At 42.4% G+C, this 138,527-nt stretch overlaps 3 protein-coding genes and 1 long non-coding RNA gene across 9 annotated transcripts in view; 3 read left to right on the top strand and 1 right to left on the bottom strand.

Annotated features, from left to right (window-relative positions):
• The first annotated feature begins 11,408 nt into the window (after nucleotides 1-11,408).
• Nucleotides 11,409-13,175, top strand: SIVA1 (SIVA1 apoptosis inducing factor). The gene is made up of 4 exons (XM_065683840.1): nucleotides 11,409-11,567; nucleotides 11,714-11,911; nucleotides 12,291-12,441; nucleotides 12,930-13,175. The coding sequence occupies exons 1-4, from the start codon at nucleotides 11,450-11,452 to the stop codon at nucleotides 12,985-12,987; spliced, it is 525 nt and encodes a 174-aa protein (XP_065539912.1). The 5' UTR covers nucleotides 11,409-11,449; the 3' UTR covers nucleotides 12,988-13,175.
• A 15,879-nt stretch (nucleotides 13,176-29,054) lies between these two features.
• Nucleotides 29,055-102,994, bottom strand: AKT1 (AKT serine/threonine kinase 1). 4 transcript variants are annotated; one of them, XM_065684109.1, is made up of 14 exons: nucleotides 102,781-102,994; nucleotides 95,767-95,943; nucleotides 63,293-63,421; nucleotides 56,602-56,713; nucleotides 53,851-53,998; nucleotides 51,736-51,867; nucleotides 51,514-51,579; nucleotides 49,764-49,832; nucleotides 48,915-49,040; nucleotides 47,477-47,605; nucleotides 43,083-43,297; nucleotides 36,377-36,464; nucleotides 31,383-31,485; nucleotides 29,055-30,696 (listed from the first exon to the last, which is right to left on the bottom strand). In XM_065684109.1, the coding sequence occupies exons 2-14, from the start codon at nucleotides 95,810-95,812 to the stop codon at nucleotides 30,617-30,619; spliced, it is 1,443 nt and encodes a 480-aa protein (XP_065540181.1). In that variant the 5' UTR covers nucleotides 95,813-95,943; nucleotides 102,781-102,994; the 3' UTR covers nucleotides 29,055-30,616. The 4 variants fall into 4 exon arrangements, with proteins under 4 accessions (XP_065540181.1, XP_065540180.1, XP_065540183.1 ...); XM_065684108.1 differs by lacking the exon at nucleotides 102,781-102,994 and adding an exon at nucleotides 102,305-102,756; XM_065684111.1 differs by lacking the exon at nucleotides 102,781-102,994 and adding an exon at nucleotides 102,509-102,756.
• A 6,879-nt stretch (nucleotides 102,995-109,873) lies between these two features.
• On the top strand, nucleotides 109,874-112,183 carry LOC136017354 (uncharacterized). Its single transcript, XR_010613912.1, has 3 exons — nucleotides 109,874-110,090; nucleotides 110,631-110,828; nucleotides 110,942-112,183. It is a non-coding gene; the product is annotated as an uncharacterized LOC136017354 (long non-coding RNA).
• Nucleotides 112,184-134,213: 22,030 nt separating this feature from the next.
• Nucleotides 134,214-138,527, top strand: part of ZBTB42 (zinc finger and BTB domain containing 42) — a 6,389-nt gene continuing 2,075 nt past the window's right edge. Inside the window, exons 1-2 of one of the 3 annotated variants that reach the window (XM_065685517.1) lie at nucleotides 134,214-134,474; nucleotides 135,971-138,527. The exon at nucleotides 135,971-138,527 is cut by the window's right edge and continues 2,075 nt beyond it. In XM_065685517.1, the coding sequence (XP_065541589.1) occupies nucleotides 134,443-134,474; nucleotides 135,971-137,237 (1,299 nt within the window). In that variant the 5' untranslated portion in view covers nucleotides 134,214-134,442 and the 3' untranslated portion in view covers nucleotides 137,238-138,527. Of the gene's footprint in view, nucleotides 134,475-134,813; nucleotides 135,108-135,795 lie in introns of those variants that run through there. The other 2 variants (XM_065685518.1, XM_065685519.1) reach the window with 2 other exon arrangements.

Raw genomic sequence — 138,527 nt, 5'->3', positions numbered from 1 at the left:
AGTTTTGTTTTCACATGGCTTAACCTTGTGACACTTGTTTACAAGATGATCTAGACACGTTCCTTTTCTTGGCCCCATCTTCATCTGTGCATTTGTGCTAGGAGTGATCTAGCACGTTCCTTTTCTTGGCCCCATCTCCATCTGTGCATTTGTGCTAGGAGGCACCCACTATATTTAAGCTCTGGATGATTTATAGGCGAAGTCCTCAATGACTAACAAGCCACTCGGTGTGCTGAGTAAGTGAAATAAAATGAACAACTCTAAATTAAGTATTTGGCATATTGAAAATATTAGGTTTTATAGCTTAATTTTCACAGGATTATTTGTTCTTTTTCACCTAATCTTTTTATTTTCTATTAAGCAGTTTTTCCATTAAGTCTCCATTAAGTCCACGTTGCCTGCCTTTGCATTCAAGGATTCAGCAAAAACCCATTAACATTGTCAGTGGGCATGATGTAATAGGCAGTTATCTTACTCTGTTATTGTAAAAATAATATCATGCATTTCATTTTATTTCATAGCACAGATTTTTTACATGAAAGCTCTATTCCTATTGAATTTCCTATATGTTGTCATTGAGTTAAATGGCGGTAAGTTTAGGCTTTTATCAAAAACCTCTTTAATCTACTGAGTGACACAGTGCTTAACAAGAACATTCTTATGTAAATTTGCTTTCATTTTTGCCATTTCCCATGTGTATTATTTTGTATTGTTTGGAATTTCATCTTAATAACAATCACTGTGATAAATTTGATTTCTTCTTTCTCCACAGCCAAATGCAATAATAATAACTAAAACCAGTCGATGCATCATCCTGTTAGATATCAGGATGGAAGAATAAGGGTAAACTTCTACCAAAGTGGCATAATTTGTGGTAAAGATTATAGTTTTTTTAAAGTAGCATTTACTGATTCACTCATGCACATTAATGTGTTTGACATATTTTCTCACACTTATCTTTGCAATATGGCCTTCATAGTAAAGTGTATGCTTTCTAATACGTGCAGTATAGGATTTTGAAGCTTTTGTAATTTTTAATTTGCTGTATATTGTCTTACAGTTCTGGCATAATGCACTTTATAAAAGGAAAGAAAACTAAGCATTTCCATAGTAATGTGCAAACTATAATTACACCTGATGCAGATTTTTTCAGATGAATTTTGGATCCACACCTGTTTATTTTGTCCTGAAAGAGATATTAAACCCAATTTAAAGTAACTGCTTGCTCTCTATTTCTCTCCTTTTTTTTTTTTTCTTTTTTTAATACAAAAAGCTGATTCAGTATTTTGTGGATTTAAAAAAAAATACCTAGCAGCATTACTGAATGAATGGGTATTTTCTTTCTGTCTACAGATTCTCAGTGTTTGGCATTTTTTTAACATGTTCTATAAACTTTGTCAACCTTTCCCATTTACAAACTGAGCAGAGATGCAACTCTGCCACTGGGGATTCATGGTTAGTCATCCGTCATTAGCTCACCTGAGTAAACAGTGGTTTTCTGATTACAAAATCCCCACATTTTCTAATTGATGCAAAAATGTTCTTGCCACACCAGCTGGCTCAGAACAGCTGAAGTGAATTCCATGTAACTCTTATCAACTAGCGCTGGGCTAGAAAGAAAAGGTAGATATTGGCTCAGATAAATAATTGCCACCTCTAAAACATGAGTGGACTTTGGGCAAATACTGTCTGGGTTCCAGAAGCCATTATAGAAATCACTGGTTTTCTCATCCATTTTAGAAGGAGCCTGGAACACACTGCCCAGTAAATGATGGCAGGTTAATACACAACTCAAGGCATTGTCTGAGAGCTGTAGGAGAACTGTTGTTCTAATTAACTAGTATTTCTTATTTTCCTTTGTATCCATCCAGCTATCTTAGCTTTACAAAAGTCCTGTTTGTTGTATAGACACTCTGTCAGGGGAGTGGATTTGTTGGCTACTAATTCAAGTGAGTTTGTTAGTGGTAGTTTTGTGTCTTTATTAGATCTGCGTTGCCAGTGAAATAAAGGGTGCCAGAGGCATGAAGCCTGCTTGACTGCCACAGTGCTACACGAGATTCATGGTGTGGGAGAAGTGGTGGTGTACAGCCTGCTTCAGGGAGGTAGGAGATGGTCCTTTCCTTCCCAAATCACAGGTCCATCACAAGCTTTGGTAAGGAATGCCTTTTACTGTTGAATCGGGCTGGCTGAACCCTTACATGCTGCTCAGATTTAACGTAAAAATTTATTCATGTAGATGTCAGCCATAGAGTGAGGCATTAAAGTGTAAATAAGGATTTCAAGATTTTGCATTTTAATCTCTTGTATACTTACAGGAAATCAGTTGTTCTAAAATGCCTTCACGTGTTATTAATACCTGTTCATTTCTGGAGTAGAGACTGCATTAAATACCTGCCCATCAGCCCTATGTGACTGCAAGAAAAAGAAAAAAAAACCCAAATCACAAACCAGTACCAGAACCCCACAAACAGACAGGGAAAAAGGTATTGTCTATACTTTATAGCTTCTTTTAACGTAGGAGATCTTGGCCAGCAGCTGCATATTTTAGTGGCTGGAAACAGTACCAGTTGTAACCCTCTCTGTAAAAATATCTATGGTGAGGAAATGTCTTTGTCATGAAAAAAGAATAACACTCTTCTATTTGAATATTTTTGCAGTCTTGAGCTAATGCACCCTTCCTTTGACATGCATCACCTTTTAGAAGTGGAGTACATGCACCAGAGTTTACATTACAGGCCTGTAAACAGTGCCTCAGAGAACAGTGTTAGATTTCACGAAACACCTTTATAGTGCTTGATAAGTGGTAGAGCACTTCATACAGTTGAGGTGGCTGCTGAAATCCTTAAAATACCCTGGGCAGGAGCACTGGAGTCATGTTTTCTTAAGGACTGCTGAATACATCAGCTATATGTGCCCTTACAGTGGTGGTATCTACCTTCATTCTCCCCTATATGAAACGAAACTTCTAATCCTAACCAGGCCTAATTCTTTAAATGTGTAGAAATGGTGCTTGCCGCTGAGGTTTGTGGAAGGCCAGCTGGTCTATAAATGGAGGTGGTCCTATTTAAGGGCTCCTGGTGTCAAACTGACAAGATGATAAACTTGGAAATACAATGTATTACCACTAACTGTCATGAAAAGCTGTTTCATGATATTTGTTTCTGATGAGGAAACTCCCTGTTACAAACATACTGTATTTAAAGTTATGTTTCCATTGACATTCCTAAAATAGTGCAGTGCTTTGCCATGAATGGAAACCTGTCCTTTGAGTTCTGAATTCCAGAGTGGCTAACAAGAAATGGCAAAGACACTGATAAGCTTGAGGGCTGGGCAGTGGAAAGCTCACAAAGCTCAGGAAAAAAGCACAGGGTTCCCCATGTCTTAGTACAGACTGAGAAGCACCTGGCTTAGGAGCAGCTCTGCTCAAAAGGACCTGGTTTTATAGCAGATGCCAGGGCAAATATAAGCCAGTGATACATTTACATCTTGAATAAAGCAGGTGGCCTATACCAGAAGGATATGGCCAGGAAATGGAGGGAAGGTATTTTCCACTACTCATATTGGTGAGTAGTGCCACTGATTGATATTAAATGTCCACTAGCATCCATTGTGATTGTGTCCTTAGTAAATGGGTGAAGAAGAAAAGGAGAACTGAGAAGATGATGTGACATTCTTGTTTCAAGAATCTTCCTTGCTACAGATAAAACCAGCTACTGTCCCAGTGCACAGTCACATGCATGTCAGTACTACAGTTACAGGTTTACTGCTTAGTTCGCACCCTATAGCATCAAAAACAGGCAATGCTATTCAAATTTTGAACTTTGCATTTCATACTCCAATTTTCTTCTGCTGCAGTTGTTCAGTCATTGAGGCTATGCCCTTGTGGTAGCTTCATCCTGCTCTGCAATGAGTTTTGTCACTGTTCCATGCTTTGTTTGCACTATGAAGTAGTGCACCTAGAGGAAACTGGGTTCCTTTTGGATGAAACTGAGCAGGAGATGTTCTCCAGCAGTGCCTTGTTATGCTCCAGATGCTAATAAGAGTTGAGTCCATGGGACCAGACAAGAGCTGGTCAGAAACAACCTTCTGTCAATGGTGTGGATATTGAGTCCTGATCACCAACTGCTTTGTGTATTTCTTCCTGTAGTGCTGCACTCCTTGGATCACCATCAGCCATTCCATCTCCCTTTATCCAGTTCTTTATACTAATACCTAAGTAATAAGTAATTATTTCCTGTATGCTTGTATATAAAATGCTTAATGAAGTATAAATAGATTATAACCACTGCATTTCCTTTGTCCATAAAATCAGATATTATCCAAGTTACTCAGGGGCAATCTATTTTTAAGTCCATTTTGCATTTTACCCAATTTTGCATTTACCTCCATATTTTTAGTGAGCCTTTTAATAAGCATGAAAAAGACTTTAAGTGAAAGAAAGAAAAGAAGTTAGCTAGTTAAGGCATTACAAGTGGGATAAGACATTTTGTATATTAGAGATTGATTTGCAGCAGACTACAAAATTAAAATACCAAAGCTGGTGCTGATGGAAGTCTGAGCCCTATGGAAAATGTATTGATGATTTCCATCCAGGGGGTACATGCCTGCAGCAAAAAAAAAGTCTCACTCTATTGATTGGTACCCTGTAAGTTAGACCTTGGACTGAACATTACTCTTATAGCTTATACCACACCACTCATGTGAACTGCTCAGCAAAGAGAATGAGTGCCTTCAAGACTTCCCAGTGTAAATAGATTTCAACCAAAAACGCTGTTCTAGGAAAATTCCCACATTAGCCCTAGTGGTGGTCCCTGTAGCTGTGGTATGTTCTCCTGGCAGTGTTTGGGAACGTGCTCTGACTCTGTACAGTTTCTGTCTTCTGGCCAGATACCTTCTTTATGCAGGACTGACAATACAGCCACACATACTTTTAAAATCAACACACTTTGTAGGCTTCTGCTGGGGAATCGTTTGTTAAACATGGTGAGTGCAGAGAGCCAAGTCCTCTGCCAGCGTGCACTGACACAGTCCCCTTGAGCTGAATGGATGTACCCTGTGTTAATTCCAGTAAACAGATGCTTTAGAGGTTGGATTAAGGTAAGCATGCAAGGCACAACATGCAAAACTGTCTAGAAACAAGGATTCATTTCAACAGCAAAATAACAAGACCAGGGCTGGAGGCAGCTGCAGTGTGAAGGGAGGAAGGTTTTGCCCAGCCCCTTCCGTGCCATGTAAGGGAGAGGATGTTTTGTACTGTGTGGGGCTAGTGAAAGGGTAGAGCCTCTCCCTTACATTGAATAATGGAATAGTACCATTTGGACACAGATTTGAGGAATTCTTAGGACAGCTACCTAGTATTAAATGGAAAACATTGTAGCCTGCTGAGAAAGAAACCAGAACACTGAGGCACCACATTAGGTCAGGAATGGCAGTTAATACTGTCAGCTCTATTTCCTTGGGGGTGGGTGTGTGTGTGTGTGTGTGTGTGTGTGTGTGTGTGTGTGTGTGTGTGTGTGTGCGTGCGTGATAGATTAAAATAATCTGGAAAGAGGCAAAATAAGAGGAATCTGTGTGCAGCAAAACTGAAGGCAAACAACTGGAAAGGCCAGGAACAACAACCATGAAAGAAAGCCTGGAGAAAGTAGCATGTTGGTAAACCCTGCACATTGCTGTCAAAACAGTAAAATCTTTGCAACAGCAAAAACCAATTTATAGTCTTGAGAGTGCCCTCTAGTGTGATCGAGACCATTGAGTGTTTTGATGCAGTGAGCAGAACTGGTCTATCTCATAGCTCACAGAATAGAAACATGCTATGAAATCCAACCACACCATGCTAATTTAAGAGCGAGCACTGGGTTGCCATGCCAGGATGGCAGAACCTTGGCTTAGAAGCAGCATACTTCAAAAGCCAGCCTTTAAACCCGCACATCACTGGCTTACCAAATACTGTTTGATGTGTGAACCAACTCATCAATATGAGGGCACAAACTCTGTTGCTAATGATTCAGAGTAAAATGACATGCAGTTGCGAACAGATAACGTCTGAAACTGGGTGTAGTCTTTTGATCTGGGTTGTAAACGTTGTCTCTTAAGGCTGACAAGCTACAGCACTATAGGAAAAGGGTACAGGAGAAAGGAAACAGCCCTGAGCCATTCTAGGAAAAACAGGTTTATTCAAGGAGTTGGGTTTTTTTTTTAATCTTGGAATCTGTATTGCAGAGCATAGAAAAAAAAGAGTACAGTGGGACTGAGAACATGGGATGCAGTGCTTTACACTAGTTGTGACAGAGCATGTGTGTGTGTCCTGATGCTCTGAATGATTTAGCACAGCCTGCATGCTGCTCCACAGCCCAGTTCATCAGCAAATATAATATATTCCACTTAAAAGAATTTCTAGAATATTCGTTTAACTGTTTTAGCGTTAAAATAGTAGAAAATAACCAGTGAGTTGGACAAAATCCACTCTTTTTATATCAATACAAATTGAGAGGAATCATTATAAATTGAGATAAATTGAGAGGAGGGCCACGAGGATGATCAAGGGACTGGAGCAACTCCCATATGAAGACAGGCTGAGAAAGTTGAGGCTGTTCAGCCCGGAGAAGAGAAGGCTGCGTGGAGACCTCAGAGCAGCCTTCCAGTATCTGAAGGGGTGCTATAGGGATGCTGGGGAGGGACTCCTCATTAGGGACTGTAGTGACAGGACAAGGGGTAACGGGTTAAAACTTAAACAGGGGAAGTTTAGATTGGAAGGAGTTCTTTACTGTAAGGGTGGTGAGGCACTGGAATGGATTGCCCAGGGAAGTTGTGAATGCTCCATCCTTAGCGGTGTTCAAGGCCAGGTTGGACAGAGCCTTGGGTGACGTGTTTGGCAGCAGGGTTGGAACTAGATGATCTTAAGGACCTTTCCAAATGTAACTATTCTATGATTCTATTCTATGATTCTATGATTCTGTTAAGGAAATGCCTTACTTGAAGTGGTGTGAGAAACAGTCCCATATCTAGGCAAGGTGGTTTGATTTCTTTCTAAATGGCCTAATAATGAAAAAATAGAATATACAGGGAGTTTTTACTACAAGCACAGGGAGGGGAGAGCTTTTGTATAAGTGAAGCTGGAGAGAAAGGTAAATGATTTTTAAGGCCCTTCTGATGCTTATGAGAACCTACTATTAGGCATTTGGAGCAGTTTAAAACCTAGTATAATCTCCTGGGTTGCTATTTATCTGCCACCTGTTCCTAAAATGGAACACTTTATCTTGTTATAGTAAACAGAGAAAGGTTTTTGCAGAGCCAGGCTAGAGGGGAAGAAGTAAGACTGATGAATATTTAGATTCACAAATCAGCCGTTGTCGATATTTTGTCTGACCCTGCCTAAACCAGAAGACATAATTTTCCTCAATTTGCTCTTTTACAAGCTTGCAAGTTCTTTTCCTTTTAAGAAAGCATCCAGTCTTGATTTGCCATGCCTGTAATTTACACTGTCTGTGATTTTTACTCCACTCTGCTTGTTTACTTCTGATTATATTTTGGAGTAGTGAAAGCATTGGCTGACAGGCAAACATTTATTATAATTGTCTTACAGATGGTTCAGAAACAAAAATCTTAACATCTGTAATCACTTACTGGAGTACTTAAAATGTAAATCTCTGCATTTTGTAGGCAAATTCTATTGTAGTTCAGGTCTGAATGTGATATATTTAATTAAATTGGTCTCAGTGCAAGAGGAATGTGATGTCAGTTCTTATGAAGGGATTAGTGTACTCCTGACTACTGGTAAACCTGAGGAAGCTGCTGGCAACTCAGTATGTTAAAGTACTCTGAGGAAGGGAGATGAGCAGTGAGGTATCAGTGTTTGCTGCATTACTGTTAAATCTGAAAGCCAACTGGGATGAGCTACAGCTGTGTGTTTTCGAGGCTCTTACAATACCAAGCAGGCAACAAATTGGCAGTGTAAGTAAGCAGTACACATGGGGGGAAAATAACCCCAGTTATATACATGGAGTGATGAGTTCTGAACTAAGTGATTAGTACTCAGGGGAGTGATGCTGTGAACCATGTATGAATAGTCCCCTGAAAGCACCAGTTTGGTACTTCAGTAGTAATCAAAATGGCAAATAAAATGTTAGGAATTACTAGGGGAGGGACCGAGAAGAAAACACCTTTGGATTTGTGTGGTCCACCTGCACAGCATGCCCACAGCCAGCACACTGGCCACCTAGCTTCAGGAAGGATGCTAAGAGACCATGGGAGGTATGTAAAAGGAGTGAGGCTGTCTGTACCCTGCAGCCTAGGTGTGCACGGTGTTCTCAGATATCCAGCCCACTGCTGCCCTGAGCTCTCAGGGCACCCTCCATCCCTTCCCATGCACCCCAGTCGCTCTCCAGAGCACCAGTGCATGTTTGAGGCTTCCTGTGCCATGCACTGGGATGTAGCGCAGAGGATGTGAGGTGGGACACGGTGCAAATGAGTGCTTCAACATAACAAAATGTTTTGACTTGAATAAAATATGAGGGAGGATGATACAGGAGGGATCTTTATAGTCATGGATGTTATGCAGAGAGTCAATAGGGAATTGCTATCTGCTACTTTTTATGAAACTAGTCATAGGAGGCCCCCAAGGAAATTAGCAGGCAGCAAACTGGAAGAAAGCCTGATGAAGCATTTTTTAATAATAACATTACAGACTTACAGACCTTGCTAGTCAAAGAAATTAAACATTACCAGTTTTGTGAAGGGGACCGGACAAATTTGTGAAGAACAAGCATACTGGCAACTATTAAACATTAAGATCTAGATGGAAATTTTGGCTCAGAGGATTTCTGAGCTCTAAACTGCTAAAAGAGATGAAGCCGAACTATGGCCAGAGTCCTTCTGTGTCTACCCTGACTTTCTTGAGGCACTGATAGAAATAGATTAGGAAAGACAGACTTAGAGAGCACAGTCCATTTTGCTCTTTAAATTTGCTTACTGGAAGTAGAAACTATTGAAAAAAAAAAGAAATTTAATTTTTCTTTGTTCTGTGACTGACAACGCTATCAACAAGGCAATTTGTCTGTAACATTCACACAGGCACAAGAGAAGCAAAGTGGCAAGAGAAAGACTAATTTTTATTCTCTGCTTTTTTTCCACAAATTTCCTTTTTTTCAAGGAAAAACCAAAATCGTATTTCAGAATTACCATTACTGGTTTGGGGTTTTTGGGGTCACTTTTTCCCATTCAGAAGCTGTGCAATGTAACATAACAATCTCATTAACTAACCTGGGAAATCATCAGCATTAATTTTCCTGAATGCTCCACGCCAGCAAGCTTTGCCAGATCAGATCTCAGCCTTTCTTCTGCTTCCAAATCACCAGTGGATCTTCCTCAAGGCTTACTGCTATGAAAGTAATAAAATACTCAGAATCATTCTATTGGGTAAGAAGTCAACAGACTGGCAGATGAGCCATTTCCTCCCTGTACGATGCTGAGGTACATTGGTACAGACTAGACAGAATTATTTTGCCCTCATGTCTTACAAATAGGAAATAGCTGATCAGTAACAGATGTTGTTAAGATTGAGAGATGTCACCACCTGGAGCTGAGTCAGCTACAGCAGATTTCTGCACCTGCCCTGCAGTTTGGTGGTGGTGGCACATGTAAATGTAGTCATCCCTCAGGGAATTTACCTTAAATTTACCCTTTGGTGACAGCACCAGCAGCACTGCTGCGACACGTGCTTCTCATTTTCAAATCTACTTCATATTCTGAGATGAGCGTTTTAGAACACTCCTTCTTCACAAGCAGAACAGCACTTTCAACATTTTTGTGTTTCATCCAGGTCTCAGACAAGCGAGTTCCATCCACATTTACCTTGCACATTGTTAGTGAAACATGTGATCTGCTGTCCTCTGTTTTGACTGAGATTCCCTTCAGATTCATGCCTATTCCCCAGAGAGCTTCGGGGACAGCAGAGTTTATATCTGATGAATATTCACAAAGACATTTCCTTAGGAGGAAACAACTGTGAGTTTTCAATGTTCAGTGGGAAGTTGTCTGCCAAACATCTTTAAGTGTGCATTTGCAAGTACATCCAGAAGAAGCTGAAGTACAAATCTTCACAGCAAAAGAAAGTGCGGAAGGAGTAAGACTTGGAGCTCAGAAGGGATTGTCAATACTGTGCATTAGCTTCCACTCCACTCCACAGACCACAAGGCTAGGCTGAGAGGAGCTACAGAAAAAAAAAATATATATATATATATATAAAAAATAACATTAACCTGTATGAAATCAGTGTGATTTTACCTGCAAACTAGTAGCAGTTCAGAAGCTAGTGCTGATGAAATGTGATTTTGGTGTTCCTTGATGGAAAAATCACTCCTGTACTTGCCTGTGACTTTTACATGCATACATGTGAAGGTTTGAATTCAGAAACCCCTCTGGAAGCAATACAAATGTTGTGACTTACTATGTTCTTCAAATGACACAAAACATTGCACTAGAGACATCAACACCAGTTTTAAAGGTTGTTTGCCCTTAGAAAAACAGTGTATTTTCAAAATATGCACAGTAACCAGACTGACTGCGACTTGGAATTGAATGTGAGGCTTTTAATCCAGGAAACAATACCTAGACTGCTATAGAAAGCTTACTTATAAATAGCAATTTAATTGTATCGCAGAATCAGAATACCAGGTTGGAAAGGACCTTAAGGATTATCTGGTCCAGCCTTTCAAGGCAAAGCATGACCTAGACTAGATGTCCCAGCCCCTTGTCCAGCCGAGTCTTAGGGAGCTTGACATTGGGGAATCCATCAGTTCACTGGGGAGACAGTTCGATAAACTGCAGTAATTCCCTGTCACACAGTGACCGCAGAAAGTCTCGGGGTTTAGCCCCGTGGTGTGGCGGAATGTGGGCATCAGTCTGAGATCGCACTTGAGTGGTGAGCCCGCTCCCACTGGCAGGGGCTGCGGAGCTCGGACCAGTGGGAGCGTCCCCGGCCTCCTCGCTGGCTTTACAGAAAGGGAATGAATTCTTTCACTTGTGCGCATTTTCGCTGGTTCTATGGCACTTGGACAGCTCTAACTTTGCCCGGTGGTTCAGGAAGAACTAGGTGAGCCCGAACACAGACATAACCCTCAGGATCTGCAGAAACACCTACGGGGGGAGAACGTTCATCGACACACCCGAGTTTCAAAACCACGTTTTGCTTTGTGCTGCCGGATTCTCTACACCACGGGCAGGGCGCGCAGAAGAGCGAACAGAAAATCCGGGGCGAACAGCTCCGAGCGGTGCCCACCCCTGCGTACCTCAGCAGCCGTCGAGCTCTGCTGCCCGGGGCGGCGGACGCGGCCTGAGGCGACGGCGACGCCACCGCCCCTCCCGCTACCGTGCCGCCATTGGCCGGGCCGGGCCGTGACGCGCCGGGCGGGGCGGTCCGGGGGAGGCGGTGCCGGGCCGGGCCGGGCCCGCCATGCCGAAGCGCTCCTGCCCCTTCGGGGAGGGGGCTCCGCTGCAGCTGAAAACGCGCGTGGGGCTGCGCGAGCTGAGCCGCGGCGTGCGGGGCGAAGAGTACCGGCGGGAGGTCTTCGGTGAGGAGGGGCGACTGAGGGAGCGCGCCGGAGCTGTCGGCGCCCGGCCCGTGCCCGCAGGCCTCCAGCCGCCTCCCCTCGGGCCTGGTGGCGGGTGGTGCCGGGGAGAAGCCGCTCCTGACTTTCCTCTGCTCTCCCGCCCACAGAGAGGACCCGGCGGCTGCTCTTCAGGGGCGCCCAGGCGTACATGGAAGGCGCCTGGCCCGCCAGCCCCGCTGCGGTGACCCGCCCGGTGGAGCCGGGCGGAGAGGCCCAGGACGGCAGCGCGGGGCGCCGCTGGAGCGGGCAGCTGCTCATCGGCCATGACGGGAAGTTGCTGAGGCGCTCCGTAGCTGCGGGGAAGGGTGAGCGGCCCCACCGCGGGCAGGCGTTGAGCGAGCTGCGCTGTCGTGGGGTGGGCGGGAGGGTGTCCCTCCGTTGTTTTTCTTCATGGTCCTTTATTAGAAAGAAATGGTTAAATTTGAGCTTCACTGACTGGTTTAGAAGCTGTTGCACTGACTGCTTGAGAATCTCTCAGCAGTCTTGCCGCCGAGCGGGAAAGGAACCCGCGAAGTTGTAAGTAGTGAGCGCTGTGCGGGTGCCTCCAAGTGTGTTCTGCAGAGTGCTGCCACCTGTAGCTGTAACGCTGGGTGGAAGCGCCGCGCTCTGCAGTCCTTACAGCTTCCAGGTGCTTTCTCTGTTTTGCTGTGAAATACATCTTGTCTTAATTGTATCTTTTCCAAGCACCCGTGAGACCTTCCAGAGCCTGCTCATCGTGTGTGAGAACCGATGTCAAGGGAACCTGTACGCAATGTGACCAGCTTGTCTGCCAGAACTGCAGCAGCCTCTGCAGCTGCTGTAACACAGTTATCTGCTCTTTGTGCTCTACTCTGGAGTAAGTGCCTTTTGAATTTTTAAGCTAATTTTAACTGTATGTGCTCTGCAAATTGTCGGTAGCATATGAAGACCTGACAGATATGTGGCTCATCTACTCAAAGGACTTGAGCTCTTCTCATGCAGCAGTAAAACTGTCTGAAACATGGGAAATAAAATGCCTTTGTGAAATGGTCTGATCAGTCTTGGTGCAAGTCAAGTTTAGCTTCTCCTTTAAATGTTCAAGGATCAAAAACTCCTCTTGCTTTCCCACCAGCAATATGGCATGCTGGCAAATGATGAATGATGAACTCCCAAGGAGTAATCTTAATTTCTTGCTATCATTGTTAAGTTATGTAATATCAAGAAATACTGAGTGTACTGTGTGGCAGTCCTGTTGTTACAGTGATAATGGAATAGGATGGCATTCTTGATGTTCCAGAAATAGCAGAGACACTGACTTTGTTTCTTTTTACTTCCCTTTTTTTGTTTTTCTTTTTTGCTTCCTAGTTATGGTGATGTGGGAGAGCAAGTTCTCTGCGGTGGTTGTTCGATATTTCAAGTCTGAATCTTGATGAAATGGCCTTTATGGCTGAGATGTTTGTACATTTTATGAAGTCTCCTCCTTGCCGCTGGCCTATTAATCCTTTTAGCATGTGAATTAATTATGAAATTTCTGTGTTTTATATCTTTATACTACTTTATATTGTAGCTAAATAAAGTTTTATATTTTGAGGCTTTCCAGATTACTTTGAGCCAACTTTCTTCTTTTTCCTAATTTGATGTGGTTATCTGGTGGGGGCCTACCTGTGCTCATGCCTGGTGATACACCTTATGTGATACAGAATTCAGAATATTTGTCAAGTGTCTCTCCATTTGTTGCTCATGTTAGGACACACTTCTGTGGGATCAGAATAGAAATCAGTTGCTCGTTGTGTGCTTGCAGGTGGGTATAAATCTGTTCCGGACACACAACACTTTCTTTATGAGCGAACTTGAAAAATCAGCCAGGGTTTTTCAAATAGAAAATTTCCTGGTTTCTGGTTAGAATTTTTTTAACTGTCACAAACAACTTAAGATTACTGCAAGTTTGGATGGTTTTGCTTGTTCTTTCCATGGTAACTTTGATAGAAATGGTACACCAGGCTTGGAGGAAAAAAAAATCTTTTCTCAATAATTGGATGTTAAAGACTAATTTTACCATACACCTTATGCAAGGACTTTATTGGAAAGTAGCTTGTTTGATAAATTCATTATCTACATTGTAAACTTCATCTTTTCTTGAAAACCCACTCAGAAGTAGCTCATGGACTGGTCTGAAAGATGGTCAGCACTCTGTACATCTGCATAAACTAGATTATTCCTTATTTTCCTTTTGTCTCACTGTAGAGACCTGTTTGCTTAGTATTGTTTGTGCTGTAGGAGTAACTACCATTAAGTACTACTGGAAAGCCCCTCAAACTAATTTTCTTTTATTATTTTTCCTATGCTTTTAAAAATAAAAGCGCTGGACTCTTCATCTTGCAAGCCAACCATGTGTAAGACAACTGCAGTCATCTTTACCTCTGGAAAATAATGTCTTAAATGGCTGATTTCAGAATGTAGGAAAAGCAGATTGGGGGGAGAGGGGGAATAGAAATTCTTATGGTACGCATAGTTAATGCTCTGTTTTCCAAAATTATTTGCCTGAATTCCCAAAGTTAAGTCTGTCATGTATGCTTCTCAGTCTTCTCAACTGTGAGTAGGTTTTATGTGGAGTAACTTCTTTCCTTTTACCTCTTTTCCCCCCTGTAGCTATTTCTGTTTGAAGAAATGGTAAGGGTCCTTGCAATGCAAGTTGAGAGACTGACTTCTCTCTTGTGTCAACATCTTTTCTTGGCATGCTATTGGAAGCACAGTGGGTATTTTTTACATTTCAGAATACTGCGGCTATAACAAGATAGAACGGTAAATGCTTTAGCAAAAGGTACAATAATAGCTATTGCTGAATATTGGTACTTCTTCATAGCCGCATATTTGATGGCTTTGAATGTATTGGCCACAATGGAGATATAAGTTGACATTCTTTCTAGCCCCAGTTTAATACTTTGTATAACTGTACAGCAACAGTTTAAAAGCATTTTTGCACTTCAGGATTTCCTGAAGGAAGAGGGGTTGCTTCACTACTGGGTCAGCCATTTGTGCACTAGCCTGCTCTGGCTGATGGGTCTGGTTTGTTTCCTGGTTCTGCATGCTTTCTAGCCATCTGAAATGGGAGAGTTTACTAGTTTTTACTTGTCTTGATTTTGAGTAACTGTAAAACTTATCTTATCCCCACCTTTAAAACAGGCAAACAGAAAGTCAAAGTCAGTCAAGTGAGCCTAAAGTATTAGTCAGGGTGTGCAGTAATTCCGCAGTATTGTCCATCTTTTCAAAGTTAATAGATTAAGTCTGGATGATGGCAGATCTCTGGTGCAGTTCCCAGCTGTCAGCTATCATAGGACATAAAATGATTACCACAGGAATAATGTTTTTATAAAACACAAAGCTGGATTTTATGAATGGGAAGAATCTGTGATTTACTGCATCTAAATGTTTATTTTAGAGAAGAATTTTTAAAATTGGCTTTGATTCATTTGAAGCTTTAAGCAATGAACAAAAATGTTTTTCAGTGAAGCATATTTTTCAAACTGAAGCCTTTAAGTATGTGTCTGCTTTTTCTCATTCTCTCCTGAGGGTGAGAGACTGGAAATACTCTTTTGCTTCTAGGCTTCCAAGGAGATGAGACATGTTGTTTACAAATGATTTTTGTGTTTCAGAGTAGTTGATAGATGTTTGGCTCATTTAGTCACTGCTGTATTTCATAGAAAGCTGTCCTCAATTACATGGATTCCATGGCTTAAAGTTCTTATTTGCTATCCACTAGCCTGCCTCTTGAAAGATGGTTGTTCATTAGGATGCCTGGTTCAGGGGGGCTGGAAGAGAAAGGTTAGAAGCTGGGAGGAGCAGAGCAGGAGGAGCACAGAACAGCGGTCAACTCTTGCATACGGGTGATGCATCATACTGTAAGAAATGCTTTTTACTGGTTACCAGCTCACTTGTTTCTCTGGCTTCAGAAGGTGTGAAAAACTACTTCTTTCATGCTTGTATCTCCCAGAAGACTCAAATATTATTGAGGAAAGTTCCTGTGCTAGTCCTGCAGTTCTTAGATAAACAATGGAACGTAGGACTGGTGACTGTTTTAAATCTTTATATGGCCTGCAGAAAAAGAAACTATCGAAAGGGAAGAGGTCTCTTTGTCTAGTTAACTTTACTTGCAAGGCCTTGTCTTTGCCACTGGTCATAGAGCCGTACATTGGGTACTCCTAGGACTGCATAGGGGAGCCAAAGAAGTTGTCTGGTTTATTAATTGAGAAGGAAATGGGGTTTTATACTGTGCTTTGTTGTTATCATCATACGTTTTTCCCTTTCTATTCGGTTCAGAGTGTCAAAAGTCAAAGTTTGCCTGCTGTTCAGAGTGAGGTCATCTGAGGAGCCAGCATATTGAGGGGTGAAAATATCCTGTAGTAATGGTTTTACAGATGGATAAGAAACTTATGAGGCCTGTTTATTGTTCATTGCTGGTGAAATAAGACTGAAAGAGCATAGTTCTATGCCTGAAAGGAAGTCCACTGATCTGGTCAGGATAAAACAATTTCTTTTAAGCCTAATATGGACATAAACACTAGAAATGTATGGTTACAGAGATACCATTGATTGTCAGACTAAGCTTAACTCCCAAACTATTGTAAAAATATGTGGGGCTGTCCAAGCAGAGGAAGGAAAGCCTCAAACCACCCAACAGAAACACTCTGCAGATGGGCTGAATAAAACTGCTACAGTTGCACAAAGATTGTGTAGCCTGCTGTGGTGGCATAACATCGAGTACTGCAGGTTTGCTAATGTGAAATGAGGGAGTTGATGGGAAGCTCTTTCAAAAGAGCATCTTTCTTCCAGAAAGCTTTTTCATGAGAGCAGATGAGGCTGAGAAAGACCATGTGTACCCTGATGTTGAGTGTCCTTGTGGTGTTTCTTCCACTCTCTGTAGGTTTTTTCATTACTGAATGTTTCAGGGCAAGATAAAACAGCTTTGAACGCTGTGTTGTTCGTATTGAAGCAAATTGGCTAATCAATAAAAAGTGGCCATAAGGCTTCAGAAAATGTTAATGCTTCTTTAAAAAATAAATAGGAGCTCTGTAATTCAAAAGCCAGTGCTGCTTGTGGATAGAAAATTGGAAGAAAATAATTCTAAATCATATTTTCTGTTTTACATTAATAAAATTGCAGTAGAGGGGAAGTGATGAGATGCTATATTTTAATGACTTTCTCACTTACATACATAACTCTTGTTTAGATACTTTGAAAAATATCAAAGTACCATATTTTTTACAGTTGATTACATTTTGAACTGCTACCATTGTAATACAAGTTTGTGTGGTGTTCGCAAGTGTTGTGTATTCTGGGCGTTTGTTGTTTTGGTTTTTTCCTTTAGGAAAAGTCTCAGCTGGAATCAAATTATTATAGCTTACATTTTTACAAGTTTTTAGCTCTCATGGTTGTGATTTCTCTTAACCTAGTGACATGTTACAGCTTCTCTCTAAGCAATGATAACCTGTAAGAGGTTATTAAACATTTTGTGATTGTAGGGGTTAAACTTTAGGATTTTTTTTAATGGTATTCTCTTACACTGTTTTACTCAAATGTAATAGTTGAAATGATTATCACCTTTTCTTTCAGTTCTTACTTATTCTAAGATAGGGGTGTTTTCCCGTTTCTTCTTTCCCTGACACACACAGTAAGGAGTAGGGGCAGATGTCCACTTGGTAACCTGCATAGCAATGTCAAAAAACACATGGTACCACCAGCTACTGCTTTTTGATCTGTCCTACATACATATACTCTTAAACTTGCACTGAAGTTCCAAAACCTGCCAGCAGCTCCTTGTGCAGGAGACTTAAGATAAAACTTAACCATTCATCGTGCTTTTTCAGTGGAATTTCCACTTCATAGCCACAGGGTGGCATCACTAGGTTAGTTTTGTGTAGATTGCTACCCAAGTTCCTATTTTTTTTTCCTAGACCTCACAGCTTGATTGATACTGTTACAGCTGGCGGGTGGGGGTGTGTTTTAACTATCCCCCTTGTTCATAAGTCTGTGGGTCCAAACCAAATGTTTCCAAATCAGATTTCTTTTATCCAAAATATTTTGTAACATTCATAAAATAGAGCCTGAAATTCAAAATGGAACATTTTGCTGTCTATAAAGAGAAAAGCAAAATGTAAAGCATTGAGTTGATCACATTGATCACATAATTTTGTCTTTGAATTTTAAGGTATCAGTATTGTAAACAATGGTATTTATATGCCAGGCAATGCGTAACTTATATCACACTTGAAGAAGAAAAAAAATACCTCTAACGACTCCTTCCCCCCCCCCAACCTTCCCAAAACCAAACACCCACATTTTGTATTGAATTAACACACCATGCACAACTTGCTTTTCATAAGGATGTGAAAGAGTCTGGTGATTGCTATGCCAATAGCAGGACTGTAAAGCTGGACTTTAAAATGTGCTGGAGGGGGCTGTGAGAGCAGGCTGAGGTCAGTAGAAGGTTCCTGTCCATCACCTTTGAATGGCAGAAGCAACTGGGGGATGGTCGTGGTGACTGAAAGAAGGTGAGGGTTATGCTATTCATTGAGGAGAACAATTTGAGGAACTACAGGCTGGTCAGTCAGACCTCAGTCTGCAGGAAGATCGTAGTGTGAAATCTCGCAAGTGCTGTGTCCAGCACTACATCCAGGAACATGAAGGGCAAGACCATAATCAAGAACAGTCAACAAAGATTTATCAAGGCAAATTATGTCAGACCAAACTGTCATGAGCAGCACTGGATGAAATGAGAGAAATGGATCTCATTCACCTTGACATTAGCAAGGCTTTAAACACAGACCCAAAAGTGCTGTTGTAGAAGCTCTACTGGTGAAGTGTGATTTGGACAGGTGAACTGTAAAGTGGGTAGAAGCTTTGCTGGACTGTCATGTACAAAGGGCTAACTCAGCCAGCTACTGATTACCAGTAGCACTGCTCAGGGGCTGTGACTGAAATTTGATGTTATTGAATGTCTCTGCTGATGACCTGAACAATGGAACAGAGCAGACCTTTAGCCAATCCCTGGATGATGCTGGGGTGAAAGTCTGGTGACTTTCAGTTCACACATGGGGCATGTTTGTGGCCTTCAGAGTTTATCAAAAGCACAAGTATTTTATGATGTTTCTTGGGGTTGCAAGGCTGTGTATTCATGCATGGTGCTTTTGAACACACTTAGGAATTTATAGTACTGTTGAAACTCTTCAGCGCTTGCACCTACTGCAATCTTCTGTTCTCCTAAGCATTGATTTCCTCATGAAATGAGGAACTGGCAAAAGGATATGTGGTCTAAGTATGTCCACTCTTACATCCTGTTTATTCTGCTAGAACTACTGATATAATGAAACTTACTCATGTCCTTAAGTGTTTTGGTGGGCTGAGCTGTAGAGTGCAGCACTTTGCAGAATATAGATTCCTCAGCCTAAAGAAAAAAGTATTTTCAAACAAGTGGCTTACATAAAAGTGCATCAGTTTTGTATCGCAGTCCCAGCAAGTTTCATTTTAGGAGCTTGATGCTCTGCTTTCTGGCACTGAGTAATACCTCACTAAACGAGTAATCTGATTGTTCTGATTTTGCTTTCCATAATAGCAAGATTATTTACTGCCCCAAAATAGATTTTGAAATATTTTTAAACTGAGAAAAAACAAGCTTAGAAACTTGGGACTGTAGTCAGAGGTTAGATGACCAGTATAAGGATTTGAAATATAATAAAATGTAGGGCTGAAAATACATAGTTAATGTGCAAATTTTCTCCTCACAGAAATGTTAAAGCCAGCTCAAATACTTCCTTCATACCTTGTTTCATCTTGCACTGAATGGTTTAAGTCCAGGTTGTTCTGGAAGTCCTCACCTCTCTGAAAAATGAGAGAACTTGGTCTCAGTTGCATGTAGTTGCATGTATTGCTACTAACAGAGCTGGTTGAAGATGCCTGTGTGTTTAGGAAGGTCAGATTTTCATGTGAATGCAAGAGCTTTCTTATCCAATTGAAAACTGCCTCATTAATATGAGGTCATATCAGCACTATTGAACACAAGCATCTCCAAGTCCTGAAAATATCTTCTGTTCCTTCTGTTCCCTATCCTGTATTGGAGTGTGCTGTCTTAGTGAGACCAAGAAGTTGAAGTTATTGTAAACCAAGTTAGAGGGACTTTCCCTCTTCACTGGCACTGGTATTCCACTCTTTGTTTACTCCATGCACTTTCATATATACATGTATTTGTTTTAAGGATCATTGCTGTAACCTTTCTTCTTACATCTTATACTGACTTTGTCCCTTCTGTGCAGATGCTACTGGTGATGGAGATACAGCAAGAGGTTGTGCAGTTCTGTTCACCTTACCAAACCAAAAGTTTTGCCTTTGTAGTAGTGTTGGCCATGGTCGAAACTCATGATGCTGTCCCTTCATCACTGCTGGTGCTTGTAATTTACTGCATAATGCTGTGTTTTGGCATTCTTTCATCTTTTCCTTAGTGCCAGGTATTGTCTTCAGTTGTGTTTTACAGTGCAAGTATAGCTTAATACACAAACATTGTGGCTTTGAGCTGTATCTGAGTTGTCTGTGATACTAATTTCACACATAGTCTCTTCTGCCCAAGTTAAATGAAAGCTTTCATAACTACGAATGCTTCAGAAACACTGTTAGAAATGAGACAACCTTTTAAAGTCTAGTGGTGTACATCCCTTAGACAGGAAAACTAGTTCAAACTTCAGCACTTGTTCTCTTTATTTTCTTGAGAATTTCAGTTCTTGTGAGGCTTTTAACTTAGAATATTTTCTTAGTTTGCTTAACTCATGCTACCATCTGTTGTTCAGTAACAACTCAGAGCCAAGACGGCTGATGGAGATCTGAGTTCTCTTAGATCAGCACTTGGCACCCTGAGCTTTTTCACAACCCAACAAGCAGTTCCAACAGCTGCATGCATGAATCACTTAAGCTATAGTACCCTGCAGCACCCTCTAAGAATGGGTTTTGACAATCTGGTCAGATGCCACACAAGCAAAAGTGCTATGAACTGAGCTCCTTGGAAGGTGTGACATAAATTTAAGATCATTATTTTGATACTTACTTTAATGTCATGTGCTCTAAAGTTTCATTGCTGTGCAGAAAGCTTTTGGAATATCTAGATTGCACATAAGGTTTTACTATTAATTACCAAAAAAATTCAGTAGGCTGGGCTGTGTGTGTGTTTGTTGTAGCAAACTATCGTGACACATTCCCTATGGCATATCACTGAGAGTCAGTTTGCCACAGCAGTAGAACTGCCCTTCAAGTGCTTTTGACCCAGTCTATATTTAAACCCATCTCCAGCAGTATTTCATTTCAGCTGGTTAAGTCTGGTTTGCTTAGCTGTGGATATATTCTTGATAATGCTGTACGTTTATTGAAGATTTGCTATCATAGAGTCGCTTGGGTTGGGAAAGATCTTTAAGATCATTGAGTCCAACATTTAACCCAGCACTGCCAAGTCCACCACTGAGCCATGTCCCTAAGCACCACATCTACATGTATTTTCAATACCTCCAGGGACAGGGACTCCACCACTTCTCTGGGCAGCCTGTTCCAATGTTCATGTACTGTTCTCCTGCACACTACAGAACATTTCATTCAGAGTTTTAGCAAGCTGCAATAGTACTGGGCAGATGATAGTGTGGCTTCATTGTTGGATTTTTAGCAGTTAGCTGATTGATTGCCCCAACACCAAGCCCAAAGGACTGGTGTAAATCAGCCTAGTGTCATTGGGCAAACTGAGCTGCACAGTTGAGGATCTTGTCCTGCATGTGCATGTATATGTTATGCTTTGGTGTTGTCATTACTTATTTAATGATAACCATTGCTTTGGCTGAGTATTCAACACAAGGCCGTTACAAAAGAATTTCTGGAGTCCATGTTTGTGTTTCACTTAGCTGCCTAAATAAGGGGAAGGGGGCAATATCGAGGTTATATTGTCTTCATTGTATTTGGAAGCTGCATCTAAAGACTAGCTGGAGACAAGCAGGGTAACTGTAGGACAGGACAGTATCATCCAGGAATAGGTGTTGAAACTTCTTGGACAGCTTCCACAGAGCTGCCTGGCAGGACTTCCCCACAGTTCCTCTTTGAAAATCAGATGAGTGGGTACCCAGGGGATAATGAGGGATGGGTGCCAGGGGTGGAAAGCCTCAGTGGTTCGGCAGGAGTAGGATGGGAAAGGATATGATTAAGTCTTGTGCTCCAGGAGTTTAGCCAGTTTTGTTGAGTTGGACTGCAGGTGTTCTGCACCACTAGAAAAGTGGATTAAATAGGTCTTGGATGTACAGGCTGAGGCAGTGAACTTGAGGATGCTGAAGGTTGGTGTTAGTTCCCCACATTTTAAAGAGTTGTCTAAGAGTTTTGAAAAGACTTTGTAAATGTCTTCCATCAGCAATTTTCAGTCTTATCAGGGATTTAACTGTAGTTTTACAGAGAACTCTGGCTAGGTTAGTAATCCATGATGAAAAGATAAGTTAGAGAGAGGACAGAAAAATGGTCTGTTTCGCTTTCCCCAGGTTTCTTACGTTTACCAGCTGGTAAAACCATGCAAATTCAGGGATACCCTGGAATGGAAATAAATGCCAGACATCTGGCAAGGGATGACCAGATTTTGTTAAGCAACTGGCTCCCCTCAAATTCTGCCAAAGACGTAAGAGTGTGTGATGAAAGATGCTAGGTGGTTATCTCCTTACCCTAGTGATTTCTCGTTGTGCTTCTGCAGCAGATTGATACTAAAAATAGGAATAGGAAATAATTTCAAATCTCATGCTCTTTCCTTTGGTTAGACCAGCATTTCATGCAAAAATACAGAAAACTTGAGAATGTATATAGACAGTGTGAAGTCATCCTATAGGTGAAAAAATTGAACTCACCTGGCTTTATTACATAAAGGAGCTTTAGTATCTGAACTAACATCTTACTGAGTACAGGTCATCTATCCATCCCTGAAGTCACATACTCAATTGTCTTTAGTGTTTCATTTCTTCTAGGACAGCCACCAGGCCAGCAGCAGGCACAGTTCTGACTTGCACTGGAAGCTATAGCCAGGAATTTTGCATGCTGGTGGGAGAGGAAGGATGCTAGGGGCTTTAACTTCTCTACCTCTTGTTGCTCATTACATCTGCATTTTTCTGAGACACCCAGTAAAGAGGGTCTTGCAGCTTCCCTGCACTATTTAAAAGGGAGCTTCAACATATATTGGTTCTCTGAAGTCTTCAAGGAGCATCCAGCACCAGGACACTACCCAAGAGAAAATAATTATTTATAAGGGATATTATGTCAGTTTATAACACACCCTCTAGAAAGGACTGTAGAAGACCAGAAACAAGCTAGGGTGACATAAAAAAGAATGAGAGAAGGCAGGGGAGAAGCAGATGAAGGAATCCATTGTTTCTTGGCTGCTGGGAAGAGACAGGGAAAGGAGGAGTGTCATAAGGCAAAATAAAGAGAACTGGAATTCAGACAAAACTGACTAAAAAAAAAGGGAGAGGGGACAGAACAGAGCAGCCTGGTCTCTACAGGTAACACCCAGCAATCTGCATCCAACCTCCGTGCAGCAGAGAAGTGAAAGCCCACCTCCATGTGCCAGCTTTTTTTGTGCTCCCAGGAGAGATCTGCTCTGCAGAAGACAGACAGATGGCATTGCCATTGCCTGTGCTCCTGTGGGGGATTTTTCCAGATGGGGAGTTGGAAGCTTCTTTGTGTTGCTACAGCCTTCCTCTCCAGCAGCCCTCCGGTGCCCGGGGCCTCCACCAGCCTGCACACCCGTATCATATGCTCCTCAGACATGTGCACACATGCATCTCAGTGCTGTGAAAATTCAGCTAAACCCGTTAGGAAAATAGGTGTATTTACAGCTAGGACTTTCTTCTTTATATTCCAAAAGTATCCTTGTTGACTTTTCCTTTCTTGTAACATGCACCTGCATTTTTTCGTTATCCATATATAGATAATAAAAACAGAGTTGCCAGCAGTGATCTGGAAAGCACGTTGAAGTGACTCGTTTGTAGAGGAGAACCCCAGGCAACACTGCATCACACACATTAACTTCATTAGTCAGTCTTGGTGATATCCTATGTCAGGATACCTCTCCCCGCTCTGACATAGCACAGGTGTTTTGCAGTGTTACCTGGAAAACCACTGGGCTGCCCAGGAAGCATCACCCTCATCACAACTCAGTGAGCTGCTTAGTAGAATTAGAAACAATCAATCCATTTTAAACAACAAGCAGCCACCTTTGATCTCCGCTTCCTTAACAGCTGAGCAAATGAGCACAGAAAGTAAAACTTTGGAAAGGTAACACAATTTCAAGTTTTACGATCAAGTAAAGGGGTACTAAGTTTAATCCCTTTATCTTAGTTACACATTAAATTTATGACAACCTCACCTGTGTAAATAAGTACATTTTGTTCTGCTTGCTTATAGTTCCCTTCCTCTGCAACTTTCCAGTCTGCAGTTGCACCAAGTGACCTTGTTCACTTTGTTTTTGCAGTTTCATTTTATACTCATGACTGGACAGTCAGCAGGTATTCTTGTCCTGTTTCACTTCCCCTAATAATATTGAATAAGGAACAATTGCAGCTGAACATGTTGTATGGAAAGCTTACTATATGCTGCAACCATCTTAAAAATAGTATCACTCCATTTTTCATTATTAAGGGTCATTAAAGGGCTTATGTTCCGATCTTTCTGCACATCCATAAAGCCTTTAAAAACCATTGGAGGAATTTATCAGATATATTAGAAAAGTTCATTAGCTAAAGTCACTGAAATGCTGTATCATCTCCAGGCCTGTGTGTGCTGGAAAAGGTGTTGCAGTTCTCCGAAGTCAGAGCTGCACTTCACTGAATTAAAAAGCCAGTTTCATGGTAAGGAGTCTCTACAGCACGGATCTTGCCCACAGTCGTGCTGGGGCTCTCGGCTCAGTGGTGAGCTGCTGGATTCAGTTCTGTCAGGACACCCAAGTCAACCCAGCATTTTCAACAGTTGGCAAACTGGAAGCATATGCAAATCCTCAGGGTACAGATGTGCAGCTCCAGGTGCAAGCCACCTTAAGGGAGCTGGCAGCTCTAGCCTGCATGAGAAACAACTTCTGAGTGACTTGTGTCAGACAGGTGAAAAGAACATTAAAGGAATCTATTTTGGGCATGACGCTGTGGAAAGCAAAAGCTGCAACCACCAAAACCAAGCAGAGATGAAAGTGCCCAACAGTGAGTGATGCTGTTACTGCAGCCTTTCCAGAACAGCCAAAGGATCCTTTTAGAGGGCAAATTCTAATGCAAAATAGACATCATCCTTCACCTGAAAGAGTAAGTATCACTCAGGGTTTTGTCTCCTGATCACACCAGGAGGAAACCTAAGGTCCTACCAGGACCCATGTCTCAAGGTCAAGTGTTGGTGTTCCTGCTTTAGAGGAATGCCCTGACAACCTCCAGTCCAGTAAGTGACAGTACGTTAAATTACTACATACTCGTCATACCCTGGAGAAAATGACTTACAAAAATACTCTGCAATAAAATATGTACAACAAAGATACATACGTTGCTTACAACAGTAAGTGCAGTAAACTTGGGATGACCCGGGGCAATGACAAAAGAAAATGAGAAAAAAAACCCTCAGGATTTGTACTACTGGAAGCATCTCAAAGCAAGACTGGTGCTGAGTCACACAGATTGTATGAAAGTAGTAGACAGGCTGTGTCAGTCTGGAAGTACAAATACATACCAGAGACGACTGGGAAAACCCCCACGAAGAATGTCCTTCACTAAAGCTCCTGCTCTCAAGTCCAGGACCTAAATCATTAAGTAGACTCAGAGATGAGTTGAGGTTTGCAGGGTTTCTGGAGACTGTTTAGCTCAGTACCTGCTCCAAGCATGGTCAGCAAGACTTCCCCAAAGGAGTTCATGATGTTCCAATCACTCTACTTCAGTAAGATGAAAGACGACCAGTATTGGTGGGCTTGCTTTTTCCCCAAACAATATAATGTTTACAGCATGTATTTTATGATCATTTTAATCTGATTTCAATGATTTCCCAGGCACTGCTGAAGATCACAATCACTATTTTTGTTCCAATAGAAGTTTTCTCAGTATTACACAACAGTTCTCTGGCTAACAGCATCAGTACTGTAAGAACACAGTAGGGCAAGGAAATAGATATGGTAGAGTTTATGAATAACTAAAGATCACAACATTTAGGGTAGGAATTGTGGCTCCTGTTTCTGTGAAGAACTTTCATTCTTGTACTCAATTATAACATCTTCTGCAGGGTGAAACATTGCATTATTTTCAAAACATACAGAACTTGAGAGACCCCCAGAATTCAGAGGTACAGCAGCTGCCGCCTGTGTTGTCATCATCTTGAAATAAACTCGAAAACCTGACAAAGACGCAAAATACAAGTAGTTATGGTATATGACTGAAGACATGAAGAAACAATGTGGAAAAAAATCATAAAAATGGAATCTTAGCATAGACGGGGGTTACATTAAACCTGGGAAGAAGTTCAGAAAGTCCATCTCTAGAGACACAGGTAGTGAGCAGTAACAGGCAAACAAACACATAAAGCCATGCTTCAGTGAAGGAGAAACTGAGAACCAGCCAATCAGGTTGCTGAAAAACCACAGAGGGATGTAGTGTTTTCACATACAGTCCTTGCTCTGGTCCTCAAGAACAAATCCACCATGCTCACAACCCAGGATGGCAACGAGCAGTTACAAAAGTTAAAATTACTGAACAAGAGGAAAGAAGTAGCACACAGGGACTAGTGTAACAAAATGGTTTTGTTTAAAATGATTTCAGACAGAGAGCAACTAGTCATCACCTGATTAGAATGCAACATATGTTCCATTAGACAGCTACCAAACGTCTGTACACTCAGCTGCATCGGGGATAATAAGCTCCTGTTTGCTATAGGCACTGTGTGTTCTTCTCATTTTACTTCTAGTAGCAATTAACCTCCCTGTTATTAAAAAAATCGAGCTAACATGGAAGACAAACACACTTATTTGCAACTCCAAATAAACAAGTTCCTTTTACATTCACCCATTTCTTTGAATGCGCTTTCACCTCTGAAGCTTTTAGACACAGCAAAATAAATCAAACCTTCCTCCTGAATTATTGTTTCCCAAAGTTCTCAGGCAGAAACCTATGCAACTCCCACAGGTGTTTTGTGTGTGGGCTTCTCTTCCACAACTCCTTCTCCTTGGAGTTTGCATTCCCAGTACCGGCTGTGACCTCCAGTTGGGACCACTATCCTAAATCCTGTTCCTGGAAATAAAAATCTGACTTAGCATATGCGCTCTAAAAAGCAAAGGGTATTTTCTCTGACAAAGATTTAAAAAATCCCACAAACAAGCAGGAGTATGAAGAATACAGTGCTCTCATACTGAGCACATAAGCAATCAAAGTACCAGACAAAAACTCACCCCACTTGAAGCAAAGATCATCTAAATCACAGGAAGATGTTGCCCTCAAACCTCCAGAAACTACTGTCATTTGTTTCTCAGAGGAAAACTGGGGAAGAATACAAACAGCAGCTGAAATTTTTAAGGCCTGCATGAGAGCAGTATAGCAGCTGGAGAGCACATGGAGGTCACCTGCCTGAGGGGTGATGCCACAGAGGGTAAAATGAAGAAAGAACAGTTTAGTTTATTGTGGGGGGTGAGAGGTCACAGTTTGTGCAGTTAGGAATGCTATGATCTATGGTAGGGAGAACAGCTGCCATATCCTAATGGGATTGTACTAGATGTTTTAGTAACAGACAATGTAAAATGGAATTTGCAGAATTACCTGCTTTCTGCCAATGTCTCTTAACCCCATACAGCACAAGCAGCAATGTACGCCTGTTTCAACCACTGATCAGCTGACCTCACCTTCTGACTGAAGTCAGAGGCACACAGAGAACTATTTGTACTTACTTCCTCTTGCAAAGGTGCCTTTTTTTTTTTCCTCCCTATTTTTCTCTCAGTCCAAGTTAACAACCAAGTTCCTGGGCTGCACCATACGTGTACCACCAGTGTTCTACACTTGGGCCGCACCATCTTTGCTGCAATGTTCAAATGCCAGAGCAAGGTGACATTTTTCAGTGCCAAAAGAATGAGGAGCTTTTGGCTCTACAGTTAGAAAGGTTTTGGGTTTTCAAATAAAGGAGCTGAAAGATTTAAGCAGCTTCTGCATGTATGGTCCAAAAGACAATCTGAAGTGAACAACACTCAGGTCACTGACTTTTGGGATAACATTTCTGTGCCAAATCTAAAGAATAAGTTTTATGCCTGCAGGTAGGAGCTGTAACACCGGTAATCATTCAATTACAGACAAAAGGCAGAGCCTTTTGAACAGTTACAGGCAAAATGGGGGAAAATATCCAGAAGACCTGAAGACCCTGCATTCAGGTGTGCCCTTACAGCTCTCCTGCTAACAATACTAAGATTCCCAGACTTCTTGACAGCTGCATTTTATTTTTTTCTTTTGTGAAGTTCCATTTTAAATGTGGGAATTAAAACAAAAATCCATTAGCAACAACTGGCAGAAAACCACTGTTCTGAGACATAATCAGTCTGAACAGAACAATCCGATCTATGTCTGTTCCCACATTTGAAAGACCAGATTTTCCTGGAGCAGATTAATGGTAACCTTTGCTCACTCATGTTGCCTATATTTGGATGCATGAAGTGTCTTAGTTCAGAACTTGTCAGGGCATGTAGATCTGAAGAAGAGCTCTTTGGACTTCGTCCCTGGGCTGGCTGGAAAGTCAGATGAAGGCTTGGAAGCAAATGAAGGAGTGCAGTTAGGAGGTCAGACCTGCAGAATGGGACAGGCTGTCCAGCATCATACAGAGACACAGGTCCCTTCTTTCACCTTCCCTCCTTGCATAAATGTGCAGTAAATTGTACTGGGAATTACAGAATATCCCATGAACCAAAAAAATGTTTTGGATGTTTAACGGCTTAGAAGTGTTGCAACATCTGTGCTTAGTTTGAAGCACACTGCAGTTGTTCTTGGGCACTTTTCTATCCTTCTCTGTATTCTTGTTCAAAAACAGATATTCCAGCCTTGTATAACTACCTCCTAGAATCAATTCATACTAGTCCGTAGAAAGGAAGCACAGTATTATATATTGTACACTGGCCCAAATGACTGGAATAGAAATACCTTTAAAGATTAAGGCCTCAGTAACACAATCTCACTGGCATCAGGGGGCAGCAAAATGAGGCCTGTCCTCATTCACCTCAAGACAAAACTACTTCTGGTACAGGCTGTATTTCTTTTAACAAACATTTTCCAAAATCATCTTTGCATAATGATCAGCACAGAGATGAAACAGCTGAGGAGGGGCAGAAAAGCCTAAATCCCTCAAAAAAATCCCTCAGTGACAGGCACATCAAACTCAAGAAACCGGAGCAGTTCTTGCATTTCTACAGATTCAGAAGGCTCCTACCACAAGAAATAAGAACCTAACTTGTTAAAGCAATTTTTATTTAAGTATTTGGAGGGAAACTTTCATATCATGAGTAAAAATACTAGAGTTGAATGTTACTAAAAAAAAAAAGAGTCAAGGTGATGGGCTCTCTGTGCAAACACAGCAGTTTCTGATGGAAAGGGGAAGCGAGGTGTTTCATAACATACTCCCTTTCAGGTAAAAAAATTAAACGCTAGTTAACTGCAGTACATGTCATCATTTTTATACAGGCAAGAGAATGAAAAAGAAAAGGCAAGTTAAGAGAACACAACCTACAATGGAATAAATTCATTCACAGCAGAGGCAGAGTAAGACTGCTTTTATGAAAATTACAAAGAAACATGATACAACAAAAATAGGGTGTGGGGAATTTTCCACTAAGATTAAAAATGAAAAACAAAACAAAAAAAAAAAGTCACTTTTTGAACACCATTATTATTCAAACACATATGAAGTTTCAACCTAGTTTTTTTCTTATACATGGGAAACACTGTTAAAGTGAATCTTCAAGAGTGAGAAGGCACCATGAACTGTCGTCTGATACCTTTAATGCACACTCAAGAAAGAAGAAATGATCTGGCATGATGCAAAAATTCATTAAGTGTTTATATATATTCATATATCTTTTCATTAAAAAAAAAAAAATAAAAACAAAAAAAAAAGCGGCAACAAGTCATTACTTCAGTGCCAAAATGTCCTTTTGCCTGGCTGACTCACTGGTTAAGATGATTTCTCACTGAGACCTGGGTGGCATTTTTATACAGTTGTGAAAGTGGGTGATTTTGCATTGTTGCATTTCATATTATATTGGTAAATCAAGTGTTTTCTAGGATCTGAGAAGCCAATCCTACAAAGTATTCCTAAACACTATGCAAATGGAATAAACGCACTGTCTAGAATGGAATACTCAGCTGTACTACGTGGCAATTCCACTGGATTCAGTTTGATATGTAATGTCTTGTAGCAGATGTTATAACAAAAATAACTTTTGCTTTTTGATTTACCTCACTGAGGCCATTAATGCTGTTCCTAAAGTTGGTTTTCTGGAGTTGGATGACATTTTCACTGCTGTCCAAAATGAGTTTGAACCTTAACCCTCCAGAGTTTGTTCACTTTGTTGCTTATATTATTGCACTAGCTACTAAAGTCTTATATCTTCCTATATAAATCTAATTGTTCAGAGTGCAGATTCTATATTTAGATAATGAACTGTATGAAATAAATAAAGCAAGGGGATTTTCTGGTCAGAGTTGTTGATATGTTGAATACCTTAATTATTTCTAAAGTAAACAGTTTTGGTGTATATTCTTAAAAACCTATAGTCATTCAGCATAAAAGCCTTGACGTAATACTTTAAGAATGGATTTGTTTTCCTTCTCAAAAAATGCATCAAAGAATTGTTTTAAATACAGAATCTGTGAGGCTTCCTACAAATTCATCTAAATCGTAATACAAACACAGTTTGTAATTCAGATAATATAGAAAGTTCTCTAGTGTCCATTGAAGTACGGTCCCCAAAATGCAGTCTGTTTTGTTTCTGAATGGGAAAACATTGCAAAACATTAAGCGGTTCCACTGGCTGAATAGGAGAACTGAGGAAAATGAGGTCTTCTCTCATTATCTACACAATCCATGCTGTCATCTGAAAAATGAAGAGGAGACAACATTTGCTACCTTCTCTCTATTTTAAGGAAACAAAGAGTAAGATAATGCACGGTAAAGGTATTTCTGAAAATTTCACTGTCTTTTTCTTTCATAACTTGAAAGGACAAAGAAACAGGAAGTCTTAAATCTCATCCCACTGAATAGGGGCATCAGAGAAGATCCTGGTGGTTGTACATAAACAGTTATTTGGATGTGCATTCAGAACTGCTAGGAGCTGCATTACTTAAATCCATATTCAGTTATCTGAATTTCCAGTAATTTCTACTTCAGAGCATGAAACATGCTCGGTTGCCATGAAAATAAAGGGTACTTTGATTCAATATGGACATTGGTCCATATCCAATTGACTGCTTGCATAGACACAGTGCATGTGCAGATGTACACGTGCGAAATTTGTGAAAAGAATTGTTTTGCAATGGGAATGTGCAGATTTGGAAAAGACAGCGGTACAAATAATGTCACTGTCTTCTAAAAGAGATTTTTCATTTCCCAACTGAAAAGACACGTGGAAAGTTTCACATCAATTTACCAACTTCTTGGTCAGATGCAAGTTTAAACTAATGCTCTTTCACACGGTCTGAAGAGTAACCTTAAGGTGACATTACAGCATATGATTTTTGGTGGTCTGGAGAATACAGTGGGAAACATTTGGGAAAACTTTACCTTGGTCAGGAGGAGTGATTGTTATCATCTGTGCTGTAAATTCTTCATCAAAGTATCTCGTATCTGTTTCAGATGTAACTTGTGGCTTAAATGGAGGTACAAGCTGTGAAAAGAATTAAAAAAATACCATCCATTCACAGGTTCTTGCAGTAGTTTGAAACAGGTAGAAACAAGCTACAGTGCCTTTTCCTACGTTCCTGAAATAAGTTTAAAAAACACCAGTTCATAAAGAAGGAACCATACACCGTAAAAAAAATGTGTGCACTTCCTACTTACGGGCATTGGAGGCATTTTGACTCTAGTATTTAGTTGCATGAAGAAAAGCCTAGAACCCTAGCGTTACTTCATCCTAATAAATAACACCCTTACAAATGTTTAATATTATATACTGGTTCCCCACCTAATTACATAGAAATTATCATCAACTGCATCTAGTCAGAATTATGCTCAAGAAGGATGAAAAGAGTAATAAAGATGTTCAGTGATACCAAACTGATCAGCTGGACTTGCATGTCACCACAAAGGTTGTAACAGTCACAAAAAAAAATCTCAGCTACAGCATTACTGAGCCCATGCAGCTCGGACTGCAACTGTGCTGTACGACTGACCAACCCAGGCGAACTGAGGACAAGGCAAGAGTGACATTAAGCTTTTATACTCCTGGTCCCCAAAAGCACTCTGATACCCACTCTGAACTTAGAAAAACTGGAGTGCTTATAAAAAACCAAGCACACTTAGCAATGAACATCCTCCTCCAGTTACACCACAAGTCGCACTGTTTGGTTTTTATTCTTGACACTCCCTTGGGCAGACAGGCTAGAAATCATCCATGTGTACCTAGGCTAGCTCTGGCAAGAGGAACTCCAGATGGAGTGGAGCTGCTTGACTGGGGCTGGAGGAGGAGCGCGCCTGGAAAGCGGGTGGCGGAGCTGGCTGCATACAGCTGCATAGAGTTGGAACACATACAATTTTGGAGGGCAACGGAGCAGGGATTCAGACCTCGCTCACCTCCCCGCTGCACAGTGTGCTAGAAACAGAATGTAAACACTGTTCTTTGCCCTCCCACAGAGGACACGTGTATAGCTCAGCACTGGGCTTAAGTTCGCCCACCGCTGGGGTTAAGCATGGCCATCTTTTAATATCACACAGCCACACCAGGCAACAACTTAGAAGTGTGACTGAGAAAGTATACTGCTTCCAACCTGGAACTGCAGGGAAAGGTTCATCAAGGTAAATGGTAAATTGCTCCAGCTGGAAGTAAGCAGTGACCCCCAGACTTGCACTTCTGCTTCTACAGAAACAGTAACGACCCTGACAGAAATCACTGCCTGGAAAACACCAATAAAGCTTGAATGTACAAAACACTTCTTTCCCATCCTAACCTTTCCTCCTGCTTAGATCTGAAGAATCATTTGCTTGACAAGATGGTAAGTAAGAAAAGCACTAGCTTCGAGCTCCCTGTCACCAGAATCATCTTTCTGATTGGTTTCGAGACCACCCAACAGAGTGTTGTCCTGTCTTACACACAACAATGCAATGAAACTCCTTCATTTTCCATGTAAAAACTTTAAGAAATGTAATCTACACATACACATACACATGTATTTCCAACTATGAAACAACATTTGCTGTTTAAAATCAATCTTTAAAAAATAATAATAAACAGAATGTTTATATACCTTAAGAAAACACAATTATAGTATATAGTTGTTGGGTTTTTTTTCAATTACTAATGATCCCCTGTGCCCAAGAATGGCTTAAAGGAGCCTGGCAAATATTCCTATCAAAAAGCCACAAGTATTCAGAAGTTGTCTTAACACCCTGATTTTAAAATGGGAAGAGGATATCCCAAAATCACTTGTTACTCTTAAGCTTTACACTCCTCCTGAAGCTACTGGAGAGGGAATGCTTTACATTATAATGGTAATAACATTATTCCCAATCAAGTCACACAAACATACTATATGTAAAAACCCTGTTAAGGATGAGTATTCCTTATTTCACATTTCAACTCTCTTCTCTTTCTCCTTACAGCTGTTTTCTGCCTACTCCGTGAAGCCAACCCTGGTTTGCCTTTGAGTAGTTGTGCGTGCATGTGTGTGTGAAGTTCTGTCTGTCCTTTTAAGCTAATGGTGGTTCTGGCACTCACAATGTTCCCGCTTGCTCTGGCTTGCTGTGCACAGCACAGAGTGATTTAGACTTGGGCACTGCAGCACACACCTGAACTACACACATCAGAATGACTTGGAGCAGCAATCCTAAGTCAGAACACATGTAATGGGCTAGCGCTGCCTGTATCATTTTCCTTTCTATTTCAGTATCTGTGAAAAGCAATTTGAGACAGATTATGATGCACACACAAGACTTTTTTTTTTTACCCCTCACCGTCAAATTCAGAACATTAAGCTAGAAACAGAGGGGAAGCCACAGAAAGCTCTAACACTGGCTCTACCAAGCAAAGATGTTGCTTTACTGAGAAGCTGTCACTGCAATAGCTCTGCAGTTCAACTAGCAGAGAGGTGCCACCTGTAGCCTCCCACTGCTGCAGACCAGCATGATACCCGCAGGCTTATGTTGGTTTGAGACAAGAAAGGCCAGAAAAAGAGACGTGATTAAAACCTCATTGTGTAAGTTTTGCTTGTGGGTGGGCAAAATACTGTAAATTAAAATGCACCTTTCTTTGCACCAGAGACAAATAACCCTCTTCCAGGAAAGTCTAATGAATATTTCTTAGTCTATATGAATAAATTCTTAGGACAACCCCAGTTATTCAAAACTCCTTATAATTCAAAGCAAAGTTATGTTTCCAAAAAGCTTAACTACAAAGTAAGCATTCTCCCTATCACCCCAAGCCTACATTCATAAATGCATTCACCATTATCTGGAGACAGTGGGTAACCAAGCTTAGCACACAAACACCTCTAGGCAGCTGACAAAATTCAGCCTTTATCCGTGAGACTGCATTTCAGGTAAATGCTGTAAGATCCTCTACGGACCACCCAGAACATAGGCAGCAATTACTCACAGCCTTTTTGGAATCTCTTCATTTGCACAGCATACCTATTTCAGATGTACATGCTAGTGGGATAGAAGCAAACCCAGAGTCTGGCCTCCCTGGATATGCCAGGGTCAGAATAAGTCTCAGCACACTGCTTTCTCAAAAAATACGTAACATTTGGAGTTTCCTGGTAGTTTCCACAACAGCTTGAGTCAGTGCTATTGCAGGAAAATGTATGAAGGCTTTCTCAGTTCTATGACTAAATAAATTGCTTCCAGCCTGTGTGATTTCGCCTCCATTCAGGTAACCAGCACTACCATCAAAGAGCAAATAACTTCACTTAAGACATTTGAGCCATTATCAACTTTTTACCTAAAACTGCAAAAAAGTAGCAAATCCTCAAGTACTCAGCTGGGTGAAAATGGGAGATACCTTTCTGTTTAGAAAAGTAATTTGGATTTACTTTTTAGGTTACACTGAATAAAGTCCTTGCAAATCCCTCCTGCCCTCGTGACTGCATGCAGCTCTCTCTCAAGGGGTGCTTTGAAAGGACAGAGGTCTGAACTCCATCTACACTTTCAAGGCACAAAAACTTCTGATTTTTCAGTTCCTTTTAGTCACACAAACCTGTGAGGAAGTGAAAGCAGAGAAAGAAACAGAGCACGCTTTGTAATTGCATACAGGCGCTGGACAGTTCTCCCACTACCATACAGGAACCAACAGTGTTACACTCTATTTTCTTAATGCAAACATTGCTAATAGATCACTGCATTAGTAATCCAAAGGATTAAAATTCTGTTTCTGCTAAGTTTTTTACCTGATTTAACCAACTGGAGGAAGAACCAAACTGTATTTAGACATCAAATGAGATCTGGTATCATGAGGGGCTGCAGGAGGAAGGAATGAAATCAGGAAAGGCTGGGATTGAGTGAGATCATGTGGCACTGGTAGATGGGAGCCTTTAACCCCCAGACCCACGTTATAGTTTGCTTAATTTCACAAAAACGTAACGGAAAATATGGGTGATGAGAATCAAATTTGCGAGGACAATAGTTGGAGTGAGTCCAGAAGAGGGCCATGAAGATGATTAGAGGGCTGGAGCACCTCTCCTATGCAGACAGGCTAAGACAGCTGGGGTTGTTCAGCCTGAAGAAGAGAAGGCTTTGGGGAGACTTTGTAACAGCCTTTCCATACCTAAGGGGGCCAACAAGAAAGCTGGAGAGGGGCTTTTTACGAAGGCATGTAGGGATAGCACAAGGGGGAACTGCTTTACTGAAAGAGGGTAGATGCAGATCACATACTGGGAAGAGGTTCTTTATTGTGAGGGTGCTGAGACATTGGAACAGGTTGCCCAGAGAAGCTGTGGCTGTTCCATTCCTGGAAGTGCTCAAGGCCAGGCTGGAAAGGGCTTTGAGCAGCCTAGTCTAACGGGGTCTAACACCCTGGCGGGGGTGTTGGGAAAAAATTACCCCTGGATTTACGTAAGAGCCCTCATTGCTCTCTACTTGCCTATTCAGTCTAATTTTATCACTGACGACTGGAAAAATGCAAAGGAGAACAAACAGCCCATCTCTCTCTCACTACTGCTTCTAACAAGTTTTCCTTCAGGTTCTTAGGAATCAACAATTAACTCCTGGGCTCACAAGGGATACATCAGTTGATGGCAAGGAATGACAACACGAATTCACAGGGAAAGCCATTTTAAAAGCTTATATACTGCCTCAGTTTGTAAGCAATTTTGACTGGAAGCAATTCTTCAGTCACAGAAATGAGGATCTCATTGAGATACACCTCTCACTGTGGAAGAGCAGCTTTGGTTCAAAAGCAAACCAACTACAGTATTTTAAGAAACATGAAACAATTTAGACTTCCTAAAAACACCTGCAAACCTCTTCCATGGAGGGCTTGCGTGTATCTTAAGAAAGGAGAACAAGATGTGAAACGTTCAGTGTATCCACAGCTACAATACACTGTAGGAGAGCAGTTGTAAAAGTACCTTTTTCTCGTATACATCTTGCCACACAATGCCAGCAAAGAATTTGTGCTGCATAATCTCCTTGGCATCATCCGGACCGCCACCTAACCTGTTTGGGGCAAAATAAGTAATTAGATGTTTGAGTACAGTTATTTTTCCTCATGCAATTTTTACTGAACAGTAGGCAAAGAAATTCTGAGTTTATATAATAGATTTGGAAGCCTTTGCTTCATATTTGTGTGCAAGGGCTTCAGGAGAGTCTATTTTAGGCTTCGACGCGGTTCCACTCAAAGATCTGAAAACATGCTAACACACAGAATAAAGGTCTCTCTTAAACAAAGGGAAAAAAACCCATAAAATCGCAATTCCAAAGACCTGCCCTTCAGGAATGATGCTGTCCTAGGGAGCACAGCAGATCCTGCAAATAAAAGGTCTGAGCCACACACTCTTCTCTCTAAATTAACAAGTGACAACCTCTCACAATTTTCTAGAGCAGAGTGATGCCAGCAGTAAAACTGAATTTGAAGTGTAAGAGAGGCAAGGATTTTTAAGACAAACTGATTTATGCAACCTGATTTAAATTTCCATTAAACAGTTGACAACTGCAGTGATAATATCGTGTTGTATGCAAATCTTTCCTCCTCCCTGGCTTCACGAAAGCACAAAGGGTGTTTTATTGACTTAAGGTTTATCAAGATAAAGCGCTTTCATTCCAAAATAAAACTGTCCACACAGCTTATAGATGCAATCAGTTTAGTTGCAGTCTTGAGCTAACAGACACTTAAATTTTCCTGTGGAGGTTAAAATGTTCTCTAGAAGATTGAACCACATCTGCAAGCAAAGGCACGCACTGATAAAAACACCACACATACTAAATAATCAGCAGCAGGCTTACTTCAGGTAACAAGGTTAAGCAGACGCTCAGGATTTTAAGTGTAAGAGGTGCCACCATGTTCATCCAGGCTGACCTCTAGTATCTGCCTGTTCCCTGCTTCTTGGTGCCACTGACAAACTGAGATATTATCCCTGTTTTAAGAGCTTGGAACAATTGCTTTCTGTGACCAAGGCAAGAGCTATACTGCTACAGAAAGAGGGCCAAGGACAGTTCTTTGGACCGGAAGCCAAGCTGCCTGGTCAGACCTCATCCGTGCTGCACAACAGCTGGCCCTGACTCTCCTCCAGGCCACATGTGGTAACCCTGCTGCCCTAATACATAATTATTTGGGAACAGAGGGGAGGGGTTTGATTCAAAATGTCAAAGGTAGCATGATGGCTGTGCTAAAGCCCACTGAAATGGTATTTTTACAGCCTCAGACTGCACTGCGTGCTCTGGGATGTAGCTTGAAGGCACAACCCTACTGAGAAAATGTCAGGCAATCATTTCATGCAAGGGAGTCAAATTCAGTGACACCTTGTCCAAACTGCTGTCTGGGAATGGATCCTGGTGCATTCAACCCTCTCAGCCGTGCCCAAGCACCATCTTCAGAGAACACAAGCTGACAGAGGCCACAGGTACACCAGAGAGACCAAGAAGCAGAGGTGCCTGGCAGTTCAGAACCCAAGCTTGCACAGCAACTTAAGGGGGCTGCTTCTTCACATTCCTTTGTGAAATGTGCAGTAGTACAGGGAACGTGTCCCCCAGTCTTACACTAGCAAAGTGTTGGGTGATGCTCTCCTTCCCCAGGTAAGCTTTAAGACCAAGCCTAAGTTTACTCTAGAGCCCCACAGGCCAAACCAAGCCAGACAATAGCTCTCCCATCTGCCTGGCAGCACATTATACAGCTGCAGAGCAGCCTGGAACAGAAACAAACTCCAGGGCAGCCTGGGAACAGAGACAGACTCTGTGAGTAATCATCTCTCAGGTGGTTCCACACAGACCTAGACGCTTTGCCAAATCTCTACCAGGCTCCCTGTTGCTTCCCCAGTGCAGATGATGATTGCCAGTGAAGAAGAGGAAGAAGTCAATCCTCTTATCCACAGGTACCAACACACTGCCCCTTCTGCACAGAAATTCAGGAGTGACTACAAGCTAGGAAGAACCCGAACTGTGTTTTGCAGAAGCATCCTGGAAGGCTGGGTGGCTGCAGCCATGCATGAGTGTTTTGGAGAATATGTTAGCTAATGGGAGCCCTTGTTCCATGAAGGGCAAACACATACTCAGGAAAATGCCAAGAAAAACTCCAGATGTTTTACTTACTTTTTAAAAATCTATACTATTAAACAAATCTATTCAAAATGAGTGGGGAAATGACAGAAACCTCATAGTTTGGATATGGACTTATTCCAACATACACTCTTTCCTTGCAGAATTATGAAAGGATCCTCTCAAAGAGAACAAAATTAAATCAGCACCTAATGCAAAAATCACAGGTAAGCACCACTGAGAGCTGAATGAGCAGCAGCTCTGCCTTCCTAAGGACATGCTGAAAAAAAAAGACATCAGGAATGAAAGTTCTTGAAAAGATTTTTATACAATCAGGTTAAATTCTGTTCATTTAAGTCTACAGACAGAACCCAAAGTAGTATCAATAGGACTCCACAAACTACAGGCAATCAGCTATGAATCCACAGAGAGATCATGTGCAAATATCTTTAAAAAGTCTATGTACTGTATTTTTATATCTATATTAAAATATAAATACAGCATATAAACACACATTCAGCAGCAGAAGTATTGCTATCAGAGGCCAGAAGATTGCAGTGAGTGGATCACAGGAAAGATACTGTTTCTCTGCTTCTCCATTTAAAAGTAAACAGTGCTCAGCACCCAAGTCCATTCCCAGCTCTTTAAGAAGAAACCCACAAGCTCCTAGTTTTACAGTTAAAAAGCTTCTACAGCAAGGACAGCCAGGCCCCAGCGGAGGAGAGTGGGCAGCACCACTTTCTCTCTGCCCTGCCAAATAATCCCATTCATAAGGTTGTGCTTCACCATATTAGGAGCCACAACACAGACACTGACTGTGGGCCAAATCTGAAGAGACTGTCACACTTTTAGGTGACAGATTTCTGTTGTTTACAAATTCACACGTGCACTGTTCTCACCCGAGAGGTGAGAACATCAAGCCATCTACCCTTCCCATAGCAGAGCATCACAAGCAGACATACACTGTAACTACAAATCACCTCCTTTCACAACTTAAAAAGACAGGGAGTTTGGTCTTCATACAGGTAAAAGCTTGATTGACCCTGATACTCTTGAGCATCTGCAGCCAAAAGAATAAGAAAAGTTAAAAGATATGCTGCTTTTTGTGCGAAAAAATGTTGACTGCCTCCTTCCATTTGATGCATGGCACAAAAGCAACAAAGGAGAATTTTAGGTCACGTGAACAGGAAATATTTACGGAACAGATTTTTTTCCTTCTTAGGGAAATTAGGGCTCACATTACACGATTAATAAACTTCTATCAATCCCAAAAGAAACTTCAAAATTCCTTTTCTCTTACAAAATGGGTTTTATATGACCGAATTTAGGAAACATCATGATTAAAAGCAGAATGCAATTCACTGTTCTTCACATTTTCCCCATATTCCTGTGAGTCTGAGACTGAACTGGCATTACTAAAGGCAGATGCTAAGACTGCTTCTATATAACCAGCTCAGTTACAATAGGTGATTTATCCACTGATGCAGGTCACAGTTTCCTAGCTCCTTGACATTTAACTTAAAATATCCACATCACTGAACTGCATTATATCAACCTTTTGTTGTTGGTAGGGGTTTTTTGAGGGTTTTACAGGAAAGGACATCTCCCATTTTCATTTTTTTTCTCGGTTTTCGCTGTTTCCTCTGTCCCACTCTGAAGTTCATCAGCAGTTACTAAATGCTGTCAATTCTGCCACAGACAATGTTACGATGACACCAACTTCGGTCCACCACTGGGCTTTGTGGAAGAGAGGATTTCTGTTGAATTACACAGTGGCTCCCCAAAGCATCATCAGCGGGCTAATGTCAACCAGACTACTGCACGTTATTTAACTTTTCACTCAATGGATTTTTGTAGCTATCTGGCTGGGTTTTCTTCAATATAGCTCCATGAACCCCCTATGACTCAACTACCAAGTATGCCAGGCACCCATCTGTTGTGGTTTAAGCCCAGCCGGTAACTCAGAGCCATGCAGCCACTCACTCCCCACCTTCTTCCCCTCCCTCTTCCCCCATGCCAGGAGGGATGGGGAAGAGAATCAAGGGTTGAGATAGGAACAGTCCACTAACTAAGGTATAATATAAAACTACTACTACTACCACCAATAATAATAATGACAAGGGAAATAACAAGGGGAGAGAATATAAAAGTTGAAAAGGGAAAGAAAGCAAACACAAGTGATGCACAGTGTAATTGCTCACCACCTGCAACTGATAACCAGCCCGACCTGAGCAGCGATCTAGGCCTTCTGGGTAACTCCTCCCAGTATATGTACTGGGCATGACATGCTCTGGTATGGAATACCCGTTTGGATAGTTTGGGTCAGGTGTTCTGTCTCTACTTCATCCTGGCTTCTTGTGCCCCTTCCTCACTGGTAGAGCATTAGAGACTGAAAAGTCCTTGATCAGAGTAAGCATTACTTAGCAACAACTGAAAACAACTGTGTTATCAATATTGTTCTCAGGCTAAAGTCAAAACACAGCACTGCACCAGCTACTAAGGAGAAAAACAACTGTTACAGCTGAACCCAGGACACCACCCCAGCACACAGATCACACGGTAAAAAGAACATGAAAGTACTAGGCCAGGACACAGGACTTCTACCCCTTGGGCTCCCAGCTCAGTTCTCTGTATTGCCTGAAACACCATGAAGTGTAGGGGATTTGCACAACTTCAACTTCTGTTAAAAACTTGGGTGAAGAGTGCTTGGTGAAAAAACAGTATTTAAGAATGGTCCAGGATCCAAAAAGCTTGGGAAGCATCAGTGTAATTAGCAAGCTCCAGGCATGTGTGCAAGCTTGTCTACAGTCTATAGTTATCTCTATCAGCAGCATGAAAAATCGTCTGTCCAAAAGATCAGAGCATTGCAGGTTCCAAGCCTGCAGAAGATACACATGAAGAAGTGGCTATATAAAGTGAGCACATTGTGGAGTAATTATTGGCATTGGGAAAACCTTGTAACTAGAAACAAGTGGGCATTCTTTGTAAACAAACTGCATTTTTGGTCATCAGAGATGCTCCTTTAAGAACAAATTACAGCAGGTGCTGCTTTTGTTTCTAGTGATTGAAAGGTTCCACCTGAATAAGCTACAGAAGGGTCACAACTGTACTTAACCCAGTGCTTTCCTGGACTGGAATCCTTTTGGCAGGGGCTGCAGCCACGTTTGCTCGCAGAGCATAGTGCCTGGGGGGCTGCTAATCAATTACACCACCTACTCCTGGAGATCCCCTTGCAGGCACTGGGTTCAGGAGGGGTGTGCAGCTGTTGCCACCTAGCACAATACCAGCCACGTTCCTGACTACAGCTGTTCCTGGTTCCCCATGTCATCACCAAGTTGAGACCTCTGGTAGTACAAATTGTGGATTTGCATTACAAGACATCTCCACAGGGTTTTCCATCAAAAACAGTGATGGAAATAGCCTACAGCGATGACAAATCCCTGCTACAAGTATACATATACTGGCAAAAAACATTTTCCTGCTATGTGCACGCACACATACATACAGACTAAACAAACATCAGAAAGAAAACCGGAATACTCTGCTTGCACCTCACATGAAAGATTTCCTACATGGGGCCCATCTACAGCGGAAGTTTCAGGACAGGAGATCATAGGCAGCGTCACAACATTACTTGTTTTAAAAAAGTCTGGATTGACAGGATGGCAGGTTTTAAAACTGATGTTTATCTTTGTGTGAAGGTCAACATCCTTTTTGGATCTTGTTTTATTTAGCCATTAAGGGCTTGGAGGTTTTGGTTGTTGTTTTGTTGGGTTTTTTTCATGTTTTTAAATCAAAGGTTACTTTTTAAATAACACAGCATAGCAGGAAACCTGCCCCACAACAAACAAAAAAAGTACAGGGGAAAAGGGATAAGTAGATTAAGCATGGTACAAACTCCACCACAAACATGGTTCAGATACCACCACCTACTGTCCAAAGCAGTATGCTAGATCACTAGTAGCACAGATTTAAACAGAACCTCAGAAAATGGACAGCAGCCTCAATTAGGACAGAAGGTGAAAGCATTCAGTGGAGAGCAGCTTATGATCCACAAGACACATTGGATGCATTATAACCAGAGACAAGGTTAATTTGCTTAGTCCCAGGCTATAGTTTGAGTTAATGGCAGCCACTACATTTTGAAGTTCACACTTCTGATTATCAAGGCTGCTCCATGTCGCTATTCATGTTGTCAGCTCATGTCAGAAGTTAAACCAGAAACAGGTCCACTTGCCGCATCTTGGCAGATGATCGCTTTGAATGGATTAGAAACAAAACTACAGTTCTTGTAGAAATACCTTCTTCAACTTTAAAGAAACCAAAGCTGGCACATGTGTACATGCAACAGCCCTTTGTGCAGTACCACTTGCAGCTGTTTTTCAACAATGATGATATGGGCATTTCATATGGTGGCACAAAACCAGTCACTTTTAAGTCACCTGTCTTGAACAGTTCCCTTTCGCAGCCACACCTCTGCAAAGCACAATCATTAACTTGTGAAGCCTTTACATTTTCTGCTCTTTTTTTTTTTTCCCTCGTATTTCTGAGGCCATGAATGCTTAAAAGTTGCAAAAGTCTCACCTTTGCTTAGGATCTTTCTTCAGCAAACCTGACAAGAGAGATTTTGCTTCAGGTGACAAAGTGCGTGGAAATCTAATCTCCTCCATAAGGATGAGTTCAAAGAGCTTTTCGTGGTCCTGATTGTAGAAAGGGAGCCGGCCACACATCATTTCATACATCACAACTCCTAAACCCCACCAGTCCACTGCACGACCATAGTCATTATCTTCCAGCACCTGCAGAAATGTAAGGAAAAGACTTTAGAAGACATTCTCAAATCAGGCATGAACACAGAGCTTAAGAGGGAAAATTTACTCCACGAAGTTCATCTTTTCATGTCACAGCCAAATCTACCAGCGGAGTATTTGCAGAAGATCCATTTGAAAAGAACTGGCATCCATGTTCACTGCACTAGGTGAGCAGAAGGGGAAAAAGGCAGCAGCGGGTACATTATGGCAGCTTCCTTCTCTTCTTCCTCCCACCCTCCCTCACATTATGGTCATGGTAAGTACAACTTTCGAAAGCCCCAAAGGCTGAGAACTGTTCTCACCTTACAGAGCCAGCTGTTAAATTCTCACTTATTCATCACAAACTGTTCCAAATGGGATCGAGTATTCTAGAAAAACCCGAACCTACCAAGAAGCCAGTGCAGGGAGAAGAGAGAAGACCGTCAACCTGTTACTTCACAAGCAACAAGCCAAACATCCCCATCATCTTCGTATCAACATGCACCTCCCAAATGGTGGCTCTGCACATCATGAGAGACCACCTACAAACACTGAATGACTAGTCAACATTAAACACTAAGAGCCAGAACACCAGCCCTTACATTTGACTGACTGTAAGGCCATAAAGCAGCAGTCAAATTGTCTGGAAATGTTTCTCCTCCTTCCCTTTACCGCCCCTCCAAAGGTACTTACTCGCTAGCTCTAACACTCCTGCCTCTGCTTAGAGGGCTGCAAACCCCAGATCTGTCACTGGGGTGGACTTCTCCAGGGTAACAGCAGAAGTCCAACCCAGTTCATTTTTCCCTTGATACTTTAACCTAACAAAGCCACAGCTGGTGCAGGGACTTGAGACCCCAGCAGTGTCCTCCATCTCTCCTGCTTGCTTGGGAGAATCCCTGTCACAGTGCATTTCTGATCTTCCGCACTGCAGGTTGCTGAAGTGAATGTTTTGCGGCTTATGGAGTAGATGTTAGAGGACTTCTCTAGACTTTGTGTCTCCTGTGCAGTTGTCTGTAGCTGACACCAAGAGTCTCATATTCCAGACCCTGTCCTCAGGTTTTAGTTGTCATCTTTACTCTTTTCATGGGTTTGCAGTGAACTGCTTACTCTTGTAAAGAGCACAAGTAACGACTGCACCACCATCTGGTCTTCTTGTTGCATGGTGTCAGCATAAGCTTTACACCGCTACAATTCAGAATACTTTACACTCAAAATTAAAAGGGTGAAAGAGCCAAATTAAGTTGAGGCAAGTTTAATAAAAGCAGGATTAGAACCTCTTCAAAACCTTGCTAAAGGTGTTTTGCACACAAAAAAGAGGCATCAAGACACTCCATGTAACAACTGTTTGCACTCTGCCTCTCTCTATTCACTAATTATTCCCCTTAATTATCTGAAAGAGGGAAAGGGCCTGCAGTAAAATCAAAAGGCTGCCAGGTATTAGATTACCCCACATTAGTCTATTTACAGCATCCCCTGCCGTATGATTCACACTAAACGACAGCTGGCTGTGCAGCTGCCCTGTATATGTATACGGCTGACACAGCTGCCGGCCGGACAGGATTCCAGGAGCCAGCCCTGTCCTTCCCGAGGCATTGCAGCCCTGCAGCTCACAGGAGATACTGTGTGACAACGCAGTTACGGCTCTCTGAGTCACCCCATTCAATGAGCGCTTCCTGTTCACACTCCCCTACACTTGGGATTCTGAAAATAAGACAGTCACAGGCCTCCAATTTTGGTTTTTATTTTTTAAACTGCTGCAAGAGATGCAATAGGAGAGATTGAAAGAGAAACACAAAGGCCTTTGCTGTGTGGGTAATAAATTCTACAGTTGCTTTTGAAATGCAGCAAATAATTCGAATTTTACTACAGAAAGTGCATTAATACTTTGAATTACAATCTAGATTACTAACTACGACTTTTGCCTTCACCTCTGTTAATTCTAAACAGGACGTAAAAGGCATATTTCTCCAGATCTCTTTATCACAACCAGCATACGCTCGTGTTAGTGAGTTTTACACATGTTGCACAAAACACAGCAATGGTTTTAGTATGAAAAATACACCGTAACAAAACAGGTATTGCACTCATTCATGATTTACTACCACACGCAGAATAGCTGGGGGGCAGTAAAGTAACAAGGTCATTTCACTTACATTATAGGATCACCATTTCCTAACGAGCAGCTCTACACTGCTGTGAGATGGAATTTGAAAGAGAAGGAAGAACAGCTGTAAACATCACAGCCATTGATGCATCTGACACATCAAAGTTGACATGGTTCAGTCACTGTCATCCATGCACGAGATTCCAGTATGAACCTAAAACCAACGATGTAACAACTGTACAGACACGCTGCTATGCCAGAATCGAGTTACATATGCAGACAAGAAGATCAAGACCCTGCTTTAAGGATGTGTGACCCTAAATGCACGAATATCACTCACACACAGTTTCCAGATTTTTTGCATGCTATCAACCAGATGACAAAAGCCTCCAGAGTTTAACACTCCAACTCACAGATGGGATTTGCAAGTAAGGGAGAGAACTGGGTTAATCAAAAGGATCTGTCCTTCAGGGCTTTGGCTGAACCAACTTTTTTTTCCAAGAGAAAAATAGCAGCAAATACTATAACAGAGAGGACAACACAATTCCTGCACAGGGAATCCCCACATTCCCAGTTAGGAAGAAACAAAACCAAAGCAATATTTTTAGTCTCCTCATAAAATCCTTGATGAAAAACTTAAGTTCAGCAACTGCTTTTAAGAAAGAAGCCAATATAAAAGCCATGTTTATGAATAATAAACATTCTGTCGTGCTGCTAATTACTCCCTGCATCAGTAAATCTCAAATCGTGGTGCATGGACCCCAATTTAGATTCACTGAAGACTTCTGGTGATCCATGGAGAGCTGGCAGCTATCATGAGACTGGCTCCACCTCCTTGATGCAAGCTACTTTGACAGGTGCCCACATTCTTCATTATTACAGAGACTGGAAGCCCTTGAAAGCAGCTGGCAGTTAAGAAAAAAGAACAAACAAAAACCAAAAGCACACTGCCATTGCTTTCAAGCGGAGATCAGCAAAGGCTGATCAGCAAAGACATCAGCTTCCAGTAGGAATGCTCCTCCTCCTCATTCACTTTAGCTTTCCATACTTTATACTTCTGCATAGCTCACTAAAGAAAGGTTTGCAATGCCCAAGTCTCCCACCTCAGAGAAAGGCTACATGCTGGCTGTGAAAACAATACATAATCTGCCAGCACCCCAAGACTTGCTTCTGCCTGTGCTCCAAGCTGGATGGAAGTCTTAACGCCACGGGTAGCAAAGCACCCCTTCGAGGCAACCAGCCCTTCCTGTGAGGCACATGAGGTTAGCTCAGGTTCCATGCCCTCCTAATGCAGTGAGTCGGCTTCCAGACAGTTCAGAGCGTGGGCAGAGAAAACCAGAGTCTGCCTGAAAAATACCATATATACATATATCCTCTATCACACAACTTCCCTTTTGATCTTCTCGTAACTAACTCACAGCTATAACACCACCTGTGTTGCACAGCTCTCAGGAAGAGTATTTCCAGAATGAAAGTTGAAAACACATGTTTGTGTTTTACACTTAGAAAAAAAAATTGTACAAAAAATCCCCAAAACATGAGGTTTGGGAACTGAGATCCTCTGCTTGGATAGATTTCCTCTGAAACCAAAAAGTTTAAATTAAGACTGAGAAATATCTCATGCTCTTACAGTCACAAAACAGTCCACGCTTCTACTGCGTACCATACTAAATGCTGTGAAAAAACTTGGTCTGTCCTGTTCTTAAAACGTGTTGCCTTATGTTGTCCTCAAAGAGAACTGGACAATACTTTCACTTCTTGAACAAAGATGTGGAATTAGAACTGATTTAAAAGGATTTTTTTTTTTTGTTAGATTTCTGACACAAGAAGCAAGCACTGTGCCAGTAAAATGGAAATACTCCCTGAAGCGAAGGAAGGTACTACTCTGCCTGAAAATTATCACGTATCGTTATGCTAAAGGTATGTCCCAGAACATGATGAATGAAAGATTCTCAGTATGTGTTGTTACATAACAGTAGTTACTGTATGAACACATTATGGTACAGAAATTATTCTGTACCGCTACTGCTATCATGCATGGCATTTAAGAAGGTAATTTAGTACAACAGCCAACGTAAACCTACCTCTGGTGCAAGATACTCTGGAGTGCCACAGAAAGTCTTCATTGTTGCTCCATCCTTGATGCCTTCTTTACATAGTCCAAAGTCTGTTATTTTTATGTGTCCATCTTTGTCCAGCATAAGATTTTCCAACTGGGAAGACAATCCAAATGAAAGACATCATTACATAGAACACACACTGCTCCTCAGCAAGTCCATCAAAGAAATGAATTTCTGCAGATCAGTTTTCAACCTCTTTCTCACTGGGGTCAGAACCTCAGTAGCTGCCAAAGCACATATGATGTAAATACGCATTTATATCACTTCCCTTAGTTCTTTATGAAACATTAGGTAACTAATTTGCAGTCTTTGGTAATTGATTATATATATACAGAGAATACAGAATGTAGACATTGTATTAGTGCTTCTATAATGTTATTGCCAACAGAACACTGTTTCTTTTAAACATGAATTAAGTATTGTGCCTCACAGAACTTCATCCCTGCTCTCACTCTAAGTGATTTTAGGAAATATGCTGTACCAGTAAAGGATAGCAAATGAAACAAAAACCAAATGCAAGACCAAGGAACCACTTCCAAGGAGACCCTTTACACGAGAGTCACTTTACAGATTTACCCAGCACGTGGCTGTGGTAGCCTGCACCACTATTTTTTTTAAAAAGCCATCCAGATTTCAGAACAAAGTTTCCACAGGAGTCATGGTGATATGGGATACAAAATCCCAGCAGGAATCCCAAAATGACTTTGACATAGCCTGAAAACATTCTACAGCAAGCTTCACTTCGGATTGCTCCTAAACGAACTACCAGTATCCCCTCAACCTCACCTGGAAACACTTCTCAGGAAACAAAAAACCAACAAAAACCTAGTAACCAAGCTATTGTTTAGTTTTCCTCAATTTCCCAAGTTTGCTTGCCCTGAGATTTCTTGTTTGGTTAGGTTTTGGAAGTGTTGCTTGTTTTTCTCCTTCTGTGCTCACCAAACAAATAAGCAACTTGAGGCTTATCCAATTCTTCTAACTGCAAACAGGTACTATGAAGGTAGTGCTGCGCAGCACAGTGCAAGGAAGTGCAACATACACACACTATGAATTTGCATCTATCTTTTAAGACCTGGCATGAAAAACCCAGGATTATGTTCCACCATGCAGAAGAGCCAGCAGGGTTTCTCTTAGAACATAAGCAGGCAAACGTAAATGCAACTCAAGCAGCTTGCTACCCCTTCATATTCTCTGAAACGCTGCCAGGGTCCTCATAAATGCATTATACAACCTAATATAGAAGTGTTTAGGCATCCTGTAAAGTCAAGTCCAACAGCTGCAATAACTGCTATGTTAAAGTTCAATCGGGAAAGGCTTTCTTATAGTTCAGGCTTATTTGCTTTTGGACTAATAAACAAAAAGGCCAAACTCAAAAAGCCCGCAGTACTGTTTTTCTACGTACCTTCAAATCTCTATAAACCACATTCTTCTCTGAATGCAGGTAATCCAGGGCTGAAACAATCTCAGCTCCATAAAACCGAGCCCGGTCTTCAGAAAAGACACGCTCTCTTGACAGATGGAAAAACAACTACAAGAACAGTAATTTGTTACTGTTAGATTGCACATGTTTCTGAATTATGTCTCACACTTTGCAGGCCATCCTGCTTGGAATGTGATATTACCAAAGAGAAAACCTCTTCCCATCTTCACCCAGCACCCAGCTGTGTGCTCAAATGTGTTAAAAAGCATCAAACTAAATGATTAGATAATTGTATCTCACATTCACAGCTGCACACTGATAACCAGTTTGTGTGCTCCACACTCTCGTATGTACAGAAAATTGTAAAACCCCATTTTGATTGAGGTACAATTGCATACTAAAGCTACAGCTCAATACGTGATTCACTCACATGTTAATATTACAACCTTTTCTTCTTGACTAACAGTAACTTGTTTTTTCTCTAGTTCTCCCTCCAAAGTAACACGTACTCACAATATTCATTAAAAAGTGTTAATACTTGTCTGAAGAGCAACCAGAAAGCAACCCTGTATTCCTGAATTACTACATGTCAGATTACAATATGCTGCTGTCACATAAAATATGAAGCTACACCCAAAACTTTTATTCTCTGAAAGTGAGTTAAGAAAATTAAGCCTTAATATTAGTTAAACCTGCAAACAGCTCTTTTTAACTGGGACAACTTGGGTTAATTAGAATTGCAAACTTGGACCTTAGCTAAATAAAATCAAACAGAATTAGTAGTAACACAGGAAAGTCCTAAAGTATTCAACATTATTAGATTTCCCTTACCTCCCCTCCATTAGCATACTCCATGACAAAACACAAGCGATCATGTGTCTGGAAGGAATACTTTAAAGCCTAAAACAGATTTAAACCAAAACTTAGAAGACAGATAACACTGACAGTTATAAGAGCATTTTAAATAGATTTTCAGAACCACAGACATAAAATTCCTATTTTAGTGGATTATTTTTTTTTTTTTGCCCTTGAATCTTATATAATATTTACATTTCCTTGTTGCAGCTGAAGACTGATCCACCACCAACTTATTTAATTAAATAAATTTAATCAAACATTAAAACAATCCCTGGCAGAAACTATCAGTAACACCTATAATCCTGTGAAACTAAGTCCTGGCCCATTAACAGTGACACAGAAGTACCAATAGTGGCTCTGAAGTTTCCTTCGCAGTCCATAAGCTCCCATAGTTTCATCTCACAGACAAGAGGCCATAACCAAACCCCAGAGCACAAGGTTTTACTGCACTGGCTACAAGCTCTCTGATAGGAAACACAAATGTATTTACACACATCAGCCCCCTGGTCTCTGCCCTGCTGCCTGAAACTGCTCCCAGTTGACAGCCTGCCAAAGGGTTGAGCAATGCTGTCAATATCAGTTTGTGAGCAATTTACAAAACCAGACTGGACAAAGGGTGTGATGAAGCATCACAAGGTGCCTTTGTAGAGTCCTATCACGTGTATTCCTGTGGCAAGGGGAACATCAACTTGTTTCACACAGTCTTAAGTTTTCTGGTTATAAACCCAGTCTTGCGGCTGACTTCTCAAGACTGCTCTTGATTTGGATATTTGGGTTTATGAAAGCACTAAAAAGAAAATACCACATATGATGTTATTGTCTTCGTTACTAAGTGTGGCATTTTTAAACCAGTCATATTTGCACAGAGAAAAGGAGGAACTGGCTTTAGACATGTCAACAAACATTTACTGGCCAATACAGCCAATATTTACTTCCAGAGGCCACGCTTAACAGGTCTGAATTCCGGCTAGGCCTTTGTGTACCTGGAAAATGGAAACCACCAGGATGCCACAGAAGTCTCTTACAGGGCTTAAGCAGTTCGAAACAACTCACAGCCAACTTGTAATAAATACTAGAAACAAAATGTTGAGGTGAAAACTTAGGTATCTGAACTCGACCCAGAGAGACTGCTGGCATTAAAGGTTTAAACTGAGAGTATGGTTTGATTTTACAAATTAGCCAATCCAAAAGAAAAGCAGATAAAGCATAGTCCTCTTTCCTGTCCCATCCCACATGCTCCCACCATTATCATTTAGCTGGCATTACCAGTCCTCTGATTCCACAGTGAGCTGCTTCTGAGATCTTAAAAAATACAAATGCAGGCAAAATTAAAGGGTTTTCCCCCCAAGTATATCTTCCTGAACTTGTCTGTCACAAGACCAAGGTCACTCTGATCTCTGCTGCAAAGAGAAGACCAAACATCTGGAGGACAAGGGAAACAGATACTTCTCTCAGAAACAGCAAGCCATTAAGTGGGTGAGCCATAAAGTCAAACCACACCCTGAAACACTGTCTTCAAGAGGTACTGAGGACCTGCTCTGCAAGAATCAGAAGACCTAAAAAAGCATTTTAATCTCTGCCTCCCAAAAATGGAAGGGTACAAAAATACAAAGCTACTCTGAAAACACAGATCTCGGGAAGTATTGCATAAGTAACAAAAAAATAAGAGAAGTCTTGGCTGTCATGATGTCAAGTTACACTCTGCAGAGGGAGAAATGCTTACTGTTAAGAATGGGTGCCGCGAGTTCTGTAAGACACGGTTTTCTGTCAGCGTGTGCGCTACTTCATCCTGAAACACAAGCAGAAGGAAATCAGCAAAGTGATTCCCCAGACCACAGATCCATTTCAAATACTAACAGAGCAATTATTTACATGCACTCAGAGGACCCTTGGTATGAATTTCCCAAAGGCTGTATCAACATTCCCAAGTTTCCCATCTACTCACCTTTGCTACAATAACTTCCTTCTTCAGAATTTTCATAGCATAATACCGTCCGGTTGCTTTTTCTTTAACTAAAATGACCTTTCCAAAAGTGCCTTTTCCCAGTAGTTTAAGGTATTCAAACTCATTCATGGTCTGTTAATGGTACAGATAAACAAGAACTGAATTACAGGAGCTAATAAGTATATTATTCTCAGACTAGAATTTCTCATTCACATGAGAATGCATTGCATATGTTGAGTATGTGGGGTTTTTTAACCCTTTTGCTTAGCAGAATTTAGGAGCAGAAATGCTTCTTCCATACAAATGAATACCAGTGCACTCCTAAAGATAATCTATCAGACTGTTTCGGCTGTAAGTTTTCAATTAACAGAACACTTTCACGACTCAACAATCAACTGTGTAAATACCACTCAACATATTATTATTACTCCATTGACATTTTGATCACTTTGTCACTGCAGACATTCACTAAAAGACACATATTGCTCTGATTCCAGGGATTAAATCCATACCTTTTTTCATGATGTTCCCCACATCTCTAGGTGACCAGCCTTCTTGTGCTTCATTAAGCAGCACCAAAACTCACAGACAAAAGAACTACCTCACAGATTAGCCACTTGCTCTTATTCACAGGAAAGATGCTCGGGAAAATCAAAATCTGTTGCAGGCCAAGAACAGTCTCTCTATTGTCGTATGACCACTGCCAACATGGCAACAGTAAGACATACAGCCAAAGGCTACTGCAGCCTCAACTGGGGAAAGATTTTAAGCTTATCTACACGGCAAACTTCTTCCATATTCTTCCTGAGACCTGGCTTAGGAGACTTTCTGCTAATCACTGCCTAGTTGATGCCAGGACCCCAGGAATAATTTTGGTTATCTCACTATCGTGCCTAGAGAGACAGTCACTCTCTCAGAAGAATGCATGCATGTGACCAACAGGGTGGTTCTTGCATTTTTACAAAGAGCTGCTCAGCCAGAGCTGTATCTGTTCACTCAAGGTCACAGAAGGCCCATAGCAATTGCAATTCAGAGTGACATGTAAGTAGCTACCCACGTAAGTCTAAAACCCCTGACATGACAAAAGGGTAACACACATACTTAGTGATGACACAGACAGCATTTGTTATGTCTGTGGATTACAATTCTTTCTTACAGGTGGGAGCACTTCAGAAAATAGAAACCCAAATGGGAGACCATAGTGAAGTCGAAAGAAATGAAGGCAGGTTGAAGACATTCCTTGATCTTGGACACCAGAGAAGGACTCTTCATCAGGGACTGCAGTGACAGGACAAGGGGTATTGTGTTTAAATTTAAACAGGGGAACTTTGGGTCAGATATAAGGAAGAAGTTCTTTACTGTGAGGGTGGTGAGGCACTGGAACAGGTTGCCCAAAGAAAGGATAAATGCTCCATTCCTGGCAGCGTTTTAAGGACAGGCTGGACAGAGCCTCAGAAAACATGGTGTAGAGTAAGGCATCCCTGCCCATGGCAGGGGGGTTGGAACCAGATGATCTTAAGGTCCTTTCCAACCCTAACCATTCTATGATTCTATAAGGCAGATACCTAAAAGGGCTCCACAGGTAAATCTCTCCTCTGGCACATACTTCTTTCACGGAAGGCCATTGTTGAGATGGCCCTGTGCATTCAGACAATGCTGAGCTTGATGCAATGACCTGAGCTCTAGGAACACCATGGAGAGATGGTGCAGCAGCTGTCTGGAACTTAGCCTAAGCCCTTAATCTGGAGCAATTAAATCCACTAGATCACCCTGAGTCTTGTAAATCCACTGGAATATCTTTACACCAGCCTCCACAGAGTTTTCACAGTCACACTGTCCAACAGCAGCTATGAATTCAGACTCTGTACCATAGGAAAACAGGCAAACCAGATTTAGACCTGTGCTGGCCTTGAAAGCCATACAGCAAGGACATCTGAACTCAGAACACCAGGGAACCCAGACAGGTTTTGCGTGGTACCTGCTCAGCTCAGACAACTGTTTCCTCCAGAAGCTGCATTTACAACCAGCTGTGTTATTTTTATGGGAACAATGCGTCTTAATGGCTATTTCTTGCCTACATTTCAGAAGACCTAAAAAACAGGTACACTGACTTACCACTTTGTGTTTTGGCTTTGTCATAGAAACTTCCATTTCTTCAGCACCTGAATTATCACTAGGAGAGCCAGATCTAAAATCCATCATCTCTTCCTCTTGTTTCTTGAGGCTGTCTGCTACTGTTTGGATGGCTTTTGTCCATTCTTCCCTGGCAAAATATAAGCAAAGACATTCATTACTCGTGACTTCAGATTACCGTCTGCCACGGCAAGGTCACCACGGAATACAGAGCAACTAATGCTTTCTGATGAATCAATGCAACATACAATGAATTATGTGCATTTTTAAGCACTGTAAAAATGCATTTTTAAAAGCACTTTTAACATACATCTTTATTAATCATACCAGAAACAAGAGACAACTGAAGTCTTCACAGCCTGGATACAATATAAGGCTTTTCAGACAACAGAATTTCTAATAGGCATTCAGTCAGCAGCTCAAGATATGACCTGGTGATACAGAGATTTACATAACAAAACCAGACTTGCCAAAACCAAAAAGCAAAAGGCTCCCATGCAGCACAAAACAATTCAACACAGCTTTGCCATTCCTATGATGCACTAAAACACATATATCAAACTGCTGGGGGCACTATGCCGCCTCTTCGTAACACTTATCTTGAATTTTAATGGCAAAGGGTGTTCTAGAAGGCGGCATGAAAGCCCAGGATACTTAGGTTATTCCTCTGTTGTAAAGATGATGACAGAAGTACAGCAATTCCCATGTTTGTTTTAGCAGAATGTTAGCAAAAGCAGCAACATTTTCTCTTCGGCACAAGTCTTGGTTATGAGAAAGTTTCCACAGCTGTTTCAGCAATAGGTGCTCTGATACTGACCCCTTCAACTCCCATGGAGACCACTTCCACTCCAATGTCCTTTGGGAAATTTCACACCTTTGGAAACTACTGAAGTGAAAGTTCTTGGCCTTCACTTCATCTCACTGCAAATTTGTTGAACATAAAGCATACAACTCATAAGGACTCACAGGGTTTTGGGACAGGCTTTAAGGCATACAGGGTCTGAAGACATGTTCAGTGGACTGTGTGAATTTACCACATTTTACTACCTTTTGTTTCTGTATAGAACAGTGGTTTAGTTGATATGTTCTGGACAGTGGCTAAACTCTTCCCCCAAGGACACCCTAGGTGAAACACTTTGCTACTACGGCAGGAACAGGAGAAAGCAAAGTCCATGGGAAATAGTACCCAACACAAGATTCTAACAAAAACTATACCAAATACACATAAGGTTTTTCCTGCCCTGTGCATTTATTTTGGATTTTGTCTGAACATGCACTATCCGGCCCTATCTGGGGCAGCAAGGTAATGCCAAACATTCTGAACATTCTCCCTATCCTCCCACCACAGACTACTTCATTCACCATCACAAACACATTCCTTTATTTACTAGTCATTTGTCGTATTCAGATTACAAAAACCTTTTTCTGCTGTATTTTTATCTCTCCATCTCTCTCAAAAAACAAAGAATGGTTTTCAAGGCACAGAGAAAGCTAAAGGAATAACTACCTTTACATCTCTTTTAAGATCTGTTACTGACTTGAGATCTCAGCCTTCCTGAAGTAAGTATCTTTGATTTCTGGGAGACCAGAATTTCACCCTCAGCTTTTATGTCTCAGGCATACACAACAGAGGTGACTAACACTCCGAGCCCTGAAGTGTCACAAAGCTGACTTAATTGACAAGGAGGGAACAAAACAAGACTGAAATATAATCTTCCCCCAAGTGGAAACTGTTATTCACTCCCTTTAGGGTCACTGACCACAAAGCTACTAAAAGAAACACGGACCAGTTTCTTTTTCTTTGCTTTTAATTTGATTTCATCTTCTTCTGATCATTGTAATAGAATCAACAGCAATAAACAGGAACCTTATTTAAATCGGTGCATGCAAAGGCTACAAAAGAAAAAAAAAAAAGCAAAGAATATTAGGCAGAATTTTCTGATCTTCAAAATAAACATGTGCCAGTGTCATATCTAGGGAGCACAAGGGTTTTAAAATACCCAGGGCAATGGTACTGGAATAATTTAAGTTCAGTTCCTGAAGAGCAAGTAAATATTTAAATACTCTGTAGTTGTAGAATAGCTGTGCTGGAAAACTGTTCTCTCAGGAGGTAAGAGATCAACTCTCCAATGATGAGAGCACAGGATGTATGCTCTCAGCTTTGTTTCCTAATAGCTGAAACAGAAATCTGCAGCTGCAGCAGATAACTATCACCTTTATTATCTAATTTGCATAAAACATTAGAAATCAGCAGTGACACAACTAACTTTTCCCTTTAAAAAGTATGCTAAAGACTTTAAAAGGTCAGTATTTTGATACAACACAACTTTGCCCGAATCTCTGTTTCACTTGTGCTCATCCTTCCAGAAACTTTCAGGTCAGAAACCCTGCATTTCACATACCACAACATTTCCAGTGAGAACTGAGCCTTAGGGTTCCAGAAATAACTACCTATGTGCTAGTACACACCTGCACCTGTCCATTTTGGATATCCAACCTAGCAGCACTTCATTTACAAATACTACTCAAAATCCACTCTATGAAATCCCCTTTGAGGTATCTTTTATACTGGAACACACTAAAACAGAGATGCTCAAAAATTATTTGTCAATTTTCAGTCTAGATGTACATCATCTAATAAATAAGAGCTTCACCAAAGGACTTGCTATTAATGCTGAACACTTGCATCTGCTTTTGCAAATAGTTTATGTATTAAATATGAATGAAACATACCGCTCCTCTGGAGTCTCCACATGAAATGTTCTTTCAATTACTGTGGTCCACTGGAGGCATCTAATGATAAATGTGTTTGGTTTAGGTCGTTCTGTCTTCATCAGCTGGCACTCTACCACAATCAAGCAAGAAAGTCATGGTACATAAACAGGTTTAAATAATCATTTGTCTTTATTCTTATCTAGCAAACTGTTGCAATTAATCAGCCATAGAAATCTCTGTAAGTACTTCTTTAGGAGACTTAAGACAATTTACTGTGTTGATGAAACCAATAAATAGCTTGGGAGATAGTCATCTAAGCAGCACAGAAATCAAATTCTGCTTAGAAAGGCTCTGCATTCACTCTATCCATAGAAGTAAGTACAAAAGTTATGGGATGACACAGAAACTGATCAGACTCAGACCCTGCGCTCTGAAGGTCATACAGAGCAGAGTGCATGTTCGAAGTCACGCTATAACACAGGAGTTACATCCACTGAAACCAAAGCCAAGCCTGCACATTGCCTTCCTTTGACTTCTGCAGCATAAACCTGTCCTTGGCTTTCAAGGGTGTTCAGTTATTTTGTAGCAACCTGATGAAAATTAAACCTCAGCATTTCCACTCCTCAAACACTAGAGGGAACATCAAACTGCAGAGGCACCCCCTGAAAAGACCCTGTTCAAAACGCTGTTGTTGGGACAGCTGCGATGCTGTATGGACAAGCAGGTAACAGCTTCCATCATTGACAGTATTTAAGCTCAACCTAAAAAGGCTACAGGAGTAAGGTTACATGCAAAACCACCACTTCCTTCATAAAAATGCTGTCTCGAGTGCTGAGCATTTCTTTGCTTGGTTTTTAATCACACCTACTATTTTAAGCCTCATTGGATGTTATGAGTGTTTATCCTTCAAATTTGGGCCTGAAAATGCACCTGATTAAGGGTACACTAGCTAAACTAAAGGAGAGAATCAGAAATAAAAAAAAAAAAATCAATGAAATAATAACAGAAGCCAAAACGCCACATTTTTTAGCTTTATATTAATAGAAAAATCTAATGCTAATTAAACAGCCCCTGTTAAAGTGAAGTCAAATTAAGAAACCAAGTGAGCAGGGGGAAGAAGAGACTGGGCTTTTTTTTCTTACATTAAGCATTTCTTGCAGTTAATGAAACCACAAGCTTGCTATTATTTGGTCTTCAGGTTCTGTATCAGCTTCCAAGTAAGTAAAAAGGCACTATGAACACAAGATATTTCTGCACACTGCTAGAGCTTTGAACATCTTCCACCATCAGCAATGTGCAAGCTGAGGACCGAATCTGGCCAGAATAACAGTGCATGTTACTAAGGCTAAACTGGTATCGTTAGGTTAATTTTAATATTGTGGAAATTTAGAAAGCTCAGTTTTAAATTCAAGCTCTTAATTTGCACCAAGATAAAATATTTACTGCCAGTGGTTTTGGGCACCGTATTTTGGCAATATATTTCATGCCTCATTTGCTACTGGAATTACAAGGTTTTCAATGAGTAACTTTGCATTTTTCATGACAAGAAAAATCTAATTTTTCTTTAATAGCACACTTAAGTTATACTCCGTCCTACTAAAACACTGCAATTAGATAAGAGAAAGTTTATTAATGAGTCATGAAAAGGTTTTAGTGTGATGAACGGCATTCCTTCACTCACTGAGATTAAAGAACTTCCACACAGCGGCACAGCCGTGCCTGCACAGCGCCTTATTTAACCTTCCAGCCACCTCCATCCTCTTTCTCAGAATGGCAATGAAAACCAAACACAGATGTACTAGAGGTAGTGCAGCCCAGTACTGATAAATAAATTCAGCTCAAAAGATCTCATTCCTGCTCCCAGATCACCCACCTTAGCTTAGCTGCTCTTCTGGTTCTGTTATTTGTTATGTCTCCCATTTTTGTCTGCTTAGCACAATTAGATTAAGGCTGGGGGTGTTACCCATGACCCTGCATAATGCAGCTCTAACAGATACTGAATTTGGCTGAAGACTCGAACAAGAAAATCAGCCTATTTCTAACCTCATGCTAATCCAAAATTGTTCTGTAGTTACCCACAAGTGCAACATTATGAAGAAACAGAGAGGTTTTGCTTACCTTTTTAAAACAGACTTTAGATTCAGACTCAGTGCCCCAGATTAAGTAGCAGCACAGATATTTAAACTAGCCATAAACTCTAAACTTTAACCATTTAATTTCAGCATAATAAACCACACAAGACATTTTCTGTCATAAAAGGGGACCAATTAAACATCACCACTTTTCCCCTAAATCAGCACTGTCCACTGATATTTGTTAAGTCTGCTGATCCAGCAATCTTTAAGGCATACAGCAAGATGAATAATAGAGATTTGTCAGTTAATAACCACTATAATTCAAGAATGTCACATAGAAGCGTTTTGTTTAGTGAACAATATGCTGTCTAATTACCCTGCTCAATCATAACAGCACATATCAAGAAATACAGACGGCTTTATTTTTAAATTGCTTTACCAAAGTGCTGCACCACATAGGCTTCACAAAGTTTGAAGCTGTCAGTTCACTCTCCCCATGTACGATAATCACACAGATTTTATCAATGAAAAAATGAAGCCATAAATTTTTCTTACTTTTAAAAACAACTCCGTGCTCTTTACTGTAGTTGGCAAGCTAGAGAAGCACCAAACTTGCCTTTTATCACGCACCTCAACATGCACCACTACAGCATAGATACAAATGCTGTATAATGTTAGGTCTAATTTGTGGGATGTCTGGGGGTTCTGCTATAAAAACATTCACATTTCAAATATGGGCTAAGGGTCGACTATCCACACTGAAGACAGTTTTTCCTGTCAAACAGACCAACATAAGTATTTCACATTTGCAAGAAAGTAAGTACTATAAACAGCAGCCTGTTAAAAATGATTTAAATTGCTCTAAAGAACCTCTTGATTCTTCCCTGGCATTTGGTCTTTTAAAGTAAGTAGGACAGAGAAATTGTTCCTAACAGGAATAGACACCAAGGCATTCACATGTAAATTACCATTTTGTATTTGAAAGACACTTAGTATTATCCCAGTGACTTTCTAAAATGTCACAATATTTGCTTCCCCAGCACTTAAGCTAAAAGTCAGATTACTTTCGATGGAAGTGTCAAACTCCGCTTCCTCTATAATGACATCACACTTAAAACAATAATGTCAAAGAAGACTCTTTCCCATTCCTGCTTTGATTTCCTTATGGAAGGCAATGGGGATGGGGGAAGGTAAATAAGGGAAGAAGAATGATGAATAAATAAAACTTTGGAAAGGCAAACAGGAATATTATGTTGAAGTGCTCTTGTTCTGCTGGCACTGCCATACAGACTCACCCCCAAACTTGGCAAAAGGAAGGAGCTGGGAGCCCTGACTTACAGACCTGGACTAAAAGGGCCCTCGTAACAGCAGACAAAAAAATCTGTCTGCTGATCTGGCCACCCCGTGCCCCCTGATAAATGCTTGACTGCAGACATGCAGTTCTGTCCCAGAAGGAGCACTCATATTGTTGAGCAATTATGCTTTCAGCTGTACAACAAACCCACCACAGTTCGCCCTTCCTTTTTGACAGTCAGGAGAAATAATCCCTTCTTTCTAACAGGAACAGCCTTCTCCCTCCATGTGGTTTTTCACAATATCGTGCTCTTCTCAGCTATGGTTTTAAAGGCTTATAACCTAACAGGCAGACATACATGATAATCTGAGATTAAAATCAGTATGAAGGCTACTTATCTCACAGATTTACAACACGGGCTCTATTGGTTATCTATCTGCACGGTCTCTGGAGCAAACTATTTAGTTACAGGCTTTCTTATTCCTTCTACCTTACTAGTGGTGAAGTACAGAATATGAACACAAATATGATTCAGAAATCACAGTTAAATGCTCAGGCACAATCTTTCCTAAATTTTGCTTTGGTGGGAGTTTTGTTTGGGTTGGTTGGGTTCTGTTTGGGTTTGTTTGTTTGTTTGCTTTGCTTTGTTGTTGTTTGGTTGGGTTTTTTTAAATAAATCACCAATAGGTAACTTCTGGGGAAAATAAGCATATTATTACATTACAAACACAGAAATATGGCTACTTTAAATTGAAAATTATGTGGAGAAAAAGGTACTTAAAAAAAAACCCCAAGCCTTTCTTTACCCATGGGGTGCCTAGACACAAGTTCTCAAAGATGCATCATCAAAACCTTCACTGACTGAAAGGAAAAGTCTAGGTAGAAGAAAGAAGAGACCAGGAAGCACATCGAACACACACTCTACCTACTACCAATAGTGTTTTCATGCCTCTTACAGGAAAAGACAGATGATCATTAGATGTTTTCCTCTGCACTGCTTTTGCCTGAATGGACTATTTCCTACTTCTCATGGGTTGACAAAAATCACTTAATACGAGTTTTACACAACAAGTAAGAATAATCCCCTAGTCACGGAAAAAACCACTTTTACATTCAGAGATGAAAAAGCCTACATTAGTTTATAACAGAAGAGGGTAAAGATTTCAATCAAAAACATGGGACCACTTCCAAAGCATAGACTGACAGAGACAGCCTGCCATCTCATTAAAAAAGAGGAAAAAAAAAAATCTAGTTCAGTAACTAACAAAAAAGCCAGGGCTTTTTTTTTTTGTTGTTGTTTTTGTTTAACAAAAAAGCTCTTGGGGAAAAAAAATAAAAAAAAAATCATTTTTACAAAACATTTAATCTGAATTCTCCCCACTTTTCACTGGCAGGAGGCTTCTACAGGCTGCCTCTGCAGCACAAGGCTGCATTCTGCCCTGAGTCTTCCTCCAGAGGTAGCTTGAGTTCACTCATGCTAACTCAACAAGTTAACCTAAATGAAAGTACCAGGCAAGAAGGTTCAAAGGGAAAACTTGTGGTGCAAAACACATCCAAATGATTCAAGTGTGGAGGGTACCCAGAAGGGAACCGCACAATACGTGCTGGCAGCATTGCATGCCAGTGCCTACATGAGAAATTAAATCCTGGTGGGTCAACAGCTGCTTCTGTGAGCCCAAAACCACAATAATGACTTCTAGCAAGGAGCTTCCCCCTGCTTCCTGACCTGCCACTGGTTCACCAGGCAAGACCCACTGGTAGGAAAATCCTTCCACTCAGCACCCTCCCCACCATCCCTCTTATGGCAGCTACATCTTATTCTAAAAGCATGTGTTGAGTCTTTTTCGACAATGCTCTGACACCATGGTAACAAACTTGGGCTCAATCTGCCAAAAAAAAAAAAAAAAAAGCACACCATATTCCTGTTGTAAAAACCAACTTAAGTTAACCCATTCTGAAGGCAACTTGGACAAAGAAAAGGCAAAGGATGTATCTTTTCTTTTTTACTCCTAAGCACAGAGCTGCAGTAAATAATCATTGTAAGTAATGCAGTTAGCTGCAACAGTATAGAAGTGTCCTGCAAAAAGTGCATTTGTTAAAAGCCTCTGGCTACAGACCAAGTACTGAATTAATTTATGAATTAATGGCTTTCTGCTGCTTTTCTTTACATTGTTGATCCATAAGGATATACCAGTCGAAAAATGAAAGCACTGTGTCATTACTGAAATGAAAACACTACAACAATTCCCTCTATAAAATGAGACAAAAACTCCAAAGCACTCTTGGCATCCTGCACAGAGGAACCAGGCAATAGCACATCCATTATTTATTCCCATCATCAGTCAAAACTGGTATATGCTGCTACCAGTGGAAAAAAATGAACATCCGCATTAATTCCTAGTGCTGCCCAGCCCTCTTCCAGACCTAGGGTGTTCCAAAATAAATCTGTCTGCTTAAAGTTCAACTACAAAGATGAACCCCACATATTTCAAGCTACCCTGTAATGAAGAGGGAAAGTCCCTACCCTTCTCTCTGCAGAGGTTCACTTCCACTAGTCACCAGGAACACAGAACAGACTGTTGTTAATAACAGGTGCCACAATGATCTATTTTTAAGTGGTGGAACGAGACACAGGCAAATCATGAGACAGGAAAGATTAAGAACAGGAGAAAAATAAAAGCTGGAAGTATACAGTGAAAGGTTAAAATCATGAGCAAAAAAAGGAAATTCTCTTCAGAGTCTTCTATCACATCCTGTACTGCAGCACCTGAGCAAAGTCGGAAATGTCTGCATGAGACAGAGAGCAGAGGTTAGGAGATGTCATTATTTCCAAACCATTTTGCTGGCTCTAATAGAAGAAATACTGGTTTGTGTCCAAAATTCAGAAAAATGGAGTGCATTTCATTAAAAACAGTACTTGCTCTGCATTCTCTTATGCTAGCAATCAAATGACTTTGACCTATGTCAATGCCACTAGAATCCAGACCTGGTGGCAGAAGAGAGGCTGAAACACTTCAGTTGTGCCTACCTGCCAAGTATCAAGACGCACCTGGGTGAACTTTCACCTTAAAGCAACTTGCTGAATAACAGACATACAAAATATTAACAAATAAACCCATTTTATTCTATACCCAGAAACAGTAAATTAGTAGAAAAACCTTCACACCACAGTCATTCCTGAGAAACATATGAAGGGGTTATCATTTCAAATAAACACATTGAGTGTTTACATACATCGCGCTGTGCAGATTCTGATGTTACTGATGCAGCTTACCAGTGCTATGACTAAAAGAAGACATCTTCCCCCAGACTGGATGAGAGAGCAGGTAAAAACACTTACGAGCTACTGAGAAGTTATTTAAAGGCGATTCCCGCTGGTCAACATCCTGCGGTCGCTCTTTGTAGCCAATGAACGTGCCATCGTTCTTTAGAAGAAAGTACCGCGGCCTCCATGTTTTTATGTATTCTCCTGGAAAGAAAAGATGGGCAAAGGGAGACAAGATCAGAAAACACCCCAAAATCTGCACCCCAAACTGACTTGCCAATACTTGGGTTTTTGTTAATATTGAAACTATATGTCATCCTGACATAGCAGCAGTTTTAAGAACACTCAGTTCATTCTGATACAAACAGTGGAAAAATACAGGCACTGAGTCAGATGTTAACCATGAAAATGGGACTTCATAAAAGGTAAACAGCTATGTATTGTTCTTCCATCAACTCCGATTTCCATTCAAATTCTGCAACATCTGCCTTAAATGCATTTTAAATTTTTAAAAAAATCAGAGCAGATGTCCTATGTATTATTTTTGCTATTGTCATTTTTCATACTGACAAGTGGAGAAATTTTTTTCATTTACATTTTGCAGCGCAAGTATTTTAAACAACAATGGGTAATTTACTAATTAGTCAACTGCTTTATCAAACCAACAGTCACTTGTAGACAACAAGAAGATAATTCTCTGCTTATGTTACATAACATCACTCACTCCTCTCACGACATCTCAAGCATGAAACATGAGATGATATATCACAATATGGGAAAACACTGGATGATGTATAGCTACCACAGTGAAGAAAACAAGCATCTATTGTGAAAGATATTCCACCTTTCTTTGACAGAAAAAAACATCCCTTGCTCACACTGTGCTACTGTTCATCTGAGTAACCTGCACAGGTGACAGTCACATGACTGTGATACAGCCACATTCGAAATGTCCAACACTAGAGTAAAACCAACAGCTGATCAAATCCTCAATTATTTACTGATTTACTCAGCTGGGGTTTAGGGAAGGAAGACAGGGGTTCCACCTGTGGCTCTTCTGGGGGACTTCGTCAGCATACCTCAGTTTCCCCCTTTGCTCACTGCCCCTGCTGTCACTCTGACAGTCTCTCCAGAACCTCAAACAGCTTTACATGCTGTCAAGCTGGCCCTCTAGGTCCTAAGAGGTCCTGCAGTAATGATTCTACTCAGCTGAATCACAAACGCCCCACTTGAGGTGTTATTCAAACCAGGGTACCAGCCATACATTTCCAACACTGCTCACCCCAACAATAACTGATTTAAAAATATTAAATAAAGAAGCGGTCGCTACAAAGCACCCACAGCTGGCCAGCCACTATACCCTCCTCCCTCTGTATCTTTTCTCACTTGTCTGTTCAACACCAGGGAGAGGATGAGGGAGCAGACTAGGAGGAAAGCTTCCTTCTGGTCTGCTGCAGTAGAAGCAGACTTGCACACCATGTGATGCTGCCCCTGCAGTGGCTGGTACCCAGTGCCCACGATTTCTTCTGCTAGTGAGCCCTTCAAACGACTACCAGGAGGAGTGAGAAGAAAAGGTTCCCCAGATTTACTGGCTCCGGCAACCTTCTGCTGCTCTCCTCTTCTCCCAGGCTGTGCTAACACCTTCTTTCCCTGCTGCTTAGCTCTCCTCCACCGGTAATTTCTCTCCCAGCAATGTATACCCTGCCCCAGCAACTCCCCTGCAGCTGCTTTGCCTCCTTCCTCTCCTCACAGACCTCCTCTCCTTCTGCGGTGCAGTTTCAACCTGCTTTGGGCACCAGCTGTGCCATTTCTTCTTCTGCATACAGAAGCACAAGCAATCCCAACACCAATGCCACATGTCCAGGGACACACGCACCCCTAGCTGCTGCTTTCACCTGTTTAGCCCTTGTTAGGCTTTTAATTTTCTCATCTAAAGCAAAAAACAAGAGTTACTGAATTGGTGGAGAGAGTCACACAGAGCCACCCTTCCAGCTGCCATGTCTGCAGAAAACATCCATTTGCACTGATGAAACAGGGTGCAGGGCAAGGAAGAGAGGAAAAGGAATCTCTGAGCACAAACCTCAGTCTTTCTTTTAGAGACATCTGTTACAGCTGCATTATACTAACCTATAAGGGGTTTACAAGAATGTCATCATTGCTTTAGGAATTTCAGAACTCCTCACCTACAGCTGTCACGGTTTAACATTTATAAGCTAGGCAGTAAAAGGTTTTGTTTTCATCATCTTTTTAATTCTGACCTTAATTAACAGCTGAAAACTTTCTGGGATCAGTAGATTATGAAGCCTTTCATACTTAAATTATCAGTCCAACTCAGCCCAGGTCAGTGAGATTACTCCAGCCTCACTACTATTACACCAGTGATGCGACTACAGCGACAAGAAGATGCACGGCATGCTCAGCCTAGCTCTTGACAAAGAGTTTTCCAGGTAAGGAGACAGCTGCCAAGACTGTCATGATTTTGGAACACACTGTTGCATACTTGACTTGTCAGTACTCTCCTCTCTTGCTTAAAGCAGACCCAGAAGACCTAGGCACCATCACATACCCCTTATCATACCTGCATTTTGGACTAAAACCAGATTGGATTTGATGAAAAATAAGAGGGGCAAGACAGTTTCCATTTCTCTTACTTCCTAATCTACACTATGCATCTTCCTCCTCAGTATTTATAAAGACATACATTTTTTTATAGATTGTGAAATTATTATCTGGTTATTTTCAGTAAGTATGCATAATTTTGCACAGTATTACACTGTACTGTCACAAGAGACTCTTCCTCTTAGATTAGATGCTTATGTTTGGCTCTTATACTCTTACAGCTTTATTCCACTAATCTGTTTTTCTGTTAGAAACGTATCATCTAACAGAATTAATCACACAGTCTTTAAAATGGTGTGTTCCATACATACATACACAGCATCCTCCTCCACATTCACTCTTCCTTTACTCTTTCTCTGTGAAAATTCAAGGATTTCATTACTGCCAGGCATTTTGCAAGGACCATTCTACTTGGACCTTCCCTTAGCTATTGCTTTAGCTGGTTCTGGGTCCTGATCCACCTTTCCATTTGCAAAAAAGTAATGTGATTTTAAACTCCTTTTTCCACATATCTGGAGCTTAATGAAACCTGTAATATGACAAGAACACATACTATTGATTACTGCCCTTGCCAAGGGCAGCATGAGGCACACTGAAGTATCGGATTTTATTGTATAACACACTAAGGTTATACTTCTGCATCTTGCAGCACACTGGTAAGACATTGCCTGGTGCGTGACTTCCCGATCAGATCATCTGTAGGCATGATTTTACACTAAAGCCAGAGCAAACTATCATTCCTCTACGGAAGTTCTGAAACACAAATTGAACAACACAGTCATCAAGAAAATGTACGAAGTATGTATTCTTGAGAAAAAGACTTCCATTTTTACAATTAGCCAAAACACTACAAAATTCCTGCAACATGTGAGAAGGACCACATTGATCATGACAGCAAGTCTGAGTATTTTAAGCAGAAAAGGAGTTGGTCAATAACGCAAGTCTGTGGAACCACCTGGACAAAGCCGACTGAAAAACATTAACACCTTTTCCTTCCTCTGGTACATGCACTAAGCTTTTATGCCTGAAGAGTGAACAGAGCTGTTTCAATTTTTGCCCTGTGTTTTTTGTTCCTGTTGTGTTTTTGTTTTTAAGACTCACAAGAAGCTACTTGAAGTCACCAATACTCGTAGTTATCCAGTCACAGCAGAAGAATTGTACCAAATACAGTCAATCCAAGCATGTGTAGCAAATGCTATCAGACAACACTGAAAAAATAGTAATAATGATCCACCATGGAAAAATGAACAATTTACAAAGCAAAACGTTTCTTCCTCTCTGATTCATTGCTTGTGTAATGCCCTGGCAGAGCCTTCTTTGTTTTCAGTAACAGAATGCTAACACTGCAGAGACAGGAAAGCAAAAGCATGGGTTATAAATCCTACATATAAAATCCTGGAACCAAATAGACTCCTCTGTAGCTTGCTAGCTTTATTATTTAAAATCTTTATGTACCATTCTGTTTACTCCAAGCAATTTCCAAATTGCCAAGATTCCCAAACTGTATATATCTGGAAATATACATGAAGATTGTTATAGACCAATTTCCCTTTATTGCCTTGTGCCTGCCCCCCACATACTGCACATTATAACACTTAACACACACTTACAATGTAAATCCATCTCATGCCAGAAAAGCTTTTTCACAGTAACACATACAGCAGAGCATGCTTACGCCTGAATATTTCAGAAAAAGTTAAATACAAAACTCTTTTGGTTCATGAAAAGTTAATTCTACTGAGGATTTACAATAATGCAGGGTTAGGTTATTTTCCTCTCCTCACCGAATCTGGAGCTGTCTGCCACTGATAGAGTGTCTAACATCAGAAACAGCTGCCACTCCCTGGGAAGCTCACAGGGTAAGTGGAGAATAATGAGCAGCAAGCACCAGCAGAACAAAAGAAAATCCATCTTTATTTACCAACTGCTGCATGCTTGTTGCTGCATCAAGCTCATTCAAAGCCAACACCACACCCTTTAATTCAGAACAGACTATACTTAAGAAGCCTCTGCTTTTTTTTTTTAATCAACTTATGCATACCAATGGTTTGAAAATAAAGTCATTAGGTTAACTAAGTCAGCGTCCAGTGAGACCCTCGGTATTTCCAAAAGCGCTGGACCAACTATTAACTTTCTTACCCCCCAAAGTAACCTGAATAAACCCAGGAGAACCAACTGAAAATGAGGTCTCAGTTATAGGACATGCACTCAAGTGACCACCACAAATCCATGGATAAATAACGCATTAAACTTTCTGCTCTGAGCATCCAAACTATCACCATTAATTACAACTAAGGGTAACACTCAAAATTTTAGAGCTTCGAGTTATGCAAGCTTTCCCTACGTTCCCACACACTCCAAAGATGTATGACATCCCTTGATTGTACTGCCCTGAACTGTACAAGAGAAACACGAAAGTTACACCAATCGCAGCGTTAATGTGCCACTGGTCAAACACAGAGTGACTCATTTCTGAGACTTTAATGGCAATGAGAAGTGGTCTGCATCCTGTCAGCCTAATAAGGCTCTGGTGAACCAGATGCCAGCTTCTTTAAAGACGTGAAGCTTTTGAACCTGCATTCTCAGGTATGCTGAAGAGTGGGACAGATTTACAGGTAGTTTGTGCTACTTGAGTAAATAGGGTTAAGTGTCCACTCACTTCAAAACCTGCTGAAATCAAAACAGATTTGGAAACAGTAAGCAGGGCCTGAAAACTTGCCTTTGCATTCCTAAAGCACTCAGAAGGAAGCCCTTTCCAAACACAGCAAGCTAATTCTGGATCTTAACGACTTGACACCAAAAAATTAAGTCTAGGGTGACCTGAATGAAAACTCTCAGTTCAAATATGTTGTTTTTTAAAAATAGCTGCACAGACACCCACCAGGCTGGTGCACCACTCTTCCCTTTCCTCAACAAACTGTCAAAACAAGATATTTAAGCACAGTGCCAGGTTCTGGGGAAAAGAAAAAGAAAGAAAGGGGGGAAAAAAGGAGGTTATGTTAATGTCTTTCCCAACACGCTCAGTGAGAGGATCGCTGGTTTGTCTGCCTATTGAGAGGCGCAGCAAAGGGGGCAGTTTCTTTGATGATGTTTTTGGGCCCCTTTCTGGATGCCTCCTCAGCCGCCACCTCCAGCGTACAGCTGCGGAGGCACCGCTTGTGCCCTGAATGTCAATGAGGCGGCCAGGGCTGCCGCTGGCACGCTCCCCGGCAGGGCAGGAGGTCAGCCCGCCGCCCGCCTGCGCCAGGCCAGGGCTCCGCAGCTCGCAGGCTGGCTCCTCTAATGTGGGGTCCCATAGCTGCAATGGGATAATTCGAGGCACAGCAAATCCGCTCCCCACTTTATTCTCCCCCGGGCAGCTGGAAGGTTGCAGAGTGTGCCGGCAGCCCGCATGGCTGTGAGTGACGTGACTGCCAACAGGTTAAGAAGAAATGCCTCCTCCTCCTCCGGCTCGGCTCCGGCTTTTCTAAACCTACTGTCGTTTCTCACACTCACAGAAAGCTGCCATACAGGGCACCTGCTTCATTATCATATCTTGGGGGAATATGGGAGGGGAGGGAAGAGGGGAGCGAAGGGGGATGGCTGAGCAGCCTGGCCTTCAAGCAACAAAGGGAGCCCCACGAGGACTACTCCTGGTCACCTGGCACCCCACATCTCTAAATTAACTTCAGAAAGCAACAAAGAGCCTTGGCTTGGTGCTTCCCACAAAGCTCTATATGGGTGCACTGTGTAGAAAAATAATTGTATTGGAACCTACCTCTGTCTTTAGTTACACAACAGTGCAGATGGGGAACACCTAACAAAGGCAAGGAATGGGTGCTCTGATTCACAAAGCTAGGCCACAGGAGAGATGAAAAGTCAGATTATGGAGAAAGAAAAACAAATTCTCACCCAGTATGTTCTCCAGGCAGGAGATGGACAAATACCGCGTTCTTCAATTCCATCTCTGTCAAAGGGTTTGAGATCACCAGCCAACATCACCACTACAGAAGATGACACCTCTGTATTTTTTAATCACTGTATTTCAACTGTATGGTTATGTAAAACTCAAGAGTTTTCTCTTTTTCTGTTTCCCCCCCCCCCCCTTTTTTTTTTTTTGCTGAATTTCAGCTTTAGAAGGTCAAAAATGTTGCCATATTGCTTACAGCAATCAATTTAAGCAATACCAGATATTCCCAAAGGAGCAAAAGAGAATTAATCAGCATGTAAAAAACTCCTTACTCCTACCTTTGGCACAGCTTAGTCAGGCTAGTACTAACCTACAGCTGTCTCCAGTGGGAGAAGATGTAAATGAAGTTTCATTAAAAAAACAGCAGTTTTAAGGATAGCTACATAAATTACAGGCAAGTATGAAGTGACTTCTTCGGCTACACTGAAAACAATTTCAGAGTGAACTGCATCTCCACTACCTCATGGTGGGAGCAAAAGGACTTAAAATTACGACGAGGCATCCAACACAATTAGGGAAATCTTTTCTGTAGTATACTCGTAAGCAGCTATGGCATTTTAACAAAATAAGCTCCTGTAACAGAAAGTGCCATCACATATCTTCTGCTTTCGACAGGTGCCCAACTCTCTAATATTTATAAATATATAAGAATGACAGAGGAGGTGTCAGATTCACTGAAATGAATTAAGCATGCTTGGAACAATTATTTCTCCCCAGGTAATTTTTACCTGTGACGGAAAACAGCAAAAGCAGCTAACAAGGCACTGAAACTAGTAAGCCTCTGCAACTTTTTAAGTATCTTCCCTTAGAGGAGGCAGGTACCCACAACTATTCCTCCAACTCATACTGAAGTTAATACAATCAGTATTTCTGCAAATCCAGCTCTTAAATACATTGCATGTGTTTATATAAAAGCTGTGACTTAATCCTCCAAAGATTTTATGATCTCTACTAAAAATACAGAGAAAAAACCAAAACAACCCAAACCAAAAACACCAACCACACCACACACTGGTGTATTAGAACAACGAAGGGCTTTTCTAGACATTATCTAAAAGCTGGTATAATTACTTTACCTCCTAGCATAAGCATCCTTGGTTGTGACTCTTGCGTTTATCTGAACACATGCTTTATTTGAATATGATATACCCAGTTCTGTTCTTCAGTAAATCCTGTCTAGAGACTGACAGATAGTGGAAGAGGGGACAAAGCAATGAAACGCACACAAACCAAAGCTCTTCCAGAGATTAAACAAAGTCAGTCTGAAAGAGCAGTTTTAGCTTGTATTCCTAGGGCTGCCGACACATAGAGGATATTCAGGAAAAGCATCATTAATTGATTAAAAATTGATTTTAGTTCCTTCCCCCACTCTACCCCATTAAAAAAAGATTAGGAAAGCCAAAGACTCAGGCAAGAGTGATTTTCATGATGCATTTATTTGCTTTGCGAACATTAAATCTGGAAAGTACTCAGCAGAGGCTCCCCATTAAAATCCCAAAGCTGGTGAAGCTGAGAGGTGAGCTGGTAACTTTGGGGGTGGATGCACACAGGAAAGCAAGAGCAGGGGAGGGAAAAAGCAGGACGAAGCCATGCAGAAAACATCCGCAGTGAGCCCCTGGTTAGCTGTTCTAGGCTCCCATTACTAGATCATTGAGTCATTCACAAAGCAAATCAAAACCTCAGGGAATTGTAAAGAAACGGTGAAAAAAAGGCTAAGGGACATCAGGCAAGATTTATGGAAACAGCAGCTTTTCCAAAACAGACAATATGGACCAACTTCAGAAGCAGTCTGAAACAGGAAAAAAAGCTCTATTTGTGAAAACTAAGCTGCAGAACAATTTATGGAGGGTGAGAAATTAGCACATTGTATTGTTATCCTTCAGCTTTTGGGTCTGAGTCCTAATTTTCAACATAAATACAGAGTTGTTTTAGGCCACTTGCAATAAAAGCTCTAGCAGTAATTGTGTGATCATGCTGTGCATCAGGAAATTTTTTAAGAGTGCCAAGGAAAAAAAAAATCAATGCGGAATTTTAAACATGTTTATACAGACAGTTACTGGGTAAATATTTCATAGAAAGATGCATAAAAGCCAAGTTAAACAAATATTTCAATGGCAAAAATAAGAAGCAACATAAAAAAGGGTGTGCTATTTATGTCTGGGGCTAATTTGGACTTCCCTTCTTCATTTCATCACTACCAAGTTTGCAAAACCCTGGAGAAGTACATGAAGACCACATTAGTTCTAATAAGTTTCATTTATCTTGAGACATTTAATGGCAATCAATGGGAAAATTACAAGCACTTCCCAGAAAGCAAGTTCTAATATTTGTTATCATGGCAACCTCCTGGTTACGCCTCCAAATTTAGTATTCCAGAGATAACTTTCACTGAGTCACTACCCCAAACTCAGCAAGGAAAGTCGCCTCCAGATAACTGGAGTGCCTGCCTCAGTTCAGAGGAATTTTGCAAAATAACTTAATTGCATACTGAGAATTTATTAAAGCAACTTCACCACTGGGTAACATGACAGCACAAAGCCGCTGCAGCTCTGGTGCTAAGCTCAGCCGAGCAATGCAGGTGTAAGAAACCTTGCCAAGGATTTTTGTGCCTTGGACTTAGGTGTCTTGTCACTGTAAAGCCAAGCACAATCCACAATGCTGCCTCGACAGGGACACAGACTCAGCTGGACACACCTCTGTCACTTTAAACACTACTAAAATTAATTTATTTTTACAAGAACCAGCAAAAATCTTCAGTCTCAGTATAATCAGGCTGGATTTCAGTGGTACCACAATTTAGCCCTGTAATATTGAACATACGTAATCTTCAGTCTCAGTATAATCAGGCTGGATTTCAGTGGTACCACAATTTAGCCCTGTAATATTGAACATACGTATGTACTATTAAAAACAAATACCTATAATCATGACTATTATTTCTGAACCCCAAAGTCATCTACTCTAGTAAGCTCTACCTCTCCCTAACTGCTCAAAGCTCCAGGAGAAATGCATTCCAGACAGTAACATGAAAAGCTGTTCCTTTCACAAGCAGGAATGAAATAAAGATTCACCTGAATAAAGACTAACCTACATTGACACTGTTACCATGAATTCATTTTCACGTTGCAACAGCATCTCAGTATGTTAAACCCAATTTTCTTTCTCTATTTTTTTAAAGGCATCAAAAATTAGAAGTATATACCACACAGAAGCAAAAAACAGATAGGCACAGGAAGATGGGAGCTTGAATAATGCTTTCTAGCCTGCAGTGACCTGTACTGTTGTTTTGGGAAGACATGGCAAAAATTCCAATCTCCTCTTTTGCAACTGCTCCCATTCCCAGGGGAAAAACAAAGATCACTCTACAACCCCAGCCATCCCTAAACTCACACCAGTTCCCATGTGCAAACCTGGCACCTGCCCTACTGCATTTTTAGAGGTCAGGGCTGCAGCTTCCCTCTGCACCTGATTTTTCAAGCACACCACACCACACGACTGCTCCACACCATGCACATCCCCTCCACCACCTGAATCCCAAAAGTCCCGTCCCACAAGTGAGCACAGTCTGCTCTCTGTAGTTCATCTTCCCACTCGACTTGCATGTCCCCAAAGAACAGAAGCAAAACAAACACCAAAACACGTCACTTGCCTAGCCAGGTTACAGCTATGCTTTGGGTTTGTAGGAGAACTTTCAACAACTTCAGCAGCTGTCCATGAGAGTTATGTTCCCACGCTTTAAGAATGAGAACACCAGAAAGCTGTAAATAAAGCTTCAAACTCATATATATGAGGTTTTTTGTTTTGCCTTGTTGATAGAAAGGCAGAAAGAGAGAGAGAGAGAGAGGGAGAATCCAAACTACAGGTCACCTGGGGTAACGTTCCTGAGAAAGGTCATCTAGGGCCATGTCATGCCTCAGGGACTTCTGCAAAGGAAGGGTACATGCACATATACCCAAAACCTGGCATGCACACCCTGCTTTGTTGTTCAGTGCCTAGTGCGTGCTCCGGTTACAGCATTTTCTTCCACTGGTCCCTGATCTGATGCTATCAGCTCAGACAGCAGCTGCCAGGGCCGCCTCTGCCGTCCCATGGGTCAAGCCAAGCAAGGCCACCCTGAAAACCCTGCTGCTGCTGACAATAAGGCAGGAGGAGAGCAGCAGGAGAAAGAGGGAGCATAGAGGCACCTTGCACAGGGCAAACAGTGTGGCAGACATGAGCCAAGATGAATTCACCCCGGCTGGAGATGATGCACTCTGGCTGCATTAGATAGGAGGATGTTGACAAAGGGGTGCTCCTGGAGCTGGATCTCTGCTGGCAGGGAGGAAAGCACTAGGCTGCTGAGAGAACAGGCATGGCAGGGAGAAGTGGAAGTCTGACTCCCACCCTAGGCCACACCAGCTGTGGCCATCACTAGTCCTGGTCCAGGTCCCATCCCAGCAGAAACATGAGCAGCTGGAAGGGCAGGTTGTGACCAGCCCATGGGGTGAATATTGCTCCCCATTCAGGACCTCCTGAAACACAGCCAATCAGAGCAAGTTTAAATAGCAAAGCTACATCGTGTAAATACACACACACACGTACGTATATTAAACAGAGCCAGCACAGAGCCTGGCCATGAGCACACATCGCTGCACTGACCCTGCTGCTTTGCAGGCAGAGCCAGTGCGCACAGGGAAATCTTCCAAAACTCAGCCCATCCTCTGGCCACTGGAAGCTATAAACTTTAGTTTATTCCCAAATTAATGCTTTCATGCATTTGTTTCCTCCTCTCCTTCCACAGTGGGTGAAAACCATTTTAACATCAGCTTCAGTACAAAGGTAAGAGGCAAAAACGTTTCCAAAAAGCAGTCTGCAATTTTCATTTATCCACAACACACTAAATTAATCTTTGTAGTGGGCAGACCTTCTTGCAAATTACTGTTTTCTAAATGAACCCACATTTGGGTACAGAAATCAGGAGGTACAGGCAACACCCTCTGCTGAGAGAGGCAGAGAAAAAAAGGACCCACATGAAAACTACCATCCTGATTATTGTACTTTGTGATAAAACTGCAATTCAACTACAAAGTTAACTAAGCACAAGTCTGCTACCAGGTCGCTATCACTGGTTTGAGAATATATTTATCTACATACTTTTCTTCCCCTCACCAGAAAATCCAAATTTCTTAGTTTAATCACCTTCCCTTTTCCAAGAGAAATTGGAGCCTTTTCAAGCAACGAAGACATCATAGGGCCAGTACAAGATTAAAATAGACTCCAAAAATTAATCCAAAATGTCTACATTATGATAAAGTTTCTCAATGAACCTTTAATCAACAGGTTCCAAATTTCAGGTATAAAATCCAATTGAAATTGCTGCTGTCAATTCGCAAAACCACTGCTTTCTCCTGACCCTCCTTATTGAAAATGCAGTCCAAATTGCTTTTTCCATAAAGACGTATGTCCAATATTGACAGGAGATCTATGAAAAATTCTTGATGGCCTGCAAGGATTCTTGTACTTAACCCGAAGGTAAAATTTACATGAATTTATCACACAAAAATCAAATGCTCTGCAGATCAGGGCTCCTGTTCCATGCTGCAGTTAGAATCTCTACTGAACAGGGGGTGGAGGCAATTAAATAGCTTCATTTGCAGTACTCAGTTCTTTGCACCTACTTCATGAGAGCACACAGGATGGAGAGAAAGGTGGTTATGGCACTGTATATACTTTGCATTTCATCAGGTATGCTTCCCCGTTTTAATCTTTAAAAAAGGAAACTGTAAACACTAAGCTGCAAAAAGGCTGATGATGAAACAGCAAAAGACAGATGGGGTGGGGGAAATAGAATAAAAAAAATGGGGTTTAGCATTACAAACAGTAATACCTTTTAAGAAGAAGGGATCCACTCGTATTTCCCCCCTCCTTCGTACTGAAGTCTACTAAACATTTCCTCCAAGTTTTGAGAAAATCGCTGGATAAACACTTGTGTTAACCCAGTTACATGGCTCGGTGCCAAATGTAATGCCAAACTTCCCAGTTGCAAAACGAGCTGTTTTTACACACCAAAGTAACCACGCAGCAGGCCTGCCGAGCCTGAAGACAGCTGACAGAGATGACTGTTGCTGTCCCCCCATTGCACCGACATCCATCCAAATACCAACATCTGCTGTGCTACAATTTACTTTTTACACAACATTTAGCAAAACAGTGCCTCTGACTGCAACATCATTAAGGAAGTAACAACAAATAAATCGCAAAGTCCCATCAGACAATTGTAAAATTAAAGCATAGTTTGTCTTGCATACTCTGAGCTTTAGTTCAGACGTATTGGACTTCAGAAATAATAAGCATTAGAATCTGTTTTATTTTATTAAACTCACAAGACAAAACTGTGACAAGTGTAATCCATCATTACAGTGAAAATTACAGTTTGGAGAATATTGACTTGACTTAATAGGCCGAGAAGCAGATGCCTGCTAGGCAGGCTGGCCTGCCCAGTACCATCGGGCAACCCAGACTATGCCTGGAACCATAAGAAGTGCACTCTCAATTTGGGGCCTGCTCCTTTTCAATCACCCAGAGCACGTATTTGTGTTTGAGAAGTAAGGAATTAACATGCCTAAAAACTGAAGTGTCCTTTGCTTTAACAGCAGGCTAGAGCACAGGGGCCAAGGCAACCGGATGCCACCTCACAGAGGTGAGGTGGCAAGGCAGGCTCCAGCAGAGAGTCCTGTTACAAATTTATGGCCTGGGGGTTCAAATTGGGATTTAGGCTCCTAACTGAAAGCCATGTCTGGTTAGTGGCTCCACTGTACTGCCCAACACACTTCATGTCACAGAAGTCCCTACGTGATCCAATTAGCTGTCCTGCAGACCTGTGTCACCTAGGGTGCTGCATGTCAAAATGGGGCAGCACCGCCACTGATACTGCCATGGGGCTCAGGCTTTCATGGCACACAGGCAAGAGGAAGGAAGGAGAATTTTAGTCTTTAAATTAGTGATTAGTTTTCAAAACCAATTTTTTCTTCATCCTGTCCTGCAGTAATTCCATGAACGCAAAACTAAGGAAAAAAAATAATCTTACTTTCATTTGAAACGCAGACACTGAATGAAAAAAATCATGAAAACCAACTTGCATTCTGTTAGGCACCAATTAAAAAGTTTTTCCCCTCAATCTTTCTGCTCCTCATCACCACCTTTAACACAACCTAAAAATTGCTGAAGTTACAAAAAGTGGCATTTTTTTGTGGGAACAAATACTCCCTCTACATCCCCAGACAATGTGTCTGTCAGGAACAACAACATACCCAGCACTCAGCTCAAGATACAAGAACTTGGCAAGCTGTATTTCAAAGCAGTTTCACCAAAACAATAGTTTCCCTCAAATCCCTATCAACTCAATAGTGGAAGCCAGTAGTATTTCAGATAACACAGCCAGCAAATATTTTGGTAAGTTCAGTGGACATTCTTTATTCAATTTGCAGATAAAAACCAGTCAGCATCCACAACTAGATTAGCATTAAGTGCTGAACTAATTTTGTCTTTAATTCATGCTAAAGTCAAGGGCTTAGGCACTTAAATACTTCTGGGGGTTTTGGTCAGTGTTGATTTGTGAGACAGTGTATCAAGACCAGGTTGGATGGGGCTTTGGGCAACCTGGCTTAGTGGAAGGTGTCCCTGCCAGTGGCAGGGGCACTGGAACTAGATGATCTTTAAGGTCATTTCCGACCCAAACCATTCTGTGATTCTATTAACTGAGATAGACAGATAGATTAGATAGATATAGACAGACAGCTAGATGTCCGCTGCTGGACACAGGAGAAGCCATATAAAGCAGAGCCTATAACGCAGATCCTCTCCCAAGCAGGGATTTAGAGAACAGTCTCCTCTGTGCTAGCTTTTACATGTTTGCACAACAGGAGTCAAGGTCCATTGGAAACTTATCTGAAGAGTTGCTCCTGTGCAAACTTCAGGTTCAACCTTCGAGTTCAGAACAGAAACACTATTTGTTTGTCCATTTATCCCCTGGCACGGTTGGCTTTTTGTCAGACAGATGTATGCCACATGCAAGTCATTTCCCAACCCCTCTGCTCCACCTCCCTCCACGCACTCTGCGCACACTCTGACCCCTCAGCTAATGTTATAAGAGATGAGGAAGTGTTTTTGACAGTTTGCATACTCTTCACAACACTTTTATGGCAGGGTATAAATGTTTTCTCCTGTCCCCAACCCCACTTGTACCGTAACAAAGCAAAACAAAAAATCCATCACTTCCCAAACAACTGAATGCCCGAAACCCAGCAGCTGGAAAGGGGAGGGAAGGGGTGGAGAGGAAAGGACAGAGAGGATGGATTACACTAATGTTATTTTTGTCCTCTTCAAGTGGATGGGCTGAGTCAACTAAATATAGAATTTATCAAAGCAGGTGAAGAAGGAAGATGACATGAGCCATACATTTCAAGGAGCAAGCAATAAGCAAAGTACACTCCTACCTCCTGGCCTGAAAGTTTCCCCAAAACACACTTCAATTTGCATGAGCGAGATTTGATTGAACAAATATTCAACTCACCACAGCCTTGCCTTTGGACATGTGACAATGTAAATGTTAAGCAGATAAGGTTTCCTGTCTCTTACCTGCTTGTACTATATATAAACAAGCACTATGAAGTCCATATTAAAAAGGGAAGAGGTTTGCACTTTTTTGTGGTATCTCTGGACAGAAATTTTTCCAAAGAAAGTATGTTTGCATGTGCAGCTGGGTAATAAAGCACCACTTGAAATCAAACGTTAAGGAATGTTATGTTGTCAGTAGTAACACAAAGGATGTGGTTTCTATGAAATTTAACCATTTATGTCAAGGACAATTGCTCGCTTCTGGTCAGACTGCAATCCACAGCTTGCTCAGAGTAACTGCTACAGTAGTTTGAATTTCGCAAGTAAAAATCCATTCAGACGTATTTTTAACTCCTTCCAGTGTCTGAGTGAGCTGTGAAATGCACTGGGCGGCTCTTGCCAGAAGCACATACTCCATTCAGTCACTGTGAGCAGCCCACACTGGCAAAAACACAAGCAGCAAGTCTCACCCAGGCTCTTGGGCTCTCAGAGCCTGCAGCCAAGGATGCAAACAACAGTGTTTAGCAAGGACGTTAAGCACTTTGCTGGTATGCACACAGCAGTGAGCAAGGAAACATTCAGAGAAAAGACATAGCACCAGTCAAGCCATGACTTCAGTGGAAGTCATGCTCACATAAGCACTGTAACCTACCACTGGGCTTGAAGAACAGAAAGCTTTTACGCGGAACATTTCCCTTCCATCTGTGCTCCCAGTTACCAAAGTTTCCAAAAGCCCCACAGCCTGAGCTGCATTTGTCCTCACAACATCCCTGTGAAGTAGGGAAGTGCTGTTATCACCATTTTACAGATAGGGAACTGGGGCATAGAGAGATAAAAATAACCTTATCCAAGGTGATCATATAGTAGGAAGTTTGTGTCAGAGCAGGGGAGGACTGGCTTCGATTCTCAGTTCCAGGCTGGTGCTCTAAGACACCAGACACTTCTTCAGCTCCTAGATGCTCTGCCTTCAATCTGATGCCCTAAGCAAGGATGAATGGGGAATGCCTATGCCTTTTATTAACAGCATTTCCAGCCCAGCAAAAATGGAAAAGGATATCAGATTCAAGAGTTGTTCGCATTCAGAAGTCAAAATCTGAACAAAGAAAACAATTTCCAAAATAGTCAGCACTATCCTGGCATTGTGGGAAAAGGAAGGAAGACAGATCAAGTTTCTGAAGTACAAAAAAAAAAAAAAAAAAAATTTAAAAAAAAAAATCCATGTCAGGTCATAAGTACAATTTTAAAATAATGGGTGAAAGTTTTAATATGAAGCTGGTATTAGACATGCATTCTTCTAGAACCTCCCTGTTCTAGAGATCTTAGGTTATAAAATAGCAAGAAATAAAAAAATCCCAACCTTTGGAATTGCTGTAGCAGGGGGACTAGATGATCTGCAGGGGTCACTTCCAACCACAACTATTCTGTGATTCTGTGAACTACAGCTCTCTCATTTCAAACACAGGTTTGATGTAGTTTCACTTGGAGACCTTGGCTTCAGACTTCACACAACAATCTTGTCTCAGATAAAACAAATTCCAGAGGCTGGAGACTGCTCAAGGTTTCCCATTTCTGGCTGAGCCAAACTTCAACCCTGCACTCAAAGGCTCTCTTTTCTAAGTGAAATGGCAAATTAGGTCCAAAATTTACCGTGTCCTTTGGGACTCCAGTTGCAGCCATCCAGAGCACCAGTTGCAAAATAAGCTCCTACAACTTAAGGGCATTCATAAAGCAGCATTTAATGTCAACCGTTTGAGGTGACTATTACCCTGCAACAAACAGCAGAGCTCCATTACCTTACGGATCATCTGCTTTATTGAGACTGACTCCAGAAAGTGGCTGCTCAACAGCCAAAGGATGACAGCCCACTATTAAACCATAATGAACAGGCCTTGATGAAGGACGCAGTCAGTATACTCATTGGGACAAAGGAAGAAATTTGCAAGTTGGTGCTAGCAGAGGGCATCAGCTCAGCTCACACTCAGCTTCCAGGTCACCTCAGCTATCAGTAGGCTATGCTGTCCATCACTGATGATAGCTGGACCTTATGGCCCAGGTCTGTACTTTCATAAGGCTGATGCTGTAAACTTCAGCCACCAGCAACCACAATGTGAACCTAAAGCCCACCTCCTCTGCCATGATCAGAGTCTCAAAGAACTGCAGCCAACCAGCTATTGCTGAAGGTGACTATCAAAGCACCTAATTCAACTTCCATCAGTGACATAACTGAAGCCTCGCTCGGAGACGACAGGAAAGAACAGAGCTAGCCCCACCATGCAATCCTGTTACCCCAATTCCTCCCCCTTCTTTTACACCAAGACTACAAAAGAGTGAAAGACTGGGATGACGTTAGGAACATTTCTACTTTCTGACAGCGAGCTTCACAGCAACAACATCCAATCAACCAACCAAAAGAAAGCAAAATTCCCATCATCATCACAGCTATATAGCAATCTTAGTAAACCAGACATTCTAGTAAATAAAGCAAAAAAGCAACTTTTGGTTCCAAAGCACAGACCCAGAACGCTAACAACAAGTAATAAATTAGCAAGATTTATTATTCCATGTTTTGAACCTTTCCCTTGAAAAATCCCAACTTCTGTATTTGAATAGATCAGTGAACACTGAAAAGTGAAAAAGCCTGTCGGCAACACAGAACTGGTATTTATTTTCCCTTTGACAGCCATTGCAAGGAATACCAAAACTAACACCAAACACCTGTGGTAACACCTTTATAAATGGGGTGGTTATTCTCCTTCAGAATCAGGCTGGGCTTTACATGAGACTCCCAATATCAAACTGGTGAAGAATCACAGAATATTTTATGTTGAAAGGAGCCATTAAAGACAATGTGGTCTGATCATCACTCAAAGAAGGGCCATGCAAAACTCTACATACAAATCCTGACACTAACAGTACACGTAGGTAATCCAGGAGAATTATAAAAATTCCATGGCAAAAAAACAGAAAGAATGCAAGAATGCAACTCTATCAAACTGCAACTTTCAAATCAAATCTGAGGAACAAAACCTCACGTCTGCTTGGCCATGTGCCCTCATTTTAATCTCCTTGCCTCCAGAAACTAGTTTGAGGATTGCGAGAGTCAGCAGAAAGATGAGTATCAATAAACATTCTGTGTGTGTACTGGGCATAAAAAGGAAAAATGAATTCTGTGTTCCTCCATGTTTTATTTCACCACATGAATGATGAGAGAAATAGCACAGGATTGTACATGGTCAAAAAGCTATGCACAGTCTCTGAGGTGCGAACATGTATCAACAACCACACATCCTGTTGTGTGTCATTCCACTTCTAAAATGGTGCCTGAAAACAGAAAAGTCTCCAGAAACACAAGGTTCTGCCATAAGCACACTCAGTCTAGTTGCAGGAGTAAGCAAACCTCTCCAAGACACCAAGAGCTGCCGTGAAATAGCCCATTCCTAGTAGCCTGGAGTAGCTGTTAAGAAAGCTTTCCTCTGGCCATGGGGAGGAGGATTCCTCAAAATGGTAAGAAAACTTCATATATATATCTATTTATATATACACACTGATCTTTGCACATTCCTGCCAGTAACCTGTCAGAGGATTAACACAAAAAAAAAACCAACCAACCAACTAAAAAAAAAAAACAAAAACAAAAAAAAAACCCAAATCCACCAAAAAACCACCCTTAAAAAAGTATAAAACTTATCACAGCAAATCTTTTTCTTTCCCTGTATTAGATACAGCTTTCTATAATATAATGATTTGTATTACTGCAGTACACTGTAGCTTCAGATACACATCTGGAGCTAAGCCACCTCCTGTACAAATAAAACAGTGAAACAGTCCTTGTTCTGCAGAGTTTACTGGCACAAGACAGGGATAACAAAAGGCCAGATACACAAAAAAAGGAGGACCAATACTGGGCACTGCAGTGAACAGCGGTCTCGGTACACATGCACTGCAAGTTCATCAAGGCCTTTTATAAGCAACACAAGGAGTGAGAGCTTTTAAAGAGGATAATAAAGCAGTACTGCAGCTGTTTATGGGGGACCATTTCCCAAGTGTGAAAGGGTAGCAAAAGAGAAAGCAGAGAAGTGTCTGCTTGCCCCCACACTGTAGTTGCAGTATAGAAACATGCTAGGCTAACTGGAGGCAGAAGTTAACATCTTAATAGCAAATTAGAGATGGTAAAAATAGGTATGAAAAGCAAAAGCAGCTGGTTTTGCAGCTCAATACAACTAGAGAAACAACAAAGCAGCAGGAAAGAAGGAGCTCTGCCCTGTTCAGAGCAGCACTCTGAATGGGACACTGTTACATGCCAAGCATACAAAGATGCAAGATGATGCAAACCTTAGAAAAGAATATTCCCCCTCCTCCATACTTTGCTTTGGTTTTCCATTTCCTTGAATAACAGTATACTCCAGCAACTACAGCAACTTTGAAAACATGAACTTCTTTGAAGATCAAAAAAAAGTCTCTACAGACGATCTGGTTATAGTTGTTGTAGAGCTGAGACAAGTCACTATCCAGACAGAAATCTGGCCACCTCCTGCTCCAAGCAGAGAAGGACGTATACATGTAAAATCATGCTTTTCTCTGAAATTACAACTGATATTACCCAGGAAACACAGACTAGACTGGGGAAGAAAAAAATGCATTAACCAAATGGCACAGTTATGCTGAACTGAACTGTACAAGGCTGGCTAGTAGTCTTCACTCAGCTGCCACAGGTTTACTCACCTTGAAATCATTTTATATGATTCCTAAAGAATGAGCTGCTACAGCCACTTTAGACCTCTGGCTTCAAGTCAGAGGGTAGATATCAGTAATGCTGGGACATCTCAAAACATCAAGCATTAAAAAAAAAAAAAAAAAAAAAAGAAGTTATAGTAGTTATTATGGAAGGATGAAACACCTACAATACAAAAGATTCCTACTGCAGCAAGAACACCACATTCTAACCCAATAAAAGCAATCATCAAGTCTAGGACTAGTGCTCACTCAGGATCAGATCAGCCTATGCCAGTGACAAAGTGTAAGTTTTAAGCAACTGCTCTTAATGCAGCTGAGCCACTACGGCTGAAGAGAAGAAGCTGCTCCATTGCTTGTCTTCAACAGGGCTTTTCACTGTGTTCGAAATCTGAGGCCAGATCTGGCTGCTCCATTATTGCAACGCCAGTGTGTAAAGGGGGAGAATTAACCCTCTTTGGTTGTAAAGGCAACAGTCCAGAGGAAAAATTCCTCATTTTACCTGAACATGCTAAATCTGGCAAGAGCTGATGGTCAGGGAACACACAGAACTCTTTAAAAATACACAACATCGTTTATTGCACTGGGACACTACTTGGTGTTGCACAATCCAAGCTTTTGTTTCAAGCAAGAAAATGTTTTCTAAATATTTTGTCACCATGACAGTCTAGCCTTGGACTCAAATTCTGCCCTTGGTTACCCAGAAAACCCCCAAGAAGTCAAATGTGCTGTACAGCTTGTAGCCATGTCCTGAGCTGCTGGGAAGGCTCACCTGGCAGTGCAGCTACCAGCATCCTCTAGGTCCTCTGTGCTCTGCAGGGCCTCATCCCAAGCTGATTTGCCTACCCACAAACTAAAACATTTAACATGTGACATTCTTTCTTTACACATATCTCATGTAAGAGAAGACAATTTTGCAACTAGGAAATATTAACCATCTCTCCAACAGGTTCAGCTTTATCTGAGGAATAAAGGCAAAACAAACCCCACTCCCATGATAGTAGAATGAACTATTTTAAACACAGACAGAAAAAGAGACAGAGAAAAAAAATCCCAGCTTTGAGGGCCCTGTTCCAAGTAAAAACATTTATTTCAGGGACATCGATTTGGCAAACTAAATCTGAGCAGATACAGCCTAAAACCCCAGCACAGCCCCAAAAAGAGTAGCAGAGCATTTCTGCGTGACTCAGGAAGCCCAATGAAGACTTCTGCAGAACAAGATCAACAGGGTGTTTATATACAACCAACAGCGTCATGTGAACAGGCGGTTTAGTTTGAGAAATGAATGTTTGCATTGTCATTTAGGAAAAAAAAAAAAAACAACAAAAAAACCCAGCAAACAAACCAAAAAACACCCTCTACTGCACTCTCTCACAAGTTTCTAACATTAAAAACATAGCAGGGGAAGGAAGTACTTCAGCAGCCAAAATTTACAAATTCTTACCATAACTTTGGCGCAGTAAACTTCTCCAGTGTCACAAAGGCCCATTCTTCAGGGGGCTTAGCTGCCTTTTTTTCAGGACTAATCCACATGTGAAGGCTATTACAGTACACACAAAATGCCAACAGAAGCATAAACATGCACACTTTTTCCGTGTGTGTGTGTTTTTTCAAAGTTTTATCTGTCTTTCTTTACACAGAAAGCTACCTAGGAACAGCCTAGAGGCTGAAGTAGTTCTTCTTTCTCTCTTAGTGAAGCTCAGTTAGCTTTCCCCTTTCCCCCCAAAACAGAAAAACTATTTTAATTCATCCAAATCAGTGACAGAAATTCATCCGTATGATTTTCATTCAGCATCTACGTTTCAAGAATTTAACAAAGAATGAAGATTTTAATATTGGGGGGGTGGGAGGTGTAGGGGAGGAGAATGACTGGAAAAGAAATTCCTAACAGTAGCCTTTCAATCGTTTGAGAGGCACCTTACTAGAACCGCAGAGAAAATGCTAATATTCTAAGTTACACTTGGCATTTCTGCACTGCAAAACCAAATCCAAGCTCTGAAAGTCAGCACTTTTTCCTTTCATTATCTGAAGCTATATAAAAGCCCTAGCATAGATTTGAAAGAAATACAACAGAAAATCCTGCCTGATCTAAATACATAGAGCTAAATTTATCTTTCAGTTTTCGAAACACCGCCTAGAGATTGGGCATTTAGAGTTCTATTCACTGGCTAGAAAAAAGCCAAATGGTACATTTTAAAAACTGACTTTGAAATATTGTTATGAGAACAGGGACAAGCTATGTAAACCCTAAAATTCTGTGGGTCTTTGTATTCACAATTATTGTTGCAAACTAAAAGGCTCATATTCCCTACTAAGCAAACATTTACAATTAAATCCATTCTACACAAGGCATTTGCATTTTGAGATAGAACAGTCAGTTGTTCAGCTGCTGTGATTTAGATGGATTGGTTCATTATTGCTGCAGTTCGTTTTCAGCTACACTGTATAACAAAGGGGTGCCAATGTAGTCTTGAATGGCTTTAAAGCTAAGTATGCTGGTATTCTTCCATGATGATGTAATTTAACTATCTCCCCGTTTCTCAGATCAAGATATCTTGACTTTACATGCTAAACTCCAGCAAAATGACAGAAACAAGCTGTCACTATAGAGTTCAATAGGCAGTATCTCTGCAAGCCAGCTAAAGGCTATTCCTGGCAAGTTTACAGTGATTTTCTGCACATGAAAAAGTAATTCTTCTCTAATTCTTATTTAGAATAAGTACTTTACGTATAATCCAAGTAACAAGGCAACTTCGACTTCCACCCTAGGAGATACAGCAGTTATATACCTTCTAACATTTGCGCCTATGCTAGAAAAGACGACCTTGAACTACAATGATCTCCGATGCAAAGAAAATTTTAAGTTGAAAAACTACTATCCTAGTCCTTCACTGCTTGAAACACATCACCAGAGACAGTATTAAAGCAGCAAAACCATTTTTCTATTACAAACCATGTAAAAAGGCAAGATATCTTTTTTTTTAATAATTACTGAAGAAAAAGCCATGATTAGTGGCTTTTAATGTCCTAGTCTAAAGCATGGTCTTCTCAAGATGCTGCCAGACCAGCACAAAGAACACAACAGAATGACTTGATTACTGAATTTATAGTAGCAAAGGATTTATACCCTATGTCAAGAAATCAACTTCCACCTATAAAACTCCTTCCAAGCCCCACAACCAACATTACCACCATAGATTATCACAAATGGATTCCAGTCTGCTCCATGCATAAACTTGCAGTGGAAAAATAAACATATAGTTAAACCTACGCAACTACACATTTAAGTCAAGTCTTGAATTAATAAATAAATGCCACCTTTTCTCTTGGTGTTCCCAAATTTCATTTCTACTTAAAGAGCATAGGAGGGAAAGGAGACTGCATGATCAAAAGTTAAAAATTCAAACAACAAAACCCCCCAAAAAATCTGCATTACAGAGAAAACACTTCCATTCAGTTAACTGACTGCTCTTTATAGAAGGTTTTTACAGACCACAGACAAGGGCAAGATTATGTATGACAGACTAAAAAACACCAGTCCAGGCAATCCATGCCTGGATGCCCTGAAAAGCAACCAGCAAATAAACGGTGGTATTCACACTTTGCAGCTATGAAGATGCCTCACAGTGGATTTTGAACTGCTTACCAAACGTGTTCAAGGGTGTAACTTGTTACTGACACTCCAACTGTGAACCACCAATTTAGGCGTAATGGCAAGAATATACAAAATAGTGTGTACCCCTGTATTTCAGGGCATAAACCCTACTTAGTGCAAATATTTCCCACACCAGTGTAACTACATCATTTTGAACAGGGTAGCATTACAATGGCAGCCTTAATACAGCATGTACAGTCTCCTGTGGGTCCACATGGCAAAAAAATCTAAGTATTTTTTCTCTTAAATCTTGAGATTTATTTTAACTCAAGTTTGCTGGATAAAGAAGCAGTTCAATTATAGTTTTGCTTGTATGTTTCTATTAGCCATTAAACCCATCAAGCCTCTCACAGCTAATGCAAGTTATCCTTTCCTATCACTTGCTTTCTGAAGTGTAATAAGGACACACTTCTTGATCAGCAGATCCTTTGACACAATTGCAGACATAGCACAGTATACTGCTAAGGCTAAGACTTCAAAGAATTATTTTCAATCCTCTAATTTTTGAGATTTTTCATCAGAAGTAATTAAATGGCCCTTTTCCTCCTCCTGAGTCTAAGCAGCGAAGACGGCACACAGGTGATGTTTTCCAGTTTTTCTCTATGTCATTAAGACTAGCAAGCTCCTCTGCTTCACAAAGGGACAAAGCTTTCAAAATCTTGTGACTTCTACAGGTGAAAACTGATTTATAAAGCCACCATAAACATCGTAAAGGCTGCACTTAAAATTTGAGAATTAGCAGTGATTGCCCTAGGCAGCCCTGACCTCCATCAGCATCTGAAGTCCACCCAAGTAACACCACTGTCAATGTCATGAGTTTGACTCTTGTAGCAGCGCAGTTAACACACATCTTGAAGACCTTTTCTAGGAAGACAGGCTGAGAGACTTTATTGTAGCCTTTGAACATGTAACAGGGGCTTGTAAGAAAGACTGAGAGGCCTTTTAACAGACCCTACAGTGACAAAACAAGGGGTAACGGTTTTAAACTGCAGGAGAGTGAATTTACACTGCACATATATAAGGACAAAATTATTTACTATAAGGGTGGTGAAACACTGTGAGATGTAGCCCAGAGCAGTTGTGGCTGCTCCATCCCTGGAAGGGTTCAAGGCTAGGTTGGACGGTGCTTTGAGCAACCTGGTCTAGTGAAAGATGTCCCTGCCCAGTGCAAGGGGGTTGACTAGATGATTTTTAAAGATCCCTTCCAACTCGAACTATTCTAAGACTAGAGTTTCCTCCCAGAACAAGTTATCTCCTACAAAGGCTGTGGTTCACAACCATCATAAAACCCACTTCTCTGACATGCATATTCTGTGGCCTTCATTATGAGTATATTAATAGAATCATAGACTCATAGAATAGTTAGGGTTGGAAAGGACCTTAAGATCATCTAGTTCCAACCCCCCTGCCATAGGCAGGGACACCTCACACTAAACCATGTCACACAAGCCTCTGTCCAACCTTGCTTTGAACACCACCAGGGAGGGAGCATTCACAACTTCCCTGGGCAACCCATTCCAGTGCCTCACCACCCTCACAGTAAAGAACTTCTTCCTTATATCCAATCTAAACTTGCCCTGTTTAAGTCTGAACCTGTTACCCCTTGTCCTGTCACTACAGTCCCTAATGAAGAGTCCCTCCCCAGCATCCCTATAGGCCCCCTTCAGATACTGGAAGGCTGCTATGAGGTCTCCACGCAGCCTTCTCTTCTCCAGGCTGAACAGCCCCAACCTTCTTAGCCTGTCTTCATACAGGAGGTGCTCCAGTCCCCTGATCATCCTCATGGCCCTCCTCTGGACTTGTTCCAGCAGTTCCATGTCCTTTTTATGTTGAGGACACCAGAACTGCACACGATAATAAAGGATAAGCAGAGAAGACTGATTTGACAGCCCCATAAATGATTCAGATGCTGCACTCCATCTCAATATTGGCTTGAAATACACATGAACATGCACAGAACCACTGATTTCACAGTGTTTTTCCAAATGCAGTTCACCAATGGCCTGGGCTTTGGACTGCACTTCAAAATACACTCTCCTGACTCACCCAGGAGACTCAGGAAAATAGTAACTGACACCGTCTGCGATGATTGTTTACCTCTGCTGTTCTCAAATATGACCACGCACTTTCGAATAAATTGACAAATTTCACAATACTATTTGACCAGCTATTTTTTTCACATTTTTTGGCTCAACTTGAAGAGGTGAGAGGATAATCCCAGAGTTCCATAACATGTATTCTAACTGCACTCAGTGTTGGTCTTCATTATTTCCCCCTTTCAGTTGCAGTAAATATTTCTACCAGCAGCACACTACTTCACACCTAATATGGTGCTATTCTTTCTCCATTCTTTTTCTTCCTCTTTCCTCACAGTTTCCTGGTTTTTGTTCCCCCTATAAGAGGCACATTGTACCTGCAACATAATACATCTGAAAATAATAATCCCTCCTCTGTCTTCCCCCCATGAGAGATGGCTTTTTAAAGAAGATTTGGCTCAATTTTTTTTTGTTAGCAAATCAGTTACTTCAATAGGTAAAACAGGGGAAAACACAAGACTAACAGTTGGATTTTTTACAATGCTGTGTCTTTTAAAACACATTCAAACTAAATGCTCAAATGTTAAGCAAATCCCTCTTTCCAATACGTTATAAGGTTTGTTCCTGAAGAACACTGAGACCAATCACCACTGTAATTTTTAAGGGAATTATTAGTAACATAAACATAAAAGTGGATAAAAGGAAATACACTACATGTCACCATGTCCCGCTCTCAGAGGATCAAAGTCCTCATCAGTTTTTTCAGACAGTAAAGTCTAGGGCTAGGAGTGCTAACATAGAGCAAGTTCAGGCAGGGGAAGCAGCAGGCACATGCAAGGGGTGCAGATGCTGGTGCTTAAGCAGGGGGAACACCAGCAGGGAATGCTGGAAGGGAAGGAAGCTGCTGGCATCCACACAGGGGCTACAGGGGAAGATATTTTCAAGTGAGGACAAGGCACCGAATTTAAAATGCATGGCACAGCACCTTGCCATAAACCACTCCTGCAAGAGCAACAAGCTAGCCTCACTCTCTTGCTCTCTCTTTACCTCAAACCAGCATACTCATTTAGTACTTCTTTCTTCCTAAATCCAAACCTGATGACTTCTCAGTTTGCCTACTGAAAGAAAAAGAACAGAAAACCCGTATGTGAACAACTTTTTGCAGAGGCCTACCTTTTCTTTCTCGAAAATGAAGGAACCATGAAAAAGAGGATGAAAGACAACGCAGGCAGTTTCTGCACGATCCACTGCATCACACATTCCCAAGCTCACTTTAACAGGGCTTGCAACGTCCTAGATCTCTCAATCTCAGATCTCTTTTAACAACAAGTAACAGTAATTTATGACTCTACCCCACCTTTAGAGATAAAATTGAGACCTTGTTTGTTTCTCTTCTGATGTACAACAAAACAGAATATGAAAGTAAACTTCCAGGACTGACATAAATAATGTGGGCAACAACATCTGAGCTCTTCCTCTTTGCCATTCAAAGCGAGAGTGTGCTTGGTGTCACTCCAGACAGTCAGTTTACACACACAGCGAAAAACATCTAACACAGCTTGACTTCTCTAAAGAACTGAAAGTATTTTGCAAGAAAGTTGGGGAAATCGTTGGAATAATGATTCTTAGGGAGACATTTTTACTGGGGGGAAAAAAAAAGGCAAAGAATATTTGGACTTCACCCTTAAAAAAAAAATGGCTTAAAGAATGGGTTTTCCTACACAAAGAAATGTTCTGGAATAAAGACTTTTCTAAAAGGACACTGGAAAGGAACAAAGATGGTCAAAGACTTAAGTAGTCTGCTCAGTGGAAGGAAGATGAGCAATCTTCAGGCTATGCTATCTCTTTCAAAGATGTAGTACAGTATAGTTATAGTGTGCTAGGTAATCCTCAGCATCTGACCTTCTCTGTCATCCAAAGCAGACTTTTTACAGTACAATGGGTCCAGCCTGTTTCCTATGATCTCTCCACAAATAATTGCATCAGATGAGATTTACCCTCCAAAAGTCAAGCTGACTAGCCATTATCAGCTCATATTTCTCCAGATGTTTTGTGATCTCATCCTTTCTTAATGTCTCTAGCATCTTGCCTACCACCAAGGTCAGATTTATTGGTTGACTATTTCCTGGTTCCTCCCCAGTCTCCTTTTCCCAGAACAGGACAAGCAAAAGGAAAGCAACTGAGAGCTAGCATTGCAAAACTATTGCCCCTTGTGTTGAAAAAGAGACACAAGAAAAACCACAAACTGACACAGCTTATCTTTTGCTTCCAATAAGAGTAGCAGCAGATTTCCCTATAAACCCAACCCTTCAGCTCTAGAAGTAGCATCAGCCTCTTTCCCTCTGTTACAAACTTTCCCACTCCATTCTTTGTTCAGTCCCTATTTTGCTTCTTACCCTGTCCTCTTCTCCCGTTTTAACTCCAGAACAGCCATGCCCTCTATAGCTGGTATCTTCAAAGTGTCTTAGGAACCTCTGTATCAAGTGCCAAGCTACTCCCCTGTGATATCATGAAAGCCAGACTAAACCGAACCTTGAAGGTTCTGCCTACACAGGTCATCAAGAAAGTGCACTGCTATGTTCCAGAGACAGACAGAATGCAAAAAAGGGGAAAAAAACAAAAAAGCACCCCAAAATAAAACACACACAGAAAAAGGGAACATGGTGAGAAGAGAAAAGAGAAGAGACATGAAGAAACACAGCAACACAAGACACCCATTGGCTTAAAAGAGTTAACTACTGGTCATACCTCGTAAGATCCTGTTTTGATTCATACTAACAGAATACTGAAAGTATGAACCTCAAAATAGCAAAGCTGAAGTTCACTATGATATTCTGCTAGAGTAAATTAAAAGGCCAACAATCAGCATTTAATTCCTGGGTTCTATTTTACATACAGATCCTGCATTAATTTTATGCAATGAAGCTATAGGAAGACAAATCACAATGGACTAATAGTTATTTATTAGGATGTCTTTATCACTCCATTTCAATACAGAAATAATTCTTCAACAACAACAAAAGTAATAACTTCGTAAGTGGAATAAGTATCTTTTGTGTAACTTCTTATTTAAGGACCTCTACTAATTTCAATCAGCTTGGAAGCCCGACTGCCAACCAGTCAAATAGTGACCTGAAGTCCACACAAACTGACACTGGTTTGCAGGGTTAAAATTACTGTGCAGCGTTTATACACAATTTAACAACAAAAGCAAGAAGTGGCTTCACAGTTGCTGCTAAATATTAATGGATGAATACATGGGTCTCTCCTGCTGCTTATAATTGCTTCAGAATTCTCAGAGTGAGAAATTGAGATTTCTATTTCCTTTTCTAAATGTCAGTGTACATTTTCCCTCCCCCTCCTTCCCTGCCTCCAAAAGACTCCTTTTTCCATACGAGTTTATGTCCTAATAAGAAAACCGGACATACTAGGGAAGACAGAGATGACAGAGTATCAAAACGCACAATCCCTCTCTTTGTTAGCCTCGCAGAAAGACTTTGCAAAAAAAAAGAAAAAACAGGATGAAGGCTGAAGACAATAGAAGGACCTTTATAACCAGGGACCAGAGCAGAAAGATGCAAGAAACACAATGAGATCTTTAATATGGGTCAGTAAAGCAAACAAAATACACTCAGGCATACCTCTTTTACCCAAAAAGTTCCACCACACACAATCAAATTCAAGGATACCCATGACATACATCCAGAAAACCTATAATCTCAGGACTCAACAAGCAGCAATTTGGTCAGATCATTTTCTCCTTCTCCCCTCATATTCAATCACAATTGTAGTACCTCTGCATTGATCCATTTCCCCCCTCCTTTCCCACTTAACAAACCTTCAATGTAACACAACCAGAGACTACACACAATACACCAAATCTGAGTTTCTTCACATTTTCTACATGCGTGTTGAGCTCTTCAGCCACACAGTTATGCAGAGTGGATAGTATTTTAACTACTGTTTCTGTCTTCACACAAGAGTCTATCGCCTCACTGTGATTACAGTAACAGCACCGAGCACTGCCAGTGAGGAAAAAAAGGGAAAAAAAAGAAGTTCATTCATTAATTCTTCTATTTCTGCCTGGTTGAGGTTAGACATGTCACAGAGATGACTCTGGCCCCTTTACAAACATCTGCGCTACTGGAAGTCAAGCTTCCTTTAAGTGACTGACTTACAGAACTGCCAAGAGCTCTCGGCCAGGCAGCGATGTTTAATTTCATTTCTCCATTCGTGTTTTTAATCTTGGAAACAAAAACAGAAATTTAAAGCATGCCGACAGAAGAAAACAACCCCACAATTCTAGAAAGCCCTGCTAGTTCCCTGCCAGGCCAAAACACCTGCTTCTGCTAATGATGGCTTTATGCTTATATACACCTGCCATCCAGAAGGGCTCCAGAGCACTTTGCAGCCTGATTTATACATACACAAATCATTAAAACCACCAAAATTAAGCCACTGCTGGGGTGAGATGTAGCAACTGTTTAACTGCACACAGCTATTCTGTTCAACTGCTCTTGACATGAACTGAGAGCCACCATATCCAACCAAAGCTACGGGGGAACGTTAGGTAAAGAGAAGATCATTGCCCAATCTGGATTTTGGCCAGTCACTACTTACATTTGCATGTGGAAAGCCCTAGGATCTTTAAAGAACACATGCAGTACAACCTTCAGTTTTATAAATGATCCAAAAGACAAGCAATATACATTTCCAATATCTAAACTCCTCCTTTAGCAGTCCCTCCCTGCAGTAATTACTGTTTATGCCTTAACTTCAGAAGCTCACAAGATCAGACATCAGTTTTGGAAACATCCTGTGGTTGAAGCACTTGATCTTGCAGAGCCAGCAGACTGATAGGGTCTGGCAATAAATATAGGTGATTAAAAAAACCCCAAAAAGTTCTTTACAAAACACACACACACAAGTGGATCAGTTTCCCCCACAGCCACCTCCAGCCAAAAAAAATAAATTTGTCGACTGATCCCAAAACAGCTACAAAAACCAAGGGAGTAACAGAGCTCACACACTGGCAAGCCGAGGAGAAGAGACAGCACTGCTTTCTAAAACACTCTTTGTATGGACAATGCCAAATTAATAGTTGCAAAATCAATGAAGTGGAATGAAATAGGTGTTATCACACATACCAGGAAAGTAAAAAGGCACTAGGAAGCAGGTTAAAAAGATTAGGAAACCTGGCATTCAAAACCAGGGCATCTTTTACTAAGACCTCCTCCAGAGGTCTTCTTACTTGAAAGCAGCTTTATTGCAACCCTAGAAAGAAAGAAAATTCAACTCTCAAGTGTAAATACAGACAAGTCTGAAATACAACATGACTGTTTCAAAGTTTCAGACACTTCTGCCTCTGAATCATCCTAGAAATACAATCCCACTTTCATACTTTTCAAAAAAGATGTTTCTTCCGCAATTTTTTGTACAGTGCTCCTGAAAAGAACAAAATAGTTATTTTTAAAGTTACAGGTAAGTGCAGAAAAATTGTAACAATGGGCAATTAAAAAACCCTCAGCCTAGAACATAATTTATAACTAAAAACATCTCTCACACATGTCTCATTTGAAGAGTTTCTAGATTCATAAATGAGAATGAGAACCAAAATTCAGTGTTTCTTTCTCCTGCTTTATTCAAACACAGCATAACTCTCAAATGTTATCAGAACAAGGCAGACTTGGTACAACAGAATTATCAAATGAGTTATTTAAATAATGAGTGAAAGGCATTTTTAACTGAAATAAACCAGAACAAAAACAAAACAAAAAAGTAAACCCCAAACACACACAAAAAAACCCCCAAACACTCCACAGAAACAACTTTATCAAAACATTTTTACATCAAGCGTCAGATGACTTGACAGTTTGCTAAACCAAGCTGTGTATCCAGCTGTTAGAAATCTTTTCACCTTTTAAAACACAGATTATCAACATTTTCTGAACTCTTAGAAATTTCTTACGACTGCAGAAGAACCATCAGCCTTTATCAAAGTTACGGTAACATATTTCCCTTTTCTTCCAGAAAAATTATACACCTTTGCACCTTCAGGCAAGTTGTTGCAAACCCTCTAGAAAAATCCTGAGTCTGCAAAACCATGCAAGCTTTCCTACTGCTGCAGCACACAGATTCTGTTCTTGGTCCAAAAATATGATGATATTATGGAAAGTACCTAACGTTGCTCTCTCCTTTCCAAGTAACAATCACAGAATACAAAGAAACGGGTAAGTAGCTTATAGAAGCGATGCTGCAGTACTCAGAAACAAGCACCCCTCTACCCCCAGAAAAAGAACAAACCCACCATTTGGGGAATAAAACATTTAAGAATACAAAAAGCATAACGGTACCTTGTGACTACATTACTTCAGTTTTGCCACCCAGCCAAGAATAAAGACTTTTTATGAAAATCAAATGCCGTTAGTGGTGCAACAGAAATGTACAGCATGCACAATCTCATGGCTGGCCTTCCCATCTAGGACACTGGTACCAAGATCGGTTCAAACACGAACAAAATAGCACATTTTCTAGCAAGTCTCTGCAAGAACGCAGCATTGCTCACAAAACACAGGCGTATTTTTCACTGTTCAAATGAAGATTCACCTCAAGACAATTCTACCTTCTAACACAGAAAGAAAAGCTACAGACCTACATATAGACCAAAATAATTTGCTACAGTTTAACCTTTAACACTCTAAGTAGCATCTCCTTCAGTTGCTATCTTTATCACCATTTTCAAAGCAGTTAAGAGTTTTTGGTGAACACACAGACATGAACACACCCAAAGAAAACCCCTTATATGTGTGTCTTCTCAAACCTGAGAGCAACTCACACACGCTCCTTATTTGCTATTTCCTATTAGGGTGAAGAGGAAAATAACAGACTATTTCAAGATATGCTGCTAGAAGACAGATGGCTGCGCAAGAGAAAGTCTGCTGTCCTAAAGGGAAGAGACACTTACCTCGTTTGTGAAGCCACCCTTCCTTCACTATTGCTACTTCATTCATAATGGCAGGAATGTCTCTTGAAAAACCAGTTTATGCCCAAAGATCACTCTGTTGAAATTCCTGAACTCCCGTAGGAGGCTTCACAAAACGGATGGAAGTTTCTTTTCTGTTTTTCTCCTCCTCAGCTATTTCTAAAAAGATCAAAAGAAGAGTGTGCCGTCATTTTTAAGTATGTCACATGTATAGTAAGGGATACAACAGGGAGTAGCCTTCATTGCTGGGCGGCTGGTCTGGGGAGGTGCGTGTGGGGCATTATTATTACTATTATTACAAATCTTAAATAAGGGTTGTAGCTCTTCATGAAGATTTTTATATCTTGGCAAGTGGAGGTACCAAAATATGTGCTTGCTAAAGTCCTGCTCCTTCACGGAGCAGGTTGGTCACAGTCAGACTCGCATCATCACCACACACTATCTGGATCAGAGGTTGCGCAGACCTTGCCCAGCAGACCTCCAACTTCCTTAAGAGTACCTCACTCTTCATAACAACAAAAGTTCTGAGATTTAACAAAGTCCAGTCTTAAGTATTTCCCGGTAGGACGACTTCCAGAACCTCTTCTGGAAGGTTTCTCTACAGTCTGATGCATAGCAGTCTATCAACTAGCACACAGTGCATCTTGGGTATAAAACTCTGACAGTAAATATTCCCAAGACTCTGCTACAGATTTTTCTACCTTCGGCATCATCCTGTTAATCCCCCTCAGATCTCCAAAACTCCTCAAAAAGTGCCTTCTCTCACATTTGTAACTCCTGCTTCCCCTATTGCACTTCCCCAAACATGCCTGCAGCTTGCCATTGTCTTCTTGCAACGAAAGACACCTAAACACAATTTAGGATTTTTAGCCCTCTGGTTTATGAGAGGCAGTTTCTATCTAAATAGCTCAAAATTGCCATATCTTTTTGAAAACATGTCTAGCTCATGGCTGACTACCACAGAAACATTATTCGCGCTCCTCTCCCTCATTGAAAGTAATCTCTTCCCAAATGCATTAGCTTTTATTGTTTTCTAAATTGAATCTGATTATTTTTCTTCTTGCAGTACAAATTTTCTGTTTGTTTTTCTTTAATGACGTCTGTGCCCTCCAAAGTGTCCATACTGCAATTCAATTTGGTATTACTTAGGTGATCAAAAACTGTAATTGGTGACAAGTTCCCAGCAATAACCAAGAAGTTTAATAAAACAGAATCCAGCAGCATTTGTAACCCACCACCGAAGACCCGACTTTTACTGGAGTCTCTCTCCAACCAGAAAGACATCACATTCCCACCTAACAAATATATACAGTCTCTGCATGCATCTGGCACGCATGCATCGATTATCTCTGAGCTCGCAGGTGATAGCCATCCATCAGATACTAGATTAAAAAGCAACTAATTCCCCATAACTCACTAAGCCACAACCCTGGATGGAAGAAACAGGTGGTCAAAATGAATCCAACCTAGGACTGAAACCACAGCAGGGACAGAGGGCTCTGTACCTTACATCATCAGTGCTCTGAAACGGGCAGCCTTCAAAGCAATGCAGTGAAGTCTGAACAAGTTCCACCACTGCCAGCAAAAATGGACTGGGAGAAGGGAGGTCACTCCCCTCATATTTTGCCCATGAAATTTTATTGTTTATCAGTATTCCTCAGGCTTTTCCAGTAACACTTTGTTTTCTGTTTTTCCCCCAGAAACAAGGTGTTTAGGGTTTGGGTTTTTGTTGTGTTTTTTTTTTTTTTTATTACAAATCTGATGTATCTCACCGGTTATAATTATCAACTCCAAGAAACAGATAAGATGCTTGCCTAGGGAGGGGAAATGCATGAAAACTTACGCTGGCACAAGAGATATGTAAGGATTCCTTAATTTCATTAATAAAAATGAGAACACCATAGGCTGCAGAATAAAGCTCAGTAACCCACAGCTACCAGAGTTACTTGGAACAAACTCCTTTAGTTCCAGAGCAATTAGGATAGAACCCAATGGACATTCAAGGCTTTCATTCTCTCTTCAAAATTGCATGCACAATAGTCATGTGAGCTAGACTTACTTGTTAATTCAAAAGGAGACTAGACCTTGTTTAGAGGCTTGGTTTAAGCATTGAGCAATTTGCAAACTGTTGAACGAAACTGCTAAGATTGAATGTCTGGAAACGCAACACTTAAGTATGAAAGTTAACACTTCTAACCTTGTGCTGTAACGTAACAGAATGCAGGGACTGTGCAACCTACCTCTGCATCTTGAACTCAGCAATTTAGGTGCATTGAAAAAAAAATAAATAAAAATATCCTTTCCAATAACCAGAAGTAAAAAAAGAAGCTACAAGCCAAACTAGTCTGTATAAAGGACAATCCTATTATTAAAACCAGAAAAAAGCACAAAGGCACAAAATTCTGCAATCTGCAGCTAACTTACTCCAGGTGTTTCTGGGTTAATGCTTGCCAAGATTGCCACTTGGCAGCCTCCTGCTCTATGGGCTAAACTGTCATATGGTAATCTGAATTTGAATGACAATACAGCCCAAAAAAAAAGCAAATCAACAAAAAAACCCAAAGTCCAGAGGAACTACTTTTTCTACGCTCTGTGGTGTCAAGGAAGTTTGGAATGCCTTTTCCCTACAATATCTACCCAAGAAACACTTCCCGCTTGCTACTGCAGCCCTGCTATCATATCTGCCAGTCTCCTTCAAAAGAAGAGGGGTGGTAAAGGGGTATTATAAAGGAGCCATGCACAGGAGATTTAGTACCACAGAACAAGGAAGCAGGAAAACACTAAATGTCTCCCCAGCAATAACCTGCAGCATGAGCTCCACCTGGGTCCTTCAATCAGCTATGCCAGAGCACTTATTTTATAAGGGGGAACTTAAGCTATTTTTAATTCACACTGTGAAGAACAGAGGATCCCTTCTCATTGTCTAACAAGATGTTCATAGACACAGCTCCAACAGCAGCAAACCTGTTGTACCTGGTATATTTTAAAACACACATTCAAGCTGTGCCTAATATATCTGTTTTAATAAAAGACTCTATTCAAGACAGTGGCAACAAGTAAGAGTAATTTCTCGGAATAGAAGAGCAAGTTAACTCCAGGTCAACATACTACTGAAGATGCGTAAACCAGAGAAAGTTCCTTTTCCATAAAATCCTTAGAGGGGAAGAAAAAAAAAAAAAAAAGAGGAATGATTAACAGCCCTCATTTATGGCCATCTAGGAATGGTTCCCAGTGAACAGAGGGCATCTGAGGTAAGTATGACCTGGCTGCTTCAGCCTGTGTCTGCATAGGACTGAATACTGTCAAAAGCTAAACAGCTCTTTCTTTCTCTTAGCCTTCTGTTTGCTTGCTTTTCAATATGTGTTTCTGTAATACCTATTTCAATACCAAAGTATCCTCACAGAGCTGAAGTGGAGTAAGTCATGAATAGCATGACATCAGCATCCTATCACAGTGTTGCTTGTTTTATGCATATATTAATTCCTTAGTGGTTATTAACTTTTTCACAGATAACAACTCACTTCCCTATGCACTGCAGCAGCAAAACCTGCTTTAAGAAATCAGTCAAACCAACCACCCAACAGAAGGTGTAGCAGAATCATCTTTTCTGGATTTGGGAGAGTTGCATTAAGGTTCCTTCTCTCATTCTCTTCTGTTTATTATGCTCGCCTTCTTTTGCCTCTACAAAAATCAAGACATGAATCTGTCCTCCTTACCCTCTATCCAAGATGAAATTTATATTAATTTCTACTCACATCCTGAAGCAGGGTGGGAAGAAAAGGAATTCTTCCGTGATGTTGAAGCAGAAACCGAACCTTACAGGATGCAGGAACCTCCATGGAAATCACCTCATCTTCATGAAGGAGAGGAAGCAAGAGACTGAAGGAGGATGAGACCCATCAACCTCAGTCCTGCCACTGCCTCACCTGGCATGTTAGACTGCATCCAGGCTGTACTAGTTAGCCCAGATCAGAAAGCAGGCTACAGCAAAGCATGCTCCTGGATTAATACTTGGCCCATCACACCACCAGTTACCAATGCCCACTGCCCTGGTATGCACAGTCCTGATGCTCCCAGGACACCCCAAGCTGTAATGGGCATCCTTACATGTTCTTACAACGCACAGCAAGAGAACCAGACAAAAAAGGGATCCAGCTGCCCATGTGTGCCTACCTTGGCCACATGACATTGTCATGAGAAACACAGGAACTGGAGAATGGGGAGTGTATTCAGGCCCATTACATGGGATATCATGAGCAACCCAAGCTCTCTTCCCACAGCTGACCCCAGATCGCAGCGTGAACTCACAGCTGACAGCCAACTGCAGCTGAACATCACAGACACAAAATGTTGGGCTCGAGCCAGCATTTCAAGTGGAGAGTACAGATAGGTGTCTCTACCAGGCCTCGACCAGTGAAGTACATCTCCCATGCTGCACAGGGTGTTTTGCAGGAGCAGCAGTAGTTTCAACATGTTCAAGGCCCTCTAAGCTCTCAGTAGCTTTGCACCATGACAAAGTTACCAAATCTGGGCAGACAGCTTTCAAGAAAGCTTAGAAGGACCAGGTTGTTCCATTTTAATTTGCTTTACAAAAATGCACTGTGGGCCCCAAGTTAGGTGTGGCCACTAGTATTTGCTACTAGATATTTTATAAAAAATGACACCATGTCTAAACTGGTATTTCACAGAAGCAAGTGCAGCTTGTCACATAGACAGGAGGTTAATATTGTTCAGGTGATGGACCAGAGTTACCACATGCAGCTGTCCAAGCTGCAACCACAGCTACAATTTAAGAGGACAAACTAAGCCGCCTATTTCAAAACTGAGTGATGCCAGGAAAGAGACTTCTTCATATCCTCTCTGTCAAAGACAGCGCCCAGACAAAATCCTCTTCATGTTCCCAAACAAAAACAAGTCCTTTTATCGTTTACACTTACACAATTTAAGAACCGTGCTGCTAAGATAACCGTACCGATATGAGATGCATTTAATCAAATTCCATTTCAAAGTTTTTGTAAGAGAAGTTTTGTTCTGTCCCCAGACAAATCAAGCCAGTCCTGAACCTATTTCATTCTTAATCACTTACAGGACATTTTTATAAGACAAGAAGTGAATGTTGGAGCTACAAGTTACTGAGAGCGCATCAATTCTTAAATTTGATTTACCACTGCTGCACACCAAAAAACAGTTCTATAAACCTTGCCTACAATACAAACCCTCCTATTTAAAAAATCAAAGGCAGTTTCACAGTGTCTTTAAATCTGTTAACTCAGACAAATGTTGTGGCTGTCATCAGGAAATTAACTATTACATGAAAGTAATTACCAGTCGTGCAGTATGTCAGTGTTATTTACCTGTAAACAAATATTCTTCTGAATTGTTAGTAACTCCCCTTTATAACTGTATTTTGAAATGTACATCCCTCCTGTGGTATAAATAAAACAAACGAGCAAATCAGAGATTTGCTTCTTATGTGTTAGAGGTGGTAAGAAAACAAAGCAAAAACAGTTAAATACTCCCCCCCCCGGGTGACGGGGGAACGAGGGGGTGGTGGGAATATTAAAAGGTGCAAGCTACATTAACATCAGTAGCGTACTGTCAGTAAAATATGTAAGAAGTCCCAGCACGTTCATATACTTTATTATAATCATGCGTTTTACAGAGGAACAGAAGCAAAAGTCCTACAACTCTCAAAGAACATTTAGGCAACTGCATAATTCCACCTGGAGGGGCGGGGGGGAAGGAAGCTGCACACAGCTCCTGCAGCTCTGCAAAACGCGACTACAAAAAAAAAACCCAGTATCAAGTCCACAAACGCCGCACAACCACCTACACACGCCAAATGCCCACGGAGATAATCACACCCCCGCCGGCAAACACTTAGTGGTCCGCAAAGCGGAGCTGGGCTGAACAACGCGCCTACAGAAGACAAGGGGAGAAAATGGGGGCGGGTGAAGGGGTAGGAATAGGAGGGAAGGAGGGAGCACTTGGCTACTTTACTTGCCCCAGTGTAAGAAATGTCCTCCCGCCACCCCCTTCTTCCCGTGGGATGCTCGGGCAGGTCCCGGGCGACCCCAGCCCCGCCGGCACGGCAGAGCCGCGGCTCCGAGGGGGCCGGGACAGGCCCGAGGGCCGCCGAGGGTGCCCCCCGCCCTCTCATCCACCGCATCCTGGGAAGCCAACAGCTTCCTGCCCACCCCGGGCCCGCCGGCAGGACGCCGGCCGGGGCCGCCCGCAGCCCGGCCCCCTCACCCCTCCACCCCGCCGGCCACCGCGGAGAGCCGCAGCCCCGCGGTGCCCGGGTGGAGCGGCGGGGCAGCTCCTCACCCGCCGTCGCGGCCTAGGCGGGTCTGCAACCACCGCCCGGGAAAGGCGGAGGGCGGCCGCCCCTTTCCCTTCCCTTCCCTTCCCCTCCCGGCCCCGCACAATGCGGCGGGCACAGCGCGGCCGAGCGGAGCAGGCCCCGGCCCCGCCGCTTCCTTTCCCCAGCCCTTCCCAGCCGGGGGAGCGGGTCACTTACATGGCTGGAGCCTGGGAGGAGGTGATGGGAGGGTGGCGGCGGCAGGGGAAGGGAGCCGGGGAAGGAGGCAGGGGAAGGGGAGGGAAGGGGGGAGCGAGCCAGCGAGCGAGCGAGCGGGGGGAAGGGGGAGGCTGGCGAGGCGGGCTCTCCGGCGGGTGCCGAGCGAAGGCCTCACTGGGCTCCCGACAGCCGCCGCCTCCTCACCATCCCCGGGCGGCGGGCGGCGGGGCGGCTCCTCCTCCCCCTCTCGCAGGCGCTCGGCCCATGGGGCTCACACGCCCGCTCCGGCTGCCGGCTTGCCTTCCCCGCCGCTCCGCCTCGTCCCCGCCACCGCCCTGCCTCCGGCCGGGAGGTGGAGGCCGCCCCTCGCCTCGCTCAGCAGCCCCGCCGCTGCCGCCTCCCCCCGCACCACCGGGCCGAGCTCCCGCAGCAGAGGCCGGGCTCGTCCCACACGCGTCTCCGCGGCGCTCGCTCACATCCTCCGGGGAGCGGCCGCCGGGTCCTACCGCCGCCGCGCCTCTTCCCGCCCGCCCCGCCGTGCCGAGGGGCCGTCCCGCTCCGCACCGCTCCCCGGGGAGGGGGGGATCCGCCGCCGGGGCCTCGTCAACCAGCCCCGCCTCGCCGCCCTCGGAGCCCCCCTCAGCGCGACGGGGCAGCGCCCGGCGGCTCGGCCCTCTCGCCGCCCCCCTCCGCCCACCCACCAGGCCGGGCCCAGGCCCTGAGGGCGGCGTTTCCGGGTCCCCGGCGCGGCCTGGCCCCGGGCGGCCCGGCGGCGGGGTCACCCGCTGGGGCCCGGCGTGGCCCTTGACCTGGGCGCTTGGCACGCCGTGCCCCGCGCGGTGTGACGGCCGCCCTTAACCTGGCCTTGCGGGAACCGCCGGCGTTAGGAGCTTGGTGCCCAGAACGTGGACAGTTTACCCCAAAAAGCAGGGGCCCGACCCCTGCGCAGAGGAGAGGCCAGGGCAGCCCCTGGCTCCTCAGCCTCTGGGAAGGGCCAGAACCTGTGAATCTCTTGGGGTGCCACCAGGAAGCTTCCTTGAAAGCATGGGGTGCCAGTCCGCTTACCCGGCGCTCACAGCTTTCTCTTGCACCCGTGAAATACCAATTGATTAAATAATCGGGTATCACTGTACCTTGGAGGATGTTTCAGTACCCCTTTCCACAGCAGGCTGGCTGCGTGGTGTGGAAAGGTTAAGCAATTCCCCAGGGACTTGGTGGCAGAGCGGCCGGAGTGGCAAGTCTGGATGGTGCGCTTCCCACTGCTTTGCCGTGATTGAGGCCATCCCGCTCTTGCAGCAGGAATGTCCCAAAATCACAAATTACTTGCACTGTTGCTGACAGCATGGCAATACATTGTAAGAGTTTAAAGAGCTCTGAAAAATGGTGTTGCCAGATTTATTTCCGCAGTTCCAGTATCAAAATTTGCCCTCTTTGGTCATTAAGGGATTTTGTTTATTTTCTAATTGACAGTGCCATAAACACTAACTGGGCTATAAGAATTAATTGGATTTCTTCAGAAACCTATGATCACTAGTGATCGCATTTCTGCAATCACAAGCTAGCTGGAATTTAGACAACAGCACATCTTCCCACAGCTTTGCACTGTTAACAGCACAAAGGTACATAGAATACATTTACAGCAGTAAAGCTAGGGAATATGACCCTGCTTTGCACTAGTAGCAAACTTATTTGATCTAATAAGAGGCTTTTCTACTACATAATTTGAATGATTGTACACATTTAGTGAAATTCACTTTCTTTTTCTATTTTGGTCAACTCCATCTGTCTAACAGTATGTGTCAAGAGGGTTCCTGAGCATCAAATGGATCACTGGATATGCCAGTATGCTAGAGGAGTCCGTGATAACACAGAGGCGGAACGGCTTCAATTTTCTTCATGGCAGAGAAATAAAGAGCAAGGCTTCTTTTCCCACCAAGGAACAGACCAGTTCCTCCTGGCAGAGCTGGGACGCACCAGTGTGGTATTTTTTTGTATCTCTCCTTAAGGTTTACTAGGGCATATTTCAGCACAGTTTTAAAAATGTACCATGTGGGCAACTTGGTGGAATAGGGAGACCCTGTGGTACAGGCCCAGTTACCTAGTTTAGGGGCAGACCTTCATCTGCTGCAGTCAGTGGAAAGATTTCTGTTGATATCGGGGCAGAATGAACCGGCTGTGAGAACCCTGTAAAAGACACAAAGGTAATGGAAAGGAAAAATCTGTGTTTATGATCACATTTCAACCTACCATGTATTATGTACAGAGTATTTAGTATAAATTAAAATCTAGGCAGGCATTAAAGATACGATTTAAATTAATCACCAGTGTGCACAGCCTGCAGGCAGTTCAAAGGATGTGTATGGAACTTAACAAAAACAAGAAGAAAATTCATTTATTAACTAATTTCAAGTCTTCAGACTGCAGTTACGTGTAGCAATGAAGAGCGTGTTCACTGGCTTAAGACACTTTTGTCCAGGCAGGGGGATCTCTGGTAACAGATCTGATTGCAGGAAAGCTTTCTTGTTTTCCTGCCAATCCCTGTCCTGATTGATAAGCTCCCAGGCTGCATGGTGAGCAAGGTCGTTAGGACTTCCCCCTACAAATGAAGCAGCAGTTTAAAAAATAAGGTCATTGAGTAAACAGTTGTCTGTCCTGAAGAGAAGAAAATAAACCTCTGTTGTTTGCTAGAAAGGAAGTGCAATTAAAAAAAAACCCCAAAATTTCAACATGAACAGATTGTTTAGATTTCTGACTGCTGATTTACCATGATGAAAAACAGGCCCAAACTAGAAAGTTTGGATCCCGATCTGGATCTGACATTCTCTGAATTTGAGGGGGAAGTGTGATTCACAGTCTAGAGTAAGGGCTTATCTCTCAAACACAGCAAAGTACTGTAGATAAAAATACCCAGGTGAAGTAGGAAGTGCCTGGTCTGCAACAACAAAAGTGACTTTGTATCAACAATGAACAAAAGCAGCTTCTTTTTTTTTCTTTTTTTTTTCCTTTGAGAACAATGAAATTACTCAAGAATTGTTATGAATGCAAACAATGTGGGTTTTGTTACTCAGTTATCATCAATGGGATTATAGTCTGTAAACTCTAATTTTTAGGGAAGTCCCTAGGTTTCCCTGAGTGCTTCCTCAAATTTCACAGCTGTTGACTCTAGTTTATTAAGTGCTTCAAGATAAGGTGCATCAACTTAAACTTCATATTATGTTATCTGAAAATACTGAGTGTAATGGTTAGTGGCAAACAATCATTGATTGCCAGTGTATCGATACCACACCAGAAGAGCAGGTACTCCTATTCTCGTCTATTTTTAACACATATAATTCAATGTAACTTTAAAAAGTTACTTTAAAACTCTGAAATTATGCAACTTTGGATATAAATGGGTTTTAGCCAGGCATAAGAAGAAGCTCTAGTATGGTAAGATGAAGTGGAATTATTGAGGTAACCCCCAGTAGACCAAATTCTGATCCATGACTGCAAGTAATGACAAAACTTTCATGGTCCAACAGTGGGTTTGTTCCTCTGTTTTTAAAAGGTGGGCTGTACTCAAAGGAAGAGTCTGTATGACGTTGCGTTGGAATTACAGAGCTAGTATCTCAGCCTAGGCATTAACAACTTTTAAAGAAACAGCTCAGGTTTGGCCTCAGTCAAAAAATCTAGCTTAATAAAAATACAAATTAAAAGTGTGTTTCACAGCAGCAAATACAATAAGCATAGCCATGCTTCTGAAGTTAAACAACCCCTGTGTTTGAAGGTGTACTTCTCAATCGCAAAACAGTAGCAGGCTATCTGGAAAAAAATAATAAATGCATCGTATTGGAACATTGTAATTTTTCTTTTTAGGAATTCATCTTGTGGATGTATAAATGTATGATTTTGTTTGTACTTCTCCGATGAATTTCGTACAAGACTAGGTGTTAACTAATCTGGTAACATGAAGAGTAGCAAACTGAAAGATGTCTGTTTGCTGAAGCATTTTTGGGAGCTCTTCCCAATAGCTGGCTAAAACGCCCTGGGAGAGGTCAGACAGGAGGCTTACGTTTGGTTTCCAGCTTCTGTTCCTGGTCTCCAGGGTGGTAAAGCCGGACAGCTCTGGGATGGCAGCATGCTCATGCTTTCTCCAGCTGGAGGAAGAAGGCACATTTCACAGCCTGCAAAGAGCCTCTCTGGCTTGGTCATGAATGCTGTCGACAAACACTGAAGTGGGATCAGTACAGTGCTCCTCACCAGGAATAATGATAGCCATGACAAGAAGCAGCAAACGTGCTATGGGGAATTTGGTATATAAACAGGAACCAAATTGGTTTGCATAGAAAATGCGCAAGTTAGATATAGAACGTACAAAAATAGCAAATATATCAGTTCTGTCCCATACACCACCGCAGCTGCTTTTGTTGTTACAGTAATAACCACAAGTTCCAGTCTGGACCAGGAACTGTTAGGCACTGTCTTTGATCTGAAGGAACTGAAGTCTGCTTCAAACTGCTACTTTTCCCCCTTGCTTATAAAGTAACATGTCATGAGTTCTTAGTTCTGGAAAGATACCTGAAAATGCTGAAATTCCAATGATCTGTGTGAGGAAACTTTGAAACACCTCCTCAAAAATGTACAGTTTGGGAACTTTTGAGGGCAGAAGCGATCATTTCAGCATCATTCTGGTCTGACTCTCTGGCTATTGCAGCCATAAAATTGGACTTAGTGATGCCTTCATCTGTATTCAAACCTCATAGGTAAAAGAGATAACACTACCATGAATAAAAGCAGGAGAAGAGAGGAAAGATAAATTTGTATCTTTGGTGTTCTCTTTACTTCACAGCCCTGCTGTGCCCTCATTTCTGCAGTCATGCCAATCAGACACCAACCAAAAAGGAATGTCTTATGAAGCAATAAGAGGGAGGAGTTTTTGCTGTATTTATAGTATAAGAAACAGTCCTATGAAAGAAGAACCCTGGTAATAATTTATATACAATATAAATATTTTTATATATATAATATATATTGGGGGGGGGGGTGGGGGAAGTGGGGTGTGTAAGAGTTTGAGCATCTCTCTGCTGTGATTCTTCAATGTCTAACCAGTTCTGAGCTCATGCTACCACTTGTACTCAGTGAAGTCACTGAGGTCTCATTTTCTGCCTGATTTCTTATTGCACAAAACTGTCAGGTGCTTTTTCTAGCCTTTGGCTACATCTATGCTGGTTTTGTTAGCTGTGCCTACAGACAGATCTGTGACTGCACCCTGTGGCCTGAGTGAGTTATGTCCATCCTGCTTTGAGGGGCAGGGCTCCTCTCCAAGCTCAAACCCTCTTCCTCTCCCACCAGCCTGAAGTTTCGTGTGGACAACAAGCTGAGATGTGCTTGGGCTTCGTGAGCAGTAGTGGCCCTGGAGGACTGGTTTTCTGGGGTAATTCATTGGTGTTCAAGACCCCGTCTCCACACCAAAGTTGTTTTAGTGAAGTGGGGCTGATTTGGGCTAGCTTGTAATGGGGTTCCATGACTTCATGCTGAGTGGTGGCCAAAGTTCATAGAATCATAGAATCATAGAATAGTTAGGGTTGGAAAGGACCTCAAGATCATCCAGTTCCAACCCCCCTGCCATGGGCAGGGACACCTCACACTAAACCATCCCACCCAAGGCTTCATCCATCCTGGCCTTGAACACTGCCAGGGATGGAGCACTCACAACCTCCCTGGGCAACCGATTCCAGTGCCTCACCACCCTAATAGGAAAGAATTTCCTCCTTATATCCAATCTAAACTTCCCCTGTTTAAGTTTTAACCCGTTACCCCTTGTCCTGTCACTACAACCCCTTGTCCTGTCACTACAGTCCCTGATGAGTTCATGTGAACTTGTCTGGAGGATCTCACCGCTTTAGGTTCACTGGAAGGGAGCCCAGTTTATGTACTCCCAGACTGGCCCATGATACAAACCAAAGCACAGTAAATTGGTATGATCAGAAGATTCGCTTCAAAAGCACACTCCTGATTCAAACATGCTAATGTAGATTCAGGTATTGAAAACATTGCTGCCGCATAAGCTGATGGTATCCAGAAAGTTAAGAAGATAACTAGGAATACAAATCAGGCATTTCCACAGATACTGCAAAATTCAGGCTAAAAAACCCTACATGTGTGCTGATATATCAAGTACCTATTTAGTTGCCCTCCCTACCCTGCCCCTCACTGTACTCAGGACATAATGTTGGTTTTCTTGGACCTCAAGTTATCAAGCACTGCCTGTCTGTTGAACTTGCTATCCCAGCCTTGAACAGAATGGCTTATGCATTAAGCTGGGTTCACCAAGAGCTGGTATGACCATCCCTTTGGGTCTGTGTGGGACAGGATGTACCTATCAGCATGTCCATGCCCAGTGCCAAGCACAGTCTCTGCGGGAGCTTCCTAGTGCTTATCTAAGATACATGCTAAGTATTAAAATAATAAAGGCAACTGTGAAAGAAATCAACCTGTTGACCTGCCTTGCAGCCTCCACTGTCCTCAGCCTCATCGTCTCCATTTGGCTAAAGAGAAGTGGCTGCTCCTCGGCCAGATACTTGTTGCCAGCATGGAGGGAATCAGTCTCACTGTATTTTTCTGCCGCATCCAGCCTGGCTCTCACACAGTGTTCCCACTGCAGCCCCTGAGCCTGCCAGGACAGGCTGGCAGTTGTAGAAAATGATGTCACTGAATGGGCAGGGTTTCTTTGCCACCGATAACATCTCAGCAGATGTCCTCCAAATGTGCTCACAGTTCTTCCCATTATAGCATCTTTGTTTTCCCTTCACTGTCCCACCTTTTAAGTTAGCAAAAGGAGAACTCTTTGCTAAAGACTATTCATGTGAAAAAATGGAAAAGAGCTTTGCTGCAGTTGCTTTAAGTGTTTTTTATTTATCCTTGGGCAGGAAAACTGCAATTCAGTAAAACACCAGTACTCAGATACAAAGCATAAAGGTACTTAAACATTTTATGATTTTCCCTTGTTCATTTACCCTCTTCCAAAATGAAACAAGTGATCAACAGAGTTGCTATACTGCATGCCTTACACAGGCACCCCTGTGATCCCATTACCTATAATCTGTTCCCCATAAATCCTGCAGGTTTTACTCCCTGCTACTGCAGCTCATCCCTATTTAGAAAATCAGATCTACCCCAGGGTATCCTTCTGGATGTGTAATGTTCCACTGAAATCAGCGGGGATCTGTTTAAGGACATGCCTGCGGAGAGTATCTGTTATTCTATATTTACACAGTACCCAGTATAATAGGACATGAAACCTGATTAAAGCCTCCAAACATTACTGCCATGGAAATCAGTCTTCTTATTGACTGATGACTCAACATGCCTGAATTTAGATGGAAGAGGGCTACTTTCAATTCCCAGCTCTTTTATAGACTCTCTGAATAACCTAGCCAAGTCATTGAATCTCCATACCTCAGGCACTCCTTTATTTAACACAGAGAAAGTCAATCATTGATTAATTCCCTTCCCCCAGCTCCTCCTCTGTTTTTTGATTATAGGTTCCTTGGGGCGGACGTTGCCTCTTGTGAGGTGCCAGGACAACGCACAGCACCAGGGAGCTCTGGCAGTCCTATAAATGATAAAATAACAAGCATGTTCAGTAGCGCAGAAGCAGCTGTGGTTGCCTTAATATTTGTCCTCACAGAGACATTTTTAAATTGAAAGCACACCGGAGACAATTCAGTTCCAGAAGAGACTCAAGCTGATCCTGGAATGATGGCAACCCCAGAGTAACCTGACCTACAGCATTGCCTTTAACAAAGTAAGAAAAGGAATAATGAAGAGAGTCATGGGTTTTGTTGGGGTTTTTTTGCAAAATGTAAAGCAATATGGATGTATTCAAACCTTAAATAAAATACCAGCAGCCACACAGCTTTCCCTCTTCACGAGAACAGATGTGGAAAGCTATTATTATAATTTGCAAATAATGTTAGCCCCTTATATGTGTCATTGGAGCTTTTTTATGACAGCTTCAGCTAGACAGTTTCTAACATAACTGTCTTTTTATTTCAGATGTAGTTGTTAGACGATGTTTTTCCGTGTATAGGTTCTGTTAGGAAATAGCCATCAGTTACACACTAGTTATCACTCAAAAAAATAGTACTTTGAAATTGTGAAGATATTTTCTAGGTTAGTGTATTTGCCAAAAGTTAAGCCCAGGAGCAAGCACAGATCCCTGCAGGTGTGCCATAGAACTTACACCGATTACCACTATTAATACAAAGAACTCAAATTAAAATTGACATGTGAGCTAATTAATGGTATGTTGATTGATAAACAAGACCTTGCTCGTTTTATCCAGGCATTTGTTAATTACCTGCCTGATGTTGCAGCACACTGGTAAAGACACACTCCTGCTCTAGGAACGTCATGGGGTTTGTTTGCATGCCAGTTTACCAGTGATTGAAAACAGCAGTGGTTTTGAGCCATGGGGTATGAAGTTTTGTGTTTACCTGCATCACAGCTAGGACACAGTATGCATCACTTCATGCACAATAAGGTAAATATTATCTGCTATGTGATGCTACAGTAAATTCTCCTATTATTTGCTGACAGTATGTTTTTTTCCTTCTCTCTCCTACTCCGCACCCCCCCACCCCCCCCATCTGACAGCATTGGCAGCCTCCACAGCGCTCTGTAACAGCGAGGACACTGCGACACTGTTGCAGGGGTTTCCTACAGCAGAGCCTTCCCATGGCCATTGATCAAGGCACAAGCACTAGTTAAGTAATGCAAGGTTGCTCTAATTCCCTGACTCATCTCCTGTTCCCCCTGAAAACCCTAAACGTGTGCTGGAAACCAAACTGCAGTCCTCTGACTGCAGCAGGATGAAGTTACTTTGATTGCTGAGTCACCACATTGACCCACACAGCTCAACTTTCTGTTTACAGTTAGCAATAGTGGAGAATGCTCATTGTAATCTTATCATGGCCGAGGTACTAACTGCACGTTCCCTGGAAATGCATTGAGCCTGGCTTTTGGCTGTGGGCTAAGATTCCCCAAATCATTATTTGCGTAATGTTTACAAAACCACATTTCATTTTAAGTAGCCTTGAATTACTGTATTCTTGGGGTCGTTTTTTAATGCATATGTCATCTTATTGCTAATCAGCATTCTGCTCTTGTATTTGCAACTGCTGAGAAAGTCAGATCTTAAAAAGCTGTAACTCCCTGACAATTTCTGCCTGTCAGTAGCTTGTACAAGCTGTTTGGATGTCGTAAGTAGTGTGGAGGAAAACTGAAGATCAAATTATTCTCAGGTATGAATTAAATCTATAGCTTTGTAGCCGCCAACACATCTCCTTGCTGTGTATGATGAAATTCTCTTTGTTATGTACTGCATATTTTTACAAACGCTGCTACCCTTTTGAGTATGATATATGTTTCTCTGATGGAAATCTCTGTTTTGCTATAGTAACATCACTATGCAACACTTCTGATAATGTTAGCTGAGTCCCACTGTTTTAGATACAAACCTTTTGTTCTGGTCCGTGACGTGACATGGAATGTATTTGACGTGTCCCTGATTGCAGAGACAAATGAAAAAGTAGAAACACTCACGTGCTACAGTTGGTTTCTAGAGCTGATGTTGACCAGTCAGCATAAAACGCGTCGTGCCAATGTGATTGCCGTAATTCTCTTTCATTGAGAAAAGTTACTTCTCTTGGGCACAAGACAAACGGGAATTAAGTGGGGATGCCTCTGCTGACCCTTCAAACTGGACAGCAGAGAAAAGTCTGCTTGCAATTCAAAGCCAAATATGAAAACAGATCAATGTAAATAAAGATGAAGAGGAGACTCACATCAGAGAAGACACAAATGAAAAGGCATGTGACCAGTTTAAAATACAAATGAGATTCACTTAAAAAGAGCTCTCTTTAGTGACCTTCTTTCCTGCCATGTGACCAAATTCTTCAATCAGGCACTGTAAAGGAATGCTAAAATTGTCTTCATTTTCATTTCAGATCTGGCCACATTAGTATATGCTTGCTGTATTCATTTATTGCCCAAATAACCTCACTTTTGGCTGAAGTCAAAGGGGCTTTTTCTTGTAACCCCTCTCTTGGCTCTACTCTGGGCTGCAGTGGTGGTGCCTGATCTGATTTAATAACCCGCGAGACTTGGCGTCAGCCACTTCTGAGTTGTTATCAGGCCCATCTAGGAAGGGAGCAAGTCATTTTAAAGCCGGCAAGTGGCTATGGAAGAAAGTTGGTCTCTGTGCAAGGTCCTGGGCTGAACGGCAAAACCTGCCTGAAAGCAGCCAGCCCCAGGGTGGGCAGAGGGACCCTGTCTTTGGAGTTTATATTTAACCAAGCCAAATGGCCTAAAATAGGCATGGAGAGGTAGTGAGGTGGGTACCTGCATCTGTGCAGCCTCTTTAATTCATCAGAATCCCTGCTGAAACATAGACCCAGACCTGGAGGCAGTATTCACTTGGTTGCACCTGGTGCCAAAGGCAGCAATATGGTAACTCCTCCACCCCCCTCACTTAAACTTCCAGGGATCACAGAAGAATTTCTGACGTGCTTCAACATTGAACAAAGCAATCTCTGATCTTAAGGGAAAAAAAAGGTTCAGTTTAATACAGGCAACTGGCAAAGATTCAAACTGCAGCTTATTTTAGCCAGAGCAGTTCACCAATCCTGAGGAGAGATGTGAATTTTCAGCTCCAGTCAGATGCCTAATTATTCATTTCTCCTTATCTTGTTTTTAAAATCTTGCCAAAGCTGCACCCATCCCTGTATCTCTGGGCATTTGAATACCACGCAGGAAGCATGTGAACCCTTTGACTGTAGGCCTGTTTTCAAGAGACCTCTCAGAAACCCCTGCCCATGACATTGTGCTGACAAAGTGCACCTCTCACTGGAACTATGCTGCCTCTTACCTGTGGAGGTACCGCTCCATTCACCATACCTGAAAGGATCTATAGGACTGTCAGCCTGGTCTCATCAGACAGGAGCATGCCCTTTTCTAGGGTATGTCTAAGCAGAGCTACTGAGTGTGACAAATAATACCATCTTTTTTGCTCTAGGCAGGGCCTGAGATTGAATCCTCAATCTGTTACTGACTACACAGTAGGGGCTTCCTCATATTGCTGAGTCTAAAATGAAAGTGAACAGGAAAAGAGGACAAAACATGCAGGTTGTGCAGCATAAAATTAGACTTTTCAAAAATTCCAGGTCTGTTTTCCTTCCAGATTTGTTCCCCACCCAACTTCCTCATCTTCCATTCCCTCCCCACCCATGTTTTCTGCAAAGATCCCTTTCAGAGATGGACCATATACTTGTTTTCTTCAGAGCTTGATTTCAGCCTCACTGTGTCAGTTCTGAAGGAAGACGTGAGAGGATCACAGCTGAGCCCCGGAGGAAGGACACTTTGGCTTCTGGCAGGGCATCAATTATAAAGCCAGAATTACATTTTTTTTTTTTATGTGCTGCTTGCAAATAGTGACCTATGTGATAGATAACTCTTGCACAGGCTTTCTATAGGGGCCAGTTTCACCTAGGGAACGGTTAGCCCCACTAGAAGAGACTGACTGCATCTTGTATGGCCTGGGAGAAGTGCTATACAAGCCACAGGGTTAGGCTCTTAGCATATCATATTAAGAGAACTCTATTGTTTCCAATATCATCTCCACTTTTAGATCTGCTTATACTGTACCACTTATAGAAGTGGTTACTGTTCATTACCTTTGGCTTTAAAAGGCACACCTGCCACTCTGGAGTACAGGACATGTTGAGAATTAAATTTATTTCAGTTTCCTCTCTTTTACCGGCAGCTTTGTACATGGGCTTCAGGTTTGAGCGAGGGAGGTTTAAACGAAATTCAGATTGGCTAATGCAGAACCAAAGAGGTTTTTTTAACCTTACAGACCTTCCTAAAATGAAGCATTTTGTGTGATCCTTAGAGAGCGTATGACACCAAAACCCCCCTCTGAAGAGCCTGGTTGCGTTTCTCTTATGCTTTAGACAGAGCAGGCATCAGTGACATTGATACATAATTTAGTCACCACCTTCAGGGTATGTTAAATTAGCAAATTCTCTAATTTGCTAGGAATTCACATAGATGAATTGATGATTAAATAGCTGATTGAACTGAAGAACCCAAATGGAGCAGTTTGTTGCTAATTTAAATGCCATCTATGTCTAGACCACTTTCCTTGTTACATTCTAATTGACCTAATTATTTCCAAAACCACTCTTTTTGTCATTTCTTTTGCATTTAGATCGTATGAGGGTTGGATGTGGGAGGAGGGGTGTTGTGGTGTATTCCAACAGCAGAGGGTATTTTAAGCAGTAACTTTGGATAGCAGCAGCAGCAGTAACTGGCTATGAATCTGGAGAGCTTTATGTAGACAAAGGCAGAAGATGTGAGGCTACCTGTTTGAACTTTGTAAAACCACATCCACATTTATAATGTCCTAAGAATGAACACATCCCCAAAGAAGTCTCCTCATTTCTCGTGGAGTTTCAATATTAATGCTCAGACATTTGATCAAGTTACTGTCATTTGACAAGCTAATGCTTTTCAGCCCAACTGAGTGGGGGACTGTTATGACCATGTGCATGCTTCATCTTTTGTAAAGGCAGTGGAACCGCACTTCTTGAGGTGGAGAATGCAAATCTGAAATAGCACACAGTTGCTATAGAGAGCCATTGTTATTGCTTGTACGAGCAAGAACCCACAGAGTTACCACATCTCAGCTGCCATGTTCTGCTTGTTCACTCACAGTAACTGGATTGTGCATCTGAGCCCTGCAGAGACCTGGGTTTCCCTCACATAATAGTATTATCTTTAGTTTATAGTAGCAAGGACATCAGCTGTTGGATGTTCTTTCGAAAGCTGAATGTTAAAACATACTTCTAATCCTCTAGAACCTCTGTCTTTTATGTCAGAAAAATACCCAGACTGCCTGTAGGTATTCTGTGTGGAGAATCTGCCATAGTCACTGGTAAGCTGTTGCGGTGTTTCATCATCTGCCGTAAAAACATGCTTTATACATTTTGGCTGAACTGAAAACACTTCACCTTCCAGCTCCTGGTCCTGTTTTACCTTTGGCTGCTGGATAATCACCAAAAATTACATACAGTCTTTGATGGAGCTAGAATGGCTGTAGTTATGTTTAACTTTTATAGAGAGCACTGGCACATATCAAAATGTGTGACCAAAGCACTGTCTTGTTTCCCTCACTGAGAGAGAGAAACTGAGGAGAGGGAAAGAAAAATGACTCATCCAAGGTCCTACACAAAATGAGTGATGGTGCAAGTAGGGGTGCCTGGATGGCCTGGTTCATGGATTGTCTCATCAGTCAGGAACATTTTAACCAAAGTTCATGCTATCTTTAGCTTGTCCTTCACTGACTTTAGCTGAATTACCCGTGGCTCAGGTCTGGTGGCTGAGAGAAGAGAGTAAGGCTTAAATGCATAAAAACATGTTTTGTTATCCCTGGTGGCTGCTTTGATTTTTCTCAGCTTTCTGTAGTTGGAAATGTGTCAGTCAGCTGCTGTGCCAGATGTTTCCCACAAACTGTCACATAAATGAAATAGCTGGAGCAAGGTAGGAATGTACCTGATTGCCGATCAGCTGCCAATGCCTACTGACTGCATTTGGCAAACCACGGCTCTGCTCTCCTTCCAGTCACCCTCAGAAGACCTGCCCATTCAGGAGACCCAGAGCAAGTGGTGATGGGCCCAACGACTGGGAGAAGACAATTTAAGTGGCTACCTGGGACCAGACTGCCCTTTTCCCTCACTCCTAAACGTTCAGGACCCGTTGGCAGAGGCTGGTTGGTGTGGGTGCCTCATTTAGAGGCTCTGCTGAAGACCTAGGCAGAAGGGCAGTTGCACAATGTGGACAAGAAATAACCCAAAGCTTTTCGGCGTGAATAGTCCTGTTCAAAAAAAAAAAAAAAAAAACAAACCAAACCAACAAACCAACAAACCTTCCAACTTCTCTGATAAAGTTTCTTTTCCAAATCCAGAGTTCCAGGTAGGTGTTTCCTTCAGCTAGGTATAGCTGGATCTGGGGCTTTATAGGAGGTTTTCAGCCTATGGAGCATTGGATGTTTTCTGTTGTCAGACCATCAGAAATTTCTGTCATGTACCCATTTCCCAAATTAAGTGCATAAAAAGGTGGTGCAGGCAGCCAAGTCTCACACAGATCCGGCCGCACACTGCCAAATCTTTACACACTGCCACTGGCCAATGCAACTGGCAGCCAAAATCAGCTCACTGAATCCAGCAAACTCCTCCGGAGGTGGTGCATGATGTGCAGATGCAGAACATCCCACCTCCCCTGTGTACCACCAGCCAGAGGCTCCCCAGCATGTCCCCTGATTTCTTGATCCCACCTTGCTACATTGATAACACAGAAACGGGTGTTTTCCTTTCCTTGAGACAGTCTTTCCCTTCCCACCATTGGCTCCCCCGGTTCTTGTGGATTTCATCCCAGAAATAAACTCTTTTCTAGGTAATTTAGAGATACAAATCAGTGTAACAGCAGCTGTATCCTTCCAGTGCCTTGTGTATTATTATGCACTGCACTTTCAGATGTATGTTAGGAAGTTTGTGATTAGGAAATCAACCATCACCTGGAAACAATATCCTACATAAGCCTTCTAATTGCATCAGTGATCACTCCTCTACCCATCACACACTTCCCTGCCTCTTCTGCTACTTCAAGAAGCTCTTTGGTCTTTTCCAGGTTTTCAGTGTTAGTTGTCTGCTCATTTCCTATGTTCAAATTGCAGATAAATTCACGAGGCCTTTGCAGATAAATTTTCCTTTTTTTTGTTTTCTTTCTTGTTTTCTTTTGAGTTTTTTCTGAACCTGGAAACTAAAATTCTTTTTGTGAACACGGTATTTTTCTGCGAACAATATTTCTGCTTGCAATTAAAAACCCCTGATTCTGTACATTTTATAAATAAAGTCTCTAGACTTATATTTAGATTACAATGATCTCTTGGGCCTGAACTGTCTTTGCAGTCTCTATTTACGAAGCAAACACAACAGTAACAATAAAAACAATGTCATCTAGTTGCATTCAGACAGCAAAGATCTATTATCAGCTATATCTGGATATCCTCCTTTCATCAGTGGCATGTGAAAAAAGAACTTGCATGAAAAATTTCTACTGAGAAAAAAACATCAGATTTACAACAGAGAGAAACATTCTTGGGGCTTTTCAGTTTTATTCGTTTTGTCATTGTTTTCATTGGAAAACTGGGCACCTTAAATCCCTCACAAAAAGTTCTGTTCAAACAAAACTTAGGGGCTTGGCACGTTGGGGTAAAGAAAACATATTTTCTGGTTTCAGCCCAAAACTACCAACAACAGAGGATGTTTTTTAATTAAAAATCAAAATTTTCTCCTGCTATTCTTTTGTTTTTCAGCAAAACCTGCCAAACAACGTTTTCTTGCCAACTCTAGCACAAATAACCTCTCTTCTGGTTTTGACAACTTCCTTGGGATTATGTTGCTCTATTTCAAGTTCTTCCTTGTTTTTCTTTCCTCTACCTTAATGCCAGCATTGGCACCAAAGCTTCCCTTAATGATGACATATGTTCCTCACTCATTCAAAATATGATCTAACTCTTTATATAGAGCATCTGTTTATTTATCTGTGGGACATGTGGCTAGAACATAAACTTCAATGAGCTGTGGGAAAGGCCAATTTTAAATATGAAAATAGAATAACATTGGTGTACTTACAGACACTCACAGCTCCCTAGTTTGATTACTAGTCACAGAAAATGCTTAGACATTCTCATGACAATTAGTATAAACATTATTCTTTCCATTGGAAAAAGTATTATCATAGCTGGACAAATAAACTGAACCACAACTTGAAAATTAATGTCATTTCAAAATTGCCTCTGAAGGTGTAATTCAGTAGCAGTGCTTAATATTCTCAGCTGTCATCGACTATGCAGTAATTAGTTTTAGTTCTAATGAATATTTATTTATACGAGCAAGGTATAAGCATTGCAAATATCATATGTATTTGACCACAGTTTATGATGACGATATTGTATGATTGCATGTATGTATTCATTATTATTACATGAATATTTCATAGATCAGTGGAAAATGTAATTACACCTTAGTATCTTTGCTTAATGTCAACAGTCTGATCAGCATTAGCATAAATCCAAGTTATTTTCTCAATATGGATCCAAGTTTCTCATCTTTGGTATCAGGATCAAGATTTTGGAGATCATAAATCATAAAAAGATGCTCAGGGTACTTGATGTTTTCCATAGCTTGGATCACTCAATAAAAAATTTTTACTTAACTCAATGGCAAACATAGGAGAGGGGGAAAATCACATTTAGTTTTCTTGAATGTTTAATCCTAGAAGAATTACAAAGGTAGAACATACAGTTGCTGAGTGCGATGCAAAGATCTGCAATCCATTTAAAGATATTTGTCCATCATTCTTGCTTGTTTCAGGAAGAGTCCTTAATACAAAAAATCTTCGTATCCTGCTGTCAGTAATAATAAGATATTGTTTCGTTGCATGCTAACACCTAAACTCGCTATTACATTAGCTGTTTACAAATTTCCCATTTGTCTGAGATGTTGGAAGTTCTCCACATTCCCTAAAAATTAAAGATCAGAGAGAAAATAAAGCACTCTTTCCTATTTTTGTCAGTGTTTGCTTTGTTCCGTTGTTCGTGTGTCCTACACAAAACCATTTCTGTTTCCTCCGTCAAGACAGTTTCACTTGCAGTTTCAGTATCTTTCTCACAAAGCAAGAGAAAACATGTTTTAAAAATGGGAAAATGTGATTGTGAAACCACAAACTTGTGTTTTGTATGAAGGAGAGATGAATACGGAGAGATGAGTAAGAGAGCTATTGCACAGAAACCACTTTAATCTAAGTTTTGAATTGACAAAGTCTTACTAAAGGCAAAACTCTTCACTTTTATACTCATACCAGCCTTGGTATCAGAACCTGTGTACATTTGTGCGTGGGAAATGACCTCTCAATATTATTCAGTCACATAATTTCCCTTTTTTCTTGTGATTCTCCATTTTCAGCACCTTTTATTTGTTAGTACTGCTGCCCCAAATTGTCGATCATTTCTGAAATACTTCTGCTGAGATCCTACATCATGAAGATTTCACTTCACTAATCCATCAGTGCTGCACTGCCGAGGCAGCAGCATGGAACTTGATTCAGGTGCATTGCTGGCTTGGTCTGCTTCCAATGTTGCTCAGGGTTTGGGGTTTTTGTAATGATGAAGGGATGGAGGGGAATGTGAGGTGGGAAAGAAACCCTTTCCATGGACAGGTTCACAGACAACTTGTTTTTCTGAGCCTCTCAACTGTGAAGTGTGTGCTGACATTTTCTACTAGAGCTCTTGCCGATCTCTGACTGAGGTATACAGTTTTGCTTAGGACTTCACATCTACTTGCCTTTCCTGTGTGTAAGGCAGAACTTTGTGTGTCCTTCAAGGGCCATATTCCCACCAGCGAAACCTGCCAGTGCTGCTTCTGATCCCATTCCCCTGGGCATTATAGACCCAGACCACATATGGAGTTCATGAGAGGTGGGTGGCTGAGGCATGAGAAGGGCTTCTGAAGTTCGCGGTGCTGAGAAACCCCATGGAGAGAGTCATCTGCTGGTCAGAAATGTCTTCAAGGCTGTGAGTGGTGTACTCTCTTGGAAGAACTGATGGATTTTTGTTACTTTTAGGAAGTGATTTGGTTTGAAAGAGTTCTGGAAAAGGAGACAGGATTTGTCTTTGCCTGAAGTCCTTCTAAGTCATGTTAGCTTATGAGATTGAGATGGTTCCCAGATGTCTGGACCGAAAGCACCAGCCAAGGTGACTGTATGCACACAGTTTGTCAAACACAATGTGCATAGTGCCTGGCAACTAGGCTTTGTAACATATTGAGTTATGGGACGAGAATGCTCAGGCCCGGTGTCCGATATTTACCTGTCAAAGGCCTCCAGTTACCAAAGCCTTGAAAGATGCTTGGCAGAGGGTTGACAAGAGCCACAAGTTCTCCAGGCGCTGCTGATCTGGGGGGTGTAGAGCACTCCGTGTTTCATCCCACGTGGGCTGTTTTTCTTGGCATAACAGGTTGATTTCAGCACTTTGCTACTCCATAACCACTGCATAGCCAGCACCATTGTACCTTCAGCTGCTAAGCCTTTGGCTCTTCTTAATCTTCCTATTATTTTTCCTGTTTCAAACCTCAAAGGTCTGTCCTTTTATCTTTGCACTACTGCTTGTTCTGCAGCTGAATCTTTCCCTGATGCTTCCCTGGTGCTTTGCATCTAAGGCACAATACAAAGACATGCAATGCAATGTGCTCCCTCCTTATTATTATAGATTGATGTTGAAAGGAGTGCTGGATGTAAGATTTTAATCAAGAAACTGCAGCAAGTTTATGAGCAATATATATCTCTCTTAATTTGGCCAGCAATGAAAATATGGTTGGCAGGGGGAAAGAAGAAAACTTCTCTCTCACCAATGTACTTTCCAACATGAAAAAAAAGGATTTTGAATAAAGTGGCAATATGGATGCATTTGAAACTGCGAAATGTGATTCTTAATTGCTTGTGATTGTCTCTCCAACAACTGGTAGGTTAACCACGGCAGGCTGACAGCCTGTACTAACTGACAATCAATATTGTTGAAGCACAGAACCTTTGCCTGCAAGACACAAAAACATTTCATTTTCAAACACTACAGGACATCTGCTTCTGGAGAGAAAAAGTTGCTTCTTCTCGGCAATATGCACCAACTTGTAACTTGTTTTTTCTCCTTGCTCGGAGGAAACAAAAGTCTTCTGTATATCATATCCTTTCCACTAATCTGGCAGCTATCCAGTGTGGGTTTAAACAGATGTTCTGGAAAAAAATACGGCATATACAAATGAGACGGAATCCAGCAACTCACTCATGGATTATTACAGATATAAAATACAAAGGGCTGAATTCTTCCCAGATACACATTCTATATAATATTTGGCACTAGATGCAAGAGCAGCACACAAACAAATCATTAATACTCTCATTATAATAATTATTATATATTTAGCTCAAAGACCCCAGGCTGGCTTAAACCCTTCGCATTAAATACTGTACAGATGCACTTTCAGGCTGAGGAGTTTATTCAAATGGCTGCATGCACCAAAGTCTAAGATATGTAAGTAACTACTTGTGCACGTTTACAGGATTAAGCCCTGCATATGATTATATTATTGCCAACAACAAGCAATGAACGATTTGATGTTAAAGAATTTGAGTCTTGCTGTGTGTGAGTCTACTAAGCCTTAAGGCTGCCGCAGGGTTAGAAGCTCAGTGGTAGAAATCATATGGACACACACTTCATACACATATATTACACACAAGGCAATGAAACTGATAAAATTATTTATTTAAATGCTGAAAGACATCATATGGTCTACTGATGTGGAGGGCAACCACCTAAGGCCTGAACTCTGGTAACACTTCTGGTGGACCTGTAAATGCAGCTGGGAAAGGGAACTTGTACCATGCGTGGTGGGAATGAGGGATGCTGGCAACTTTGGGAAAGGCACAGAGAAATTGTTTTCAGTTTCTACTCGTATCATAGAGAGATTATGGCCTGATGGAGGCCATGGTCTTCTCACGCTTCTGGGTGAATCCTTGCCTCCCATATTTAGCCTGAACTCCTGACGGCTGGGAATGAGCCTACCATATCCTGCTTTTCTCCAAAGCTTTTACTTTTAGCTTTTCCCATTTTTCCCCCTCCCTCACCTGATTTCATCTGATTTTGAAACAAATTTGCTTCAGGCAGTTCTGGTGTCCTTTCCACTAAATGTGTGCTCTCAAAAAACAACCCCCCTTTTGAATACTCTGAGAACGCATAGCAACAAAGATAAGTACTTAATGGAAATAAACTAAAAAACCCCACTTCTTTTAGCATTCACAAAAGACATTTGATGACTTAATACATAATTCTGTTTCCTATTGTTCTTATTGCTGAACAAAATGTTGGGGAGATGCCACGGTGGGGAACGGGAATGATTTATTTATCCCCATTTCCCCAACTGCTTTACTTTCAGTCTCTTAACTTCTCATAACTTCATCAGCTTCAGAAAAGTTACAGGAAAATTAAAGTACACTAAACTCTAGCTTTTCTACCTCATACTTTTCGAAACGAGAGCTCACTTGATAGGTTGCAATGGAGGAATAATAAGAAAATGTAAATGGAAAGAAAGAACTGGGAAGGTATTTTTTCACCTGGAGCCAAGATGAAACACCGAACATCAGAAATTTATGAAATCCAAGGGTATCAGAAAACTGCCATCAAAGAAATATCCCAAACGCAACTGGAAAAGCTGCTGCATTTGAAATGTCATGAAAGAAATACAACCTGTTCTTCCCTTTCCCCACTGCTGGCTGTTGCTGCTGTGCATACTTTCTGCCTGACTGCTGCAAAGGGCTGAGCTCACTCCGAGAGCAGCACTGGGGGCAGATGTTCTGGTGCTAGGAAAGCAGAGGTGAGGGCACTGCCCATGCCAGCCTGCATCACTGCATGTACTCTCCCTAATGCACACAGCCACATAAACCCACCCAGCATCGACGAGTACTTTATGCCTCTGTGGAAATGCTGGTGAACAGTCACACAGAGCTGGTTTCATTAAATACTCTTGAGCAATTTTAACTACAGAAGAAGGAGCTGAACTGAACATGTGGGCAGACTGCTGCAAACTGCCTGATTCTGGTTACAAGCTCAAGAAACCAAGTGAAATAGAGAGCAAAGCTTGGTGTATCCTCTCTAAGCCAGTGACCAAGTCAGGCTTAGTGAGTTATTTAATGATATTTGACTCTCCTCTTATATGAATAACATCTGCAAATATGCTGAATCTCTTTGGAATTGTTTTTGGTTTAAAAGGATTTGTTATTTAGAGCATTTCAACCAGTCACTCCCTGGCTTGCTGTTTTGGCTGGTCATAGTGTCACGTTTGAGCTTCCCCATCCCCTGCCTCAAGAAACATTATTTCATAATAATCAGATGTTTGTTATAGAAGCCTCTAAATACAACAGAAGAGAGCACTGATGCTATGAGCCTATTGCTGGGGGCTAGAAATGAGGATGATGCTAAAGCAGGGAAAGAAGACAAAATTAAATGTAGAAAAAGATCCAATTTCCCAAATTCCACCAGCTATGTTTAGATTTCTCAGCAGCAGCCAGCTCAGTGTTAGGCTAGCTCATGCATGTGTCCTGCTCCATGTCACTGCATCCACCTGGCTGCTGTGTCAAGGTCAGTGACATTGGCAGCTTTAAGCATCCCAAAAGGTCTTCCTGAACAATGATATCTGGTCTTTCTAGGAAAGAGCTCAGGCAGAATTATTTGCCTTTTTCATACCAGTCAAGTCACAGGAAGACATTAAGAGGATGACACTAGAAAAACCAGTGGCCACCACACCTACCTCCATCATCTCCACCATGTCTAGAAGACTTCAGGAACTGCCACCTGCAGCAGAGCAAAAGCAAGCTTTCTGCCTTATCTCATTATAGTAATATAAAAAAGGCCATCCTGGGGCAGACCAAAGGTACACATAGTCTAGTGTCTTCTCTTCAACAAACAGCAGTGATTATAGAGAGATGGATGTGATGCTTCCCCAGAATATTCCTCATGCTGTCAACACTGTGTGACTTTCTAAACCAAAACCAGAGCACTGAATTTAACAGCTTTTGGTGAATTTATTGACCATTAAATTTTCTCATGGTCCTCCAAATCCATGCAGCATTGGTGCACTGAAGATGCTGTACCAAGGAGATCCACACCTTAAGCACAATCCCATACAAAATCACCTCCTTTAATTCATCCCAAACTTGCCTCTTGCCAAGTTCATCTGCTGTTCCTGGTTCTTATCCTGGAAGAAAGAGGGAAGGACTGATCTCCCTGTACTGATCTGATCCTGCAGGCTCCTGCCAACCCTCCCCAAGCTGCGTTGCACCGAGGCCGCAAGAGCCGTCCTTCTGCAACAACCCTGAGGCCACGCAGGCATGTGAGTCAACATCCCACCAACCTGGACAGTAAGTTTGGGAATGGGCTCAGGCACAAGCTCAAAAACAGTCTCCTCTCTGATAAGATCTTAAGCCTTACCAGGCAGCATGGCTTAATTCACTGGCACTCAAAAGGAGCACAGGGACATAAGGCACCACACAAGTGCCAGCAGCATGTCACTGGGCAGATCAGCCTATACCCAGCCTCTGCATGTGTTTAGAGAGACAGCGATGTTCCGCAATTGCAATTTTTTCACTATTTGCCCAACCTTACCTCCTCTTTCCTTCCAGACTTACTTTAAGTGAAGCAACCTTAAAAGCAGCTCCAGAAGTGGGCAGAGGCTGAAGAAGAAAGTCCCAGAAAACACGTCTGGGCAGGGAGAGGTGGGAGGGAGGTAGATGCCCGTTTGCACCGTCACCAGCCTGCCTGAAAAGCGAACTAATATCGTTTGTGTGGGATTTTCCTTCCCCTCCCGCAGATCAAAAGGACGGCAGCGATGCAATCTGCTGTCTGTGTAGGAAATGTGTCAGAAGAGGGAAGGAGGGGATACACATGGGAACATCTGCTCTAAGAAGCCACTTGCAAATTAACCATTTAGGTCCTGATCCAGGGAGCACCTGCCTAGCGCTAAGCCTCAATGACACTGGGGCTGTGCATGTTCACGCCATCTTCTACAGAGTCCTGAAGGAGGATGAGGATGATGAGCATCCTTCATTTTTCTCAGACGGTGCTTACGCAGGCAGATGGAGCCCTTCCTGGTGCTGCTGTCACTCCGATGGCTGCACTGAAGATGTGGAAAGAGTTGTGCATGTCCAGAGTCACTCATCTCCATCCAGGCACACCTGGACTAGTGCAAGATTTGCATCTTGGCTCCCTGAGTCATTGGTGTCAAGAGCAGGGCACAGGAGAGATTTGTCTCATCCATCTGCGGGGATTTAAGCACCTAAAGCTTCCCTTCTGCTCTGCTCATTGCTCTCCTCTTTCTGCTTCAGCAGGACCCAGCAGCCCTCAGCTAAAGAGCCCATTGCAGAAAGTTAAAGGTGGGAGCTGAGACAAAGGGGGAGTTTTCTCCGAATCAGAGCAGCACACCCTAGGTTTTCTCTTCTGCCTGTGACTATTTCAGGTGCCCTGGTCACTCACAGCTGCCCCTTGTGACCTTTGCACGAGAACTTGCCACCAGAATTAAGTATTTGCTGACCTGGCTTTGTGACACCACCACACATAAAGACGAGTACAGAGGGAAAAAAAGCCACAAGAAAAAGAAACAGAAAAGGTCGCGTTCTTTCTTCCCCCTGCGCATAACATTAAAAATCTCACATTGTCCCGGTGCAACTGAGTGCAGCACAGAAGGGAAAAAACAGCCCCGTGTTGTTCTAGGCCGGCCGCCAAAACGACTTGTGCGAGTCTGTGCTGGCAGCCGCGTCCTGCGGCAGAGGGTCCGCGCTCGGCCGCGGCAGCGCTGTAACCCCCGGCCCGGCCTCGCAGGCCACTGCGCCACCTTCCTGCGAGCCCCCCGCCGCCCCGAGCTCCCGCACACTTAGGCAAAGCTGGCGGGGGGGGGGTGTATTTAATTTACTCGGTGCGTGCTGTGAAACGTGTGCCCTGGTTGCCGCCCGCTGCCTGGGCTGGCGCACGAAGGCTGCCGTCTCTGTGAAAACACCAGCCTTAACCCAGCTTTGGACGCAGTCCAACAAATCCTTTACCCACAAAAATATTTTTGCACAAGTATTTAAGTCAACAGGATTCCTTGCATGAGTAAGGGATTGTGCGATTTAGCCTTTACCCATCTTACTTTTCCAGTAAATAAAATGTACTGTTTTCAGCCTCTCTGGAGAACTTCACCATTTTTATTCTTTTTTCAGCTCTTCAGGTTTTGCCTGTTTCCCCAGAGTTCCCTATCACTTCAAACACCATTTTACTTGCAATTGCTTTCTTTCCAATCTCTCCTTTATAGAAATCTCCTTACATTTGCCCACCTTACCAGCAGACATAAGTTAAATTGGCAATCTGATATCCTAGTTAGGAGAGAGAGATTGTTTGGATTGCAGTTTCTGCGTCAGAGCCAGTCTTCTCAGTAGTGATTCTGCATCAAATGCAGTGCTGGAAGAGCTGGGAGAGTCTTGTTAACTTCTGATAACCAAACAAAAGCCCAAAATTTCGGGTGTTTCTTTATCATAACAGGTCTTAAAAGGACCTCTGCTTTGCTTTTCTTGCACTGCCTTTTTACAAGTCTGGTCTAAACGTGTGTAGTCACAAATCCTCCCCCATATTCATCACTAAGACACATCAGAGAGCCTGTGAGTATCCCTATTACAAAGGTGTAGTTTGAACGTTGCTCTGGACTTGAACTGGAAGCTATCTCTGCTTCACTTGGCTGAAAATAAGTACTTAGCCTTTTGGACTGTGGAATTAAAAGCAGACATGAGCAGCAGCACATCACTTTGTGTACACTGCTGGCTACAGAAACTAAAGTCCTGCAGTCATACCAGCCAGAAAGACCATCTAGGCACATCCTCCTGTCTGGGTCTTGAAGGTCATCCAAACTAAGAGAGATGTAAAACGCACAGGGTTTTGGCTCACTGCTACTTCTTCTGCAACTCTCCTTGTCCATTTAGTTTTAATTCCTTTTATCTTATTTTTTTCCCTGCAAATGAACACTTCATTGTTGTGCCACCTTCTGCATAAACACTTTGTATACCACATGGAAATGCTGTCATCAGCACCACTTCCATGACAGTGGTCCCTTCATCCCATCCTGCTTTGATCAGACAACATCCTACCAGTGATGCCCAAGGTCCCCAGCAGGCGATTACCATTCTAGGTTGTTTCCTTTCACTTATTAACTGTTACAGGCTGATCTCCAGTTAAGCATGGTGTTGAGTGTCTTCTGGAAGCCTTTTTTCAAATGTTCTTTAATAAGTGTCACTGGGTTCTCCAGACGAGACTGACACTTTGCAGAACATCAGGAGTATGTCTTAAAGAACTGGTATTTTTAGCCAAGGTTTTGCATGTTTTTGGGCATCTTTACCATCCATTTCATTTCCAAAAGCAACCTACTAAAAAACATTCTCCTCCATGGGTGCAGGTGGAGCTCAGGCTCCTAGCTGTGGTGCAGGAGGAACTAGGTAATGTAATAGCTGGAATGCCAATCTGCAGCCTGAACCCCCAATGCCATGAACTGGGTCACTTAGTTGCCCAGTGAAGCCATAAAGCAGAAGCAGTGTTCCATAGACAGGAACAAAAACTTCCACAGGCCAATGGGTCTACCTGCAGCTGAATTCAAACCTACTCAGGTTTTAAAGCATCCCTTCACCTAGGTACTCAGTGCCCCACAGACCCAGCCAGGTGACCAGCTTTAAGTATGCAACTCTGCAGCCATATTCTGAAGTTTAATGCTATTCACATATTTTAGTGATTCATTAAAACAGGACTTACACTGAGAGTTTAATTAAGACCAAAGTTCCACATGCATTTCCAGAGCAGTAAAAGGCAAGTTATGTAAACTCACAGCAAGTACTTCTTCTTTTACCAGAAGAGCAAGATAAAAGTGTAAAGCACATCCATAAGCAAAACAGTAAAAGAGGGGAGTGAAGATTTTTGGCAGACAGTACGTAAGAGAAGGAAGTCTAGAAAGATATTTTTATTTGCATTTCTTACACGACACTCTCTGGACTTCCCCTCCACCTGGAATACATCAGAGGGAAGTAGAGCGACCAGTGTGATGACTATTATACAGCCCCAAGAAACAGCAGCTCTGTTCGACTAGAAGAAAAGCTCTGTCTTGCTCCCCAGCCTCCCATTTCTCTTTCCATCCCTGGGGGCTGGGCTGCTGCAAGAGGCATGGGTTTGGCATCCAGGTTCCAAAAGGAGTGAAGCAGAGATTCAGAACATACCAAGCCCAGGTTCTCTCTGCATAGAACTCCCTGACTTACCCCAAAATCCTTCCTATCCAGTGCCACTTCTCTCAAAATCCTCATCCCAGCTCCTCTGACTAGAATCATAGAATCATAAAATAATTAGGGTTGGAAAGGACCTTAAGATCATTCATTTACCACCACCCCGCCATGGGCAGGGACACCTCACACTAAACCATCCCACAAAAGGCTTCATCCAACCTGGCCTTGAACACTGCCAGGGATGGAGCACTCACAGTTTCCCTGGGCAGCCCATTCCAGTGCTCACCACCCTAATAGGAAAGAATTTCCTCCTTATATCCAATCTAAACTTCCCCTCTTTAAGTTTTAACCCGTTACCCTGTGTCCTGTCACTACAGTCCCTAATGGAAGAGTCCCTCCCCAGCATCCCTATAGGCCCCCTTCAGATACTGGAAGGCTGCTATGAGGTCTCCACGCAGCCTTCTCTTCTCCAGGCTGAACAGCCCCAACTTCCTCAGCCTATCTTCATACGGGAGGTGCTCCAGTCCCCTGATCATCCTCGTGGCCCTCCTCTGGACTTGTTCCAGCAGTTCCATGTCCTTTTTATGTTGAGGACACCAGAACTGCACACAGTGCTCCAAGTGAGTCTCATGAGAGCAGAGTAGAGGGGCAGGATCACCTCCTTCAACCTGCTGGTCACGCTCCTTTTGACTAGACTGCGAATGACACCAAAGAAAGGTTGAGGCATGGCAAAGAGCAAGACAGATGCCCATGCTGAAGGGGCCTCACATGACAACACAAAAAAGATATGGGGTGAGGGAAGAAGAAAATGTCCAGGAAGGGTACAGAATGGGGTTAAAGATAATGCCAGTGTGATCACTCCAAATTACCGAGGGTCTTGGAGGTGGGAGCAAGGAGCTTGGTTTTCATTCAGTACCTGATAAAAGGATAAAGAAGCAATACAGGTGATTGCTGCAGCTAATGTAGATGGGTTTGAGAAAGCAGAAGTGGAAATCACTAAGGCCAACAACAAAGAGACTGTAGCAATGACAATATAGTACATGTAGGACTGCATAGTTTTAGCATGGGGAATGGAGAAAAGTGAGATTATTAGGATTTTATTATTTTAACTGGCATCTGGGATGCTTCTGTTTGTTTATATTTGCTCAGGCTGGGTGGATCTGGAAACCCCATGGAAAAGCAAAACTCAAGAGAAGACCAAGATTACATGCCACACACATGGGAAAAGATAAGAGTCTTTTATGCCCTCAGATTGCAGGTTTATCTAATGAGGATCACAACACTTATTATAAGAATATGGCCAGCCAAACCCACAAGTCCCAAAAGATTAACGGATCCTGCTTGAGAGACCTTTTACAGACAGTGGGATAGGTACGCCAACTCTCTGCCATACAAAGCTCCGGCTAATTGTTAGAGGTAAATTGATTTATCCTGGGACAAAACATTTTCTGAGGGAGTGCTTCTAAACTGGCACCAGAACATTGCTAGTATGAAGCCCTTTATTCTAGGTTATACTTTCGCTTAGCAAGTATTTCCATTGTGAGATTTCCCAGGCCTAATCTAGCAAACCACTTCTGCAGTATTTAGCCCTCTCCTGGGAGTTACTAAAATAAAGTGTGTTGTTAACACAGTGTATTATTTGTTTACAAATAGAGCAATGCCAATTAAGAACCTCTCCTTTAATAGGAAATTAGTAACTACGCTGGACCCTACCAGTGCTGCTCCGCTGATCTGAGAAAATACCAGCATCTGATTTAAAGACATTTGCACGGGCCTGCCTAAATCTTATGCCTGGTCCCAAAGCAGACATCAATTTTGTCTCCTACTGTCCACTGGTATTTATGGCCTTTTACTGTCATTCTCCATATATCCCACTACAAACTTCTATACACGTTACTTTATATACATGTTGATTTATAACATGGGCTCTCAGATTTCATTCTTGGGGATGGATAAATAAAACGAACCGTAAGAATTAAACAACAGGCTTCATTGTATTAGACTATTTTTTTTTAAGTAGATGCATATTATATTCTGAATGTGCCAAAGGAAACCCAAGAAACATTAAAATATGGCTGCCAGGGTGATAGCAAGGGTGAAAGAGGAAAAAAACTCTCTTAAAGAGGAGAGTGCGTTTTATCAATGCCATGCAAGTTTCCTTCACCGCTGCAAACCAAGAAGCGTGTTCCCTTTATGGAAAAAAACAATGTATTTTTAAAGGCTGAAAAAGTACCTTCATTTACCATTTCTAGAAATCCAGCACACGGCAGATTGTAACAAAAACAACCAGAAGCTGAGGGTTTGGTAAGCTGAGTGCAACCATTGAAGATGAGTAACTGTGACGAAGCTGTCTCCCAGCTGCTGACAAGGGAGCTGAAGTACAGGTGTAACATTAAATGCCTGGCTGGTTCAGACAGGGATATTGCAAGCTCTTGCTGTGGAGTCGAACACGACCTGTGCCAGCGGTACCTCTGCAGAGTCCTTTGCGCTCTTAATGCATGTCGCTAGATTGGTGCATTCTGATTGATAGCTGTGTTATAGCAAAACCAAGTTAATATGTAATTTATATATGCAGCTTAGTGCTGTGAGCCTATCTATTCGGTAGAATGATTTGACAATGGCCCTAGCTGCTACAATATATACTCACAAATACTCCAGTTCACACAGGGTCTCGTTATCAGGGAGAAATCAGCAGGACAGCCATAAGCAAAATACGACCCATATAAGCACACTTCTGAGGAGACTGCTGTATATGCTCTGATTAATGTCTGGAATGGTGAAAGTGTAAGTTAATGCTTCCTTGAGTCTTAGATGATGTGCTTGAAAAGATCTTTGGGAAGGTCATGCCCACTTTTATTACTTGACTGCAAACTGAGCAACCCCCTGAATCCTGACCTCGGATTTGACTGCAGGGTAAATACTGGAGTAGATTGCTAACTGGGGAAGATCCATGGACACCGATGGCAGCTCCTTCTCTCACCACCCCAGGGTTCAGCATCCTTTGGGGTTACATTTCTCCATTTCAGAGGAGGGAATGAAGCATTCAGTCCTTCAAATGCCCTTTGATGTCTGCACGAGATAAACCAACCTTTGGAAAAGTTTGGAAGAACTTCAGCAAATAAACCTCACTATGACCAATGCACTTAAATTAATCCTGCAAGTATTAAACAATCTCAGGCCCCGACTCTCCATCTGAAATGCAACTGGACTACCACAAAGTTACCCTACAAATAAAACAAAACAAAGCAAATGAACAACATAAAAGCACTAAAATCATGTAGAAACAAACACAAAGAGACATCTGCCCAAAGTGGTGAGAGAAAAACGATTAAATCACATGAAAAACCTGTTGCTACCACTTCTGCGTTTGGCCAACAAAGAGGGCTAGAGAGGCCCTGCTCAGTAAATATATATTCTTGTTGGATCAAAGGGGTAAGAATGGAGGTGAGTCCTCAGGCTTTATGGACCTGATCCAGTTGGGTTTTCTACTAATTTCTGTGGGCTTTGGCTGGTGTCCAGGCAGCATAAACAACCAGGAGCGGGGCTAACCTTGCTTGGCAAGTGAAAGCTGTGCCAGCACCACTGATTTTCACTCTCTCTGCCCTAAACCTAGGCTTTATCCTCAACTATAGAAGGCTCCATAAGCAGCATCAGGCTCGCTGGCACCCAGGAGGGTTTTAGCCAGACCTAGGAACGCATGTGGCTGCACAAGGATGACTATAATAGTGGCTCCCAATGTCTTCCATCAGTGCCTGTTCACTTTCAGCCATACTAATGGCAGCGCGATGGTTCTGATCTCCCCTGAGCACAGACACTGGTTGGAGAGTTCCGTATCATCCAAACAGCTGCTGCCTGGCTCTGTTCCCTCAAAGGACTGAAAACGGAGCCTCTTCAGTGCTTCATGGTCGGGGAGCTGTCAGCCTGCAAAGGGCTCAGGGGCCAGGGAAGATGAAAGCCCAGGGTTTGCTTCCCGTGTCGTGCTTTCACAAGGGCCTTTAGAAACATGGGAGCACTCGAAATAAAGTTTCTGGGGCAGTTCTTCCTGTTGCCTTGCCTCCAGTAATGACTTCAGGCTTGTTTACATTAGAGAGTTGTACTACCAGTACTTTATACAACTGTAGTTAAATCGGTACAACACCTGTATTGTCTCTGTTGTTGTCTTGGTGTGAAAGTGAGTATAGCACTTCTGAGCGCTGGAAAAGCAAGCCAGCAATGCGCAAAATGGATACCTAGAGAAAATGGGGATGCTGTTGTGTTTTCTGACATGTCAAACTTGGTAGTGACCACACTTATTGTGAAATTGAAATTGGTTTACTAAAAATAAGACACTGCCTAATTACAGATAATTATTCTGAGTTTACAGCACCCAAATAGGAATTAGAGCCTTGGTTCTTTTTTTTAATCTTATTTTTTTCTCCCCATATCATTAAAGGGGAGAGGGAAAAATGAACAATGAATTACACAAAATAAGGGATGTCTGCCAAGCAGCATAGTTTATAAGAATGCAAGAGACTGCCTCACATTTCCAGTGTACAAAGACAGTGAAACTCTGCAAGGCAACGAATCCACGGAGTAACTTAGTGGAACAGCACTTGTACTTTGGGGAAAAACTTGCTCTGCTTTTGGAACAGGCTGTATTATCAGGCTGCACCTGCAGGGTAACACCATCTTCAACAGGAGAGTGAGCTCCATTCCCTGGTCCTGTCTGCCACTGTGGACAAAAAGATAAAAGCTCTCAGCTTTATTGAACGGTGACAGATTTAACCCCAGGACCTTCAACTATTTTGCTAGAGCTGGGCACCTTTATGTTCCGGGCTGCAGTTTCACAATTTGAACTGTATGGATGATAGTATTGCCAAATACCTAAAAGCTCTATGACGCAGTCATTAATGCTCAAAACTACCCAAATATCCTGGCATTCACTGCCAGTGGCTTGAGGTCCGTGAGAAAAAAGTAGTGTCAGCAGTGCAGACCCTGTCTTCTCTGACAAACTGCCCAAAGACAAAATAACCAAACCAGGGTTACGTTACTAACAAATGTACCAGTTGATAACCTGATGTATTACGACGCTGATACTCCCATTGCGCACTGGAGAAAACATACCGAAAAAAAAAAAAAAAAGCCAAAAAGCTGCTATCCTGCGGATATTATGATCTAGACAAGGCAACCCAGGGGAAGGAAGGGAAAGGAGTTTCCCTGCTTTACTCGTTGGCGGCTAAGACATGGGAGAGAGACTCCGACCGACCCCTCGTAGGGTGCTCGCAGGGAGCTCTGAAGTGACCCCAGCACCGCTCCCCCAAACGCAACAGGACTCCCAAACTCGTCCCTTTTCCTTTTCAAGGACAGCAAAATCCTGAGCACCAACCTCGACCCGGACCCCCAACCCGCTGCTTCACGCCTGCAGCCACTCCAGCGCTGCCACGGCCGGACCCTCCCGGGACAGCCTCCGGAGCGCATCCCCGCAGCGCATCCCCGCCGCCAGCCACGCTCCAGCGTCCCGCGGAGGCTCCGGGACTCCGGCAAGCGGAGTTCAGCGGCAGCTCCCTGCGGTGGCCGGGTCTGTCCCCGGGCGCTGCTGGGGGCACCGCGGCCAGGCCCCGTCCCCTCTCCCCTCCGCTCCCTCGCTCTGAAGGCGCTCACTTTGGATGGGATTACAGCTAATTAAAATTTAAAATTCAAATCAACGATCGAAAAGGTCATCTTGAAAAATCCGTAGGCATCTGGTATTTATCAGCTGACGCCCAGCTACAGATAAACCCACCGGAGCGCCTCGCTCCTCATCGCCCCATCCGCGGCGCGGGGTCCACGCTCCCCCCCGCCCCCAACCTCGTCCTTCCGCGGGCGCGGCCCCGCTCTCCGCGGCCAGCCCCCTCCCCCCGACACGTCGGGCTGCAGCGGGCGGGCGGGCGCGCCCTCTGCGCGGCGGAGTTGGGAGCGGGACGGCGGCGCTGCCGATGCAGCGGCCGGGAGGAGGGGAGGAGAGGGGGAGAGGGGGAGGGCGCAGCCGGCAGCGCACACCGGCCGCCGCCGGCGGGCCTGGCCGGGGCGGCGGGGGCTATTGTGTGCACCAGACGGGGACACACGCACACACACACACACACACACACCCGCGGCTCGGAGGGAAAGTATCGCGAGAGCGGCCGGCTAACAACCTGCTCCACAACACCGCTGGCCCCGCGCCGCGCCCGCGGAGCGCTGCGCACATGCGGACGCTGAGCCCCACCGTCGCACGCCGGTGAGTAGCGGTGAGCTGGCCGGTCCCCCGTGCCCCCCCTCCGCAAGGGGAAGTCCTCACTGCAAAGTTAGGGAGCACGGCTGCAAGCGGGGGGGGGGGGGGGGGGGGTGTTCCAAAAAGCGGCTCCGCGGTGTGTTTCCACACCCCCTCCCCCCCCCGCCGCTCCGCGCTGCGCGGAGCCGGGCACCGGCGAAGGTCACCGCGGAGGGCTGCGGGGAGAAACTTTGCGGCTGGAAGTGGGGGGGGTGTGTGTATTGGGGTGGGGGGGGGGAGAGTGTATATGGGGGGGGCGGGCTCAGGGCAAGTTTGTGGGATTTAATCGCGGGCTATAAATGGGGCTGCTGGAACTTTAAAAGGCAGCAAGCTGTGGTTGGCTGGTAGCGAGATTTGGAGTAACATATGGCATTAAAAGGCGCACAGCTGGAGGTAGCATTTCCATCGCAGTGAAGTCAGAGCAGCTGACTCTCCAGCTTGCGGTGTAATTAGCAAACCGAGCACTCCTCCTTCCCTCCCTCCCTCCTCCCTCCCGCCTGCCTCCCTCCTCCCGCCGCGCCTCGCTCGCACTCGCACCCGCGCTCCCTCCTGCCCGCCCGGCTCCGCGCCCGCGGCCGCTCCGCCGCGCCCCGCGGGAAGGTAAGCGCCCGACCGCGGCGGGTGGCCGGCTGCCGCCTCAGCCCTAACCTCCCTCTGTCCCCACGCCGCTGATTTTGCTCCTTGGCTTTTCGTAACTTCAAGGGAAACTTTTTCCCCCTTTATCCCCCTCTCCCCTTCCCGCATGCGGGGCCGCGGCCGCCGCACCCCGCACGCCCCCCCGCCGCCGACACGCCGCTTCTCCGGCGCCGGCCGCGACCGTTCTGTTGTGATTTGGTGCATAACGATAGAGGCTAAAGTTTAAATATGCGTGTGTGCATGTGCGTGACGTGGGTAATAAGCTTTATTAAAAGATGCCCCGAGTTAGCGTTGCTGGGAGGACAGCCTGCGAGTTTATGGTGGTTTTTTCCCCCTCGCTGTGTTTGCGCTTTCCTGCTCTTAATTTTATTAAAGTGCTTAGTGGGAGAAACAAAGGTTGGAGGGGCTGCTGCTTTACTAGCTTTTGTTTACTTACAATCAAGTTTTTCCTGTTTGGAGCAGGTGCGAAAGGATGAGAAGCATGTTGTGTTGGTTCCCCCCCCTTTAATAAAACTATTACAGACAATTAACAGTAAACGTTATCTCCAAGGCTGTTTCTTTGGCTTGTGTTACCAAAAAGCCGATCTGTTTGTTACAGCTGCTAGGAGGCTTTAGTTTACAGTAGCATTCAAGTTTTTCCTGTTTTGAACAGGTTATGAAGGAAGAATGGAGTTTCCAGACCATAGCCGCCAGTTGCTGCAGTGTCTGAGTCAGCAGCGTCACCAGGGCTTCCTGTGTGACTGTACTGTTTTAGTTGGAGAAGCTCAATTCAGAGCTCACAGAGCCGTTCTTGCCTCTTGCAGTATGTACTTCCATCTTTTCTACAGGGACCAGTTAGACAAAAGGGATATTGTGCATCTGAACAGTGACATTGTCACAGCCCCAGCCTTCAGCCTGCTGCTCGAATTCATGTACGAGGGAAAGCTGGAATTCAACAGTCTCCCGGTGGAAGATGTGCTGGCTGCGGCTAGCTACCTTCACATGTATGACATTGTGAAAGTCTGCAAGGGCAAGTTGAAAGATAAAGAATTATGTTCGGAAGAGAAGATCAGTGATGAGGCGGCTGGTTTGGAGAAAGCGGAGCATTTTCTAGATGCCGGAGTGCCCCTGGTCCACGAGTTTGACCCAGGAAACAAACAAAAATTCAGCGTTGCAGAATACGAGAGAGCAGCCGGCAAAGAAAAGGTCAGCAGTCACCCCGCCTGGTCCTCTGATCATATAAGTGTCAGCTCTGTGCCGACAGAGGCAGAACCGTGCGCCACAGCAGCTGGAAAAACAAAGGCTAATGTCAATAGTTCCACAGGACCTTTGTCCCAAAGGTCTGTTAACTATCCCCTGGCTTCGAGTGATGTGGACTGCGCGCTGGATTTGTCTTTCAAGCCTGTGCTGGGGAGAGATTCCTTACACCCCTCCTATGTCTTTGGACAGCTGGCTTCCGACAGCCAGCAGCAGGGTACCGAGCCACTTGTTAAAGATGAACAAGACTTGCTGTCAGATCAGGAGGATGGCGAAGCCAGGAGTCCGGAGAGTCAGCATTTTGGGAATTCAGCCAAAAGCCTAGTGACAGGGTTAGGACACATGTTCGCGGGGAATGGCAGCTCTCATGCCCGAGAGGAGGATATAGATCAAGAGCGAGATGAGAGCGAGGATGACATGGATTCGGCAGACATCTCTGCGGGTGTCCTCGTGCCTGCGGGGCATATCTGCATTTGCCCCCTCTGTAGCAAGGTGTTCCCGAGCCCGCACATCCTTCAGCTGCACCTGAGCTCTCACTTCCGCGACAAGGACGGCTCCCGGACCCGCCTGTCCCCCGATGGGTCGGTCCCCACTTGTACCCTCTGCGGAAAGACGTTTTCTTGCATGTACACGTTAAAGAGGCACGAGAGGACTCACTCAGGGGAGAAGCCCTACACCTGCGGCCAGTGCGGAAAGAGCTTCCAGTATTCCCACAACCTCAGCCGCCACGCAGTCGTGCACACCAGGGAGAAACCCCATGGGTGCAAGTGGTGCGAGAGACGGTTCACGCAGTCTGGGGATTTGTACAGACATATCCGCAAATTTCATTGTGGCCTTGTAAAGTCCTTGGTGGTTTGAGACGTGGGATCCTTTTTTTCTTTTTTTTTTTTTTAATTTCTTTTTTTTTTAAAATTCTTTTTTTAACTTTTGGTTTTGTTGTTATCCCCCCAAGCCCTTTAAAAGAAAACAGGAAAAAAAAAAAAAAAGGCAGCATCTGAATTATCCCTCCCCCCCCTTATTTTATTTTGGTGATATTCACTTCAGGTATATGATCTTTAAAAGATGCAGAGGTATACACTCCAGAGGCCTTTTAACGCAATCCTTCCACCTCTCCATCCTTTCCCCTGCCACCCTCCCTTCCCAGTGCTGTCCTTTAGGTCTTCTCTTGCGCGCACCCATGTTACATTATTAATGTGAAATGATCTAAGTAATTCTGCAATGATTTAGCATCTGTTTTCACGCTGGAAGTACTCACTTCGTGGTCAGGGTTTTTGTTTGCTTGTTTATTTTCTTGGGTGTTTTTTTTTAATTTAAAGAAAGATGATCATCAAATTCCGGAGAAAAATTTGGATTCCATTAAGCTCTCCTAATGCTCTCTGCGTGTTGCATAGAAACATCCAAAGAGATGAACTATGATTTAAATGCATTTCAGTGTAGAGAAACTTGTCTGCATATCGCAGAGTAAGCGGATGTACTCTTATTTTATAGAGCTAGACGAGATGTTAAATTGGCCCAAATTATAAAAGGGGGTTGAGGATTCCTGGCTGCATCTTTGCTACTGGTCATTTTTATTCTCTTTATTACAGTAGAATAGTTCTGCATCGCTTGTAAAGTCTGAATGCAAAGGTTTTGCCTTGGGACTTGACTTAAATTTCCTCTCCTCACCCATCCTCCTCCTCCCTGGGCTGACCTACTGAAAAGCTGCTTTTGAGTATAGAATGTGAATGGAAAAATTCTTTCCGTCTGCAGCATATTCACTCCCGAAATGTAGAAGGATGCACACTAGGACATATGAAAAATCATATGTGAATATTACCATTCCCATATCAATACCCAGGGGCTCATCGTGTCCCCACTAAGGGAGACAGCAGCCCTACAGCAGTTAAATAACCCCTCTCAGTGTGGGACTCCTGGGGTTTCGTAGTAAAAGGTAACTCATACCATGTGTGTTAGGAGGTGCCCTGCTGTCGTGTCCTATACTAACAGCAGCAGCTTGAAATTCTGTTTTGTTTTATTTTTTATGAAGTTGGTGATTTCCTCTGCACCAAGTTCTGTGCAATCGCCGGCGTTTCAAAGGGGCACTATGAAGATAAACTGTTGGAGCGAAGACATGGCCCAGCATTTTCCCCCATGGCCCGTCTTTTCAGG

This window comes from Lathamus discolor, chromosome 6 (assembly GCF_037157495.1).
Source record: "Lathamus discolor isolate bLatDis1 chromosome 6, bLatDis1.hap1, whole genome shotgun sequence".
In the NCBI taxonomy this organism is placed as follows: domain Eukaryota; kingdom Metazoa; phylum Chordata; class Aves; order Psittaciformes; family Psittacidae; genus Lathamus; species Lathamus discolor.
Note: the sequence above shows the minus strand (reverse complement) of the source record. Positions and strands in the feature narration are given on the sequence as shown.

What these genes read in the sequence shown, in the direction of transcription:
- SIVA1 (XM_065683840.1), top strand. Translation starts at nt 11,450, where the DNA reads ATGCCGAAGCGCTCCTGCCCCTTCGGGGAGGGGGCTCCGCTGCAGCTG. An exon ending in GTACCGGCGGGAGGTCTTCG is followed by an intron (nt 11,568 to 11,713) that starts GTGAGGAGGGGC and finishes TCCCGCCCACAG; the next exon opens with AGAGGACCCGGCGGCTGCTC. An exon ending in CTCCGTAGCTGCGGGGAAGG is followed by an intron (nt 11,912 to 12,290) that starts GTGAGCGGCCCC and finishes ATCTTTTCCAAG; the next exon opens with CACCCGTGAGACCTTCCAGA.
- AKT1 (XM_065684109.1), bottom strand. Translation starts at nt 95,812, where the DNA reads ATGAATGAAGTAGCAATAGTGAAGGAAGGGTGGCTTCACAAACGAG. An exon ending in GTGGAGACTCCAGAGGAGCG is followed by an intron (nt 53,999 to 56,601) that starts GTATGTTTCATT and finishes ATATTTTGCCAG; the next exon opens with GGAAGAATGGACAAAAGCCA. An exon ending in AATCACTCCTCCTGACCAAG is followed by an intron (nt 30,697 to 31,382) that starts GTAAAGTTTTCC and finishes TTCATTTTTCAG; the next exon opens with ATGACAGCATGGATTGTGTA.